A 144,179-nucleotide genomic window follows, 5' to 3' on the forward strand; every position below is an offset into this window, starting at 1 on the left:
ATGAAGCCTACAGTCTCACGTGACAACATCCACCTGTTCAAAACAGCCTCACTCTAAATTATGCAGAACTTTAAGCATTAATGTAATTTGAATGGATGAGTTTATTGTACCATGCTGTAAACTGCTAAATTGGTTATTTCTGCTGTACAGTTGGGCATTCTAAAAGAGGGTTCTATGGGGATTGACTCACTTTTAGAGCCAGCCTCAAGTGGCCATTTGAGGAACTGCGTTTTTTGGCACTTTGATGTTGGTTTCATTTTTCAGCCCTGGAGGTTGCTGCTTGGATTCCGTGCATCACATGAACTCATAAACTTTGCTGTGTCCTTGTTCCTGAATTGAAAGTAAACACAGACAAAACTGATAGATAGTTGACTGCCTACTGGTTCATTAATCTGACCCTGACTACCTTTAAATGACTGTTTGTCCCAGAAGCCCTTGAATTGTAATTACATCTGTCTTCTTCTCATTTTCTCATCTCTGCAGCGGCAATGAGAGGAAATGGTCATTCCAATTGCCCTCAATGTCGTCACCTCTACATGATATCAAAACAAGTTATTTTCTTGGAAGAGAAAGTGCGCATATCAAAATATCAAAACAGATTAGACAAGAAAAAAAACTCTTTCAATCTTTGTTTCTAAGGGAGAAAACTTCTCCAAAAGTAATATTAAGATGATAACAGTCAAGTCTTGCTTCAGTGAGAACCTGCGGCCATGGGAAGGTGGAGGCTGAACATCTCCTGTGAACTTCAACTTTATAAAAGAATTCTGACAACTGAGTTGCACATCCTGACACTGTGTTTTATATCTCATCACAAATGTTAGAACTATGAGCCCACCAACTCTATTTAACTTTATTATTTTTTTTTTTTTTTCAATTCAATGAACTATACATAGAAAGTCAATATATCCTTTCCTCCACCAACATGAACACCTAGGCCTCCATGCATACAAAGAAAAACAAAGTAAAAACACGGGGGGGGGCGGGGGGGGGGGGAATAAGAATTTGTATGAACAAATCAGAACACATGCCACATTTTTGTGTCCTCACAAAATGAGGCCTGTATTTCATGGTGCAATGGCTGCTCCCTGAGATAAACAGTTCCAACTTTTGTGACGCAGCCACACGCACTGCGGAGGAACAAACGATTACAGCTATTACATTAGACATCTTTCCTATCTATCGTGAATATTACTCTGGTAAATGTGGAGAAGTTGATCATTAAGGACATACCCACAATTGGCATTTTTTTTCCCTCTGCTTCCTACTCACATCTAAAAGTTGTTTTTGCACAGGTTTTGTGGAATTAAGAAAAAAAACTGCTCTATGCTAACATTTTTAATGAGAAGACTATAGAAACCATGTTACTATGGACTCACACATATCAAATCGGGTGAGGGGTGTGAAGTGGTGAGGCAATGACCCCGTCTCTACCCCCCCCCCCCCCCTAAACAGCTGGCCTTTCTCAGACCACACACTGCTTTGAAACCAGCCTCCATTTTGATTTTGTCCACAAACCTGCAAAGTTTCAAGATTGTATCTTGCACAATTATCAGCCAGCGGTGTAAAGTGTATGTGTGTGAGTGTGAAAACAAAAAAAAGATTGAATAGTATATTATTACTATATGCTCATTTGCAAATTAAATAAGGACCTGCATCTTTTTTTTCTGTTTGTCAATTATTATTTAAATGTTTTCATAACTGTATAAGTGATATTCAGAGACTGATGGTGTTATAAAGGAAGACAGAGAAAGCTTCAGCCATACAGGACAACACTCGGAGTTGTAGTTAGTCAAATCATGCATGACATAAAAAAAACATACTTTCACATACATTTTACCCTTGTAAACACACCAGTGAAACCACAGACTTGAATTGCTTACATTCACAATTGATGCTCTGTTGCTCTGTATACAGATTCTGCAGAATAGGGGTATTCATGTGTCATGGGCACTGTGCACATGCAGAGGGATGAGGACCTCCTTCTTGTACAAATAAAGAAATATACTGGAGGATTTTCAGGGTGGAAGAAGAAAATGTATCACCTGGCAATTATCACTCAGCGTTTGCTGCCTTGTGTGCAGCACTTTGTAACATGGGTTTTGAAAAGTGCTTCTTTTTGTACTTAATAAATGCAGTATTTTGAAAGAAATGGTGATAGTTTAATAGTTACATTATATTCAGTCAAATAAGGGCTCCAGAGTGTTCCCATCAAGCAGTCCATAATGTGTTGCTGCTCTTTAGTACAAAGTACATGGTAGCCTGATTCCAGTTTGCACTGTGCATCTGCATTACAGACAGCTGATGGTCTAGTTGGCAACACTGTCTACCAAAAAATACATTCATATACTTCTTATTTGGAGCAGCAAATATGTTTTTGATAGAGACATAGTGATGAAACGTTGACTGATAACGTGACTGTTTTCCTGCTTAGATCCACTTGTAGCACTGAAGCAGGATTAATGTTTTTAGGGTTATGTTTATGTTTAGGTTATTTAGGAAATTCTGCAGACACATTGCACTGGATTAAAGGTTCTGTATATGGTAAATTAAACATTGATATAGCAGTTAACAAATGTTTGCTATGTAGTGGAGTGATGACGTCCTAGGAAGAGAATGAGGTCACTCTACCTCTGTGGGTGTTTTAATCCCAGCTTCTATATTGTTTGCTTTGGTAGCCAGTCTGAGCGTGCATGCATGTGGGTGCATAATACTTTTTCCCATTGACTTTTTGTTTTTTGACAAAAAATGTGTGTTAATGTGAATTGATCCATTCAGTCCAATAACATTTCGAAAGTGTGGAAGAGCTGCACCATTAAATCATTTCATCCTATTCATAGCCCCTTTAAGACAGTGAGCACTTAACAACCATCTACATATTACATTATGTCATGTTATTAAAGCATAAGGGAAATACAAATCAGTCAAAATCTTGAGAATGACTCAACTTTAAAGAACAAAACCAGACTTCAGACTTTCTTTCACATGTTTTTCAAAAGGTTGAGACAATCAGATTTAAGAGGCAGATGGGAAATGTCAAGAATTGATCCATCTGTAATAACTTGTAGCAAGAATGCCCGGTCTTCCAGTCACACACACCTCGCTATTTTCAAATGACGCTGTGCTTTCAGCATTTTAAAATGCTGTGACCACAATGAATGAATGAAGAGTATAATGCTCCCGATGAAAATGTTATTCCTTTGTATGCATTCTCGTCTATTAAATGAGCGTTGTAAACTACAATCACATAAACTAGTGCAGTGCCCGTTCAAAACATGCCTGTTCAGATGGGGTTATTGCTTGGCCTGTGGCATTGCTGCTCAAAGCTACAACGTGACACTCAACATGCGCTTCCTTGGGTCCTAGGGCCATATTCACAAATAATTTTGTCTAACCAGGATTTCTCCTAAACAACATTTAAATTTCCTGGCTAAGAGTGATCTCAAAAAACCTCTTCACCGAGCTGCTGAGACCAACTTTTACAAAGGAATTAGAAATCCTCAGCTAAGACTTGTGTTGGCCCCTTTGCTATAGATGCCATTTTTCATGAGAAGGTATGTTGCTATATCCGACTAAAGAATTTAAAATCAAATGAAGGCCATGTGTCACTAATTTTACATGAAACAAATAGCAATACAGGTTACTGACTAGTCAAGTAAATGTGCGGCTAATTTTCGGCCTCGCTCGCTACCAGTAAGTAGGTATCCATGTAAGAGGCCTCGTAATTTTCAGACTACAATTATGTCTGATAGTGAGAGGTGCAAAATGGAAGAACAGCTTTTACTTCTTGCCCAAGTTGTGCATGAAAGGTAGGACATTATTAAAGGAAAAAATGTAGTCAATACTACAGCAAAGGATCCAAAAAGAAAAGTGGAAAAATATATGTCGGGAAATAAATTCAACTTTCCCACTATCATTAAAGGTTTCTAACATGTTGACATGATTGCATAAAGCAGTCATTTTAGGATTGTTTGTGATTGGCTCTTAGTGACTTAGGAGTCCTCTTGACTACTGCTAACTTTTCACAGACATAGGAGCTGCTTTTAGTGCCCATTTTTGTAAAGAGTTCCTCCTAAATCAGCAAGTGAGGAGCCGCTTCAAGCCTTACGATGTTTTCAGAATACAGGCCCTGTGCCATAAACCTGCCATGACTTTGTTGTGTCACATACCCACGTTGCAGCTACTCACTCGGAAAGACCAGTGAAATAAACTCTGGTATACACACAAAAAAAACACCTTTACTATTAGGCAAGATATTCATTTACTCATTATGATATTTAGATGTAAAAAAATCGCAAATTCTTACTCATACCCTGAAGTAACTTATAAAAGGTCCCCAAAGCACTTTAAAAAAAATATGCAACTCAACTGTTCTGACTGTGAACTTGTACTTGAGGAAAACATTGTACTGGCTAGATTCACCTGACAGAGAAATATCACTGGTTATGTTGCATATTTTCAGATTTTAAAAATATTCTGTTTAAATATCATTATTAATTAAACTATTCAGAATTATATTTGAATTGAAGCGCTGGCTTGAACAGAAAGAACACTGTGCTATAGCTAAATCTTTGCAATTTAAAAGTAGTGTATTTTTTCATTTTTAAGCCCCTATGTTTCTGGTTTAAATGTGGCATGGTTCAGAGCCAAGGACACTGAGATGGATGGGTTGAAAGCAACACGGACTGCACCAAATTCCATCAGGAATTTATCTAATTTTTTACAAACAAACCCATGCCACTAGAATTATGTGAAAGGTGCCTTAATCACATATAAATTCTGCATGTAGGGAACATACAGGATCTGCACCACTGCTTCGATTGCTTCCTATGAAATATAGATCAGTACTATTTAAAATGAAAGGTTGCTTCTTTTTTAAAGAGAATCCATCTGCAGCTGTTTTCCTCTGAGCGTGTAAACAACAACAATTCCAAGAAGAAATCACAAAAAGACGAGGAGGATTAATCCCTGTGAGGCTGTCAAAGCCTGTAACATAATTCCTCTGACAGCAGAATGCCACCGGCCCCCCTGCAAGGGAAACATGACTGAGCAGTTCAAGAGCGTATGGACGAAATTGAATCCACACTCCTTGCCTCCTCCAGTTTGCAGGCTGATTTACAGCCAAGTGCACTCGGCGGCAGTCTCTGAAGAAGCCCAGGCAACGCACCTGGAGAATACACCAGCATCTGCATTGATACAGTACATTCAGTGTGTTACAGTGCTTTAGGGGTTTTAGCATCACCCTGCACATTGCCAAGTGACTTTGTGGCATTTTAAAAGTTTAATGCTTTAGTCAGCAGATCATCTTTTTCCCCAAACCGTTGTTTTTTGTTGTTTTGAGGAATTATCTTATGATATGTCTCTTGTCAAAAAGACAAATCTGCCTGACAAATCCTGTTCGGGGGGGGGATAAGACTTCAGGAATTAGGCATCAAAGAGACAGCATGACAATTGTGTTGTGGAGGAAATGCATCAGTACAAACTTTGCTGTTTGAATTTTTTGCCTCGATTGGACAGCTCACAACAGCATGATGCCACACTGCAGATAAAAAGTGTTGTTTAGATTGACAATGAACACAAAATGCAAGACTAAAAGTGTTTTTTATTATTGCTGTTGTGACATTTGAGGTCAGTTGTGAGCAACAGTGCTCAGCTGAGTGCTCACTGATAGTTTATTATACTGTTGGCTAGTTTATTTTACAGCAAAGCAACATGTCTTATGAGCATTTGATTTGCTTTTCAGAAAATCATAACAAGAGCGATGGATCTAGCATGACAACTACACAAACTGAGTGAAAGCTCCAGACGATCCAATATGTGGACCTATGTTACTATATTGTAATATTGTAAAATGTATTTATTAATATTACTCAATTTATTAACCTTATCCGGTGCAACTGTGATGCTCATATGGTTTTCACCTTGTGTTTGTGTGTGTGTGTGTGTGTGTGTGTGTGTGTGTGTGTGTGTGTGTGTGTGTGTGTGTGTGTGTGTGTGTGTGTGTGTGTGTGTGCGTGTGTGCGTGTGTGTGTGTGTGTGTGTGTGTGTGTGTGTGTGTGTGTGTGTGTGTGTGTCGCCTTGGCAAAATGTGGTGCTGGAGACATTTACTGTAGCAGGAACTAAAACAGAGAGGTTTTAGGTATTTTGCCAGTGTCTGTCTGTCTGCCTGCAAAAAGATTTTGTCACTGTCACAACTACGCAAGACACAGTCATGAAACTTTACAGGTGTGTAGTTGAAATCAAAATGAAAGTTGAAGTCAAAGATGGATGTGGTCTGAGCAAGGGCGCTAGAAGTAGAGGGGAAGGAAGTGGGCCCTGGCCCTGTTTGGCATCACAGCTGGTGTGTTCCCATCGCAGGAGGGTCTCTAATTTAGTTTGCTGATAACATATTTTGCCATGATACAAAGAAATGTCCAAACTTTAACAAAAAGTATTTTTTTTTACAGTTGAGGTCATGTTACCTGGGTCCAGCAAAGACAGGACTTTGCCCCAATAGACTGGAGTTCCGTGGAGACCATTTGTTATGTTGATTTCATAATTAGTGTGCCAAAGTTAATTAATTAATACATTTAATAAACATTCTTATTTTAATCCAAACCATGTTGCTCCCAAACTTAACCACCTAGTTTTGTTGCCTTATGTTAAGTTTTGGTTGAATTCACAAAACTGACTGCAGTGAAGAGTTTGGCGCATAAAAGATACATCAAGGGGTCCTGAAAACTTCTGAATGTGATGAGTCGGGAATGAGAACAGGCGTAAAATGAAACATATGCATAATATATGACATGCAAAACATAGTGAAAATGAGATCACGTTGGAAATACTGATCCTTTAATCAAGTATTTATTGTGGCAAAAGGAAATATATTGGGTCTACAAATAGTGCACAACATTTACATTTTCTAACCGCAGAATGTAAACTCTAAGTCCCTCAGTATGAAGACATGAGCTCATTATGCTCTTTGATAACGACAGCCCTTGCAATGTCTCTTTGGATTTCAGCAATGAATCAAGCTGTAACCAGACTTATCCTCCAACCTCTGGCCATAGGGTGGTCTTTTCCTTCCCAGTCATTCAAACCTACAGAACTTTATTTTAAATCCCAATGATTACAAACACGGTACGTCTTGCTAAATTTTGGGGGAAAGTATTTAGAATTGATGCTCAAGACATCTAGGATATTCCCATGGGGGAATGATTCAACTAAAAGAAAAGCTGGAGTCTTTGATTTTAATATTTCATTAAATATAAATATTATAGTTTGAATGCAGTCGGATAGAATGGGAAAAAGTAAACATAATATATTATAGGGATACTTAAATAAAAGGAGAAACCCAAGTTTAAAAAGAAAAAGTCTGTGTCACAGACCTCACTGTACAGTAGCAGTCACTACTGTAAACCACAGAATAAAAAAAACACACCTGCTTATTGTCTGAGGTAAAGCAGCCAGCTGTGGGCCCCTCACACACACCTCTGTATTTCTGTGTCACAGTAGGCCTTTGATCAGGTAATTGCCCCTTCGGCCCCCTGAGTTTGCATCCACCATATGTCGCTATGGCGACCGCCACTCCAGCATCCATCTGTGCACCCCGTCCGCGGCCTTTTTAAGATAGACTTATACGTTATGACACTGTGAGTGATGGAGGAAAAGGGCAGAGAGGTGCTACAAGAAGCACCCCAACCACTTCAACATCAACCTTTTGTGTATGGTCATCTATGGTGACGAATGTGTATGTGTGTGTGTGTGTGTGTGTGTGTGTGTGTGTGTGTGTGTGTGTGTGTGTGTGTGTGTGTGTGTGTGTGTGTGTGTGTGTGTGTGTGTGTGTGTGTGTGTGTGTTTGTGTGTGTTTTTCTCCCTTTCTGTCCATCTGTCTGACATCATTCGAGACGCTCCGCACGTCAGTGTGACCCCCGCAATGACGAAATGCATTTTTTTCCAGCGGTAATAAGGATTTTGTCTGTTTCAGCCTTTAGATACAGCAGATCCACACATGCATGTTATGAGAGGATCAGAGTGCAGGTGGGCAAACACTTGGGGGGCTCAGGATGCTGTTTGAAGACACTTTGAGGATGATGACACGTTTTCTGTTTCAGGGGATCAAATTCTGTCTCACTGATTTTAAGAAAAGAGCTAGAGTCCCACTGTGATTCATTAAAAACACTATTAACCCTTCAACGTTGAGCTGTTCTCCTTGTATGCCCCTTTAAGTAATCCTGAGGTTATTAAAATGATCTCTTTCCAGCTTTTTGTTGAAGCTTTTTACATGAGGAAATATTAAAATCAAAGACTTTTTTGTGTTTTTTTAAGGCCTTTCCAACCAATTTACATATTCAAGATGCATCGAGCTTCAGTTAGCCTAATATGTTTGCATAATTTAGAATAAAGTTATGCGGTTAACTGCACTGCATGAGCTTCTTACCAACGCACCAATAGGTGAATGGGGTTGATGAGGTTATTCAACCATACACAAAAAAACTCTAATCTGCACCTGGCGCTACACAGTCACATCTACTCTTGACAGCTTCCACTGGAAAAGTGTCACATTATGTGCCTTGTTTGAGGGCTCTGCCGTAGTGAAGGTCAGATGCTTAATGTTATCATTTCCATGCACATCCATAAGTACTGTAGTTTGCAGGTGCTGGGTGACAATAATCTGCATGGAAAGAGGAAAAAAACCTGCAGAATCACACACAGAATAAAATATTCAAGCTTAAGGAAAGAGGCAACCATGCGGGGGTTTTTTAAATTATATTTCAGTGCAGATGTTAAGCGACGCATGTCAGTTTCTTAACGAGAACATATATGGAATAGTTTTCTATAAGAGCTTAGCTAAATGCTGAGTGCTGCATTTGGATGCTTAACTTCTCATTTTCTAATTACCATATATACATGTATTCAAGTATTTGAAGGTGTATAGTGAAATATAATGGTATTTAAACTGATGTCATTTTAATATCTATAAAGCAATTGATTATTTAAATGAATGGATTATGGTTTTGGTTATAAAATGGGAGAAAATCGTGAAAAAGAGCAGAGAGCCCAGGTGACGTCATCAAATGTCTATGTTTTGTGACAGTCTCAAACCCAAAGCTACTCATTTTTCACCGATGTGAAGCGAAGACGTGTGTTTTAAGACTTAAGCTTCCTTTAAACGATTAGCAAAATTGTTATCACTTCATGTTCTCTTGACCTGTGTTTTTCATGCTGCAATTGTTGATGCAACAAACACATAAATTGATTGATTGTTTGACAATAAATGTAAAGTCGGCCACACTTCACCTCTTCCCCATTGTACAGCTTGTTTTATGTACTTAATTTAGGAACCATATAAATTGCAGAATTTAAATTTCAAAATCACGACTTCTGTAAACAATTCAAAAAAGTATTTCTTTATTGAACATTACAGAACACGATGCGGAACATGGAGCTTCAATCGAACGACCACAGCTTTATCTATGCATAGGCTACAGACAACTCTGGGGATACTTGATAACGATGGTGATGATCAACAGTAATTCTTTTGAGCCCTCTTTTCAGTTTCAGCATCGTTCTGTGTTCAGAACAATCTCTTAGTGCCGCTTGTATGGGCCTTTGGGCTGTCAGTGACCATCACGGTCTGCAGAAATGACACTTGATGATTTTCTTGAAAGCGCTCTGGAAGTCTTTGTTAAAGTACGCGTAAATGATTGGGTTGAGTAAAGAGTTGGAGTAGCCCAGCCAGTTAATGACATCCTCCAGCCAGCGGGGCATGTAGCACGACTCCTGACAAAAAGGCATGACCAGGGCGACGATGAAGAAGGGCAGCCAGCAGAGGATGAAGGTGCCCATGATGATGCCCAGCGTCTTCACCGTTTTCCGCTCCCGTGCCATCGCGATCTTCCTCTTCGCCTCGGTCGCCTTCTCGTGTCTGCTTTCAAACAGCGGCACGGCGCTCGGGGTGTTGGGCAGCGGCAGGTTGCCTTTTGAGTTGCTGTGAACTTCGATGATCTCCAGAGACTCGCCGTCCTCCGCATGTTTCACCGCGCCGTTGACACTCGGTAGCGGCCGGGGCTCCACGCTCCTTTTCCAGCTCTTGCCCTGCGCGTCTCCGGGAGTCTTTTTGTGGAACAGGGCGGGGGACAACGCCAAGCAAGAATCGGACACTTTCTTTTTCTCCGTTTTACGCACCGTCCTCCTGATCCGAAACCTGGCCGCTTTGAATATCCGCCCATATAAAACCAGCATTAGAGTCAGCGGGATGTAAAAAGCCCCGAAAGTTGAGTATATTGTGTACCAGGGGTCTTGCCTGATCTTGCACTGCTTTGGGTTCGCCCTGTCCTCTGCCATGCTGCCGGGCTGAGAGCGCATGATTAACATCGGCGGCACTGAGATGGAGAATCCGACGAGCCAGGTGACGCTGATGAGGACGGCGGCTCTCCTCGGTGTCCTCTTCTTCATGTACTCTATGGGCTCGGTTATCGCCCAGTACCTGTCCAGAGCGATGGCGCACAGGTGGAGGATGGACGACGTGCAGCACAACACATCCAGAGAGATGAAGATATCGCACGGAATCTGCCCAAGAGTCCACCGGTTTAACACCTGGTAAAGCGCCGCCATGGGCAGCACCAGCACCGACACCATCAGGTCGGTGACAGCCAGAGAACCGATCAGGTAGTTGGCCACATTCTGGAGGGAACGCTCCAAGGCGATGGCTGCAACCACGCACGAGTTCCCAAATATTGCGCACAGAATGAGCGCGCCAAGCAGGAAGGAGGTGAAGATTTGGTAACTCAGCTTCACCTCTTCGTCTTCAGGTTTCGGGGTTTTGTTGGAATAATTCTCAAACTGAGACCAGGCTGTCGTGTTGTTTGAGCCCTCCATCGTTGGTAAACTCGAAGTGTTTGAAGAGTTTCCGTTACTTGATGGAGAGCCTGGTGCGCATCACACCGTCGCACCTTGGAGAGCGCATATTGGACTGTTGGACTGTTTCGCGCAAGCAGGGAGAGTCTGTACAGCGAGTCTCGGCTGCTGACTGAGAATGATGCTGCCAATTTATACCAGTGATGGAAAATGCGTCATTTGTCTGTGAAGATGTAACCGAGTGGCTGTTTGTGGCGGTTTAGTCGGCAGCTGAGGCAGTAAAGATGAGGGAGTGATTAAAAAACTTATAAGCATATTTCTTTATTCACTCTTTTTTTTTTCTTCAGGGTTCAAAACAAATCAATTTGCTGATTTTTAAATGATTTTTCTTCAAGTGGATTTTGCCATTTTGCTGAGAGCAGAAGATTCGGACCGTTTCCTTTGTGACAAATAATACGTTTGAGTCTCGTTTTATTGATGTCCAGCTGCATTGCATCGACACTCTGTAAACTAAACTGTAAACAAACTTTTATTTGCTTTAATGATATTAAGAAGACGCATTTGGAAGTATTGTGGAACTGACTTTTTCCTTTTATGTGCAGAACTTTTTTTTTGAAAAACAATTAAAAGAAAGGACCTTGTCAGCAGTTTATAAGCCTTTTGTTTATTCTCTCATTGTTATTACCTGAATGACAATTCACTTTGTTTTTAAACTGGGAGAGGCGTAATTGTCTGCTGTCTCTTCAGCACCATGGTCAGCGCTCAGCACCCAACGTGTGACACTGTCACCTGGCGTTGGTCCGCGGTCATAACCGTTACACAATGGTGATGCAATCCTTTGGTATTTGAAATGACATTAACGTAGTAAAAATATTTTTAAGCAATGTTTGTAGCTACGGCTAAATATACCAGTCACTGTCACTTGCTGTCATTTTAATATTCACAGAACAAGTGTGAGAAGTTGACCATTTTGGTTGAATAAATGTGACACTTCTGAAGAAGAAGAAGAAGAAGAAGACGATGAAGAAGAATAAGAAGAAGAAGAAGAAGAAATAGAAGAAGAAAATGGAGAAGAAGAAGGAGAAGAAGAAGAAGAAGAAGAAGAAGAAGAAGAAGAAGAAGAAGAAGAAGAAGAAGGAGAAGAAGAAGAAGAAGAAGAAGAAGAAGAAGAAGAATTCCTTTATTAGTCCCGCAACGGGGAAATTAATTTTTTTCACTCTATTATTATTATTCATGTTACACACACACAGGCCTGAAATACACACACATGCACAAACAGGACCTATATAATTGCAATTAACGGAGAGATGTCAGAGCGAGGGGGCTGCCAGTGACCGGGGCCCCGAGCAATTGGGGGTTTGGTGCCTTGCTCAACAGCACCTCGGCAGTGCCCAGGAGATGAACTGGCACCTCTCCAGCCACCAGTCCACGCTCCATTCATGGTCCACACAGGGATTATAAGTGTATTGTATTCTAATAAAAGTCACATTATTTTCTGGTTCATCTGGCTGGATTAACATTTTAGGTGGCTTTGGGGCAAAAAAACAAAAAAACTTGCCTATTGTCCTTAGCACTGCCCACTCTCTGGCACTTACTAAGCTAAGTACTGCGTAAGTAGAATGCATTTCATCCCGAGTTGTAAAAACGAAGCTAACACAATTTAGGACAATACCACAAGAAATATGACAAATCACAACAAACAGACGACAATCCAATAAAAACGAATCAAAAAATACATGAAAAACAATGTGCAAATTTACAAGTTTTCTATTTTTTTAGCAAGTAGACAGGCAGACAAAAAAAAAAAACAATTGAGTTTTGTTCAACCGGACTTGAAGCCCTTAGGTTTGGGACCATGGGGCTGTTGCTGTCTAGTTCCGAACAAAGAGAGTTGATAAGCACTGAAAGAGTTCTTGCTAAGTGCAAAAGGTCAAATACATACTTTAATAATGCAAGATATATTTTAAAATGTTGTTGAATTAATTTCCCCTGGTTCTATTTAGACCATGTAACAATATTATATCATGTTTTGGAGAGTACATTGGTGCGGCGGTAGCAGTCTACTGTGGTGTTTTCTCTTGTTATGTTTCTTCTCTCATCTTTCTCTGCAATGTTGGTGGACTGACCCTTTAAGCGCGAAAAGGCGTCGTAATTTTGGTCTACTACACTTTCCGTAGTGTCCCAGTTTTCATGACGTCACAGCCGGGCTTAAAGCTAAAGGGCTGCTTAACTTTCTTGTTTTTGAGCACAGGTATATTTCTCTTCTTCATTACCACGCCTCACGAATCTGCCAAGCTGTCAGGTAAGCGGGTTTGTATAATGGACATATTCCCGTGGAGTGTCATTATCTTTATCGTGTTATTTTTCGGTAAAAACGCCGCGAGAGAGCCTGTTGTTTTGGTTAAAGGTGCTTAGTTAGCAACACCTTGTTTATATTCTGCCACCGTGACTGTTGGCTCGTGAACTCAACGCTAGCATTACATGCTAAACCATGAGAACATTTACGCTAGAGAGTCGTTTCTTCTCACCCTGCAGCATACGGAATCAACACCTGAATATAAACTAGCGTTGTAACTCGTTTATGTTCACTTCATAACCTAATATTATCGGTTAAACAGTTTTTCATGAAGTATTTTTTGCCCCCGTGTGTAATCCCAGTTTAGTGTGCAGGAACATGTCTGCCCTGCACAAACCCCTGACCTCAAACTCACCATGTACAGAATCGTGGAGGCTGCGGCCACAGTATTAGAATGACATGCTCACCAAAACCATGGCTGTCGCGTTCAGGTGTCCACATACTGTTTTCATAGAGTGCACCTCATTCATTTGCACGTACCCAACAGGATTTGTCCTCATATGTAAATAACTAGCTCACTACAATGGCTTCTCTTGGACCGGTTTTTTTGTTGTTTAAATAACTGTTAAGCCTGAGGTATTATGCAACAAAGGTCCGTATTATTCATTTGTTACTTAGTTTGTTTTTGACCTGAACTTTGAAGAAGTATTTTTTGCTACTGCAGGTGTTTTTGCAGTTGTCTTGACTTTTACCATCATCTTCTTCATCAGAAGAACTGGACTGAAGCGAGAGAACCATGCTTCGCTGCAGGAGGTGTCGGAAAGGCATCATAGATTCAACATGTTTGACAATGGTTGGTTGAAAATGTTGTGTATCTGATGTGTAAATCAATTTCGATTTAGACGTTGTGTCTTCTTAAAAAATGTTTAGTAAACTGCTACAGACTTTGCTTGTGAGGAATTTTGACTCTAGTGCTGACAAATTGAGTTGATTCATCAGTCTGCTAATCCCCAATGATTTTGGCAGGTGTTTAACACATTTTACAAACAAGAATGTCACCGTTTCTGAGTTTCCAGCTTCTTAAATGTTAGGATGTACTGATTTTCTCAGCTTTGTATCATTGCAAATTGAATATCTGAATATAATTTACATTATTATCTCACAATTTATAGACTAAATGATTAATCAGTCAATCCCAGAGTAATGATGGGGACATCAGGGCTGGGGAAACTAAAAGATAACAGCTTGCGTTTCAGTCATAAAAGAGATGGCTGGCTATCAGTGTCTGAGAAACTGGGTCTGATGGGAGCTGTTGTTGCTGATTGTGTGTCCTTTGGTGGGGGCAGGTTGAGGCCACAGATGAAAGCTCAGCTGCTGTTTGCAGTATTTGGCACGTGGATGTTGACATGCTGCCAGAGTGGATACTGAGCTCAGTTCACCAGGTAAGTGTCTCAGCTCAGTCCTGAAGTGAACACATTCATCTTACATTAAATCATTGTGTTCGTTCGTTACCAACCCCCATACATTATAATATTACTTATCTTGTAGGTCACACCTTGCAGCTGCAATCTCACTGGGGCCTTTCCAAAAACATTTGCCCTAGTTTTATTATTCAGTAAAACACATTTTCTCGTTGCTCTTATAGTTGATTGATTTGTAGATCTGCTGAAGATGAACCCACCACAGTTTTGATAAATTCATCTGTCATTGTGAAGTTAATGATTTGTGGTATTGGACTGTTTGGCAGACAAGCTAAGCCAAATGAAGACTCTGGACATTTTTCACTAATTTCTGACATTTTTATAGATAAAACAATAAATGAAAATAAAAAAGGAAAATACTTGTTTGTTACAATCCTACATGTTATTCTACAAAAAAAGGTCTAATTTAATATAAAAAAAATTAAAAATACAGTTGTTCTTAAGGTATTATTGAGTTTTAATATTTTTGTCTGGACGAATTGGCCCCAACCTCCATATCTCATAAAAAAAGCCATTAATAGAATACTCAGTAGCCACTAGGGGATCAGCAAATGGCTACTGCAGGGTTGCACAGTGCAAAACTACTTTTGGTCTGTCATCGTCTTTAGTAAAAGAGACAGGAATGAAAAAACCCAAACATATAATGAATAAGTAAAACAATGGTTGAAACCAAACCTGCAATTACCAATCTCTGATCATCCACTTGTTCAGGCAACCACGCACATGGACATATAGTGTATACACAGATCGAGGGTCAGATACACATGGATAAACATACATATCCTAGGTTCCAATTGCCAAACTATTGGTAATGATATGCATAAAGGTTATGCAACACATCTTTATCAATGTATTGTAACCAGTTACAATGTTTTTTGAATCCCTGACAAATGAAGTGATTTCTTTCCAGGCCCAGTGGACTGTAGGAAAGCTGAACTGCCAGAACTGCGGGGCTCGTTTGGGAGGATTCAACTTCATTAACCGCAGTGAGTGTCCCTGTGGCCGAGACGCTACCGTCCACCTCAACAAAAGCCGCGTTGACCGTGACCACAAACATTATGTTCTCATCGTCCAGCCGAGGAGGACGAGGCCTGAAAGGGAGCAGGCTCGTCTGCTGACAGGTGACTCTGACAGAGAGCACAGGCCTGAATTTACCAGGACCACACTGGACAGTTTACAGCTTAACTGTGCCGCTGCCATGCCCCACAGAAGCCATGCTGAGGCCTCTAATTCACTGACTGACAGTGAAAACACCCAGTCCTTCTCTTTCAGTCCGCTGTACTGCATCTCTCATAGGAGACGGTGCAGTGTGGAAGATGACGCTACCATCAGGTCATCATGTTTTTGCAGGCCTGCAGTTCCTACAGTCAAGTCTGCTCTGGAGAGTACAAGAACAGTGACGCTTGAGTCTACACGGTCACCTGTCTCGTATCCCAGCAGTCTACAGTTTGACACTGATGGTGGAGCCTCAGTCGACGCTGTCCCCTGCCATGCATTTGTTCCTGGCAGGACACACTCACCTCTAGGTCGACAGCTGCTGCAAAGTGCAGAAGCAGCCCAGTCTTCTCCAGAGACCACAGCTGTCCACGACGAGGCATCTGTTTCACCCCTGTTCCTCAGAGGGAGTTCCATATCTGACAGTGTGGCTGAGCAGGACCAGGAAGTGGTGGTATGTACATGAATTTCAAAAAATCAGCTTTAATTAGGACTGAAGCTAATATTTCCTTTTCATACATGATCTCATTATATTTACGTTTTTCTACTTTCTCTTTTTTTTTTCTTATTCTACTTTACTTGTAGAATTAGATTGCACATAATATATAGTGACATGCAAAGGGACATTTGTAGACTCTGTAAGGGATATTGGAGCAGAATATGCTGAAGAGCATTTTAGCTGTTGAATCGGTGTCAGGGGCCATGACTCCTGCTAACTATGTCCTTAAGGTTGTCACCATACCATAATTTTAACTTTCATACAATAATCGTATAAATAAACAATACTCAATACCTCATTACCATGGCAAAATTAAAAAATAGGATTTTCTTTTTCGTTAACGAAAGAGAGACGTGTCTTAACTCCAACTCTATTCACGTATCTCAAGTTACTAATCGGACCGTAAACAATGGCCGCTGCACAGAAGAGGAAGTCTTGGCCCTAATATATGCTGACTACACCAGAAAGTCTGATACTGGCCTTGACCATCGTCAATAGGTTCCAAAATGGTTTCATCTGTGTAGCCATGGATTTAAAATGTAATTTTAGATGTGCTTATTTTCCTATGGCTTCGATACCTTGATTCTATCAAATGTGACTATTATATCCTCTTGGTGTGGTATTGAAAGGAAAGTATCGATACTTTTCACAACCTTGCATGTCTTACCTTCTCAGCCCCAAGCCTCTTTGGCCTCTCTAGCCTCAAACAAACTGTGCAAAAGAGAAAAGAATCGTCTGAAGAGCCTTCGGAGGAAACAGAGGAGGAGAGAACGATGGCTGCACAGCCAGCTGCGGCAGGTGAGAGAGCAGATTCGCACTAACAATATGTGTCTGATTTAAAATGTTTACCACAATGATGTGATCACAGCTCTTTTAGAGGCAAAACAAGAAAGTTTAAGTGTGACAGAAACGGTGTGTGTGTGCAGGCTGAGAGCAGTTCATTGTTGGACAGTGAGGAGGAGGAAGAGGAGGAGGAGGACCGAGAGGGCCTCACCTGCGCTGTTTGTCTCGAGGTCTACTTCAGCCCGTACATCTGTCAGCCTTGTGGTCACATCTTCTGTGAGCTGTGTCTCCGCATAATTGCCAAGAACCGGCCGACAAACACACCCTGTCCTCTCTGCCGCACCCTCATCTCACACACCAACTTCCACAAAGGTGAGCTTCCTTCCTCCTGGACTCGCTCAGTAATATCTGCATACTGTCCTTTTCCATTCCAATACAAGTGTTAATTGACATTTATAATATCAACAACCATTTTGACTCTATAGTTGTAATTAAAAAAACCAAACATTTCCTGGTTTCAGCTTCTCCAATGTGAGGATTTGTTGCTTTTCTCTGTTTTGTAACATCAATTGAATATCTTTGGGTTTTAGACAAAACAAGCCATTTGAATCTGTCACTTTGGGCTTTTGGAAATTATGTATTTTTCACAGTTATCTGACATTTTAAAGACAAAATGATTAGTTATCCCAATACCAGTGTAGGTTTTCTTCAGACGCTGTTTGGGTGTAAGTGTGAATTGTGTCACTGGGTAGACTGGTGACTGCTGCCACAATCCTGTGAATATTCTCATTTGTCCAGGTCATCTTTATCCCCGAAGAAATTTAAGTCAAAAGCAACTGGACTTGGTTGTTGCTGCGCAGGAAGTGGGGTATAGATAATGGATCCAATGAATCCTTAGTTGTTGCCCTGTCCTTGATAGAAATAACTTACAGTACAGTAACAAGGAGTAAAGGCTTTCAACAAATTGATTCAGATAGTGACTGTAGGTACTGTTCTTATTCCTTCAGAGCTCAACCAATCAGCCAAGACCTGCTTTCCAAAAGTGTACTACGCCCGCAAGCAGAACTTCCAGACTGCTTCATGTGCAAAATGGCCTCTGCCCAGCTGTCAAAAACGCTTCCGTACCTTTTGGGGTAAGAACTTTTTTTTTTTTTCCCCAGAGGTTAGTTCCAGTCTAATCTTTTTTTAGATTATTTGTTATGCTGTACAAAAAAACAACCTGGGAGAGTGATACAGATTTTGTATGCCATCTATCAAACTTCCTCAGCCAATCAGATTGTTTTGATTGTACAGCCCAGCAAATGCCCACTGCCGGTCTGTACTATCGAAACAAGGTGGATGATCACTTTACTTCAGCTGTAGTTGTTCTGAGTGACGGATGATTCAAAGAATTTAAGAAAGCATCTGCATGGCTTAGGCGCAGTGATGGTGCTGCAATGATCGATACAATTTTCACATTAGGGTGTGCAATATTGGCATAAATCAATCAAAGTGCACGCGTCACAGTCAGGGTTGCCAAAGTCAGATTACATTTCCCAGCCAGACCTACACAGAACCCTACGACAACACCGGCCGTAGTCTGTCCTACAAGGCTTGATAATGCAGTGAATGTGTGGCCTCCCAAAAAGGCGTTTTTTGATTGTTTTTTGCAAAATCAGGGAAATACTCGATATTGGGAGTTCAACAATTTAGATACTATCATAGACGATATATATTGCACACCCCTAGTTCACATCCTGCAAAATCACTACATAGGTTATTATATCGCTGATGACTGCAAATAATCTGCCAGTCATTCCGTTAGAACGCCTGGTTGGAACTGTTTGTTTACTAGTGCGCAATGATTTGCACTGATAAAACAAGTGCCAAAGAGTAGATGGATAGGCATTAGCAAATAAGTACTACTAAGACTATCGCCGTAGTACTATGCCCATGGTATAAATGTTCATTTTCTATACACTGTGAATCCATAACGTGAGTATTTAAGCAGTAGCACATCTACTGTACTGTACCACAGTCATCGTCATCATTTTATTGGCCCAAGCAGTGGAAAATAAAACAACACTATGGCATTTGGTATTATACTTATCACGTTATGTTTTAAACAGACCTATTTTAGTATTTGTCTTTAAGCTTTTATAGTAAGTTTATAGTAATAATGGTTCAAAATGATGTCAAAAGCTTTCAGGCTTGTCGAAGCTACCCTCCACAAACATAAAAAGCTTCATGTTGAGCCTTACGTGTGGTGCTTTTCCCAAGTTCCACCAGTTTAGCAAATAAAAAGCAATATAATATATGAGGGTGGTATATGAGCAGGGCGTGGTGATATTCTGTGTGTGGCTTTGGGGGACGTGGATGCTCCATAGATTTACATGCTTTTTGAACCTTTGCCAATCACATAACTGAAATATTAGCCTCTGTATGACCGACCTGAGCCTTTCCTCTCACCGTGCCATGACCTTTACTAAGAAAACAGACATTTTATTGCTCCTTCCCTACAATTCAAGGGCAATAAAAAACTTTATCTTTACAGCAGTTGGCAATTCAGTCCTTTTTTAAACACCCTTTCAAACAATAAAATAGTGAACTTACTGTATATGGTATGGGATATGGTATTATAAATATTCAACACAGTACAAATGTCTCTCTTCGATGAAAAAAACTGTTTTAAGTCATTTATCCTCATAATCTAAGGAGATGCCAATATTAAACGGAAATCATTAATGAAACTGAAATTTGTGTATTTGTTTCATTACTGCCAAAATAAACAGTGGGTTAAAAACTGCAATCGTTTCCCTACACAGTTTCCTTTGTTTTAGGAATGTCAATAAAATTACATTTTAGATATTTTTGGGGTGAACAATTTTGCGTTGCTAGCTTAAAATGAATTCAGATGTTTCAACGGGATTACTTACACAGAAATTCAAACCAGCTCAAAGAGAAATTGTGCTGGTAATTTTATCTGTCTACCTTCAGGAGAACGGAGAGAGGCAGCGGTGGCACGGAGACGCTGGCACTTTGCCCATGGAGGTTTTACGTTGGACGCTTTGGACTTCACCGACATGCGTGGCTGGCTCTTCGACATCGGCCTGGTCATCATCTACATCCACTCAGTCAACTGGATCTTGGCTCTTCTGTTCCTCTGTTTCCTCATGTACTACTTTTTCTTATGATGCGCTGAAGAGCACTCAAGAGTTTGTAGTGCAGGTATATCTTTATTTACTTTTAAGTCACCAGTTGGAGAGAGTCACAAGTCAAAGCTGTTAATTCAGTGGTAAAGTATCAAGAAGTAGCAGAGATGATCGTGACGAATCTGAACATTTGCAGGTTTGAAATTTGCACAAATGGTTCAAAAGGTTTACAATATGCGTTAACTTACTACAGACTAACTTGAAAATGGTTACGATTCAAACAGTGTGATATGTCCAGGGTGTAAGTGCAATAATCCACTGAGGTATCCTGATATACAGAAATTATGGGCAAGGCTGGATTACAGAAAAATACCACTGCCTGATTACCTGTGTCAGGCTCCTACGTAGGAGTGGTGCTTAAACGGCGGTTACCGCTAATCAGTGGATCAAGAAGGAAAGGACAGGGTGGACCAAACCGGGCGAGGTAACACACACAGTGTTAATAGTGGTTAGTTAGCTCTATGGGATAAAACTGTATAACGTTTGAAATTAAATGTACTGCTGAAAAAAAGTTTTGCTTATACATATCCAAGTAGAGGTGGTGCTCAGGAATCAAATATCTAATAGCAGTTAATATTGGATTTGAATGATAGATTAAATGATTGATTGATTGAGGGGCTGACAGCAGCAGAAAGAATAGATCATTTCCCCAGTTAAGTATGGTGCCTTCACTTAATGTGCCTTTTGTCTACAACAAATCATTTGAAAGTGGAAGCAAGCAAGCAAAGAATACAGTTCATTCGTAGGAAGCCAGAAAAAAATTAAATAAAGCTACCGGTGAACACTTAATGTCTCTCTTGAAGGAAAAACAAATCATTCACATTCAGATTTTGTGAAGTGGATTTTATAATTAAAAAGGCAAAAAGGTGTTATTTCAGCTATGCATTTGTGCATTCTTATCAAATTTAGCATTTTGATCTTGAAAAGAGAAAAATTGATAAAAGAACAAATCCACCGCATGTGTTTTAATTGTGTTATTGTGGGGGAAATATTTAAGTTTATTTTCTCTCATTCTGGTTTAATCTCCCTGATGGCTCAGTATGGAAAATTATAAAAGGTAATAATGAACTGATGGAAATGGTTTGTGAATAAAAAAAAGGTAGAAATTTCACAAACTGATTGTGCCTGCTTTCTTTCACTGCTCTCTCTACATTTATCTTCCATAACAATGTTCCCATTGGCTCTCTTTAGTTTTAGCCAGTAGTGTAAATGAAAAGGGGCCCCTCCTCTGGGTGTTGGGGTTAATTTTTTCCACAAAATATTTATTTAGAGCAAAACAATAGCCTTTGTTCAAACAGATATAAGGGTTGATTATGTGCCAGAGTAAAGTGATCTTCTTCTTGTGCCCACAAAAGCAGAGGCGTGATGGATATAGAAATAAGCAACCAGAGTTCTTGTCCCATGTGCTAACGTTACCAACAGTATCGGTTTATTTCAACCATGAAGGCAAGCTTCCCCCATATACAATCTATTTAGCAATGAATCATGACTCTTTTAGCTCAGGGTTTTGGTTTTATGGCACATTTATTGTATGGTTCATCTTTGCATTCTCACAGCAACAATATTTCCAGCAGCAGTAGACACCGTTGCGTAAGGTAGTTAAAATGGGCCCTTGTGCACATAATTAGTTGCTAGTTATAAAGCAGAGGGCTTGGTTGACTTTGATTTCAAAGAAACTGCTAAGGTGGCACTTCATATCAAAATGTTGCCAAGCCCTGGGCTATTGTAATGGTATAGTTGAGAGGTCAAAGTGAAGGCTATCAGACCATGGACAGCACTCTGACAGCCAAACTGCTGATATGTGAAAACAAGCATCAGCGCCCGAGGGCAGAGGTGCTGTCTATTTCACTGTGGTGCACAAATGACCGCTGACTTTAACAAGAAGCATTTTTGGTGCCATAACCTCACGAGTGCACGTCTATTAAACATAAAGGTGAGAGCTGATAGTAAAGTGAAGTCTATTGCACACAACGAGAAAGAAGAGAGCTGTGATTTTAATATATAAAGTAATACATTTTAAAACTATGAGGGGATGGGTTTGCCTTTTTGAGGACATAGATAGCAAATTGCACCGTCTTTATTTACAGCATTTGAATAACTCACAAGGGCCCATTCTCCGCCCAATATATAGCTAGAGACCCCTTCCAGGGGAATAGTCATACTGGAGGCCCCAGTGTGACGCACTGCCTGCACAGCCTACATTAACACCCCTGCACAGATATTAGCAAACATGTTCAGTTATCCACTGTAGCAGACAGCTAGGCTAATCGTACAGCTAACTTAGCAACAAGCTGAACATTTAACCAGATATTTTTTTTATGAGCTGACAAAAACCAAACCGGAGCTAAAAAGAGAACGAATAATAGTTATCACAGGGGCACAAAAATGACTACAGCTGCATGGTGGCCTAATGTTGCTCAGCATCTAGGCCTACATTAAAGTGTAATTCCGGATCAACTCTGACTTGGTGCTCTGCTGCATGTCTCCCCCTCCCTCTCTCACCCCATTCCCTGTCTGTCCTATCTAATAAAAGGCTTGGAAACTGCCAAATAGATTACCTTGCAATACCTTGTAAAAAAAATTTAATTCAGGTTTTTTCTGTGTAACAACTATTAATGGAGAAATCCCTCGGGCAGCTCGGGGCAGTACGGTGAACGCTTAAAACGTTTTTTTTTAACCACTAATACTGCTCAAAATAACAGCAAACCTCTGCAGCAGCATGAGAAGAGTCCCTACACAATTCAATTCAGTTCAATTTTATTTATAGTGCCAAATCATAACAAAAGTTATCTCAGGACACTTTACAAACTATAAAGACCACACTCTATGACTTATTTATGATTTACATTGACCAAACAATTCCCCTGTAGAACGGTGGCAACGATAACTTTCCCTATTACAGGCAGGAACGTCAGACAGACCCAGCTCTGTGGAGGACGGAAAACAAAGCAGCAACAACATATTAAGTGAACCCAGAGTTTATTAAAAGAGTGTTTTGAAAGACTTACCTACTGGCTCCTGTACCAGCTCCTCTCATAGTAAAGTACATTCAAGTGGATTACCAAAGTCAATCCATAAGTAAGGAGCCCATTGGTGCTTTGTTTTCTGTGTAAGGGCTCTTCTCATGCTGCTGCAGAGGTTTGGTGTTATTTTGAGCAGTATTAGTGGTTAAAAAAGACGTTTGAATGCCTTCACCGTACTGCCCCGAGCTAATCAGTGTTAGCCACGTCCGGCTGATTTCTCGGTTAATAGTTGGCTTTTTTGATTTATGTAAGTGCCGAAGTGATTTTGCGCCTTAATTACACTTTAATATAATGTCAGGGTTTCTTATTTATCGACTTAGACGCCCTCTAGTGGTCAAAGTAATTAACAGAGCTTTATACAGGTTTACAAAGTCAAAAGTCTGGCAACACTAATATCTGAATCTGTAGTACCTTCCTCCAACATGATATTTAAGTAGAAATGTTAAAAAAATGTCTTCCAAATACATGAAATACCCTTCATTATTCAGTTATGGTAAAGTACCGGTGACACCCTGGTAGCTGACTGTCCTCAACAGTTAACAGTGTGAGGCTGACGACTTGTTTTCCTGTTGGCTCGTTCTCAATCCTCCTCACACGTGAGCGTGAGCGCGCGAGGCGGAAGACTGAGGAGCCTCCCTCTCGGCCTTCAGGAGGGGCTGAAGGTGACTCTCCTCTCGACTGGGGGATGCACAGCGAGCTGCTGGGGGTCAGTCCGGCCCGCTACACGGTCCTGCTCCGGGAATAACGGCGCACACCTGCGGGGGCTTCAACCACTAACCGAACCCGCAACCCTGCTGCGCCTCAGCGGGTCATTTTCTTCTCTACAGAGGACTCGGCAGCTATCAGAAAAGAGGAGATACATCCGTCTCTCTCTCTCTCTATCTCTCTCTCGCTGTCTATCTGCGCCTGGCTCCGCTCCGGTGGTGGGTGTGCATGCATGTGTTCTGCACCGTACGGGCGGAAAAAGCGCCCAAGATCCGCAGGGAGCATTTTTCCCATCACTAAAGTGGCGCAGACGGAGCCGGAGCGCCGGGAGAGCACGGAGGGGGCCGTGGACTGCAGCAGGATGGTGAGTACCGAAGTCGTCCCTGTTAATGATTGGCAAGTGTTGTGTGTTTAGCGTGGCTCTGCACCAAAGGACGGCTTCTTGTATTTACCTAACACATGCAGCCGATTGTATTATCAGGGGCAGGTGCATCAGTGGCGCAAAAAGGACAACAACAAATTCAAAAACAGTACTGAGAGATGGGGTTTTTTTTCATTGCAGTCGTGCTTTCATTTGAAGATGCTATGTTATTATCTTTTTTCTCCAGACAGTGCAGGAATTCAACACCCTCGTAGCGCTATACCGGGAGCAGGTCATATCCGTCGGGGAGATCTCAGCCGACTGTCCGTCTCTGCGGGCTCAGATGCACCACACACGGTCCAAAGGATGCTCCATGGCCCGGGCTGCACACCAGGACCTCACCGTCATCTCTGTTTCAGGGTAAGAAGGAAACAAAGATTGGTGGTATTCTTTTTTTTTTGTTTGATTCAAATAAAATAAAAAACAAAACAAAGCAACATATATCGGCCTTGTAATTTTTTTATTAAACAGTTGCTTCTCGTTGTTTATTTCCATTCACGTTTTAACCTCATGACTCTTAGAATAAAAACGTGTGTGACAGCATTACTATCTGCCTGTTCCACCGTTTGATGGTTGCCTATATGATACTGAAAAACCCTAAAATAAATACATTTTATTCTAAACAAAGTTTTTCAGTGATTGGCAGTAAAACACAAGCAGAGGATACGTGTTGGGATTCTTAAATAATAAGAGACGACAAATGAAAGTACAGAGCTGAACAAAACAAAATAAAAACAAAACAATAAGGTGGCTGAAATGGGGACAGCTAAAAGAGAAAGAGACTGTTTGATCCTGAAGACACCACTTCTACTTTCATAAATACAGAAGAACAAATGGGGAAACAGTGAAAATCAACAAAAAGTGTATTTTACGTTATTACTGTTTGGCAGGCCTACTGCAGGGCAGTCTTTTCAAATACACCTTGCTACTGTGCCATAACTTTGACAAAAGTTCACTCTGCAGGTGTTCATTTGTAATGAAACAAAGTGGAGAAGCATGTTCATAAACCAACATTTTATTAAAACATATTTTGGAATTTGGTCAACACACACCTGTCTGGGTTTGTCTGATCTTTTCCTTCCTCCCTTTCATCCTCTCTTCCTCCCACTCCTCCTCCTCCTCCTCTTCACGCTGCAGTCTAGAGGACGGCGAGATCCACCCTGAGATATGTCGGCTCTTCATCCAGCTGCAGTGCTGCCTGGAGATGTTCATTACAGAGATGCTCAAATCCATGTGCCTGCTGGGGGTGCTGCAGCTGCACAGAAAAAGTACCGTCACAAAATGATCTCAATATTATGCCACCACATTTCAAGAAAAAAAACAAGAGTAGTGGAAATCTGTGTCGCTTTTGAAGCCAGTTTCAAAATCATTTATCACAGTGGGCAGATGTGCATGTTTTTGTTTTTTTACCGTAATATTTCAAAACTGAATTTTGAATTGGATCGAAATGTAAACTAAATCAAATCAAACTAATGTAATTTAAGTAATCTGTGGATCACACAAGCACAGATGTAGTCCGTATAAGCACTTCCTTGTGCATCAAATGGCTACCATGAGGATGTGCCTCTAATCAATTTATTCTGTATTTGTTTGGTTTGTTTATTAAACGTCACTGGAATAGATTATCTTTGATAAGAAGAGAAAAAGGCAGCAAACATTTTTTCTAAAAATGCCCCCCCCCCCTACACACACACACACAGTCAAATGTTGACATGACAGTAGGACGAACACAGGTGTAAATGATGAAGTGGTTGATGGTGAATTACATTTAGCTGCGTCAGTCTGCTGTGACACTTGAATTGAACAGAGCCCTTGTTAATGTTATAGTAACACTAAATATCCACTGTGAAAGAGTCTGTTGTCTCAATATTCACACATGGGATTCGTCCTTTAAAGGTCAAGTCTTTTATTGATTATAAAGCAGGTTGAGGTGCTATTTAAATACTGTGAAAGTGTCAAAACACTCAATTCACAGAGAAATGCACACAGCCTGTATTCAGACACTGTCTTTTAACGAGCCGTTAGGACTTCTGTACGTTTGTGATGTCACAACTATACTATAGGTAGATAGAAAGTGCTACATTAATTCCCCCGACTGCAGTGATGCTGCAGAGACGCTTGGAGCACAGTTGCAGAAAACCCGAAAACACTGACCATTTAGAGCAGGGTAGGCTTTTTCAGGAGGGAGTAGGGGGGCCTTAAAGAGACAGGTGCAAAATTAGAGCATTTCAGACAGAAGGTGAATACAGGTACATTCACACAAAGCATGTAAACATGTTCTAGTAGAAACCCAAAATGCAAGTATGAACCTGTAAATGAGCATGATATGGATATGATATGGGCCTTTACAAAAGCATATACAACACTAATAACAATAGTAGTTCATTAATTTAAAACTACATAAAAAAAAACCCAAAAAACAGATTTTACGACCTGAAATTGTATCTCAGGACAGAAGGCGAGGGTCCCTGTTACTATCAAGCAGTGATCCCAGGCCATAAAGTGTGATAGCCTAGTTTCAAACCTCGTCTATACTCTAACCCTCTCATCTTCCACACTGTAGACCCCCCCCCCCCCCCCCAAAAAAAAAAAATCATTTAAATGCAGTTTCTATTTTTCAAAGTGCAGCAGTTAATACATTTAAATACTAAATAATTGATTTAAAGTATAGTCACATTCTTTCCTGGCACTCATTCCAGAAATGAGCCTTTCTTTGACTTAAAATGCAATACGTTTTCAACACCAGTATTATTTAAATACTGTATAGTCAAAAGGCGATGTGGCCAGTGGCCTCATATAGTTCTTTCCCACTCTGCTCAATGATAGAGTTGAGTTGTCACGCGGTTGAAACAGCAGAGGGCAGCAGAGAGCTGTGATTGTGGTCAACATGTATGGATTGGACTGTTTTTAAGTTATAGATTATATAAAAATAAAATTAAATCTGTTAAATTCATAAAGAAATAATGATTGTGTGTTCTCATGATAGGATTGTGTGAATTTTCAGTCCACACGCCTGCCGATGTAGAGCCACTTTGTGGAGAATGTTATTCCTAAAGTAGTTATAAGCTCATATAAGACTTTGACTTTTGGGAATAAATCATCCATTGCTTTAAAGATCTATTTGCTTTGAATGTGTAAGAGTTGTCCTTGTTGACAATGCGTGGGTGCTGTCGTCTCTGTTCTGACCTGAAGGAACGGACTCAGAGCCCAGGTTAGACTTGAGGGTGGATGAAAGCTCGGACGTTCCCATCCTGGAAGACCGATCCTCCTCCCCCATTGACTTTCCTCAGGAGCAGTGGCTGGTGGGAATGGATATCCAAAATATAGAGAGGTAGACCGACTGCAACAGCTTTTTTAAATTCATTCTTTCACTGATAAACACTGTTTCTATGGTTTGAATTCAGGATAATTGATCATAAGTCTCTGTTTCTTTAATTTTTTTACAGAGATATGCGAGAGATGCGAAACCTACTCAGCAAACTCAGGGACACGCTGCCGTTACCACTGAAAAACCAAGGTATGTAATGTTTGTGATAGATGAGATTTATGACATCATAAGTTCAAAGATGCTTCGAGACATCTATTGCGCTACTAAACCTTTCGTAGCCACATAACTTTAAAATTCTTTCTGGATATGTGAGTCAGTACAAAATGGAGAGCAGATGAGGAAAAAAATCCAAGCGTTAAAACCTTTTTCAAGACAAAATTGTTGAGGACTTATTTCAACAACCTCTGCTATTAGTGAGACTATGGGAAGAGCAGTTATTTCATTACGACTGGTGTAAATGTATGTTTCTAGGCTGCAATATTATTTAAGCAGTTAATGTTAAAGTCCTCTTACACTCAAAAATTGTTTTTTCTTCTCTTTATACCCTCTAAAATGTAATTGCATCAACTAAAGTGACCTGCAGGACGGCCTAACTATAACTTAGTTGCAGAAAGCTGACATTGGCTCCATCCATCCGCCAGATGCAGAATTTCTTAAGGGAGAAAAAGTAAATGTGCTTCCAGCCTCTTTAGTGTGGTGAAAACACGTAAAACTAAATATTAATCAGAGTAGTTTTTAACTACTTTAAACTGTGTCTGGAGTGAGACTTTAAAGTCCATAAGAATTGAGATTTGTTGTTAAGTAAGATGTAACTGCAGGTGAGCCTGTTTTTTAGGAGCCCTCCATCGTGTCATGGTCATGGTCACTATATGTGTTGACTATTTATTAATCTATTTTTTGCTCTTTTGTAAACTTTATTGAACCACATTCACCTCTACTTCCGGTCCGTCCTCTATGTGTTTCCCTCTTAAATCCATTCAAACACACACACACACACACACACGAACACACACACACACACACACACACACACACACACACACACACACGTTCTTATTACACTTCTGACCTGACTACAAGCCTGACTCAGAAGTTGAGGTTCCCGATTTCCGATTACAAGTGAACGCAGCATAACTGTTGGACCAACCGCTGTCAGCAGTGTCACTAACATGGCGGCTTATTAACATCTACAGAGGGAATGTCTCCACAGACACAGATGTTGGAATACTGGGTAAAAAGGCAACAAATGCTTTCATTAGTGGGTCATATGATCAATCACCATTGTTTTAAATCACTCTTCGATAGATAGGAATTTAAAATAAATTTAAATAGACAGTACAACTTCAAGATGTTGTGGATGTGCTGCATGGCTTCCACCACCAGGTGATGCCTGTGAGCGTGTAGCAGGGTTACAAATCTGTACATGTTTTTATTTGATCAAATAACGCATTAAAAACCAAACATGAAGAAACATCAGCATGATCAGACTGACATATGATGACAGAAACAGAATCCATTTTTGGATAACACATGACCTATACTGCAGTCAGCCACCAGGGGGTGATTAACTCACAGACATGTACATGTCAAAAGGCTGTAAAGCAGTGACAGGGAACTTTGTGTCATCATTTCATCCTGCTCTGTGTTTCCATTGTTCCAGATGACAGCAGCTTGTTGAATCTGACTCCACACCCGCTGGTCAGACAGAGGAAGAGACGCTTCCCTGGACTCTGCTGCATGGTGTCTGGCTGAGACTCTGAAGGCAGTGCTGCAGTCGACACACATAGGAAAGGACTTTCATTTTATTTTATGATGTATGTGAAATAAGAGATTCATTAATCTTATTTTATTCTATTATTTAATTAGTTACAGTGTAAATCCCCATATTATCTGAAATTGTAATCTTGTAGTACCTGTTATCTAATTCTGTGCCATTTGTCTTCTTCATCTTGAGCATAACTTTTGTTTTTGCCGGTTTTGTTCCCGTTGGGTTCAGTTCTCTAAGTGTCATAAAAGTTCAGGCTTGGATAAAGTTTGGGTTTAGTTATTTTCAAAGCTATTATGTTAAAAAAAATCTTAGTAGATACACAATGACCAGTAGAAAGTATTGCATTAGCCTGGCAAGTTAACACTCTGACTGAGTGACTCAGTAATGGATAAAATTAAGTGAAAATACAATACTGGCTAAGAAGTACGGTACCATTTGGGTTCGGCTGGGCTGGACCTTAAAGACACAGGCCAGGCTGGGGTTCAGATATAGGCCTGTCTGTGCAGAACGCTATTTTGTTTTCTGGTTCTTTTTCAGGTGAGTCATCTTTGCCTTTCCTTTCATTTTTTTCTTACTTATGCAACCATTCCTCCTTATCTTTCTGTTTTGTGCCATTTTATAATAATGTAAATATTCAGGCTATGCACTGGCTTTGACAGCTGTCTCACTGTGATTGTGTCACGGTTTCATGTTTGAATGTGTCACAGTCAGTGTGAAATGTTTTAGTCCCAGCGACCTCCTGATGTATATCATCTGAGTATCGTTCAGTAGAGGCTCTAGCCAGGCGAGTCTCTGCTTGCCTGTGTGGTGTGACACCCCGTAGACAGAGCAATTAATCTACAGTGTAAATGCATACACTTTATTGGCTCGTATCACACCTCTTTTTCTAAAGGAAAAAAACACAAGTAAATGCTGTTACAAAGCTTTGCCTAGATTTGCCTTTTAGAGATCTTGAGCAGCTTGTTAGCCATTATGCTCTCACCCCAGCCCTGCCTCAATTGCATTTGCCCTAAATTGCATTTTGCATCGCTTAATACCAACAGAACACCACATTGAATTTCGGCCTGCATGCCTATTTTTTCAACCTAAAAACTTTAACCACGTGTATAAAGTGACGACTGTTTCACAACATGTGCCTGTTGCAGCTACAAGGCCACGTAATCTGGGAGTGAAATAATTTCCCTGGAAACGTAATTGAGAATGCAGTTTAGTTATAAGGGAACATGATTTAGCAGGAGACAGGGTTGCTCGCCCAGATTGCAGTGATGATGCATAACGATGTGTGTCAATTAGTCTACTGCACAGATTACTATGAAATGTAATCTGGAGACAGGATTATTTCTAATTCTTAAGGTGCCCCCTGAATTTATATCTGGCAACATTAGAAAGTCAAAGTTTCCTATCGACCAACGCGTCAGTCCACAGCAGGGGAACTTGAAAACTACTGTGGCGTTTTCATGAGAATTGCTGTGGATAGTCATGTTTACCAGACGGGGAAAGCTAATAATCTTACCGACATTAGCATCGTAAACACTCATAAACTGACAGTTGTACCAGGAAATATCCAAATTTAACAATCTAGAAAAAGTCAAAGTGATCTTCCAATCACAAGCCTATACTCCCCAGAGGATAAAACCCTTTCATGGCCTTTTCCTTTAGCGCCACCTTCAGGACAGGACAACAGAGTGTTATGGTCCCTGCAAGGCAGGAGAGAGTCATAAAAAAGTCTGAATTCTTTTGAGAATAAAGTTTCTTTTAATACTTCAAAGTGACATTGCTACTTGTAATATTATGGTCGTCGTAAAAGAATAGCTGAATCATCACTGTGTTGTTTATTCTGTCCAACTTGAATATTTTGGGGTGTAATGATCATGTCAGCCTCTGGGGAATCTAGCAGGGCTTGTATGTGCAGCATGTCATTAGCAATTTTCCATGAGTTCTGACTTTCAGCTTCAGTTCTCCACCCCAAGGGCTTTGCAGATGTTACACATATAGAAACAGCAGGATTAAAAAAAGCCACACAAAAAAACCCTAATATAAATCCACATATTCATCTGAAGCACTCCACTAAAGCCATTTACCATTGAATGTTAGTGTGATTTGTAAATACACGTTTGTGATGTTATTTTTGTTTTGTTTTGTTTGTTCACTGTAATCTAAAGTGGTGATGTCTAAATTGCTAAATTCTTTGTTTTAGCATGTACAGGTATATGACTCCGAGTATGCCATGTGTAGTTAGTGTTTCCTGCAATGTAGAGAATCCACAGCTAAACCTGTGTACAGCTGAGGACATTTTATAATGTGAATAAAGTTTTATAAGTAAGACCGTATTTCTTTTTTTATTGTCTGTAACTTGAAGGAATAGTTCAACATTTTGAAATACAGTTATTGGCCATTTAAGAGTGAGATAAAAGGCTCAGTATCAATCCCATGTCAACTGCTGTGGTCAGAATATGCCTAGCTTAGTATGAAGACTGGAAGCAGTTGGAAACAACAAGCCTTGCTCTGGCCTACCACTTAACAGACATGAGATTGATATCAATCATCTCATCGCATTCTGAGATAGTCAATAAGAGTATTTCCCAAAATGTCAAACTATTCCTTAAAGTAGACATATAAAAGCAGCTCACAAAATGAACAATTCCCTTCAGAATTCCTTTTATATCTATTGCTTTTGACCATCCTGCTACTAATTCCAGTCGTTTCCATTTTGCCTAATTTTTTCCATGAGGCCTTTTTTCCCCAGCCAATGAGATATTTTACATTTTCTTAAAATATATATTTTTATTATTTGATATTTTATCCAAATAAGGATAGGAAAGGAGCCAGATGAGGTGGTTCAGGATCATTTCGTAAGAATGCCCCCTGGGCGCCTCCCTAGGGAGGTGTTCCAGGCACGTCCAGCTGGGAGGAGGCCTCGGGGAAGACCCAGGACCAGGTGGAGAGATTATATCTCTACACTGGCCTGGTAACGCCTCGGGATCCCCCAGTTAGAGCTGGGAAGTTTGGGGTCCCCTGCTAGAGCTGCCCGGATAAGAGGCTGAAGATGAGTGATGAGATGAATATTTTATCCAGGTTAAATGTAGGCATTTGTTGAGTAGCAGCAGGGGAAACTGCAACAATGTTTGCTTGACAAAAAACGTTGATTCAATTAATGATACAAAGTATTTATTGATAACATTTTTTACAGTGATAACAGTTTATGCCCCATTTCATATGTTGATTTCCTACATTTATGCACACCTTTTGTCCCCAAATCTCTCTTAACACTTTGCATACAATTTCTTCTTTTTCGTATCCCCAAATTTATAACACCAAACTGAAAAACAATATTTCAGTGTACCATGTCTGAATGTCCATATCATGAACTGGGAAACAACTTATTAATGAACAAACAACAACAAATTATTAATAATATAGCATCATTCATACATGAAATGCACCTCAAGGTGCTCCATGGTATTACAAACAAAACCCAAAAGAGAAAAAACAACAGAAAAATCAGTAAGTACATAAAAGTAGAGAATCCAATAGAAAGTCAGAGAAATATTAGTGGTGCACTGTAGTGACTTTGCTGGGAACCGTAGGGTCGCTGGTTCAAGTCCCTGTGTGGACCATGTATGGAGCGTAGACTGGTGGCTGGAGAGGTGCCAGTTCATCTCCTGGGCACTGCCGGGGTGCTGTTGAGCAAGGCACCGAACCCCCAACTGCTCGGGGCGCCGGTCACTGGCAGCCCCCTCGCTCTAACATCTCTCCTTAATTGCATGTATAGGTCCTGTGTGTGTGTGTGTGTGTGCATGTGTGTGTATTTCGGGCCTGTGTGTGTAACACGATTAATAATAAGAGTGAAAAAATTTAATTTCCCCGTTGCGGGATAAATAAAGTAATTCTTCTTCTTCTTCTTCTTCTAGTGAAAAAGGTAATAGAAAATGATAAAAATGTGCTAGCCTTCATCAACAAAATGTCTGGTACATGGGCTGATTGTTCCAGATTGTGCAAATACTTGGATAACTTCAGAAAAGAAGAGTTCTCCCCCTCCGTTTGTAACTGTCAAGTCTCAAACCCAAAACATCTGGTTTATGTCTCTGCAGCCAGGAAACTCCAGAGCTCTTCCCGTAACAATCAGGGACAAGGAGATTGTGTAAGAACTTTAACTCATTATTGTTGTTCGAGTTTTTATTTTCAGATGTTTTCGGACAGTGATTTGGCAATTTAAAAAAACACTGGATTCCCAGGAGAAATCACAGAGGGAGGTTTTATATGCTGCTGCTGCTCCAAACCTCGAGTCAGACTGAGCTCTGCCTGCAGTGCAGAGAGGACTCTTAACTGCCCAAATACACATTCAGCAGCTGTGATCTGTGCATTCATATCTGCTGAAGAGGACATCAGTATAAGTGGTGAGCATGTTGACTGAACATAATGCTTTGTTGCTGTGTACTATTTTTAAGCATCTATTTTTAAAAGCCTTTTCTCTTTTCTGCCTTTTTAAAAGGAGTTATTACTTTATTCTCTTTTTTCCAAATGACTTATTTCTTTATTCTTTTTTGTCTTTGTAAAGTCTCTTTTCTCTTGTTTTTATTATTTGTAATAGAATAATTGTATTTATCTTATTAAATGCCCGTTTTGTTTTATCTCATTAAGTGATGGTCACAGATATCGATAGTATTAGGATAAACTGTAAATCCTAGAGAGGAGGTTTTACTATCAGCCCTTTGTGGCGTCTTACCTTTGCTGATGTTTGTTGTTGTCCACTTTTGCTTTTATCACTTCCTTTGTGCTGTTAAACAAAACTAAATGTTATGCTTCGTATAAAACACTGACTTCACTGCTAAAACGAAAATGTACCTTGCCTTCCCTAAAAGTTGATTTCTGTGCAGCAATATATTTCACATGATTGTATATGTGTAGTCCAAGTGCCAATAAACCGCTTGAACCCTAATATATCCAGTCTGAATGTAAAACATGTAGTGTTGCGTAATAAACTTTGGAAATAGAGAAGAACAAAACATTTCAGAGGTTAAGAAGCAAAAGTGGCAGTGGGGCTGCAGCATGTTGAGCTGCTCTCTAGTTGAATGTTTGGGTTAATGGATGTCCTCACAGTCCAAGCATTATGTTGTCCATACAGTTTGTTAATATGTCCCACTGTGGAGAGCATCACCATTCAATTTTGAGTTGATGTGTGTGTTGATATAATGTTAAAAGCACAATAAATGATCAATATCGTTAAAAAATCTCAAGAATAGAATCTAAAAATAAAAAACAAAAACTATTTTAGCACTGTGTGTATCTACTTGAATAAAAGCAGAAAGTCGTTGGTTCTGATCACCAAATATTTTTCAGAGGAAGTGAAACCAGTCTGAACTTCCCTGATGGCTCCTTCCAGCCGCTTGGTCCTGCTGCTACAGCTTCTCAGCTGGATATCAGCTGGCCTGGCCTGTTTCTGTGACCGCTACCCCTGGGGGTCCTGGTCGGCCTGCTCCATGACCTGCAACCACGGTACACAGCACAGACAAAGGTAAGACATGCTGATGCAGGTAAGACGGTACGCAGTGTAGCATTTTTGGGTTATGAATTTTGCAAATTGAAACTTAGAACTCAAAATAGAAGCAAAAATACGAGAATGCTTTCCTCTGCTGTTTTCACTTATTGTTGTAAAATACAAATACCCACTTGCAGATGATGCCAACAGTTGTGATTTTCATACTTTTCCGACAGGGTATTTAATTATCATGATGGTTATTTCTGGAAGAGCAGTTGCCATCAGCTGTGTGAGAAACATGACAGTAGAGCTTGTAACGAGCAGAGCTGTCCAGTCAACTGCCTGCTGACAGAGTTCGGGCCTTGGTCCGCCTGCTCGCCCTGCGCCAAGAAACAGGCAAGAAACACACTCAAACTTTCAGCTTCAAGAGCTTCACATCCTAACTTGTTGTCTTCTTTTAGAGAATAGAGCTTAATCTTTCACCTGGAGGTTTCATTAGCAGTCTCATGCCAAAGTCCCACTTGATGAGCGTCCATTGATACATGTATTATATAATTTCAGAAAGGCAGAGCACATGGGTGTCTTGAATACTTACTGTTCATAATTAAACTATATATGTATATTTATAGTTGGAACTGTGACACAGCATACAGTATTTGTCATATGATGGGTTTTGGATAAACTTTGAGTAATTGTTAAAGTTATTAAACACATAGCCAGTTGAGGTGGTTCGGGCATCTAGTAAGGATGCCCCCTGGGCACCTACCTAGGGAGGTGTTCCAGGCACGTCCGGCTGGGAGGAGGCCTCGGGGAAGACCCAGGACCAGGTGGAGAGATTAGATCTCCACACTGGCCTGGGAACGCCTCAGGATCCCCCAGTTAGAGCTGGTTAATGTGGCCCGGGAAAGGGAAGTTTGGGGTCCCCTGCTAAAGCTGCTGCCCCCGCGAAGATAAGATGAACACGTTATTTTTTTATCTCTTATTTTATTATTTCTTTGTGCCAATAACTTTTTTTTATTCATTCCTTTTTTTAACCTGTTCTAGTAAATGATAAAAAAAAAAAACAGGTGTCCAGACACATTAGAACTGGACTATTTCAGTTAAAGCCAATGCCAATTCTTTTTTAGCATGATAATAAACATAAAAAGAGTAAAGTAAATACTGCATGATAATAATTACATTAAAAGTAGTGATATAACAGTACATGGTATGACAAAAGTAGTGAGCGTTAATGAAGGCTGTGGCCAGGATTTTAGAAATACCCGGGCCATCGTCCAAATTCCCCCAGCACAACCCAAGTCCCACGGCCCTAAGCCAAAACACTTTGTTTATATTCCATTCATTTATGAAGCAGACACGTTTTGGTGGAAATTTAGGGGTGTCTGGATTACTTTTTTCAAATGAAATCATAATTTCAAATCTTAATCAATCTCGTTCACATCGCCACAGTTGCGGACGCGGTCAGTGCAGAGGCCCTCCCAGTTCGGTGGATCGTCCTGCAGCGTGGAGCTGACAGAGGAGAGGCCCTGTTACCCCTCCGACGAGTGCAAATTAGCGCCCATCGACTGCAGAGACGACTTTAAGTGCGATAATGGTAAGTAGTGTCTTTACATAACTGGAAAAAAGCGTCTCAACCTTTAAATGCAGTGTCATTTTAGTTAAAATTCTTCTTATCATAACTTTTCAAACTGCTTGAAGGAATGAAATCAACATCTCTTCAGCATTAGGACTTGTTCAATCTCTGATCTGCTGTCACACTACACACTGTCTCACACACACACACACACACACACACACACACACACACACACACACACACACACACACACACACACACACACACACACACACACACAAACACAGATAAAGATGCACACCAACATTTTATCTTTCACGAATCATCCTTTTGGCTGCAGGACGCTGCATCAACTCGACGCTAACATGCAATGGACAGAACGACTGTGTAGATAACTCTGATGAGAGGGGCTGTGGCGCCTTCAAAGTTGTATGTCCAGCGGAGAAGAGAGTGGCCCCCGGGGCTGACCTGGTGGGAAATGGGTAAGCTGAAGGTCAAAAGGTCACTTCTGAGTGTCCAACTTTTCCAACATTCCTTCCTGCTGTGTACATAATTTACATTCCTTTCTGTCAAGTGCTCCTAATGCCTATCCTCATAATAACAACTGTCTTGCACTGTTGCATTGAATTTGATATTCTTTTAGGAGTGTTGTTGTACCACTGCTGCAAATACAGAAATACAATTGTACTTATTGGAGCCCACATTTTGTTAACATAAAAATTAAAACTTAATATATTTTGTGATAAAGATATTTGTATATACAGTATATGTGTTAGTTAAGACATTACAGCTGGATCAATAAACTATTTTTTTTTTAAATGATGGTAACAACAAATATAAAATAATAAATTCTCAACAGTAACCATCACTGACTATTAAATATTTAAGATAATTATAAATAAAAACACATAAAACAAATTAAACTACTTTTTACATAATCTGATATCGGCCACTATTACACGGCTTTGTTGAATACTCAATTCTGATTGGTCAATTACAGCATTGGTCTGTGTCTGAGTAGACTTCTGCTATGGGTGCAGTTCTTATCATAGACTCATTTCTGAAATGAATATTCTGTGTCCAATTGTTGATTTCTTTAGTAAGCAGCCATCAGGGTCCCGGATCACTCTGTCGGGGTTTATTCCGCAATAATCACCCATTCACCCTATGTTATCCTTTACTATACAAAATATCGGTCTGCAGGTGTATTGTTGGACTTAGCCACTTATCGTATATTAAAAGTTAATGAGATTTGACTTTTCACTGATTTGTGTTTGAAGGTTTGATGCTCTAGCAGAGGAGCCAAGGGGAGCGGTACTGGACAACATGTTTATGGGAGGAAGTTGCATCATCAGGAGGCCCCCGACAACACTGCTCTACCATCGAATCCCCCACAACTTTGAGAGCTTTGACATCAAGGTAGTGTTCCTGCTTGTAATATTTAATTGTACAGCCCATCAGTAAAACTAGCCTGGTCAAAATAGGTCTTTTGTTGTGCTGACTGTGCTGTTGTGCTCACTCATGGCTGTTTCCGCACTAGTGTAACCACTAGGAACAGCCATGGTCAGACATCCTTTCACAGTGGCTTCAGTGTAATAATCTGAAAAATGATTTCATCAGCGGTTTACAGAACACTTCGTTTCAGCTTTGGCTTTGTTGTAACTCTTCTTGTTATTATAGACCTTGATTTACCAATTCAGTTGTGGTTGTGGTTGTAAAGGTTGGAGTGTTGGATGACTTCAGCACCGAGCCCAAGCCGCTGCACACCGAGTCCATCAATGTGAAGACATCCAAATCGTCTGGAGGCAGCCAACAAGATGGAAACATGTTTTTCTTCCCCATCTTTTTCTTCGGTAGGAGATCCAGAACGCATGCCAGCTCTAGCAGTGCAGCTTTTGAAGCTTCAAAGAAAACGGTAAGTGACTCAAACAACAACACACACATCTGTAGTGATATACTTGTCAGGACCTTCATTTACATTATGCATTCCCGAATCCCCTAACCTTAACGTAAAGAAGTGAGGACCAGACAAAATGTCCCCCCTTTGACAGATGTCCTCACTCTCAAGATCTGAAACATGGTCCCCACAACAATAGGTACAAGACACACACACACACACACACACACACACACACACACACACACACACACACACACACACACACACACACACACACACACACACACACACACACACACACACACACACATCTGTTTACATGCACACACAATGCTCATTGCAACTATACTCTCCTTCTTCATCTTCCCCTTCTCCTTCTTAGTCATTTCTTATCTTTGCTTTTGTAGGACTCCAAGTTTTTCCGAGTGCACCAAGTTCTACCCGTATCCACATTCAAGGTGAGGGACCCGGGGGACCTTGTCCTTTCGCAGCCTTTCCTCCAGTTCCTTCATGCTCTTCCTCTCGAGTATAACTACGCCCTCTACAGGGACATCTTCCAGCGCTTTGGGACGCACTACTACAGCTCAGGGAAACTGGGAGGCCACTATGACCTGTTGTACCAGTACAGCCGTGAGGAGCTCACCAGTTCAGGTACAACAGCACGGCCAGGTGGTCAAAATTTAGAATGACACCCTGGGCTGCAGAGTTGACCTTGTCCTAGTTGTCTGTTTGATGCTGCTTTTCAAAATGATGTTAAAACAGCAGTTTTTCTGACATAAATCACACTTGTATATTTTGAGCGTATATTGAAAAAAGTCAATCACAAACATAATGTCTCCTAGGACTTTCTCTACACATGACTTTGTTATTCAGTCGCACTCCCAACTTAAACATGAAGAAAAAAGAATGTTTTTTATCAGAAGCTTATATCTTCATAGGCAATCTGATCCTTCATACAGTACCTTACCTCTGCACAGGAGCCATCAATGTTTAAAATTTCCACCAGAGTAGGAGGTCAAAGGTGAAATCTTCATTATGTTGTTCAATGATAATTCTTTCTGGTTTGGTCACTGAATAAACTAGAGGGACATTTAATTTACCTATAATATGGAAATATAAAGTGCAATATAATATCATGTTGTCAGTTCCTTTGTGTGTCACGTTGCTCTCCACTCTTTCTCTCCAACAGGTCAAAATGAAGAGCACATCAAAGGCTGCCTGGCCAAAGAGACCACCTGGACCGTCATCCTCTACACGGAACACAGCAGTGTAACCCGATGCTCCGACAACAAAATGACTGAGAAATATCAAGGTTTCTTATAAAATCTGCCGTGAAGCACACCTTTATTCCCAACCCTACTGTTTGTACCTTACTGACTGTTAAAAGAACAGTGATCTTTATTACCACCATAGTATTTGCTTCTATCATGCCATAAACATTTCTTTGATCCAGGCTCGTTCATCCAGGCTGCAGAGAAGTCTTTCTCCATGGTGAAAGGAGGTCGAGCCAGAGAGGCAGCAGCATTGGCCTGGGAGAGGCAGGGCCCCGCTCCAGATCGAACTTCCTACAAGAACTGGGCCAAGTCCGTTCTCGACAACCCTGCTGTGGTGGAAGCTGAGGTTAAATTAAAAAGCACTGAAATGTCTTCAAGCATGCAGACGATTCAAAAAGAAAAAGGCAAATATACAAAAAGATGAATTTGCGTTCAAGTATGTGTGTTTGTGCAGGTTTTTCCCATCATAGATCTGGTTCGAGGGATCCCATGTGCTGCCACAAAGAGGAGACACCTGAGGAGGGCCCTGCTGCAGTACCTAGAGGAGTTTGAACCCTGCAAGTGCTCTCCCTGCCCCAACAACGCTAGGCCTGTTCTCTCTGGCACAGAGTGCAAGTGTGTTTGCCAAACCGGCACATTTGGCTCCAACTGTGAGAAACGAGCTCCGGACTATACTTCAGGTACAGCAAGACTGCTGCAGAGCACAATATGTGTTCAAGTTAAGTCATGAGAGCACTGCTTCTGGGTGATGCACAAGAAGAGAGTGGGTGGAGTATTTTTTAAACTTTGTTTCTGGTAATCAAAATTGGCTCAGAATCTAAGTAATCAATTTAAGCTTTGGATTCGATTCTCTAACAAAAGTATTGCTGTGTTCACACTACAAGCGATAAAGCAACTGGCTACAAGTTATTTTCAACAAAAGCCGGTAACTTGAAGCTACAAATCAAGGTTGAGCTGTCCTCAAATTTTCTCAGCGCTCCAATGATGCAGGGAAGCATCAACCAACTATGTGTTTTGTAAAGACACAATGGTTTTGAAAATGGGTTATTTAGCTAAGTTAGCCGGTGCTATGCTAGCTTTCTGTATATTCTGGTGCACCTGGGGATGCAATAGGGCGGCGTAATGTTAAATGAAACATTCGCTTTAGGAAACACTTTAACAATGACTCAGCAACAATTTAACTGGCCAAGCTTTTGTTGTTTTGTAGCTTTTGCTGCTTGTAGTATGAACATAGCATCATGGTCATCTGTGAGACACAATGATGAAAATGTGTACTAGGAGTGTGTCATTGACTATTTCTCTGCCAAGCGCAGTGGATGAGGCAGCTGGCAGCAGGTGACACACAGAACAAGCTGAGCAGTCATTAATTAATCTGTTCAAAACACAGATACAGTGTGAAAAAAAACCGTGGGTGTGAGTTAATAATAAGATGGAAATGTATGTGTATATAATTTAACAGCATGAGTACCGTGGGCTACACCGCAGCTAACACAAGCACTATCAAAATCACAAAATTATTGAAAGTTAAATGTAAGTAATGTTTAAATCTTGACTCGTCTCATGAATTCCGTATCATGTATCCTCTCGTCTCATGAGCTGAGGGTCTCGTCACACCACTAATGCTAACATATCTTTGTTTAGAAGGTACTGTATGATGTATGACGTTTACCATGTTCATCATCTAGGTTTAGCATTACATTTAGCGTTACCTAACATATGCTAATTAGCACTAAAGACAAAGTACTGCTGACGGGAATGTCATAACTTCGGCAGGTATTTTCCATAAACTGAGTATTGGACAGGGTCATCCCTATGTATTTCTCCAAAAGGGTCCTGTGTTCCTCTGTCGCGTAAGCCTCTGTTGATTTAAAATGGCATTTTGTTAGGGTTATAGGTTACAGTTAGGGTCAGGGTTAGGGGGTAGTGTTAGGATCTACATAGGCCTATATGCCATGGAATTAAGCACTTTTTATGGAAACAATAACAGACCGGGGAACATTGGACCCTTTCTCTGAAAAGCGGGGAACATCGGACCTTATTTCAAAATAAGGGTCCGATGTGCTCGGTCACATACAAAGTGGGGAACATAGGACCAGGGGAACATAGGAACGCTCCCTATTGGACAATTTTTACGTGTAGGCCTGATAATGATGCTAGATAATCAGATAATCTGATGATTACCATTGATCCTGAGAGGGACATGGATGTCTGCATCCAATTGTATGGCAATCCTTCCAAAAGTTGTTAAGACATTTCGCTCTGGGACAATCTGGTGGACTGAAAGACAAATCCCACTGATAGACCTCCATTGCTATCCATAGAGCCATGGATAAAAAAGGCTGAAAAGCATAATCTTTAGCTTCTGCCATAGATGGTGTCGATTGCTTGCAAAAGAATTTTGATCTTTGTGAGTGCGTATTCCTAACAGAAATTAATTTTGGGACTCATGACTTGACTTTGCTCTTTCAATTTTGGTGTTCTTGCACATTTGATTTTTCATCAAAGAAAAAGATAATTCTGATGAGATTGTTTGTCTTTTGAACTGATTATTCAAGCAGGTTAAATGCCCATTCAAGCCTTGAAGTGCTTCAACTGTCAGTCACCAATATTACCTATACACAAAAGGAACAGGGCTTTTACTGCATAAACCAGGGGGCCTGAAATAAAGAAAAAACTATTTACCATTGACAGTCTTGCTTTCTAAGTGCATGAACCAGCCTTGGCATATTTCCTCTGGATTGTCTTTTAAAACACTTCTATCAGCATCTGCATATGCACTTCTGTTTTTGCCTGGTTTGTCAGTCCATGTGTACCTCCAACACTTTGGTCCAGAGCAAGATATCTTTATTTTCTGTGGATTTTTATTGTCCCCACAGGATGAATCTTTATGATTTTGGTTACCGCCTGACCTGAAACCTTTATTATGCTCATTGTAAAGAAATGTAAAATTAACTTCCATGCTCCCCAAAGGATGAACTATTTCATTTTAATGAGCCCATGGCTTTACTTCCAGTATCTACCTTAATCTAAAATTTAAATGAAAGCTCCTCTACTGGTGGAAATATTCTAAAACTTCTGTTCCAACACGTTCATATTGTGGGATTTGAAGACTCAAACACAACCCGTAGGGGCTGCTAGCAGTAGTAGACTTTTGAGCTTAGATGTAATTATATATTATGTTTAGTTATGTTCACATTGGAAATGTGGTGTGGTGTTAACAGATGTGGTGGATGGGTACTGGAGCTGCTGGGGGCCCTGGAGTCACTGTGGAGCCTCAATGAAGAGACATAGGACGAGGCGATGTGATAACCCCGCCCCCCTCAAGGGAGGCCAACCCTGCAACGGTCCTGACAGACATGAGGATCCGTGTCATGTCTCTATCTTCGAAAAGTAGGACGAACGGTTTACTTGTTACAGTCATGAAAAGCCATGAAAAACATTTTTCCTCCCTGAAATGTACCCTATTTTTATGCAGATGTTGCAACCACTGCTGCTGCTGATAAATATATTAAACCCAAATTTTAAAAATGTGTAGGTTGTATTGTCTTCGTGTCATGAAGTGTTTTGGGCATAATTTTGGATTTACTGTGTTGTGTTTTTCTGTGTTTGTGTTTAGACAGGAGACCTGTGACGATGATGACGACTTCACTATAGGTTGGAAGGACGAGCTGCCTCCTGGTGTGCAGGGCTGTCTGAGGCCACAGAAGCCCGCCAACAGCTTCCTCAGGGTAAACACTAACACACAGCCTGTAGTTAGTTTATTGCTTTTTATTGCTTATTACTGCCAAAAAAAAAATGCACATCTGAAAAGTTGAAATTAGAAAAGTTGAAGTGTCTGTATAGAGTCTTGAGTGTGCCAATTTAAAAAAAACTTTGAATTTTAAATTATAATTAATCAATTATTTTAATACAAAATTTAACAAATACCTATGCAAATGCATTTCAATTATTCAATAAAAAGAAAAAACATTATTATTAGTTATCTCTTCATTATGCCTTAGTATGTTAAACAATATCATCCAAAAATAACAATATGTATCTTAAAATGATAAAATATCACTTTGTATCTCAATAAGTAAATATAACATATGAGAAATATGACACTGTTATTACAATAGGAAGCTATTATTATGTAATACTCATAGAAAAACCGTTTTAAAAATAAATAAATACAAATTTTAAACTATAGTTATATACATAACTAATTATATAATATAATGCTTGAATAATAAATAATATATTATTATAGAATGCAATGCTTGATACATATAATGCCATAATAAATGCTCAAATAAAAAAATAAAAAAATAATGAATTAATAATAAATAAATAAATACAAATACAAATGTGTAAATATATAAATACATGAATACATACATACATAAATACACAATCAAATTTAATATTTTGTTCAATGCAATTTATTGAGTATATTTATAAAATATTTATTTAATTATATATTTATTAAGCATTACATTATATAATGTAATAATTTATTTAAGCATTCAATTACATAATTAGTTATGACTTTGTACATTTAGTTTGGTCACATAACCCCAACAAGTACTATGAAAACTAAAAGAGAGATGCCAAGGAGGGTTTATATTTGTATTTTCCTGTTCAGCTTTCTAACTGGTATTTATGAACTTCCTCTTCTGACAGAAATCCAAGCAGTATTACAACTTTGGTGAGGATGAGGAGTTCCAGTGCTACACTGGATTTGACCTGGAGGGTTTTCAGTTCATCAACTGTCTTCCTGATGGGACATGGAGTCAACCAATTGGAAAATGCATCAGTAAGTTTGGTTTCTCATCAAGCAAACAGTGATCTGAGACATGAGGACAATTTCTTAAAGTCTAATCCTCATCATCAGCGGACAAAAATCTCTCCTCCCTTTTTCCTTTTTAGGAAAACTGTGCCTTCCTCCCGAGATCCCTGATGGCATGATGCTGTTCCCTGAAAAAGATGAATATAAAGTGGGGGAATCAGTGGGTTTGAACTGTATTGAGACGGGCCTGCGGCCGATGCCACCAGGCTTCTACAAATGCAGCGACAGTTCCACCTGGGAGCCTCCATTACCAGCTGACCTACGCTGCACTGATGGTACAGTAGATAAATTATTTTGAACGCCAACATTCATAATAAATCAGGAAGAACTTTCACATTACTTTTCATGCAGGTGTGCCACAAAAAAGAGGGAGATCCCAGTGGTTCAATTACATAACTAAATACATACATATATACATATGGACTTTCATCAGAGCCAAACTTAATTTCAGAACAAACCATTTAATTCAACAGTGACGGCCCACAAAGACTCTGACCCACCGCCATGACTCTGGTTCCGGGAGCTATTTTCCTTTCAGCCCAAATGCAGTTTGAGCTAGTATAGTACTGGGTTCAGCGCACATCTACAGTGAAATGTGGCCAGAGTTCAGACTGCATTTTGCGTGATGCAGCTGCAAATCATTATGGTGCGGCACAAGCCATAGGAACTAATGGGCTTCAGACCATAGCAGTGTCATTGCCCCGTTTGTTCTGAAAGGCTCATAAAGCCCTTGAACACCCACACAGGTGTTTTCAGTTAACCTAGTTGATTAGACCTTTTCTCAGGACTGTGTAGGTGTGTCTACTGTGATTGACTGACATCTTCCCAAGTCTCCTGTTAGCGTTGTTTCACCTGTTAAGGAGGGACAAAGTACACCTTTATCATTCTTAGTGATAGACGAACATTTATGATGTCATAAATTCCCATCAAAGCCCTGCCCACCTTCAACCCAAGCGAGGTCTAATCAGCCAGAATAACTGAAAACACCTGTGTGGGTGTTCAGGGGCTTTAAATAGTGTTATGCCAGGATCTAAGCCAGCCAACTATGAGATGAATTGTGTATTTGGAAAGTGGAAGGAAAGGCAGAGGTAAACAAGCTCCTCCATCAGAGACAACTTGTTGTTGACATTGCAAATAACAACATATCAACACTGTCAATATCATATGGCTTCTACCCTATGAATGGGATTTTAACTTCCAGAACCACACTTTTGAGCTCTGCAGAGGATGCTGCAGTTTCGGCACTGCATTCCTGGGACTAGTTTTTCATGTTACATCCTCATAAAGACTCACCTTATTAATAATGGTAAAATGGTAAATGGACTTGTACTTATATAGCGCCTTTCTAGTCATCTGACTACTCAAGGCGCTTCACAGTGTCTGTCACATTCACCCATTCACACAGACATTCACACTGATGGCAGTGGACATCTACATACCATCTAATCTAATGTAATCATTCACACCACATTTACACACCCATGCGCAGCATGGGGAGCAATTCGGGGTTCAGTGTCTTGCCCAAGGACACTTCGACATGTGGACCAGGGGGAGATGGGGATCGAACCACCAATCTCTCGAACAGAGGACGACCCCCTCTGCCACCAAGCCACAGCCGTCCCCAATAATGTGATGTAACCCTTACTTTAACCCCTTCTTTTAACCTAACCCTAACATACCTCTTAGCTAGCTGCTATCTTACCTCTCTGATAACCCGCCATCTAGTCCCTCAAGATTGTAGTCGCAACAACAAAAAGTAATCCCAGCAGTCGGTTTGCCATGTTGGTCAGACCCGGTCCAGTAGCCTACAGGAGACCGGAGTCTGTTTGAGCCTGTTTGAACCCATCCCCTCCGGCATATCGCACCATAAAAACAAGTATTGCAGAGGAGTTTGACTGACAGTTACCGTGAGCCGTTACCTATTAGAGCTAGATAAATTACATTAGCTTACGGATCAAGGAGAAACATGGTCATTTCAGCGTGCATTTTAATGCTGTTGAACACCTTTATCTCAGTCCATGGAGTGAATGCTTGGTTTATATTTGCCCGACAAATAACGCCCCCTTCACTGAGGCTCTGAAGCAAACTCCATTTCACCCAGTGCCAGCCTACAGTAGCTGCGATGAACAACAGGCAACCCTTGCAACCCGCAATGCCCAACGCTATTGGCTGGTCCAATGTAAACCGCACATGACAGAAAGTCATTGTCAAACCTGTCAAAATTCTTTTAAAATATTAATTCAGACTAAATATATATTTTTATGGAAAAGCAATACTTTCATTCTGTACCCTTCAAAACACCAAGTGGGTGTATTATTTAAAAAAAATATAGAGATTTAATAAAGATAACACATATTTAACCTTTACCCTTCATAGCCATCTGCTAACTTACATGTATTTTAACCGAACGTAAACCTTAACCCTTCATAGCTATCTGCTAACTTACATGTATTTTAACCTAACGTAAACCTTAACCCTTCATAGCTATCTGCTAACTTACATGTATTTTAACCTAACGTAAACCTTAACCCTTCATAGCTATCTGCTAACTTACATGTATTTTAACCTAACGTAAACCTTAACCCTTCATAGCTAGCTGCTAACTTAACTAACTAGGGTCATAGAAATAGGGTCCTAGGTTCTAAAACTACAGCTTCCTCTATTGCAGGGACATACATTATAATATAGGATGAGATACAACCTGCCATGGGTGTTTTTGAACACCATATTTGCTTCAAGGATGACGACTATCTGGTTGGTTTGGTAAATGCACATCTGGTTCCCCACCTCTGATAAAGTGCAGCACACGGCTGCTTCCCACGGCTTTTCTATGGGAAACATCAAGGACTGTCTCCCAAACAGTGGATGGGTAAGATGATACAGCTAATGTTTTATATAAAAATACTCCGAAGGAAATGACAAAGGTGTCTCTTGTTTCTGTGTATTCCCTGAATGCAGAGGAACCGTTTGTTCCTGAGGATCGATGTGGACCAGGAGAGAAACTGCAGGACTCTAAGTGTGTCTGTATTCAACGGGAAAGCTGCCTGTAAGTTTTAATGAACTGTGTTATTGAGGTTATTTTCATGTAATTTATATAAGGTCACTTTTTCAGTCATTCTGATGTGGAGCACTTTCAGTTGCATTTTATCCATTGTGGTATAGAAAAAAACATATTTTTTATTATATCAAATCTTGAACAGGTATTTATTATAAGACAACTATATGTGTGTGTGTGTGTGTGTGTGTGTGTGTGTGTGCGTGTGTGTGTTTAGTTCACAGCTGGACAGTCTCTGCATCCTGAACTTTGACATTGGTGTCACCGTGTCAATGTCCCTCTGCTCTTTCAACGCTGGTCGTTGCCACGGTGATCCACTTTTCTTTGTCAGCGAGAGCGCGTGTGACACAGCTGACTTGGCCAAATTGGAGTGGGCCATGTTCCGAGCCAACATGTCCTCTAAGAGCTCTATTCAGGAGCCCTGTGATCTTGACACGTGTTATGAATGGGAGACCTGCTCTGGTGAGTTTGTCTGACATGAAAGCATTATGGCATGCAGTCAAATATTTGGACTGAAAAAGAGTTGAAGAACTGAATTTCTGAGATCGGACAGATTCTAAGCGGACCTCGAGTATAACCATGTTATCTAAATCAGAGGTTTTCAGAGTGTAAGACGGGACTCCCCAGAGGGGCTCCAAACTGTTTCAGGGGAGGTCTTCGTGAATGGAAGTGAAGACACATTGGTTATAACATAAGCTATGTAAAGAAGATCACATAGAATATTCAAATAAGTGTAATAGTTAATGAATGAGTAAAAACATCAAACCAGATTTGATTATTTGAAGACTACATATCATTTTCCTAATGCTAATTCACGTCTGTCCTCAGCATCTAAGAAGTGTGAGTGCAGAGTCGCTCGGAACTGCCCCAAAGTTGAAGAGCACATGTTCTGTGTGAAGCTGACCAGGACCCAGAGGACTCGCAGCATGGACCTTTGTTCCATGGCCGCCCTCAAATGTGCCAGCTATCAGTTTGAGATACTCAATGAAGGCGCCTGTGAGTCCAGATGATCCTTCAATCGCTTTTCTGTGCCGTTGCACTCAACCTCTGAATTAATCAGACATCTGACATCACAGACATCATAGCACATTTTGCACTGTATATCTTTAAGATTAAAAGAAAACTACACTGGCAAGCAAATCCACCAAGAACCCGATGCAACTCAAAACCAAATGTATACACCTAACCCTGTGATGGAAAAGCCCAGAGCATTGCTAAATCGGGCTTAAACAGGTGGTTAAGGATGTGCCCGTTAGTTTGGGTGTGCATCTAGTGCCCTCTCAGAGCCTATTTTCCTAAAAGGCACTAGATGGCAGCTCAAGACAACAAAGTATCATTGGATTTTCACCAAATTTAACATTATAATACTGAAGATGACACAGAAATGTAACCTAACCCTAAAATAAAGGGTATATGACATTTGCATACCAAATTTGTGTCATTTATACACTTTTGATCTTGCGGATGCTTTGTAGATAAACTGTTGATATCTACGCAAAGATAGAAGGTTTATCAGATCACAGGCATCTTCAAACATGGGCCACACTGTTTGGAAAATGCTTTTCTCTACAACAGCTCTGAATACTTGGTGATGCAGTCAATCAAACCCAACCTTTCATGTGCACTGTTGACCTGATCTGACACACTTTTGAAAGATGAGTCAGTCAGTCAGGTGTAATTACAGGCGCAGAGTGGAATATTTACACTTGCTTAATGTGTTCCACATGTAACAATAAAAACATAAAATCATAACATTGTTATTTTATTTTTCATGGAGATTTTCACTGCACCTCTTGCTCACCATTTAAAACTGTAAGATACGGCATTTACTATTGCTATCCAAGAATATTTTTCAAACCATGATTTTCTTTTTTTTAATCTGATCAAGAGAAATCAAGATACTAAAGACCTAGACTGACGTAAAGAATGACTCAAATAAAGTGACAAAGACTTTCTTCTTTGATTAAATAGCATCAAGGGTGACACTTGGATTGAGGATTCAGGAAACAAATACAATATGTATGTCTCTCCATTCACATATTTTATGCCCATTTTGTGCATAAATTTCCTCAACTGCGCAAACAAGTCTTTATGCTTGATTGAGGTGGTTTTATGGAAAAAGAGTTGACGCACCAATACTACTACTACTGGCTAAGGCAACTTATTTTGTTTCCGATTATCAACCTCTACTTCTTCTACTTTGTTTACTGGAGGATTAGCCTGTAGCACCAACTTCTGACATTGTAGTCAAGTTTATTCAATCCAAACATGATTACATTACATTACATTTCATTTAGCTGACGCTTTTGTGGGTACAAACCAGAAGAGCAAGTCATTAAGTAGGTGCGGTAGCTTAAAATAAGCCGATCTATAGAGTGCTATAGATGAGTGCTTTTTTTTTCTATTAATCCTCTCCTTAGCCAAGGTGCAGTCAAAAGAGAAGCATTTTAGCCTGCGGCGGAAGATGTGTAGATTTTCTGCCTTCCAAATGTCGATTGGGAGCTTGTTCCACCATTTGGGAGCCAGGACGGCAAGAAGTCATGACTTAGTCCAGTGATACAGTCTTCCTCTCAGTGAGGGAGTAGCAAGCCGATTTGTCGATGCAGAGTGGAGTGGGCGGGTTGGAATGTACAGGAAGCCAGTGTAGGGAGCAGAGGAGCGGCGTAGTGTAAGAGAACTCAGGTAGGTTGAAGACCAGTCGAGCCGCTGCATTCTGGATGAGCTGCAGAGGTCGGATGGCACGGGCAGGGAGACCAGCCAGGACAGATGATAGAAACACACCTAATTTGCACACTTTCTTTTTTTTGCGACATTTCAAAAGTTTGATTAAAATAGTCTTAACAAGCAAATAGAAACATGAATGTGGGGCTACACACACACACACATACACACAGACACACACACACACACACACAGACACACAAACACACACACACATACATACACATAGACACACACATACACACACACGCATGTATCCAATAACATTTATTTACCATACCCACCATAGATGCATGGTTTACTTTTTTATGCAGGGATCAGGAATCTCTATGGGTAGAGAATATGCAGAAATATAAAATAACACATTTGTACTGCATGAGGAAAATAGCATGTTATTTGGCCCAAACTATATGTGATTATCATAAGGTGAGCATACAAATAAAATATGTCAGTGTAGTAAGGATATTCCATCCTGTTTCAAATTGTACATGTATCAAGTAATGTATTGTCCTACAGTCACTGATTTTTTTATTTTTCTTCTAGGACTCAGTAGTCAAGATGAATGATTTGCGGAACTGACTGGAGTTTTGGAGGTGTAGTTACGTAGCTCAGTGTATTCCTTAAGTTCATGGACACACTTACTACACAGCATCCAAGTTGAATCAAACACTTATTTACATCAACAGTGTTAATAATATACATACCACAATTACTATAAGATTTTAAAGATAACATATTTTGAATGTCACCGATGAAGTGCAAATCTATTCTCTAATATAGAGAGAAATAACCAGCAAAACCAACACAATATATCCTGAAAAAGTTTTATTGACTTCCTTTAACAGAAACTATCAATTTACAATTTACAACGGAACATTATGAGGAACTAATTTACTTCATTCAGCTTTTACAAAAGAAATGTGATTGTATTTACAATTCAGTCATTGAGAAAAAAGTCCATTTTATGTACAGAGTAGAATAAAACAACAACCATCTTTATTCTGGACAAGCATCAATATTGACAACATTGACCTGTTCCCCAGCACACCGTCTGGCTCCCACCTCACATTCAGTCATCGACATGGCAACGCTGCCGACACCTGAACTGGCACACAGGGAGACGGAGTCTTTTTGGCATTCTGACACGTTCTGACAAACGCATGTTGAGTCTAGAATGGAAAAGTAATGATTATATTTACAGATGCAGTCACACATATATATACATATCCACAGCACATATATATTGAAGAATATAAGGATTTGTTTGACCGTCATTCCTATCATAAAAATTGAGAAAGCTAACCATTGCAGGCAGACAATGGTTAGCTAGACTTATTTGGAAAATAAAACAAAAGTGAACAGTAACACACAGTTGTTGACCCTGTTGACATTGACCCTTAATGTTTCAATGAGAGATTATTCTCGACATTTCAAGTGTGCTCACTTTCTGTGGATGGATGGATGATCTATGGAGCCAAGGACAGTGGCTTAAAGTTTTGGCTCGAAAATAAAATTTAGCTTTAAAAACCTGAAATTAAATTAAAAAAGGAACCTTGGCATTGAAATACTTGTATTTTAAAAAGTGTTGACACTGAGAAAAGTTCCACTAGAAATAAAACACAGGCATTAAAAATGTATTCAATAAATTCATATGATTTTTGATGTGTTGCATCATAGAAATGGATGTGGCCACAGTGACATCACTTTGGCATTCGGCTGTATTTGGGTGAGAGGGCGGAGCTTGGGAGGAGCACTAAGCCAGTGCTACTTCAATGACGCTGTACTAAGCTAAATACTACACAGGGAAACTCTGATGATTTTCTGCCAATGTTCGGCCCATGCTGCAGTGACACAGAGCCGGAAGAAAATCAGCAGTTTCCCTTAAGTTACCAGCTAACATTAGCACTAGCTAGCTTGGTAACCAAGGTTTAATGGAATGCTGAAAAAGACATGATGCAGTGAATTATTATCTTTTTACATCATTTACGAAATGAACATTATGCTGTATTGAAGAACACTTAAAACTAGTGATTGAGACCATAAACTCATTGGGAAAATGTTTACTGAGGTAATAAATCAAGTGAGAAGTAGGGCCATTTTCTTGTCGAATCAGACTTTGATGTAGAATATTGTATGGTGTTCATATTATGGTCAAAACAATAAGAAAAAAAAAACAACTTGTAATAAATAGGATTTATCCTTTAAAGATAGTCCAGCAGACTCACCCTGACAGACTGTCCCTGGTTGGCAGTGTTCACAGGACGTGGACACCTCCTTTGGCCAGTTACAGCTGCTGTCACTGGCCAACTCAAAGCTCCGCCCCATACACCGCAGAGCTCCAAGCTGACAAACACCAAGTAAACGGGGTTGGCTCGAGCCGATTCTGGCACACAACTGCAGAGAAGTCCTAAATGAAGAAAATGAGGGAAAATACAGTGTTTGCAGTTTTTGGTACTTGTATGCAAGGCATTTCTATGTGTACTGCAGAAACAATTATCAAAAACATCATACTCACAAGCACTGAAATGGCATTTTACACACACACTCAGTTTTTCCTACGTTCTCCCACGGCTTACACTTCAGGCCTGATGGGGGAGAGGGAGCTGAGGGCGCTGAGAAGAAAATATAGAAAGCAGGATTGGTGTTTGTGTACTCCACAGAAACAAAAACCTTAAAGCAGCTATAAGAGACATTCTACAATAACTACATGTATATGAAAGGGGGCAGACATAGTGATGAACACACATAGAACTATTACCAAATTCTGCATCTCCCCTTAGCTCTACGGAGCTTTCTGGCCTGCAACTTTGGTGCTTTGGTTCACTCTCGCTGCTCTTATGATATAAACCTACACTACCTGCCAAGAACTAACAAAGTTAGCAACTAGCTGGTAAACATAGTGGAGCATTTAGCTGCTACAGAGCAAAAGAGTGGGTGAAGGCCAAAGACACAGCTAAAAGAGAAGGAATACGCACTACTCTACCCCCAAATTAATCAAAATTTAGTTTCATAACAGCTGAGGTTGCGGAAAACAGATAAAGAATAAGTTATTTTGATTAAAGCTTTACAAAAATGACATTGACACCAAGATTAAATGTACTTTACCGGCTTTACAATGAGCACTGGTCGGTGAAGGAGACCACTGCAGACTAGGACTGCACATGATCTCTGACTCCTCATTGTCCAGTACTGACCCCGCAGGACAGGACAGGGACACCCTGTCTCCAATCGGATAGGCTGTTTTGGTTGGTGTGGCTATAACATCATTGTTGAGCAGAGGACTCTCACATGTGGAACCTGGGATGGGAAGAGAGGGATTTAGAGCAAGAGGAAGTAAGGACATTACACATCAACATTGTGATTCCTAGTCAATGACAGAATAGAACTAAATAAACAACCCCAGACAGAGTTAATGACATACTTTTACAAATCATCGCTCCTTTACTCCACTTCTGGTTTTCAGTGCATTGAGCCACAGCACCCCCACTGAGGTAATAACCATTTATGCAGGAGTACTCCACCCTGTTTCCAACCAGGTAAAAGTCTTTGGGATTCTGAGGAAGAAAGTAAAACAGTAGCTATGCTCCAAACCACGCACTTAACACCTTTACTATTTGCCAAAAAAAACTACATAGAAACCAAAATAACCACAGGTTTACTACGGTTTTGCAAATATTTTTGGAACACAAAGAGCCTAGGGGTCTCCAAGGTTTAGATAAACTCACCTGAATCAATCCGTTCCTGAGGTTTGGGGGCGCTCCACATGTCTTTGGTGGAGTCACAGTGAGATTGAAGCACTGAGGCTCCATCATCCTGCACACAAACAGTTTTAAACTGTAGGAAAATACTACAGACACCATAAAAACACCTGAGTATAAGTACTGCTTTTAATCATGCTTTGGGGCCTGGTTCCCACGAGAATAAACATTGCATTCAAGTGTTGTTTTTGGTTAAGGTTAGGGTTGGGATAGATCTCTGTCTTACTGCTATTTGACAAACAAGTTTGCGTGTGCATGTGTCCTTACTGTAAGTACTGTATGTCTGTGTCCTCACAAGGCTTCTGCTCCATCGGGAGTCCGGAGCAGTGGTGGCCACCTCTGCTGGGGGCAGGGTTGTTACAGCTTCGGCTCCTTGACCTCTGACCTCCAGAGCAGGATCCCCAGGAGGACCAGCAGCTCCAGCTGCCATGGATCACCCCTGAGAGAAAGAAAGGGAGATGCAAACAAACAACATAATAAATGAAAGTGTATTAACTTTAAATTTGGATTAAATGTTGGTTCATCTTGTAAATCCGATGCACTAAATATTAAACCAAACAGGATCATTTTAAACCCATTCTTTACATTTTTATTCAATCTTTATGGGAGGAATGCTTTCCCCTCTTGTTTGCTTTTTAAATTTAATTCATACTTTAGTATCTATTGTATGTTTGTATTTAGATGCAACTGTTAAAAGCACCTGGCTCTATTTGCTTATTTTTTGCAATTAATATTTATCTTATGATGATGCTAACATCATGTTCATTTACAGCTTTGACCGAACAAATGTTTAATTGAATCTCTTTTTAAAAAAAATACTTTGAGCCCAATTTAAACCTTTTAACCAATGCATTATCCTGTCAGAGACTCTACGTTTGTTCACCTGGTTGTTCTCCAATCACAGCTCCTCTCTCACAGGCTTGTCCTGATGTTCCGGGCCGGCAGGCGCAGCGACACTCGGAGCCGGTCAGCAGTGGCTGGCCGTTGTTCTGGCAGGGCCGGCAGTGACAGGGGTGCTCCTCCGCCAGGTACTCCTCGGTGGCTCTTTTCAGGTGGAGCTTCTTCAAACCTGCACACTGCACCTCCTTCACCAGCTCATAAAGAGGACGCAGCTGAAGTAAAGAAGTAAAGAAAAAAATCCCTTATTCTTTACCACAATGGTTATATATATTAGCACGCCTTGCTAACTAGCTAACTGGTTACAGTAACCTAGCATTCCTATGCTAAGAATATCAAAATTATCATTCAGGTCAGATTTGAAAAAGCTACATTCAGGATTGAGACATCCACTGTGAGGGAGCCGGTTGAGGATGCTATATAAGAGTTTAGGCTTATGTCCAGGGACCCCAGCCAAACCCATCACCCGAGACAGACAACCCGAAAAATTCTGAAACCCGAAACAGGCCCAAATTATGAGCAGTTGTCCCAATTCTTGTTGTGTTCGACCCAAAAATTAGACTTGATCCGAGTTTTGATTACTTAAATAGCCTAGTAAAACATAGCAGTAACACATTGTGGCACCACATAGCTATGACATTGTTGAATTGAACAATGTATGGAGGGAAATTAAACCATCTATGGCTGACATGGAGCCCAGTGTCTTGCGAGCTGGTGAACTTCCAGCCAAAAAGCACAAATACGTTTCCGGAGTAGTGGGGAGAAAAATACAATTGATGCCTTATGAGATCCAAACTAAGTGTTTAGCAAAGTTTGCAGGTAAGAATTTGAAATTTCGCATGGAAGGCAGGCATGTACATATAACACTGGTTCTTTTTCCTAATGACACACAGTTGACTTTGTTCATGAATAAAAATAATCAATCATGAATTTTGACTTCTTTGTTTTTTACTGTTTGTTGACATTGAATGTGATGTACAGGAGACTGAGACACAATTGGAGTAGCTAACCAGATATACAATGCAGGTTTAAAGCCTGATACTCCTACCCTTTAACTATTTCCGCTATCTATTTTTCAAGGACACCATTGGTGCATCCGGAGCGCTGCCGAGGATGATGTGAGGTTTTTTTCCTCCAGACCTATGCTGTGGAGATAGGTCTGGCAATGTGAGACTACAGTTGGAGTAAATTAACTAATTTAAAGTAATTAGCTAGTGAGCTACAGCTAATGGAATGTGCCAACAATAGTCAAATTCCACTGGCAAAAAAAAAGGCTAAGATGACTGTCATACCTTCTGGTCTGTAACTTCAGGGAAGTCTTTGACAGACGAGGCCCAGTTGTCATAGATTTCCCCATTAGCCTCTGGGTTATCCAGATCCAGAATAGTGAGAGCGCTTGTAAAGGCAGGATCTCCTCCGTACACGTTGACCTTAACGGGCATCTTGTTTACGCTGCTTCCTGCAGACAAATGACAATAGAGCTCAGGCTAGACTGTGACAATATAAATTGCACGGATTCCTTTGATCCTCCAGGGCCCACTGTGTGATTTAACGCTCCAAATAAGAAAGCTTTCACTCACCGTGGCTGGATGCTAAAGCTTTTGTCAGGCTTTCACAGACAGTCTTGACTTTCTTCCTGAAGAAACGGCGTTTCACCTTTCTCCAACACCTCTGGTACTCTATATTTGTTGTACCTACACATATGAGGCAGGAGCAAAAGATTTTAAACAGTTCACATTTCCCCAATTATCAGCTGATACGTACCAATTTTTTTAGAGAATATAAACGGATGAAAACTAATCAATATAATAATAAAATATTAATAGAAACATCATCATTATTATCATTATCAAAGTTCTTACTGGACGATTTAAGTGCCTGGTGATCTAATTCCAACAAGGCTTGGTATTCGCCACCGAGTGAGCCCTCGGAGAGGTAGTGTGTGCCGTATGTCTCAAACAGCTGGCGGTAGGCAGAGTAGTCGTACGTGTACGGCAGCGAGGATAACGCCTTCCAGAAGCCTTCAGCCAGGGTCAGATACTGAGGGGCAGAGTTTTGGAACTGCGCCAGCTCCACTTTATTCTTCATGATTATAAGTCTGTAGGCCTGGACAATAGATATGAAAAGACTGGGATGTCATAATGCTGAATAGACTGACTGTGACAAAGCCCAAGGACAGTATCAATATATGATTCATGAAGCAGATCAGGTTATATCATTACCTTATTGTCAGTGAGCTCTTTGTGGAAAGTGCGACGGTCGTGTCCAAACAAGGCGTTGGCTTGGATATGCTGAATGTATGACCAGGAGCTGTTGTAGGATTCATCACTTTCTTCATTGTCTACTTTCACCTGCACCGCAAAAAAAGGCAACATTTGGTTTCAGGTGCTGCTAGTAGCTAATGAATACTTTACTTAGTTTCTAGCTATGCTAGCTACATTGCTCGAGGGACGACAAAATATGTCTGTCGTTCAGCTCTGTGAGGGTAATGAAGGTACTTCAAAATCATAGTCTTAAATAATAAGCTAAATACCAAGTTACCGGCTAGCCCTAGCTTGGAGAGGGTGGAGCTGGGCAAGAGTGCAAAGCTAAATGCCAAATTACCAGCTAGTTTGCATGCATAGCTCAAGTTAACATATAAATCGGAATGCTAATTTTGGCTAACGCAAAAACAAGCTCACTGCTAACAGTGCCATAGGCCTTGCTAAGCCTCTGTCCTGATTGACAGGTTGCTGTGATAGTGACTTTTCAAACACAAGGTAGCCACCTTAGCTAATCCATCCAAGTATTTAGTGGATGCTTTATCATCTTTTTGACTCTAAATGGGACCATGAAAAATAACATGCTGTATTGAAGAAGACTTGAAACTAGGGATTGAGATCATAAACTCAATCTAAAACTAAATGTTTACTGAGGTAATAAATCAGGTGAGAAGTAGGCTCATTTTCTCATTGACTTCTATACACTTGGCTTGACTTGTTTGAACCAGTGGAGTCGCCCTCTACTGAACATTAGAAAGAATGCAGGTTTAAGGCACTTCAGCATTGCCTTTACTTTCCAGGCCCTGAGGTTGACGCTTGTATAAAATATTTTGATTGATTGAAAAAACTGATACAAAGTATAACCTGCAACAAAGCAGGAGCAAAGTAATGACAGTTTACATCAGAAGGAAAATATAAAGCACATTAAAGTATTTACTGCCTAATAGTATTTTAATCATATCACATTTGCAGCAGAGAAGTCAGACCTCCGCTTCCTTGTTCGACTCACCTCAAAGTTGTACCTGAGGATGTTCTGTGGCAGTCTGTAATAGACTTTATGGTCACCACTGAACACCTTTCTGCACTGCCCTCCAAAGCTCAGAGTGTTGATCACACCTGCTCTCAACTTGCCTGTCAAGACGTTGTACCTGTGAAGCAACAGATCCATTTGATGGACTATTATACGAGGTGACATATTTTTCACCCCAAACATAACAAGCTTTTACAGTATAGACCCAGGTTTATGGTGATGGAGTTGTAGCTACTCACCCTCTGCCTGTGAAGTCAGAATTGGGAGGCGTTTTGTCAAGGTCACACGAGTAGTGGCTGCTGTCTTCATCACAGCTTCTCTCATCCAGACCATCCCCACAGTCCTGGTCTCCATTACACACCAGAGACTGGCTGATACACTGACCTGCATCAGGGATCAATAAAGTTCCTTCATTTCAGATTAACTCTTTTTTTAATTTACAATTTATTTACATGTAAAAAAAAAAATATAGAGATATATTTTTTTTTTATTATATTTGTATGTCTCCTTTGACTGTATAATGTGTAATAAAATATTGAGACAACAGAGACATAGCCCCGAACCCCTAAGCATAACCACAACCAAATTGTTAACTTCAATCCTAAAAATCTCGGTATGATCGTTGAACTTTTGTTTTTATTTCAATCATATTTAATGGTTCAGTCTGTGGGATTTAGTAACCAAAACTTCTCCTGTGTGCCAAGCATAATATGCACATGCAAAAAAATGGTTAAATACGAAATACTGTATGTCACAACATACCAGAGGTACAGCGGAACCTGTCTCCACAGTTTGTTGCCAGGGGACATCCTTTTTGTGGGACACATGGTTGTGTTTGTGTGGCTCCTCCTGAACATGGCACACCCCCAAACTGGGTGTACACCGCCACATGGCGAGTCTGCACCTGAAAAGGAAACAACAGCCATAAACATGAAATGAATAAAAGACGTGCACATGTGGGTTAGTCTTGACCAATCACGTTTAAGTGGGCTTAAGTTGCAGGCAGGTAAACAGTCTGTGTGGAGAGCAAAAGATCGGAACACACTGGCCATAATACAATCTTAAAACCCCCAAGAAAAGGTCCGATGTTCCCTGCTTTTCCCCAAAAAGGTCCTATGTTTCCCGTTTTGTTTTTTGACCAGGGAACAGCGGACCTTTTTAACAAAAGGGTTGGATGTTCCCCACTGTTCACAGAGAGGGTCCTGTGTTCCCCGGTGTGTTATTTTTTCCACAATCAGTGCCAAATTCCTTGGCAAATAGGCCTATAGACCCTAACACTACCCCCAAACCCTGCCCCTCACCCTCACCCTCACCCTTACTGTAACCTCTAGCCCTAACAAAATGCTGAATTAAATCCGCGAAAGGCAGCGGCTTATGCGACCGGGGAACCCGGAGAACATAGGGATGAATCCGCGACTGGCTAGCAATTGCATTTGCTTTCTTTAGCATATCACCATGCTTTGAGCATCACCTATGTGTGTCCTAACAGACACATAGCTCTTCCGATTTCACAAGTATGATTTACAATCTGATTAATAGATTTATTAAGGCTGAATGTTGTGAGCACCTGGTTCTGCAAACTTTTTCTGCAAGCAAATCTAGCAAGAATACACACTATAAACAATGTGATAGACATATTGTATGTGATATAAATAATCAACTATTCATCCCCTGCTTGCCAAGCCTTTTGATTTTGCTGCTCCACTTCCTGCTGTTTTCGTCAGTTTTAATTCCCCCATTTTTCACATGAGAAAATAAATGAAAGGAGGAGCCAACTCCCTGGCGCAGAGAAATGAGCTCCTGGTTGAAACAGTCAGAAGGTCGCTCACCTGTCTCTGGCTCTCAGGTGTCGCAGTGCTTACACACCCAATGAAAACCTGCAGTTATGCTGTGGGAACTCACCTCCCAACTGGGGAGAAAGCTTTGGTCCCCACAATGTTGGCCACTTAATTTGTAGTGTTTTAGGGTTAGAACTTAGTTCTACAGTTAATGTTAGAATTGTGCAGATTGGGTTAAATGTAAGGGTTAGGTATTGTGCAATTAGGGTTACCTTTTCAATTAGCTTAAGGCAATCAAGTCTATACAATGTCATCACAGTACGTGTGTATGTGTGTACCTTTGTACTGGAGCAGCCATCACACTCAGACCACTCTCCATAAGGGCCCCATCTGCAGTTCACAGGCGGCTGACAGCTAAGAGGACATTGACATTATCAAACAAACATTTACGTTATATTCCTCTCTTGAGAATCAGTCTTACAGTTACAACAGTAGGATGAGAGGAAAACAGTCCTTTCACAACATATTAAAAAAGCTGCATTCTTAGGTCCCAGGAGTATGGACAAAGTGGAGACATTTTTCACACCATCAGTACATTATTATATTGTAATGTATTTTATGATGTTGTAGTAAGATGTAACGGTGATTTGTGTGTACACCTACCAAACTGGAGACAAAAAGATGACCAACAATGCCACAGAAGACAGAGCAGCTACATCCAACTGTACACAAAAAGCAAGAAAACTGTTAACTCAATCTTAATAATTAAATATACGTATATACGGTGTATGTATATATATATATATATATATATATATATATATATATATATATATATATAGTGGCAAAGTGGAGATAGATAGCAGGATTGTTAATCAATTCCTTTTCTGTCAATTTAGGAGAAATACTGTCGGGTGAGATAAACTGATTTATGGTAGAATAGTATGGACAGTGTCCCCGTTTTATTTTAAGTTCACCTTATCCTACATTTGTTCTTCTGGCACCTTTGCTCAGATCACAGGCATTTTTTACTTTAATTTGTTCTCAACTGAACGCCTGCAGTTTTGTGACTGTCACTGACAAATTTGTCCTAAGACACCTGGCAAAATACTCAAAAACTGCCTGTTTGGTAGTTTGCACGACAGTAGGTGTCTCTAGGACCACATTTGACCATGATGAGACACACACACACACACGCACGCACGCACACACACACACACACACACACACACACACACACACACACACACACACACACACACACACACACACACACACACACACACACACACACACACACACACACACACACACACACACACACACACACACACACACACACACACACACACACACACACTAACAATGTGAAAATAATACGAGCATATCGCGGCTGGTAACATTACTTTCCAATTTTGTGGCAACAACTCTAAATGGTAAATGTGTTGTTTACGTACCTTCATGATGTGCTCCTCAGAGTTCAGCCCTCTCCTCTGGTCCAGGACTGAAACACTCAGGGTCATATAATCAGCAGGAGGGCGAGATTACTCAACAGATTCAGGAATTCCCCTGCTAATGAAATGTTCATCCATCAAATCGGAATAAGCAGATTCTTTTCTGCCTCTGTTCACTCTGAGTCATGAACAGAGACCCAGTGTTCTTTCCCACAACTTGACTGTTTCCACCAACACTTTGACCTTGTTTCCAGCAACAGTTTTGATAACCCTGTTTGCTTTGTGAGGGGTGCAAGAAGAAGAAGCATGCTGAAATCAGATTTTCTTTTTTCTTTTTTTTGTCAAAACAGCCTCACTGGAGTGGGTCAGACAGGAGTTGCATCACAGTTGTTTGTCCTGGATGAGGACGTCAGGCGCTCAGTTCAGTGCAAAGGTCAAAAAAATCCCATTCGGCCCGTTCTAATGGATTTTGAGTCTGCATGCAAGTATTCATTTATCCCCATTTTGCATGTGTTGCCAGAAACACAGGATCTTAATTTAAAACAGGTATTCATACGTTGTTTTTTTATTGTTTTATTGGTTAATTGAATTAAAAAATTGCATTGGTTTGTTTTATATTTTTAAATATAAACTCAGTTCCATTGATGAAGCAAAAGGTTCCATGTCATTTGTGATTTTAATAACATGTCAACGTGCTATATAAATACCGTGAAGGTATCAGAACACTCCACTCCACGAAGAGAAATGCACACAGCCACAGTCCCATTCAGAAACTGTGACTTTAAACAAGCTGTCAGGATATGGAAGTAAATCTGTCATCGGATTTTGAAATTAAAAAGCCATTGGATTTCTTAATGATAAAATGTTTCAACCATGAATTTATATTATTTTTCAATGTTCACAAATTCAATGTTAAAGAATCCAAACGTTAGAAATTCAAGGTTAAAAAAATCACTTCAATATACCAAATTCAGACGCTGTTACAGGTGATGTATGACACAAAAGACTCAGATAAAATGGAGATAGTTCAACAGCTGCTGCTGTTAGTAGGGGTACAACGGCTCCCACTGATGACAGTACCCGGAGCAGCTGCGAGCATCTTGCGGCAGTAGGTTTCCTCTTCCGCCGCCTGGCTAATTCTGGCGCATTTACAGTAATTTTAATGTGCACTGTCCCTGTTTTCAAATTAACTGAACTTAATATGTGGTGGAATTAGCAAAATAGCAGCCACTCTTGTCACAGCCCTCCTTGCTCGACCACATACACCTGATCTATATGTAGAATCGATTGTTTTCCTTAGTTCCAGATGTCAACACTGAATTTTGCAGCTGAATTTGGCATGTTGAATTTCTTAACGTTGAACTTTAACGTTAAATTATTTTATTTTTGAACTTTGAATTTTTTTAAATAAATTCTTTAACGTTAAATTTTTGAATAGTGAAAAAAATAGAGTTAAATTCAGAGTAAAAAAATTCAGAGACATAATTTCAATGCATAAATAATCAGTGCTAGAAATGCAATGACTTTTTTATTTGAAATTCACAAATTGACTTCATTATCAGGACTTCTGTACAGGTGTAATGTTACAACTATACTAAATATACTGAGAGCAATGATGGTGCAGAGATGCAGAGAGTGTAGATGCAGAGGACCATTGACCAATCAGAGCAGGCTGGACTTTTTTAGGAGGGGGTCTTAAGAAGAAAGGCGCTAAAATGGCACATTTCAGACGGGGTGAATACAGGTATATTCAGATAGAAATTATGAGAAAAATGATGTGTTTTGAACATTAAAGCATGAAAAAGAGTTCTGGTAGAAACCCAAAATACAACTATGAACCTAAAACTAAGAATATATTTAAAGTCCTTTGTTTTGATTAGGTCACAATTAAAACCATGATGAACTGTTAATTATTATTTGTCACTCAAGGTTTTTTCATTAAGAGTAAACTTAATATGCCTTACATCCAAACACATACAGCAACAAGTGACATGTCCAGGGGACTATCATACGATACAGATATGATGCAAGAAAATTCAAAAGCAACAAAAGGAAAGAAGAGCGGAAAAAAAGAGGACACGTAGTCAAAGTAAATAGCAATGTTTTCAGTCTGATTTACAACATGCAGTTTGTTCCAGAGAACAGGGACTGTCACAGTGTCACCTTCACCACAGCTGGATCTTAACCAATCATTAAACCTCTGCCTGATGCATGATGACCACAGAGGTCTGACTGGGTTGAAGCTAAGGCCTACATACTGTTCATAACTAATAGTGGTTGCCATCTTGTGGTGACTAATTTCTTCTTCAGGGTTTAGCACCAAGACACATGTGACATACACTGGAGATCAGAATTAGAGGACAAAGTATTAATACTTGGGTTTATTCTGAAATATTGTTTTTTTAATTGTTCCGAATTTGGTAGAATATCCACTGTGGCTATAACACTGCTGTACTAGCATTTATTTTAAATGGCATAGGCAATTCAACAAAAACCTTTATTTTGTAGAAAAAACAGTGAGAAAAATGAGAGAACAGTAACCACTGTGTTAGAAGAGAAGATTTCAACAATGTTTTCTTCTCTAGGATTCAAAAATGAACAGGAAGTGAAGAGGCCACAGCTTTGAATGACTTCAGCACATCTGCACCCACAGGACATCACTAGTTTCTCACACTGCTCTGCTTTGATCTTGGTCCATTCACACTTCTCATTCTCAGTCTCTTCCACAGTTCACTAACTGTAGTGGGTTTCTGAGACATTACTTTGTTTCAAAGGATTTTCCAGAGATTCTCTATGGGGTTTAGATCTGGACTCTGGGCTAGCCATTTCGTTGTTTCAATATTCTTAGCTTCAAGGAACTGCTTAACCTGTTTTGCAGTGTGACAGGGGACATTTTCTTGCTGATTGGGAGACAGTTGCAGCGAAGGTGTTGCATGTTGCTGAAGGAGGTTCACATAAACATTTGCATTCACACTGCTATGTAGCTGTACAAGAGACCCAACTTCTGCTGCAGAAAACATCCCCCAAACCATAACTCTTCCTCCTCCAAATTTAACTGACTTCTTCACACACTTTGGGTTCAGTCTTTCCCCAGCCCTACTCCAAACATAATGTGTCCCCATCATCTTACTCTAACCATTGAAGTGCAATCTGGCAAGTCTAGCCTTTTTATCTTTTCTGCTGCTGAGAGGTTTGGTCACTGCAGAGTGGACTTTCTGTCCAAATGTCTTAAATGACGAGACACTGTGTGCCGAGACAGATCCTTGCCCTGTTCAGCACTGTTTGAGAAACTTCTGCTGCAGTGTGGAACCGACTCCCCATTGAGTCTTTGCATAATCCTCTCCTCCATTCTGCTCATGACTGTGAACCTCTCTCTGATGGCTGTGAGGGTCACCCCTTCGGCAACCTGCAAGGTTTCAGTCTCCTTAGAGCAGCTTTCCATCTTGCAAAGTAAAGTGTCCAACATTAAGTTAATTGTCACCAGGTGCCAGATTAACACCAATAACTGGGAGGGATCTGAAAGTGTTCTCTAATTTTATTCACTGCTTAAATAAAGGTTTTTGTTGAAGTGCCTTGGTTATTGAAAACAACATGCTTGTACAGCAGTGGTATAACCACAACTGATATACTATCAAATTCTGAACGGTAAAAAATTACAATATTTCAGAGTAATTTAATAATTAATATTAATTTTCTCTAATTTACCTGTTTTCACCACAGATGAAGCAGACAGTGGAGACGCCATCTTTCCTTTCTGGTCTTGGGACATTTTTAAACATAACTCTTACCCTCCGGCAGTGGCTGTGGTTGGGAATGTTAGCCAGCCAGGGCTTTGTTTTGAAAACTGCAATCAAAGAACCGGCTTGGCTCCACCTACCATCAGGGGCATAGCACACAATTCTGGATGGGATGGACATTGTCTATGGGCCCCTCGCCACATCCACAGCTGAGAATGAAAATGAGAACATCCTGTTATTCACTAAGAATTCAGCAAGTGTGACAGCTGATGTGACACACCGACCAGAACACTACATTGGGAAAGTAAGCATTTTCCCTGAACTTTTGATTCACACATTTGAGATAAACATATGTACTAATATAACAAAAAAAAAGAAGCTATTTTGTCTCTTAGGATGATTTTTGTGATTGAAGTTTCAAAGCTGCTCAACCAAAGCTGTCAGTTTTATAATGACATGAAGAATGATGATGATTGCACACAAAGTTTTTTTTAGGTTGAGTCTAATATTTTTAGACCATATTTGACTAGGCAAAATACCAATGTGGGTGGAGTTCCGTAAGGAGTATTTACAGAGAGCTTTCTTCAGATGGAAACATCATCAACGCACCCATTTCAAAGACTTTGTACTTTGTAGCAAGCTGGCAGAGTAAAGTCTGTTTAATGTCCAACTGATTTGGAAATTCACTTTCTCACGTACAGCTCCAGAGGGTCATGTATAGACAAGACCAGATTTGCAGCGCATGTGTGAATCAGTTAAGGTGCACTTACACTGTCCATACGTACCGTGCCCAAGCATGTTCACGGCTAAAGTCTAGTGCGTTTGACCAGTGTGAGTACTAAGTACCGCGCCTTGGTGCAGGACACGTGCCAGCCACGGCCCGTTTGGGGGAGGTGGGCTTTTGTAAAGCACATTTGCACATGTACAAGCACGAGCGTGCGCACGAGCACGAGCACAAGGCCTACGGCGGTTCTGACGTAATTTTATGTGCGCCTATTCGGACATAGAAAAAAGAAGGACGGACCATGCGCGGACATTTAAAACAATGGCGGCGAAAGGTTCACGTTGGTGTGATGTGGAGGTGGAGTGTTTACTGCAGATTTGGTCGGATAAAAATATTCAAAAACAGTCGACAAGACACACAAAAACTCTATGGAAAGATTTGTAAACAAAGCGACGCATCGAGATGGCGTCAATCAATGCGTGTGACGTGTTATGGCGTGATGACATATAGGCCGTCAAGAAGCATTCGCCGAGGCCCAGGTAGTGAGAGTACACACGGGCCTGGGGGGGGGGGGGGTACCCTAATGCACGGGGCACGGTATGGATGGACAGTGTGAGTGCGCCCTTAGAGACTAGCTGGAGAACACAGGGGAGCATTTAGCAGAGTCAGATACTTCTCTCAGGAGTAGGTGGAGACCTAAACAGAGTTAAAAGTAGAGTGAATAATACACTTTCATCAAGTGGCCAGAAGCACAACTCCAAGTGTTTCTGCTGGATCTGTAAATAGACAACTGTTTATATCATATTTGTGTTTTGTTCACAGCGTGTATCCAATGCATCACATGTTTAAGTCAGTGAACAAGACATACAGTAAGCATTATTTACTCAAGTTGACTGGGTGTGTCTTACATCTGTGACTCTGTGTGTGCTATTCAAAGCATGAGAGAGTGTGTGGGTGGTGCCTAAAGTCGGTCAAAAACAAGTTGCTGACATGTGAGTGAGTAAGACTCATAAACTGAACAAGACCTGAAACATGAATCCACAGGCTGAGAATCTAACACCGTTGATGGGCACTCCCAGTACACATGGACAAACTATAATAGTTCAAGTTAAAAAACTGCAGCAGTTGAATTTCAGTACATTTGATGTGGCTTTTTTTAATCCTTTGTCGGGTTGATCATAATTTCCTTCTGTACTCATTTCAGAACTTTCCAATACAAATGCAACTAAAATCCTTATTTGTCTAGTGATGAATCATATGGGGTAACAACTAATTTGGACTAATCGATTCATTTTACCACAGTATTTAACGTTAGCCAATCTTCAACTGGGAGTCTTTCTTTGAGCGGTGTGCAAAACCTGGAGACAGACCCGGCCCAGCGTCCTACAAGAGACCGGAGTCTGTTTGAGCCTGTTTGAAGTATTGCAGAGGAGTTTGACTGACAGTTAGCGTTACTGTTAGCCGTTACAGATAATTAAACATAAAAGTGATGTTACAGATCAAGGAGAAACGTAGCCATTTTAGCCTGTGTTTTACTGCCATTGATCTCAGTCCATGGAGTGAATGCTTGGCCTATATTGACTCTGGTTTTTGCCCGTCTCCCGTCACTCAGCTGCTGGGACAAAAAGCAGCCGCAGGATTGGCAAACTCCATTTCACCCAGTGCCAGCCTACAGTAGCTGCACCCAACAACAGACAACCCTGGCAACCCGCAATGCCTAACGCTATTGGCTGCTACCATGGAAACAGAACGTGACAGAGAGTCTTTGTCAAACCCGTCAAAAAAAATAAAAATTAATTCAGACTAAATATATTTTTATGGAAAAGCAATACACCTCCAAACGCCCCATGGCTGTATTATTATTATTGTTTTTTTAATATACCTTATAATACATTTTCTACGTATTCAACCTTTAAGTAAAAAAAAATCTTCTCCCACCACTGTTGACAGGTCTTTACACAGGGAGGGACTAACTTGACACCATGAAGACCACCTCATGTTTCAGACAGTTCTCCCGGAGGTCTGCTGGTTGTTGTCCCGCTGTACCCGGACTCCACCGACAGATGGCGCCCCTCTGCCTGACTCAGGAACAACAGGAGATGGTTACAGCTGTACTTCACACACACACAAACACACACACACACACACACACACACACACACACACACACACACACACGCACGCATGCACACGCATGCACACACAGACACACACACACACACACACACGCCGTCAGCCCGTGAGCTGAGGCGGGGTTTCTTCGACAGCATTACCCCTCCGCCTGCATGGCTCTCGGTGGTTAAACACATTCCTGGTCGGTTTGTACAGGACGTCCGCGGTCTGTTCAGGAGGACTGTGGAGTTCATTATCTGTTTGTGATTTCAGTGTTGCTGTTGTTTTACCAAGCCAACCCGAGAGACCTTTAGGACGGGCACACCACAGCAGCGGTGAGTTTAGTTCTGCATGTCCGTGTGTTGACCCACCGCATCAGATAACGCGTAATCACGCACTGAGATCCTATCTGCCTTATGTGTAGAGTGGAGGCAGCTCCCTGTGCGTTATCGGGACAGCGTTTTAAGCTTCATATCTCTATTTTCCTCCACGAGTCTTGCACAAAACCGGTGGGGAAAAACCGGTCAGAGCCAAGCTGGAGCGGATTAAAACAAAGTGAAGGAACACTTGTTAAAGAAGCTCGTCCAGATTTAAATGTGATAAATCTACAGGTGGTTAAGTCTGGAAGTATCGTGTGTTTTACTCAAGAGCCCATAAAGTTCAATTTGGAGTTCAATTACTTGGTTATGGTGCAGTTTGAAAAGGACACATCAGGCAAACACATCATGCACATAATGACATTTTCGGCTATATTTCTACCTTCCCTATTCTTTCAGGAAACATACAACATTTAATAAAAGTTTATTTGTATTTTGTATATTGTGTATTTGACTATAATGTGTCTATTTGTGTCTGTAGATTTCTCATCATTTCACCAAAAGTTAGCATTACATAACATTATATATCATTTGAAATATACAATTTCAGAAAACCTGTAATGCAAACAAAAACTATCAGCTGGGGACGTTTCATTGTGATACCTGTGAGAGTGTGAAAATGTCTGATGGCTGTTTTCTCTCAGAAACCTCCACTTTAGAGCACTTAACATACACTTAACTTTCCAGTAACATTCCTGTCTGTACTCTGAATGATTTTACAGATAAGAAATAATAACTCATTTGCATATTTAAACATACAATTTCAGAAAACTGAAAAAAAAAATACAAAACTTATTTGTCATCATGTGGATAATCGACTGTGGAAGTTTGACGTTGATATCTTTTAGTAAAGATGTCTGACTGATACTGTACAATATATCTGTAATAAATAGATATTGTCTGCCAGTATGTCAGCTCTAGAAGAAATACAGTACGATTTCTAATAAGACATCCATGGTGGGGACCAGGCCTAAGGCTTAAATTCATATCTCGATGATAACGACATATACTGTGTCACGATATCGAATGTTTTCTGGTAAGTCAATATACAGTCCATAAGAAATAACCACAAAAGAAAGCCTGCTTATGCTTGAATTGAATATGTGACAGATCAAAAGAATTCTCTCGTAATAAGGACTTTTGTGCAAAATGAACAGAACGGTTTCAAGGGATATTCTAGAGAAGACAAAAAAAAAATGAAACTGTACAATGACTTTGTTTACATGCATGTGCACATGCTGTTAAAACCAAACTGGTTTTCAGGTCAATTTTAGCATGTGCTTGTCATCAGTTTAGGTGATGTAACTGTATTCCACGATACTTCGATATATGATTTCATTGCAATTCCATTCAAAAACGATACATTATCATACGGATTTGGCACCAGCCTTGAAGGACCGTTGAGGAGTTCTCCTCATTGACAGTGGTGTTGAGATGTAAGACGGCACCTTTAGACTAAAGAGCAGCAAATTAAACATTTCATCATATTTTAAAATTAAAATTCCAGGAATTTTAAAATACAATCAGTGGTGTAATACAATTCTAAAATGGTACAATGCTAAAATACAAGGTCTGAAATAAGGCTTTTGAATGGAGTGTCGAAGTTTAAGGCCTTTTGTAGGTTATCACAGAAGTGCACTGTAGAGGGTTTTTCTAGTTCAGTTCATGGAATGTAGAGCAATAACCTATAGGAATGGAAATTGATAGATTTTATTAATACCAATGCCTGTATTGATTCTGCTAATCGGTCTGATTCTTAATCGATTCCCTTACTGATTCCTGATCAGTTTTCTGTGTTAAAAAAGACGGCTTTTACCGGTTTTCTGCATCTGAAACTGTTTTATTATCTGAGTCGGAAGCTAGTGTGGATGAAATGGGAGAGTTTTTATGCAGATTTCTTTCTTATTTATGCTTTCAAAGAACAAATCTGCTAAGCCCGGCTGTGTGGTGCTCATGATATATTCCTCTTCATAATAACTCCTTCTTGTTGCTATTTTCCAGCAGCATCTCTAAAAGCCTATTCTGTGAGCGAGTAACAAGATTATACGGTTGATACGTTCTAATGTCATCATACAGCAGGTTTCTCAACCTGTATGTCCCCTTACCCTAGCTTTAGGTCCCAGAATTGTCATGTGCTTGAATAGTCAACATACTGTTTTTTAAGGGCAACCTATTCCTATTTTCAAAGTCCAACATGTTTCTCCTGTGGTCTAAGACAGTCCACATATTAGTGAACATGAGAGTGCCCGAACTGAAATTTGTGACGTCATCACATATAAAGTGTAGAACTGTTCCAAAGACAATGAATTGAGAAAGATGTTACAGATGACACAAAATGTTTTGAGCATTTGGGGCCACTTTCTGTTGCACTGAGAACACTACAGGAGAAGAAAGCTCATCTGGGTATGAAAAAAAGAAAATCAGTCTCCATTCATTGTCAATGGAGCAGCTCCACACTTTATATTGGATGACAACTCAAGTGGGGGACTCACTTCTCCAGTTTCTGGCTTTAGAGAGTAGTTCAGATTCACAAATATTGAACTTTCATAGGCCATGGAAATAACATTTGATTTCTTCATTATTCAGTATTAGGAAGTGTTCCCCTTTTAAGAGGTCTTACAAATGTCAATGTATAAAGTGAAGTAGGGATGGCAATACAATTAACAATTTCCACTGCAAGGTTTTCCCAAGCTTTACGTCGTGACCTTGAGTATGTTTGTATCCAAGCATCTAAACAGAGGTGTTGCATCTGCAGCACTGATGGAAGTTGAGTCTGTTCGTGTGTGTTATCAGCATTAGACATCCCAGAATGTAAACACTTGTCTGTTCCCATCACACAGATGTGAACAGAGACAACAGAGTAATAATGCTGTGACTACAGCAAGGTCTATGTTGGTGAAATGGACGTTGTCATGGCCCTAGCAGTGGAGATGCATAGAACTGTTTGTTTAGCCTCCACTTAACCCAGCACAAGTGGTGGAAGATTATGTAACAGCAATTATATGTAGCATGTTGCCTATGTGAACCTAGCACAGAGCTGATTGATGCTGAACTTTGGAGGTCGATATAGATAATGGAGAGGAAAAAAGTAATCCACAATCAGAATTTATCAACCAATATTTTAACAACATACAGATCCTCAGGCAGAGGCCTCCTGTCTGTTCCCGAGTCCAGGCTGAAAACTAAGGGGGGGGTAAAGCCATTGCCATCCAGGCCCCGAGACTCTGGAACAACCTGCCTGAGGACATGAGGCTGTCGGACTCAGTGTCAGCTCTTAAGTCTCATCTAAAGACCTATTGTTATTGCATGGCTTACTCTGACTTTTTTTTTAAGTTGTCTTATTTTGATTATTGAATTACTTGTTTTGTTTTTTTGTATGTTTTATGTGCTCTTGTAAAGTTTGTTCTATTTTGCTTTGTTTTATTGTAAAGCACTTTGTAACTATGTTTTGAAAGGTGCTATATAAATAAAGTTATTATTATTATTATTATTATTATATATTATTATTACTATAAAGAAGCCTTTTTGTAAGTAGCCTTAATATGTGGCTAAGTTGGGCACGATACTTAACGATATTTCTAGTTTATGAAGATGACAAAATATATTATGTTGATTTATTCGTTCATCAATCTATATTTGACCTATCCAACTCTTCATTTTCCATGCTATAATGAGAATTTGAAGAGAAAACAAATACTGCAAAAATGTTTAAAATTAATTAAATTTTAAGAAAAACAGTATATATATATATATATATATATATATATATATATATATATATATATATATATATATATATATATATATATATATATATATATATATACATTAACACCAATGCTGATACTGTACAATATATCTGGAATAGATAGATATTGTCTGCCAGTATGTCAGCTCTAAAGAAATACAGTACTATTTCTTATAATACATCCATGGTGTGGACCAGGCCTAAGGCTAATTACTGGAGTGTCATATTTGATAACGAAACTTTCAATTGTATTTGACCCAAAAGTCCATTGTTCTCGAGTGAGGTCAAGATCATTTGATACCTCACACCTGATCTTAACCATTCACACGTATACTTTCTCTGAGAGAGAGAGAGACTTAAAATGAACTCCTCGGTTAAAAAAGTATTTACAGGATGAATACATGACATTTGTATGAATCCCTACAAGGCTCAGTACAAACACGATCCAAAGTTGTAAGGATCACGCGCTCGCTGGCAGGAGCAGCACTGTTGGCTGGAGATGGATGTCACGCTCAGAACCACACTGTTCTTTCTAGGAAGGATAAACAGGGTGAATGGAAACTGAATAAGTATGCTCAGATTCTGATTTCAATGTGCTGGTCTTCCCTGCTGTCCAATAAGTGCCATGTACTGTAACCATTAATCACTTGGATTCTTTCTTGGAAGAAAATCTACATTTATGTTTTTGCTTGTGCTGAAAAATTGCAGTAGAAACATTTTTTTTTTACATAACAATATGAAGAATGATAAAAAAACGAAGTTGCATCTGAAGGTGAAGCACTCAAATAAGTTGAAGCGACAGTTTGAACAGAATTTGTGAAATAAGTTAAAGTGGAAGGTAAAATAAAAGTGCCAGTTGTTGAAGCTTCAGTCAATGAAGTTGAAGGATTGTATCAGTGGAAGTAAAAGTGTTAGATGAAGTTTAAGCATAAACAAAACCCTGATAATCAGTTGAAATTTCAACACTAAAAAAAAAAATTCTGAAAGAAGCTGGAGCAGTGAGAAAGTTTTGAATAGTAAATGTATATGCAGTCACCCCTTAACCGGGGTGTAAGACACGAGTAAAACAAACAAGCATCCAAATGGAAATTATCGTGGCTTGCAAAGTTAAGTTATGTGATTAAGTGATTTATTGCTTAGTGCGACAGGCCTATTAAGCACTGAGTGAAGTTAAAGTAGAAGCCATTTCCTCGTACAGTATGAACACCAGACATTGTCCAGAGTCTGCCTTTCTCCCATGTAGCACACAACAGGTAGATGCTTCAGTTGCTTCTGTAGTCTTCTTCAGTTTCAGAATGTCCCTCCACTGGTCATCAGTAATGTCTACCCCCAAATCCTTTTCCCATGCATATTTATGTGAGGCAGTGGGGACTGGGCTTAGAAGAGCAATCTTATTATAAATGACAGATATCAGTCGTTTTTGTTGTACGTTGAGAGACAGGAATTGGTCCATCTCGGCTTCAGGGGGTGGTTCGGAAAATGTGGGAATTGCTTTTGGATAAAGTTTCTCATTTGAAATTACTTAAATGTCCATTTTAACTGATTTGGACACTTGTGTTCTCACATACAGCATTTCTGGGTAAATTCTACATGATTTCAGGGTTGCAGCACAATGTGTGAAAAGGGCTTGGTAGTAATAGTAATGATGCTGAAAGAAGTTGACATGGAGGCTGAATTGTAAACATAAAGTTACAGCAATAAAAGTAGTTGAAATGTTAATTCAATTGTAAATGATAAAAAAAGAAATTAATCCTGCAAGAGTTAGTGTGAAGCCCTAAAAGGAGGCAGTGTCAGTTCAAGTGTAAAAAAAAGAAGCAGATATAAGTTCCAAGCATCACTAATTCAAATGACCTGCATGAAAATCTGAAATGAGATCCTTTTGAAAGCAACCAAAAGTGTGACTTCCCATTTAGAAGTCAAATAAATCAAAAGCCTTTAGAACTTTAAAGCAATACATCAGTAAGTATCCAGTTTAACGGGTTTATGAGGTTCAGAAGGCAAAAAGCAGTCTCTGGAGTTCTTATCCCAAAGAGTTCAAATTTCAAGTATTCAGCAAAATATCTGCAACATGGGGACAGAGTTCCTCCAGCTGGATGTTTGGATATAGAATAACTTAACATAAGCTGCTGGAGTAGGGTTTACAAATGGAAACATTCAGTCATTTGATGAATGCTTTTATCTAAAGCACTTTACAGTTCTTTGGCTCTGTACAGTTTTATCCTGGGTAACCCAACTCTCCTCTGGAAAAAAAAAGTTAAGGAGTGTGTAATATTGGTAGTGGGCTCGGCATTCACAGGGTGTGTGATTCATCTGTGTGGACTGCACTGAGAAACTAACATTCGCCACATTTCCTCGACAGCTCAACACCATGGCAGCCGCTCTCACCGCGCTCTTCTTCTTCCTTCACATCTTCGCTGCTTCAGCACTGGAATCAGCCTCTGGGCAAGGTATGTTTCTGAATATCTATAAGAAGATTAGAATTTTAAAACGTGTTGGCAGTTGAAGACTTCAGACAGGTATTATATAATGTCTATTATATAACATACAGTACATCAACACAATGTATAATGCTGTTGACAACTTTTATCCTGGCGTTGATCATGCTTTCTTTGACATCTGGTGTTCATCTGTTTTGTTTGGAATCCGAAATTGCACAACACTAGGTGATCCAAGTCTTTTGGATAACTCTGCTTTTAATGAGCCACAACACTATAATATATTACAAAACATGTATAGTTGCATGGTTACTGTGTGCTCTGTTCTGCTTTGGCATTCAAATGGATATGAAGCGTGTTGCACAACAGCGAAGCTCTCAGCAGAGAGAGAGCAGCCAGCACATTTCTAGTGAAGTGGCTTACCAGGAATTCTGGAGAGCAGAGAGTACTCCACTTCTGAACAATGGGAAGCTGTTTAGTGTGTTTATGCCCCCCTTTCTAGAAAACCCCTCAGTGGGAGTGAAAAGGCTGTGTATTTGCATATATGAGTTGTATTTTCCCCACAAATATAAACTAGATAGATATAAACTTGATTAGGTCTGCATTTACCATTAAAGTCACACAAGGACATCCTGTGTTTTATCCTGTTACGTAACACTGTCCGTAGTTTAGCGGAGGTGTGTTCCCCTCTATTTCTGTTCTTCTGCCGTTCCCATGCCTTTTATGAACAAGGCTGATATGTTCTGACAGGCATGTTTTGCCCCTGTAGCATACCATAATATGCAAGTGAAAGCTTTTAACCTGCCGAATTGTTCATTGAAATCAAAAGCTTTTGAATGCAGACTTGGTAGCAGGTTTGCCAACTTTTAATAGCCTGCAGATTTCTGAATCGCTGCCTTCATCTCAAATTTTGTTGACTGATTCAAACTGGTTTGGTGTCACTGTGGTGAATGGCTGCTTGCTGGCTCCAACCCCCCCTGATAGGGACAAGCGGTTGAAGATGAATGAATGAAAAATGAATGAATGGCTGATTGTGAACATGATTTTTAAGATTGGAGATTGGATATTTCGCCCTGAAATGCACCCCTCTCATTAGCCTTTCATATACACAGGCTTTGGCATTTGATCAAAGAACCTCTGTGATTTCAAAGGGATGTTTTGAATTAAGAGTTACATGTGTATTGAAGTCTTGTATATACTTGCTTGCTTATGAGAGAATCCCAAACAAACAGTGGTCGCTCAAAATAGCTTCCCATCTCCCAACTCTATTGGAGCACCAGCCGCCGGAGGTATTACTTCTACTAATTGAATGGCCCCTGTAAGGATGAACATGTGTTTCTTCCTCCTCGCCACCTCAGCACATTAATATGTCACTCAGGAATCAGGACATTTGTTCCTGATGTGATTACGAGGTCATATTGTCGCTCGTCGCTTCCAGGCATACAGGCTTTTTTTGTTTCTTTTTTAATGTTTTGCCCATAAGGCTTGTTAGGTCAATACAATGTTCAGTAATCATTGTTAAGAGCATTGTGGCTCTTCGCCAAGGAAGGAAATGGCTTTTTCTAAATGCAGATATTTCCTCTGATTGATGTCTGAAAATGTGACTCCAAATAACTGTTTACCCTGTGTGGTCACAGGAAAGACATTAATGAAGGCTTCCCAGATGTTTATAGATGCTATAATAGGAAAAACACACACTAAAGATAATAAACTGCGTTCTACCAGATATTACATGGGATCTGCTGGAGGTATGAGTGAGTCTTTGTGAAGGACATTTTATTTCCTTCCTGCTTCCTTTAAAATCATTGCTGAAGGAAACGCATCTGAGCTTATCAAAACAGATAGAGCGAGGATGTTTTGTTTAACCCTGAAATAGACTGTGTCGGCAGCACTCAGATCATGCTGTAAACATGTTTACTTTGCACGCTTGGTAGTTTGCCTCAGAAAGAGTTGTATTGTAATGAGAATACCCTGTAAATGGATATTACCCTCGTGGAAATTGTATGTGTGTTTTTTGTAGCTCTGATGGCTGCGTTCTGAAAATACTCAGCTTCTACTGCGCTCATGTTTACTTACACCAGGGGTGAACTCTGTCTGGCAGCTGTTGAGCAAACACAGCAGTACTTTGACAAGCACACATGCACAGAAATGGAGGCTTGCGAGTTGACATATTGTTACAGTGTATTGGGTCAGAATTAAGCACCATGGAGCAATCCAAGTTTCCCCCTTTTGTTTTCTTTATACCTTTCTCACTCACTTAGTGGCGGAAGAAGTATCCAGTAGTTCAGTAAAAGTAGCAAAATCGTTAAATGTTAAAATACTCATAAATCCTGCATTTAAAGTTTTACTGAAAGTGCTGAAGTATTGTCAACCAAATGTGACTTAATTTTTAGGCATACAAAAAAAAATACCCCAATATGCCATTGTTAAATTGTATGTTATAGCCAAGCAACAATTTAAAATCCAAATATATAAAATTTAATAAAGCAAATTAAAGCATTTCATTCAGGATATGAACCCTTGGACTATTTACGCCCCCTGGCACTTCACTCACTAGAGAAAAAAAAGTTGCAAGATACCATAATCCAAAACATAACATATAAATGTAATTGGTTGGAGACATAGTTACAAATAAATGCGCTGTACAGAACATTTTCTGGAAACTCATTTGAGAAGCCAGTTACAGATAAGATGTTTGACCAATCTCAGAACCTGGCGGCATCAGGCGCATGATGGTTCAGCCTCCGGGTTCAAAAGCCAGTTTTTACAGACCGATTAGCAACCAGATTCAGGTCGAGATGACACTTTGGTTAATCTTTACAATCTCAGTGCATATGTTATCATATTGTCCAACCCTAAGTACCTCAAAATTACACTTAGCCCAGAAGTTGCACAGTACTTTAAATCTGTAAGTGGGTCAATGATATGATGCCCATTTTCTATGTCCATAAGGTTGAATTTAATTTAAAAATGTTAAAAAACAAATGACCTGTTTACATTCCTTTTGAGAAGCACTGTTCTAAAGATTTTGGTTTTAATAATTTTTGAGAGAATACTTGGAGGATAATGGCAAAAAAGTGGTGTAACTGTCAAAACTTTGTACCAAAAAAATTTAACTTGCTTAAAAAGGTTTAATTTCTTAATAATTCATAGTTTAAACAAGTGTGACATAACCCTAAATTAGAGGTTATTATAAGCACATGAAATATAATTTTACATATTTTGAATATTTATTTGAATCATTTTGGGAACCTGTCAGTCGAGCTAATTTCATGAATTATCAAGTGGCATTAGATAAGATAAGATAAGATAAGATAAGATATGATATTAGGCAGGATATGTGGAGCAGTGCTGATTGTACAGTCTGTACAGCTGCAGGGAGGAAAGACCTGCGATACCACTCCGTCACAGACTTTGGGTGACACAGTCTGTCGCTGAAGGAGCTCTCCAGCGTTGTTAAAATTCCCTGCCACTCAAGGATGCTTTTTAAAAGAGCTTTTCAAAGTTTCTCATCTTACCAACCCTTTTCATCATTGACCCAAGTTCTCCCACTCACCCAAAAAACACGCAGTAAATCAATACTACGCCGTCATACCAACACCATCCACACGTCCTCATGTATCCTGATGAAGGGAGCCACATAAATGCTCTGCATAGCTGAGGGTCAAATTGATTTTTCTGTTTATCCTGAGCTCAGCAGAGTTCTGAGGATGAGTCTGGGATCTGGTAAACAAGTTATTTTTAACCTGTTACTTCCATTCTCTGAAGCACCCTAAGCGGGCCAGAGATATTCATCATCTGCTTTGAGTGCTGCCTCTCAGCTGTGAAGGGGCCATCTTGTCCTCATATGTCTCAGTACTCAGTCAGCCTGGGCGTGTGTGTTGTTCCTTTCTGACGTGTTGATGCACTGAGCTGACTGTTGCTACGGTCCCCAGAATCATTGATCACAAAACCTCCTGGTAATACTATCAGCAGTGTTTACTTAAATGCAACATAAAAAAGGCTCCCTTGGCTCTTTGTTTGAAGGGCCAGTTCACTCATTTTAAACAAAAATACCTCCTCACTTACCTCTTCATTCAGATAGTTTTCTAAGAAAGAAATAGCCTATAGAGGCGGTGACATGCACTAGAAAAGAAAGTGTACCTTGTAGGGTTGTCACGGTACTTAAATTTCAAAGTTGATACAGATACCCGGGAAAATACTTGATACTTGATATCATTTTCCAGACCACGGGGAAAATTACAAAGAAATTATGCAAATTTTAAAAGATTAGGACAATACAAACAACCATAACACTTTTAAAAAGTTGTCTGACGTAGTGCAAAGAAAAAAGAAAACCGATAACTTTAGGGTGTAATATACACTGGAGATCAAAATTAGAGAACAACTAATAAATACTTGATTTATTCTGAAATACTGTTATTTTTTATTGTCCATAATTTGGTAGAATATCTTCTGTGGCTATACCACTGCTGTACTAGCATGTTTTTTAAAATAACCAAGGCACTTTATTTTGTGAAAAAAGCAGTGAGCAAAATTTAAAAAAAAACTTTCAGATCTCTCCCAGTTATTGGTGTTAATCTGGCACCTGGTGACAATTGAACACAGATGTCTGCAGTGCTGCTGGGTGACGTTAAGCGTCGACTGGAGGAAGTGGAGGCTGCACTGTTGATGGCAAAAGTATCAATACTTTTGCAGGGTAGTATCAAATCTGATACTAATTATTTAGATTATTTTCCAAATATTGTTTTTTGACGACCCTACAAAGTAGTTTTTAATTAAAGGTTATACAATTGTACAGATTCCGACACTAGGCCTTCATGAATGCAGCACAAATAACCTGTCTCGCAATGGGAAAATCTCAAAAGTGAAAAATAATTTGTACATTTGCTCCAAAATTTAGTATATTCATCATTACCATAATACACCATCCACCACATGGTAAAAATCATGTGGTGGACCTATAGTTTTCCTGTAATCCTGCTGACAGACAGAGAAACAAAGCGTGAAACCAAAATTCAACGTTAATTTCATTTACCTACATAAATTACCTACATACTAACTAGTGTCACATACATAAGTTAATTAACAAATGTACCTATTTTAACCCAAACCACAGTCTTTACCTAAAGCTAACTAAGTGCTTTGTTGCTTAAACCTAACCTAATAAATCCAATATTCCGACTTGAAAAACATACATTTTTTAATACATAAGCACATATTCAATACATATAAAGAATTAAGACCACAAAATAGCCTTGAAATCCAGACCCACATTTATCCAGACATAGGGTCTGGCAACAAGCAATCGGCCTTCCCCCAATTCAAGGGGCGGCACCAACGCATGCATTTCAATATACCACTGCACGCAATTGGAGAGCACTACAACCGACTGCGACATCGTAAGCAGCCATTTTTGTTGTTTACTATCACGACTTTGACGATGAAGCACTGTCGTCATCAGTTACGCCACCCTTTAGATTTAGTACAATTTGATCGGTGACTTGGGATTTTCTACATAGTTAATGAGCTCCAGCGGTTCGTGCCCAGAGGCAGCTGCAGAGAGAATTGAAATTTGCTAGCGGTGCTTCGGGATTTCCAGGGAAACCAAGATATGCACTAAGCAGGACATTTACAGCTGAAAACAACTTGTCAGTGCTCTCCGGTGGACAAACTATTTAATGGCAACAATATTCATGAACTACCTCGTACATATTTTTCTACTACAATCCCGTGTTTCTTATATGTCGACACCTTAACATCTGCAATAAGCGAATAACTGCCAAGATTGTCATCTCGTCATTTTTGAAGGTTGTGACCACCACAAAAGATATTACATATAACTGTATTATATCACAAGGGTCTCTTAAAACCTGGGAAAATAAACAAATCTATCTGCATGGCACCAGTGGGTGTTTTTTCCACTCGTATAACACTGATTCACAATGGATAGTAAAGAAATGTTTTGTATGTGTACAAATTGTTTGAGTTGTCCTAAACCTAGTCCCTTTGACAGTATGAGCACACTACAGACAGACAGGAATAAGGACTCAGAGTCGTAGAAACGTGCTCTGTGTGCACGTGGTTTGAGATCATGTAGCTCGTAAAACCGGATCCAGTTAGAGTTGTAGAAACGTGCTCTTTGTGCACATGGTTTGAGTTCATGCAGCTCGTAAAACAGGATCCAATTAGTTTTCTCTGTGCACATAGTACAGCGAAGGCAAATGGCTTATTCCACGACAGCAGACAGCAGTAAACTCTCCCGCTGCAGCTTTCTCTTGAAAGGCAGTAAATTGACTTCCAGGAAAATGCTGATACTCGCCCTGTGGCCTGGCAGCTCACTGGACTCAGATGAGTTATTATCCTGTCCCTGGAGTGCAGCATAGCCACAATGATGAGTCTTAACAGTTGCAAGAAAAACAACAAAGTAAAGAAGAGCTTTGCATTATCAAAAATAATTAGATATGTCATTAATACTCTCTCACTTCCTCTCTGTCTGTTCCCTACAGTCCTGCCCCAGATACACCCACATCTCACTGGCTGTGTCTCCACCAACATGGAGACTTTTCACTGCAGATGGAATGTCGGCAATTCCCACAGCCTCTCCGGGCCGGGAGATCTCCGCTTATTCTACATTAACAAAAAGTAAGGTCGAAACTTCACTATCGGAGATATGTGCCTTTACTGTGCATTCAAGGTAACAGAAAAAAGTAAAGTAAAGAGTAGAGACCTGTAGGTTGTTATTTGGATACAACTGAGCAGAGTACAAATAATGTAGTCATTACAATAAAAGATAAAAGCCTTGACTTTCAAGGCTTTTTTTAACAATGTGCATGAAAAGTATGAAAAATGTGTAATGCAATGCATGCTGTCTAAGGAGAAAAAGAGAGAAAGAGGATTGTTAGGAAGTAGAAAAAGGGAAACGGTGGATTATATGTGGAGGAAAAGATAAGATAAGATAAGAAAAGTTGTTAGAAAATGCATGAGGAGCAGCTTTCTCACACGAACTCTGGACAATGTTTCTTTTTAAAACACAACAGGAGATTGTCCATGTCAGACACATTCTTACCTTCTGTAAATACTCTGTTTGCTTTAGGCGATATAATGAATTTGAATATATATTTGAATATTAAAAAATACTGGCATTCTAGCGTCACCATTCTTTCATGCTAAACAAGCAGATCACTTGTCATCCGGAGATATCAATGTGCTTATGCGGTGACAAGAGTGTGTGTGGATGAAGCTTGTGATGCACCGATCCAGTTTTTTCCGATCCAATCCTATTCCTGGGCTGAGCGTATCGGCCGATACCGATCCGATCCTACTGTTGAATCAATGAACCGTGCAATGTGAGTGAAGGCATCAGGCTAGACATAAACATTTAGCCTTGTTAAAAAAAGGGAACAAATTAACACAGATATAAATGTACTTAACATTATGTATTAAGTAATAATGAAGTGTACATTAGCAGCAAAAAGACATAAATTACACTTCCATGTAAAGTGCACTGCAAACAGTTGTTTTAAAATGTAATATAAAACCCTAAGTGAATAGATTGCTGCAACTGTACTGCTGTGTATCTTATTAATAATAAAAAAGAATGACTGGATCAGCCTCATTCATCCAGCTGATTAGTCAATATCGGAGCTGATCCGATCCGTATCGGATCGGTGCATCTCTAGATGAAGCATTATGTTGTTACATTTTACTCATTTAGCAGCTGGCTGGCTAGGTAGCTAGCTTCCTGCGGAGTGTCCTACTCCAACCATTAGGTGTTAATGTATGGGAAAATATTTAATTTGTATTTTTTGTAATGTGTATGTATGTAGATCTTTTAAAGAACCATTTGTTTAATGCCTGGTCCAACTGATTCGGACATTTGTATTGTCACATACAGCACCTCTGGGTAATTTTTAGATAAGTTTAGGGTTGCAGTGCATGTGTGAAAGGGGCTTAGGTGTAAGCAAATGTAGGATAAGGTCATGAACCACTTCAAAAATCTCCTCTTTACCCACATTTTCAAGGTGAAGCAGCAAGATCACTGCTTTTGCAACTCAAATGTGCACACAGTTGTGTCTAAGGCTTATCTGGTCTATGGCACACCTGCACACTCTATGTTGACAAGGCAAAAGTCCAGTTCAGCCTTACACTCTGTTTTGAGAAATCTGAAGGCATAGTAATGTTTCTTATCAAATTGTTAACATTCAACAACTTAGGTAGTGATGAATGCACACCAAAAGATCATGAGATTTCCTAAAGATGCTGATTAAATGATAAGCCTGTCATTAATCTCTATTTTTCTAATTGTAAAGGGCCTATGAAGAAAGCGTAAACAGTAAAATAAAATAAAAACAGCAACTGTTGAGTTCGAGCATTAGTCATTGTCACATTCTCAAAAAGATAAAAAAGCTTCAACAAATCCAAATTCCTAATTCATTACAATGAATTTGAACACAACTCTATTGGAATAGTTCATGATGATCCCAATTTGATTTGTCTGACTTTGCTAACAATGAGATATATTATATATATCAATATTTATTTTATGAAAACAACAATGTTGCTTACTTGTAGAATAAAAATACATCTAAATTGACATTTTAATGTCTGAAATGAAAAATGTCTTTTAAGCCGTTTAGCTCAGATGTTTTATTCCTGTAAAACTAAATATTACATGTGCTTATGTAAGCTGGTATCAACAAATCTTAATTCCCAAAGAAAAAACATCACAGAAACTTTTATTAAATTCACTTACCCAAGTTGTGTAAAGCGTAATTCAGGCGTAAAATGAGTCTCGTCTTTTTACAATACAGTCATCAAGTAAGCCATCAAGACTATTTTTTTCATGAAACAGCTATTAGCAGAGTTATCCCAGAGAGTCGCTAACAGCCGCTGACAGCCAGCCGTGGCTAACACTGATTAGCTCGGGACAGCAAGGTGAATGCAATAAAACGTTGTTTTTAACCACTAACACTGCTCAGAATGATGATTATGCATGATAAGAGTTCTTACACACGAAACAAAGCACTAACAGCGTAGTTAGAGAACCCAGAGTTTATTAAAAGAGTTTTGAAAGACTTACCCATTGGCCCCGGTACCATCTCCTCTCATAGTAAAGTCCATTCAAACTGCCACAACGTTTATGTGTTTTTCTAGAATAAAACATCAATGGGCTCCTTCCTTTTACATTGCATTTGGGGATCGACTTGAATGGACTTTACTACTGGAGAGGAGCTGGTACAGTTAGTCTTAATACACATGTATTTGTCTTTTTCTTAGATTAACTGTGTTTGTGGGTCTGTCTCAATGTGTGTGCATGTCTGTCACAGTGTGTGGTATGTCTGAGTGACTATGTGAGACTGCCAACATGTTCACCTCTGTCTGCGCTACCACTTTTCCATAGGAATACTTGCTTTCTACGGGCAACCCCACTAGTACTTTTGAACAACCCCATGACCTTTCCTTTAGCATCACCTTCAAGGCAAACTTTACATTTACAAAGGTCCCTCTACTTTTCTTAGAATAGCTTATATATAAAATATTTCGTAACCTCTTAGAGTAGACTTTCTGACTGAATGCAGAGGTGTTTTCTGCACCCACGAGGTCTCATCCATTCTGTTTTGTAGACCTCATGTTGTCTTTCCTTTCTTGCAGACCCCCCCATGCTCCTCCTAAAGAGTGGAGTGAGTGTCCCCACTACAGCATCGACAGGCCAAACGAGTGCTTTTTCAATGAGAACCATACGTTCATCTGGACATATTACAGTGTCCAGCTCCGTTCGAGGGATCAGTCCATCCTCTATGATGAGAACCTTTTCCATGTTCAAGACATCGGTGAGTTTACAGCCTCATTTCCCACCTGTCATGATCAAGATTAGAGAAAGATGATAGTAAAGCACATTTACAACCCAATGTGAAGTTTTCCTATATTCCACTTACTGTTCACTCCAAAGCATATAGACCATAGCGCTTATGGGAATATCTATCCTGCATTCCACCTCCAAAGCTGCAAACTAATCCTACCTCTGTCGCTGAGAGGCCTATCTTGTCTCAACATGAATACGAATGAATTGGAACGCCAGTGCGTAACACTAGTGTTGGATCTCAGTTATGAGAGCAAAAACCTGCAGCAAGGTTTCAAATGATTGTAGACAGTCTTTCCATTACAGTGGAGGCTGCTAGCAGCAGATTATAGCTATGATTTTGGAATGACATATGTGTCCGTTTACTTTTGTCCATCTAGTGTAAAGGGCAGTGATCTTGACAGGAGGATCAATTTGATCTTTTTTTCCCCTTAAAGCATAGTTCCCTGTTAAATCTTCCCAGGGTCTTTTTTGGCAAATTCAGTCATCAAATCATCAAAGCCATCGAGACAGTTTTTTTCGTGCAACAACTTTTAACACTGATTAGCTCGGGACAGCCCGGTGACGGCATTAAAATGGCTTTTTTAACCACTAATACTGCTCAAAATAATGGACTTTACTATGAGAGGAGCTGGTACCGGGGCCAGCAGGTAAGACTGTTATGCTACTGCAGAGGTTTGGTGTTATTTTGAGCAGTATTAGTGGTTAAAAAAGCTGTTTTAATGCCTTCACCGTGCTGCCCCGAGCTAATTAGTGTTAGCTAACAGCCGGCTACTGCTGATGATTTTACACTGGAATTACGCTTTAAAGGTCCCATATTGTAAAAAGTATTTACAATTTAGTCCAATGGAGGACTCTCAGCTTCAACTAACATGCTTCCCACCATCCAGGTATTATAGCATAAATCCATGAATAAATGTGTGTAAACTGTAGTTATACACTGTCAGTTAAAACAACGAGAGTCTTGTCCAGCTGCTGTTGATAAAACTATTATTTTCTGGCCTGCAGTGCAGCCGGATCCTCCCATCGGCCTGAATTGGACTCTGCTGAACGTGAGTTTGACCGGCACGTATTATGACATCATACTGAGCTGGAAGCCACCTCAGTCCGCAGACGTGGAGATGGGATGGATGACGCTGCAGTACGAGGTCCAGTACCGCGAGGTCAACTCTGACCTGTGGGAAAAGGTGGGTGTGTCCTCAATCGCATTTTAGGGTCTACTCACACTTACCATTCACAAGCACGATTCACTAGTCTAGTTCGTTTGATCAGTGTGAGTGCAACTGTATCCTTTTCGCGGACTTGGCCGGTCTGAGAGAGTCGGGCTTCAGCACTGCATGATTGCATATGTATGAGCACGAGCAAAGGCAGTACTGATGTCAGTTTATATGCGGCTGTTCCCTGCAACACACATTAAATAAAAATGCCGCCTAAGGGTTTGCGATGGTCTGATGCAGAGGTGTAATGTTTACTGCAGATTTGGTCAGATGAAAAGCAGTTTGACAAAATGCACAAAAACTTTTGAGGTCTACAGAACCCCCTTAATCAATGTGTGTGTCGTATTGCGACGCCATGGCATAAGCAAGAAGCGGTGGTGCCTTGGCCCGGAACTTTTGAAGCCATGTGAGGGCAGGACGGGCCTGGCCAGCAGGGGAGTAGGGAGGGGGAGCAATCAGGCTTAAGCATGGCACAGATGGATCAAATGTGAGTGCGCCTGAGTATGTTGCAACTTCAATCAAATTAAACTGTAGTGTCATATTAAATCATACTTTGTGCAAGAATTCAAGACTTTAATTACAATGATTGACTTTTAAAGTAAACTCTTTCACATTGTCAAAGGTAACAGGAATGATTCTTTGAGGAGAAGATTGTGACGCTGCAGCACTCTTTTTTTGGTATTTGAACCTTGTGTTTCTTCACCACAGGTCGACCTTGTGAAAAGCACACATCGCTCCATTTATGGGCTTCAAACTAACATCAATCATGAGGTGCGGGTCCGCTGCAAAATGCTCGGTGGGAAAGAGTTTGGCGGGTTCAGTGACTCTGTATTCGTGCACGTTCCATCTAGAGGTAAACACTCAACTGAAATGTTTGCAGGCTTTAGCAAGCTGTTATGAAGGGTTTTTAAATGTCACATTATAGCTTGAGAGATCTATTCACGGTGAGGACACTCAGCTGCAGCCTTCAACAAAGCAGCTTTTTCTGCTAAGCTTCAGAATCCTTGATTGAAAAAGAAAAAGCAAAATATATTCCGATAATTACCTGTGTGGTCTCCTTAACACTGTGATCAGAATGTACCGGTAGCCATGTATGAATCCAGCTGCTTTTTGTACACAAATATTGCGTCTACTCTGATTGAAGGTTTTTACAATTTAATAGCTAAATAAAAAAAACATATGTAATCCCTATTTATTAATTTATGCATCAGTTTACCTTACTGTAGCCCTGGTTACATGAAAGAGCAGTTTATATGTAGACCGTAACCAATGCTGTGTATGTCATCATACTATAGAACGATTTATTGCTTGTGTAAAGTGAATAAAACGGAAGATAAATTACTTTTTAAAAAAATCACTTACTGAATTGCAATTGCAATATTGGTCTAGGAAACTATTGCATTAGTTCCCCGTATGTTTCAGCCCTAGTGTCCATACAGTAATCTAATGATTTGAGAAGCCAGGGCTCTACCAGTCTAAACCAGATTGTTCTAAAGTCCGTTTCAGACATGCACCTCATTGCACACAGTAAATGTGATGATACGTTTTGAATATTATATCTTAATAAGCACCTGAGTCACTGTTACAGAACAGTTGATCTCTGAAGGACAGAACCATAACATAACAGTGTCATGTGTCTAAAAAAGGCTTCAGTGATTTAGACATTTGTCAATATAAAACCCAAACATAGCCTTTCATGTCCTGTTGTTCATTTACAATTGTATGATGTACCATATTAAATATATGTGGTTCTTGTGTGCTTCATTTCTCAGCGTCGAGCTTCCCAGTGGTGGCCTTGTTCATCTTTGGTGCCTTGTGTCTAGTGGCAATCCTGATGCTAGTTATCATATCGCAGCAGGAAAAGTATGTTGTTTTTTTTTACAACCATCAGGATTTCTGTGTAGGACTGGAAATGTTTTGAGAAATGAGGAGGTGTAGTATGCAGCTGCTTAGTGACCAGCACACTATGTGGGCTGCTAGACCTTGAAAACTCCGTCTCAGTGTCTGTTATCAGGGGTGTCAGACATTCTGTGTATGTGCTTCTCAGTGTTAATACTGAGGTCTTTTTTTCTTCCCTAAGATTGATGGTTATTCTTTTGCCTCCTGTTCCTGGACCCAAAATAAGAGGAATTGATCCTGAACTACTCAAGGTATTCATCTACATGTCATTATGCTACACCATGACCTATCCTCATCTACTAGTATGATCTATATTAAAGTGATTCTTCACTAAAAATGTATAAGGAACAACATTTTTAGGCCCACAGAAAACTTTCCCAGTAGATTTTTTTTTTATTATTATTATTATCAAATTGTATAATATAACCAAAATCACAGCAGTCAATGAGCCGTTATCTAATATACTTGATTCCAGATTGAGTGTGTTAACATTAGTATCCCGTTTTTGTGTTTGAGGAAAACATCATATCCGGAATAAGATCAAAACTGGGATAAGCACTCACTGAGAATGAATCCAAATCTACCGTCTTGGCATGAATAATAGACAACCCTGATCATAAATGTAAAGATAAAACATACAATACTTTCGTTTATTCTTTATTTTTTCAAATGTAATTTTCAGAGAAGAATAGTGTCTCATATTCTGACCAGTAAAGTATTTTAGAATGCCATCTTGGCCATGCAACAGCACATTTTTTGTAATACACGCATGCATGCACACAATACGTAGAAAGATAAAGAACAAAATACATAATCAGGTTGGTATCAGGTTGGTCTGATCAGTAGTGTACTGTGTTTTGTTATGTTAATTTTTCTATTTCTATTGTGTTTTTTTTTTTCTCCTTTTTTGTGCGAGTGGGAAAATGTGTTTCCATGCTTTGGGTCAACTTAGCCTTTGGCCATCATTTCTGTAGCAACATCACTAGAGCAAAGTCCGATAAAGTAAGAAACATGAGCCCTCAGATGATCAGTGTGACAATTTAAACCATTGTATTTGTAAATTGTGCTCATCCAAACTGTGTGCACATTAGTACAGTGCTTAAACTTAACCTCAACCAGGTTAGCGAGACTTTAATATATCTTAGATTAACATCTATATACAACCTATTACGGAAGGCAATCTTTTTTTCCTGGGGGGGGAGAAGGCATGACCTGCCTTACTCTGGCTGATTGGTTAGGTTTAAGAATATCAGGGTAAGACAATCTCCCTCCTCATGCCTAAACCTAACCAACCCAACCAACTAGCACTAGCCAATCAGAGGCAGGAGTATGGTGTGTTGTAACTTTGCCATTTTAGGGGGAAGAATTGGCATATGGTAGGTCAAAGCTGAACCAGAAAGGAAGTTTTCACCTTAAGTTAAGTAATAACCTGAGGGCTTGTTTAAAACAGACTGATTGTGTGACTGCTCATGTTTTTTGACCCTCCTCTGACTTATTTTAAAGTTCACAGCTCTCAGTTACATTACTGATAGAAAAGCTATAAACAGTTTATATATACACAATAATGCCTGAAGCAGCTGTAGGCGGCCTATTGAGTGCATCTATTGAGTGTGTTCTTTGTCTCACAGAAAGGGAAGCTGAGGGAGCTGACATCCATCCTGGGTGGCCCCCCTGATCTAAGGCCGGAGCTGTACAACAACGACCCTTGGGTGGAATTCATCGACCTGGACATTGAGGAGCAGAACGACAGACTGACAGACCTGGACACGGACTGTCTCATGGAGCCCTCACTGTCCTCCAACTGCTCTCCCCTCTTCATCGGCTTTAGAGACGATGACTCTGGCCGGGCCAGCTGCTGCGACCCAGATCTCCCCAGTGACCTGGAAGCGTCACCTTTCATTCCTCTCACCCCAAATCAAGCCCACAATAAGGAATCCCTGTGCCCGGCTGCCTGTGAGCCAAGCTCCCCGGTCCAGAGCCCTGCCACTGAGGAACCTGGTTCTGTAGCGCTGGGCAGAGAAGCGTTGTACACCCAGGTGAGTGAGGTGAAGTCATGTGGCAAGGTGCTGCTTTCACCTGAGGAACAGACAGATATGGGGGAAAACACTATCAAAGCTACAGAGAGAGACATCATGGCCAAGAAAGAGAAAGAAAATAAAGAGTTTCAGCTTCTGGTGGTGAATCCAGATCACGGAGGTTACACCTCAGAGCTCAACGCAGGAAAGGTGAGCCCGAGGTTGTCCACGAGAGACATGAGTGAACCCTGCCAAACAGGAGGAGACTTGGGTTCTTCACCATCCCTGTCGCCTTACCATGAATCAGATGCAGCCCCTGTGTTCCCTCTTTCCCCTGCTCCTGTCTATACCGTGGTAGAGGGTGTTGACAGGCAGAACAGCCTCGTACTGACACCGAATGCAACACCTGTCCCCCAGCTGATAATCCCAAAAATCATGCCGACACCAGGCGGCTACCTGACCCCTGACCTGTTGGGAAGCATCACACCGTAGATCAGCAGGGAACTGTGTAAAGTTAAGACTATTTAATCAAAGGCACGGATAAGCTTGGGAACAGTCCTGGTTGAGTGTTGAATATCCGGTCTCCTTAAAATAGTCGGGGGCATGTGTGCTTGTCCTGCCACAACCCCCGACTGAAGAGTACATTTATTTGTACTGTCACTTGCTTCATTCCTATCCTCTTGGACATATCTCAAGCTTTTTGTGTGGGGGGGGGGGGGGGGGGGGGCAGGTCAAATGTAATTCTTTGGGCTTTGAAAAACACACAGTCTATTATTGCTGGGGCTTCTTCCGCTTTTCCTCCTTCTTCTTTTTCAGGTAATCTAAGATTTTATAATGGTTGTGTATGTGGTGAAATGTTAAGACCTAGAGTGGGTGACATCACAGCTAGAGTGTGGAGGAACTGTAAAATATTCTGAAAAATATCTCAACCACTTGCTCTATCTCCCACAATTTTCACATTTCAATCAATTTAAGTCAAAACATCGGAAAATGTGTGCTGGTAGCAGACATGTTACTATGGGATTAAACAGGCGTACACATTTGACCCTATGAGCCTACAAGCGACAGGAGCGCCAACCAGTGACCCATTGAACTCCAATAAAAAAACTGAGACAAGAAACTGTCTGGGTTACAGCAGACAGACAGGTTTTTAACCTGCTCTGGATCTCACATATTGGACCCCACAGACATCAAAGTGATATCAACATGTTTAGCAGAGTCTCTTCTCTCTGGTGATAATCTTCTTTTGGACATTGGATTGATTTTTAATTAAAAGATGTTGTTTGAGAGGTGTAATCACCATTAAATTAACTTTCTTTTTTTCCCCCACATTTTTTTTTTATTGAATTTTGCAGATATCAAACAAGAAAGAGTACAACAGTTGTGCAGTGTATCAACGCAGCTACCTTAAAGTGAAAAAACCCGTACATAAATCCCACTATCCCTCCCAACAACCCACGTCTGACGTGTTCACAGGAACTAGCTGAATAACATATAACAAATATATATAAAAACTATAGCTAATAGCAAAAATAAATAAGGTAATTCAAGAAAAAGAAAAGGAGAAAAAGAAATGAATAAATAATAAAAAATAAATAAAATAAAGGGGGGGGGGGGCTGTGTGTCTCCTTCCAGGCACTAGGAGTGTCCTCAGCCTCATCAGTAAGAGTGAGACTGTTACTACTAAGAGCCAGCAGTGGGTCCCAGGTTTGCTGGAATGCTGTCAAAGTTCCCCTCTGTGGAAACCTTAACTTCTCCAACCGTAGACATTGTAAAATTCCACGTATCCAACTGTTATGAGTCGGTGTAGAAACATGTTTCCAGTTAAGGAGAATGTTACGTCTGGGTGGTGGTGGTGAAGGCCACGACACGTTGTGTAGTAATGGGCAGATTTTTTAGATGGAGGGAGCCCAAAGAGAGCAGTCAGGGGATCGGTTTCCAAATCTGTGTTAAGAGCCTGTTTGAGGGTTTGGAATATATCGTACCAAATTCAGCAAGCTTCTGGCACGTCCAGAACATGTGTGTGTGGTCAGGTAAAAGTCAAGCCCGCAATTAAAAATTTCCTGCGGAGTTTTCTAGTTGATATACCCTCTTTTTTTTAATAATTCCAACAACTGTATGAATTTCAAAATGTTTTGATTTCTTTTCTGGCGTAGAGCTCAATATTGCCACAGTGAAAATGATACTTAACCAATAAGAAACCCAGGTTTTTTTTACCACTCTGCCTTAATGGGTTCATATATCATGTTGTTGCCAGCACATCAGCGCCCGAAAAAAGTCAAATTAAATATGACTTCTATGTATGTGAAAGGATCTACTGGAAGATAAAATATTAGATGCTCATTACATGTATTTATTTTCTGAACTGCTGACACCCAAACTAGTTCGAATTGTCAAGCTCAGTCGGTATTTCACATCGAGTGCATGGACTAGCAGCACTGTAAGAGTTTGTCTTTTTTCAGTTGGGTTGTGGTTGACAGTGTATTGTATTAAAAGCTTGGGGAACATGGTCATCAGTGTTGACAGTTATTGCATTTTAGCTGTTGCAAATAAACAATTTTCATACTTTTGCTATTTGTCTGTCATGTTATTAATATCAGCTAGTTTTAGACACATGCACAGCTGAGTGCATTTGATCTGTTTAGTGTACATAACTTTAGTGTGGACTTGTTCAGTGGCGGTGTTAAAGTAACAGTATCAGCATTTCATTGGCAAAATAATCATTTCATGATAAAGTTCCTAATTTAAATAGATTAAAAGTGAATATACTGTACATTAACAGTAAAATGTATTTAAATGGCTTCAGCTTCCTTTCAGAATGTACATTATTGATGTAGAGTGCAAGTCCACACGCACACACACACACACACACACACACACAAATAAATTACACTGAAATGTATTGACTTTACTTTGCTCGAAAATATTGAGAAAGTATGAAGTGCATCAAACGGAAATATTAAATGTCCTGAAGATTTTACCTTAATGCTGTAGAGCAGGGGTCTTCACCGTGTCTTAGGCTGAGGACCCCTTAACTGAAAGAAAGACTGGGCAGGGACCCCCTACTACAGGGGTGTCAAACTCAGGCCCGGGGGCCAAATCTGGCACACGGTGTAATTATATTTGGCCCGCAAGATCATATCAAGGTTCTCTGAGAGCTGGCCCGCGAGTATAAAGAACATACACGTCTACTTTTCTGTAAACAAACATGAGCATCCATGCTACCAGTCTCTGCAGACAAACTTAATCCACCCCTCCCCAAAAACGGCCAAAGAAAGATGGAGAACAGGAGCTTTCAGCAGCGGTGGGAGGCAGATGATCTGTTTATGAAGGTAAAGAGCTGTTTGTCTCGTCTTCAGAGCCACCGTGGCTGTAACCAAAGAATCAAACATAAGAAACACCACGACAAGAACAAGGAGCTGCACTGAAAAGGTTCAACATTACACATCTGGAGGAGAATTTTTCTTAGTAAATATTGGGTTTGGTCCGCAACTTTGTACGAGGTTTTAAATTTGGCCCACTGTGAATATGAGTTTGACACCCCTGCCCTACTACATCTATAGTATTAAATGGAATTGCATATTAACCCAGAACTAACAGCTAGGGTGGCCCAAAGCTTATAAACACAGCTTTTTAATGGTGCATTCAATACTAACATATTACATTGATCATTTTCAACAAATTCATATTTATACATCATATGTTAATGTTCAACATACATTTGGTGGTTGAATCCTTCAGCTCAGTTGTATCTGTGCATGGCTACCTTGCCTACAAGCCAGTGAGCCTATTAGCAAGGTTGTGTAAACGTATTTAGTTATTATTTTCACAAGTTTATCTTTGCTAATAATAAGTTGCATATTTTCAGACATATTTTTGAAGAAAAAAAATCGCTGGAAAGATTACCAAACGATTTGGCGTGCCCCCTGTAACTCGAGCCCCCCCGAAGAGTAGCGGGCACGAGCATGTAGCCGTTTACAAGCACGTGCATGAGAGTGTAAATTAGCTGTTACTTCGTGGGCAGCAGCAGCGTTACAGTTATTTAGGCCTATCTATATCTATAGTTTGCTTAGAGTTAGCTTTACTGAAACTAAAACAGCAATACGATATTATTACTTTTACTACACACTAGTAAAATGATAAAGTTGAACTGTGTTAATCTTGACAGCTTCATGGAGGAGTTCACTCAACTAGAACAGGTAATTAAGCTAACGGTAGCTATGCTAATACGGTGGCCGGAATGTTCAGTTGTTGCCACTTTATTGAATTGAAGAGTGGAAGGTCTGATAACGTGTTAGAGAAACATTGTTCCTCAGGTAAATATAGGTGTGACAACGTAACCTTAAACTCGTGGTTGTCATGATAGTAATATTCGTATCTATTAAATCATAAACCATATTGTTTGGGATAATGAATAACGTCACATTATAAGGTTACCAAGTCACCTCCGTGGGATGAGTCTTTGTGGAATAAAGAAAAGTCTGATGTGTAGATTGTATTTCCACTTGCCTTTCATTTATATCAGGACATTGCAGAGGTTAATGGCAAAAACAACGTGTTGGAGATCATGCTGGAGGATACCAATAGACTCATGAAATTCGGTCTGACCAAGGAGAAAAGTGTGATTGAGGGTGAGTTTTTGTCTTGCACTTGAAGACTGGATTGAATGTTTTCCTGTAGTGTTTGCTTGGGAGAGATTTGGTGTTTGTATGTCTCCCTCTGCTGGTGATGTCTCTAAAGGACAGTCCCCTTCAGTTATCACTTCATCCTAAATGTGTTAGGGAATATAACACTGTCATGCAGGGCAATGTTAAACGCAAGGGCAACACTGAGATGAGGACTTGACTGTGTCAAATGGTTGAATATTGTTTACATTTAGTATTTGGACATATGCTATTTACTCAAATTTTTGTAAAAAGAAGAAGAAGAATTACTTTATTTATCCCACAGCGGGGAAATTTAATTTTTTCACTCTTATTATTAATCATGTTACACACACAGGCACGAAGTACACACATGCACAGACAGGACTTATACTTGCAATTAAGGAGAGATGTTAGAGCGACCAAGCAGTTGGGGGTTCGGTGCTCGGCGCCCCGAGCAGTTGGGGGTTCGGTGCCATGCTCAACAGCACCTCGGCAGTGCCCAGGAAATGAACTGGCACCTCTCCAGCCACGAGTCCACGCTCCATACATGGACCATACAGGGACTTGAACCAGCGACCTTACGGTTCCCAGCCAAGTCACCTATGGACTGAGCTACTGCCGCCCCAAGAAGAAGAAGAAGAAGAATTCCTTTATTAATCCCACAAGGGAAATATCATTTTTTCACTCTGTTATTATATTATTCATGTTACACACACACAGGCCCGAAATACACACATGCACTAACAGGACCTATATACATGCAATTAATGGAGATATGTCAGAGTGAGGGGGCTGCCAATAGCTCAGCGCCCTGAGCAGTTGGGGGATCGGTGCCTTGCTCAACAGCACCCCGGCAGTGCCCAGGAGATGAACTGGCACCTCTCCAGCCACCAGTCCACACTCCATTCATGGTCCACACAGGGACTTAAACCGGCGACCCTCCGGTTCCCAGCCGAGTCACCAGTCAGCAATACATAAAAACACACATTTCATTGGTTGCTTAAACTTTTTTCTCTCATTGAGGTGTTTTATACTGGAAGTTGTACATCAGGTATAGTTGCTAATGCCTTTTGAACTGCCTGTTGCAGAGAGAGACAGTCTTCTCGTCACAGTTGACACACTGCAGCAGACTCTGCAGGAGCAGTGCCACCTCAGAGGTAAGTGCACTAACCCACAAGACAAATATTGAAAATCATATACTGTGTATACAGTATAACAGGGTTCAGCACTAGCTTTCAGAGGTGCTTTTGGCTGCCAAAGCTGAAAGTATGGTTGTTAGTAACTTTACTTTGAGTAGGACACCATGCAGCTATACGTCAGCTTAACCTAAAGGAATAAACCTTATTACTGAACAAAAACTATTTTGTTTGGTTGTTTTCACAGTCAGACATTTAATTTGCTCTGTTGTCGTCTTTTAAACAGATGCACAAAAGTAAATGTACCAATGCACATGCACAATGTCTGGCTCCAGTTCTGACTCTTAACCGCAATATTTAAATATCACTAATGCATTAATATTAAAAATGTATTTCTTTTGCACGTTTTGCTGTTTGCTGTCCATATTTTTGTACATGTTAAAAAGTGGTTGTCAATGGCAACTTGCCAGCTGTTACTGCTGTGACCAGGTTATAATACTCACATGAGTCTTTTTCAGGATGAAATAATATGAATGGTCAATATTAAGCACTCATATATAGCTCTAGGGCTGTTTATTGGCAAGAATCTGGTGCTACGATACATGTCATGAGACAGGGGTTAAAATTCAATATAATGTAAGCAAGACAAGATAATTTAAATATAATAAAATATAATTTCAGGAAAACTGTCATAGTGAAAAGAACACGGCTTCATATGCATATGTTACGACATATTTACACTGGCAAAAATGGCATACAATCTTTATTTGTTTACTCTAGCTTAAAAATGGTAATGTCAACAGAGATCGATACGGAAGTGTATCAATATTTTCTATCACCCCTATGTAGCACAGCGAGACGTATATGGTTTACCACAAATACATGGTCTCTGAGTTCTAGATTCGATATTGTTGTTTTTAATGTTGCTCAGAAATGAAATTGTATTATTTTCTGTGTGATAGAGGAGAATGAGAGACTGAAGGACAATATGGTGGACCTGAAACAACAGAAAAAGAGAGCAGCAGAGGTAAGAACTGTGGCAGGAGTGAGCACTGGCAGACTTCATCATTACGTCAATTGAATACAGCAGTGATGTTTAATTTAAATGTGAATGTTTCCATTTTGTAGACAAGGTAAGGTTCTCTGTACAGTATCCTGTGATATGTAGGCTCTACATAATGGCGTCATTTCCAAGGGACAGTTAGTTTATATTTGGTTCGCTCATTATCTCTGTAAGTGTTGCCTTGCTGTCTAGCTCCCAAACTAAAGATGAGAGAAGCCCTGAACTGATACAAACGTAGATATGTTTAGTTGGTTTCAGTTCTTAGTGATAAACTTTGTGAGCTCTGCGGTCACTGAGGATGAACAATTACTCACACTCTGCTTAGGTGACAATGTGTGTTTGTTAAATCATCTCTATAATTTTATTTTGCAATTGTACAACTAACCACAAATTAAAGCTAAGGCACCAAGGGACGGTGATCCTTATACAGAAATTATTTTTTGATGACAAACTATTTTTCAGTTTTAAAATCTCAGCTTGCTTTGTTATAATAACCAGTAGATTTTCTCCATAAATATGCCTCCGTGCAAGCATTTAAACCTCGTCAGAGCTTTTCAATTCCAAATGTTGGCTTAGAAGTTATTTCCGCTCGAGCTTCAGTCAGTGACATGGTGTGTGTGGCCTGTGTGTTGTCATCAGGATGGAGAGGCTGAGTTACAGCGGCTCTCCAGTGAAATGAGAGCACAAGGAGAGAGACACAAGAGGGAGCTAGAGACTGTAAGGCAGCAGTGCAGGAGAGAGGTGGAAGACTCCCACAGAGAGGGTTTCCATCAGTGTAAGACCAAACACAGCCGGCGGTGACAGTGGTGATGTTATAAGATGTTTCAGCGAAGGAATACTGAGATTGAAGCACATGTGAAAAATCAAATAATGCAAGACATAGACAGTGGGTCAGATATATCAGACATTTATATTTAATCCTTGTGGTTGCAGTGTAAGCAAACGTGGAGCTTTTCCCACTTCACTTTTTAGTGAAACATCATCGCAGTCAAAGACATTGTAAGAGTTTCGTAACTATAATAATGACATTGGCCGACAGCATAATAGAAGAGAAGAACGGAAATTAAATAAGAGAGACAGAGAAGATGTATTTAACATTGGCTGGTGCTCGCTATTGTTTTATTCCCTGACAGTGGAAGCTAAAGATGAAGAAGTAAAGAAACTCCTGGAGGAAAAGGATCTGGATGTGGAAGAGCTGAAGAAGAGACTGAAGGATCAGGAGAGGGAGAGGCAGAGCGAGCTCCTCAAGCTGCAAATGGAGGTAAATTAAAAGCAAACAGTGTTGGTGGGGGGATGTTTCTGATGAGCTGTGTACAATAAAAAAGCCGCAAGAATGTACCTTTTGTGAGCTCAACAGGGCTGTTAATAATAATACTATTCATCAGATTTACACAGGAATAGACTGACCATTGGTTTGTTTATATTGATCAGTTGATATTAAGCTCCTGTCAATGAGTAATATCTGTAAACGACCCGTCAATGACCAGCTGACTTCAGCTTCTGTCTAAGCTTGTTGGCGTTTTGCTCTGTACGTTTTGGCAGTTTGGTGCGAAGTTAGCCAGAGTTCAGAGTACAGCTCAGTGGAGCCAACAGCAGCAGCAACAGCAACACGGTTCCAACCTTCTTCCGCAGAGTGTCTTCAAGAGGGTGAGTGGCCCACACAGTACCTTTTAACACCCTCCACTTTACATTATAGAGGTTAACTGACCCTATACAGAACATATGTAAGTGGCAATCTATCTATAACTCAAGGTCTTGGTGGAACTAATTTCACATTGGTTTGTCATTTTGTATCTTTGACATGCAAACCCTAGCTGAAGCAAAGCAAATGTTTGATGATTTGACCTGGATGCCTCATCCTCTAAGTCCCAACCTTCTAAGTAACACCAGGGTACTTCCCAGCATGCCCTATCAGCTTCGTCTGATAGACTAAAGTTTGAAAAAGAAATCTCTTGTCATAAAACAAAGAGATAGGGCAAATTATTTCACTGAAGTTGATAAGTTTTCGACTCAAGCAGACTTGTCTTTGAGTCTGTTCAGACCTGGAATTAACCTGTGTCTTGTGTGATTACAAGACGGCACTTAGAATATGTATGCAGAATGAAATGAAGAATATATATGTCAGTTCACACAACAATGCTTCTCTACATGCGTCTTGATTGACCACTTGTCTTCACCACCACTTCTCATTTTCCTACTCTACATGCAAACACGCACATCATTACCGTTTGCATATACAAAAGTACATATTTAATTGAAAAAAATGTATTAAATTTATTAGTGTGTGCATGCATGCGTGTATAAATGTCAGTTGTTGTTCTCACATAAATCATACATTAGCCCATTACAGAAACGTAATGAAAACGTGATGAAAATCTCTGCCTATAGTATTTGTCTAACTTTTCTCAGTCCAACAGCGGTATGTGTGTTTTTGGGGTACATTTTATGAACCCTAAAGGTTTTTGTCTACTGGCAGTCCCCTCCGTACCACTGACACTACGGCCTTTGCCAGCCAACCGTGACACACAGAGCTCCAGAGAGTCATGGATGAGAGCAGGCAGTTCGGTGTCAGACCGTAACGAAACACCGAAACATTGCCGACAGTATTATAATACATCCAAAACACAAGATTCACTCTCAGTAGTTTCTGTGACATGAGATATACTTTCAAAATATTAAAGTTGAAAAATACACAAAGCTGGACAAAGGGGGTGAATGACTTTGTATTTCCTCTTACAGTTGAGTAGGCTGTCCTTGTGTGTACACACTGCTAAAAGAATGTGGTCATGTGCAGCCAAGACCACCTCTGAATGTGGTCTGAGTGATCCGATCTTAATGCCTCCCCAATTTAGCTTGGGTGCATTCACACCTGTACTTACTGTAGAGCTGTCTACTTGTGATTGGATCACCCAGGACGAATTTTAATTATTAAATTCATGTATGCTTTGCGTCCACTCGCGTCTTTGCATCAGCATTAAATACACAAGCGAACTGCCTCTAGATTTCGCTTTGTGTTCAATGTGTGTTCTGTTGTCAGGAGCTGTCTCACACATCATCAAGTTCTCAGAGTCTGACAGTTGATTATTGATTGATTTATCAGAAGAAAAAGAAAGTCAAACATTCTCATGTTCCAGCTTCTTAATATGAGCATTTGCTGAATTCTCATGTTTATTTTAATTGGTGAATTAAATAGCAATTTGGAGAACAACACATTGTGGTCTGAGGAATTGTGATGTGCATTTAAAACACTTAATGAATCAAGAAAATAATAATTCCAGAAATCATAAATTATAATGAAAACAATCAGTTGTTCCAGCCCTAGAATAAATTTGATTAGCGTTCACTAATTAGAAAGCTCACCACAGTCATTTATCTGGTGCAGCCATTCGGAAAATAAATCACTGAATAAAGGATTAAGAAGTAGTGGGTGGTATATTCTATGTCATCACAGTGCGGTTCTCTTGTGAGGAATGTGTTGCATGTCTTGCTTATATTGCCTCTTTCTACGTTAGAGTGTGTGTGGATTAACTGTGTGTGTGTTTCCTCAGAAGCTGCAGTTCTTCCAGGAGGAGAAGAACAAGGAAATTGTGGCTCTGCGTCAGAGAATAAAAGAGCTGGAGGAGATCCAGAGTGCCGGCGCGTTCAACAACAGTCGTCTAAAGAAGAGAAAGATCTAATTTGTTTAGAGACTATTGATCTGTCAGCTCTGCAGGTGCAGTCTCTTGGCTTCCCAGTGGGCAGAATGACTTAAAGTGTTTTAAAATATCCCGTTTTTTCATTTCCATTTCATTTTAAACCACAATTGAGATCCTCAGAGTTGTTGACGACTTTCACAGATCACCTCTTCTTCTGCACTGTCACACTTTGCAGTAGATTTGCAGTCTCACCATGCTGCTTGCAGGTGAGCAGTGTGCAGAGAGCACATGCAAACACAGGCCATATTCCTGTGTAAGGCTTTAATCCAATCAGACGCCTGCATGGGAGAGCAGCAGGGAGGCAGGCGCTGAAACAGAGAGCTGGAAGGACAATCCCGTTTAGGGAGTTAAATCTGCTTTATCCCCTTTCATTCAATTCACTATTTAACTTCCCTTATTTATTCTGGTGTCCTTGAAGTCAAGCTTGTGTTCTACTAATCTTGACATGTTGTAACAGTAGAGCTCTTGAACTGTAATTGGTGTTTAGTGATTTCTCATTGTTGCTGTTTATGAAAGTAAAAGTCTGCAAAGATCTGCTTTTCTCAGTTGCCTAAAATATCAACCTGAATAATTACCCACAAATCTGTTACTTTATACTTTGATTTTTTACATTAGAGTGGTGTTTTCAGTTAGAACATTAATGGTGATGCAATTCTCCTGAGCAGCACTGCCGAACTGATCTGAGTCCAACCAACATCAATTTCTATGATTGATTATGCAATGTCTCACATTGGTGGATATTTGATATACAAAGTAATGTTGACAAAAAGTTGCATTTACCAACTCTATTGACAAGGATTACTTAATTGTGGTTATTAAGGAATTAAGAGCAGAATATAATAATCGATGATTAATAGGCGGAATCTATCCACCTTTACATTTTCAGTCATCTCTTAAGCAAATAAGCCAAATAATCACGAGTTTCAGATTCCTACATATGAGGCGTTGCAGCTTTTTTTTTGTCATATACATCATTAAGCTGAAAATGTTTGGCTTTAAACTGTTGGTGGTGGTGGGGGGGCAAGGAATATGAATGTGTTACTTTGGGAAATAGATGCTTAGATAAGGGTCTTCTTGAAGAATTTGGAAAAAAATATCATAGCTGGGACATTTGTCAGTTGTAAACAAACTTTAACTTTCTACGCCCTATGATAGACCGTTTTCACAGCAGAGGTTTTGACTTGTATGAAAAGCAGGTGTATTTAATATTAATGATGGCTGCATTCCACTTAGCGGAGGTTGTGTTATGGTGCATGCTGCCTCACTCGAATACCTTTCTGGGACACTTAATTTCAAGTGAGCCCTCGATATGTTATCAATTCCTCATGCTTTTCCTTCTACATTTAAAAGGTCTGCTGTGAAAAAGGCCCATTGAGTTTCAAAGTTACCTCCAACATAGCTTTGGCATCACCCAACTGCAATTTCTTGTTGCTTATAGGCCGACATCTTTGCAGAGACCTAAATATCTGCGATAAACTAAAAGTTGTTGAACTACACTTGAAAGAAAGCAGCTTTGAATGTGCTCTTACAACTGTCTTGATGTCTCTTGACTGCAGTGTGTCCCTGCAGTCCCTCCACTGCTCCTCACAGAGACGACACACCTGTATGAAGACGCTCAGCCTGGTGAAGGCTTGACCTCATGCTCTCTAATCTCTTTATCTGTGCAGTTCAGCCAGCTTCTACAGGGAACAGAGAGATAATCTCTATGAGAACATTGGGTAACACCGTTGCATAACATTTCATCTTCACAAAAGCCAAGAGATCCAACTTAGTTGCATCATAACACAGAAATGTCACACAGGCGTGCTTTGTTAAACCTGCGCATCAAAGTATTCTGGTCATGTGTATATACTGTAGGTACAAATGCATGTTGTACACGACACATTTTGTAGTCTCTTGTGTCCTTTTGGCCTCATTTTTGCCGCACTGAACTGATGTTAGCCATTTGAAGGGATTGGCCTGGACCCAAATTAAAACCGGATTAGAGTTCATGACACCACCTTAATCCTTCATCAGTGAGGAGGACAAGAAGACAGGCCGAGGTGAGCTTTAAGGGGTGTGGCCAGGGAAGCTCTGACTGTCTGTTCACTTTACTGATGACCCACCACCCCCCAACCCCCCCCCCGTGTTGTCGGCCATCAGTGTACAGTAGTCTGTCGGAGCTGACAGAGGAGGAGACAATGACGTGCTCAGTGTTGTAGGACCTTCTGCAGTGAGTGTATCATAAACCGTCAGACTTCAGCATGTAAGAGAGGGAAGTTACTTTGTCTGGGTCCTTCTGGGCCAAAAGAACAACTCGCTCGGATTGCTGCATGGACTCTACGGCTCTGTTTTGATGCAGCAATTTGGAAACTTGGTAAGAAAACCAAAACTTGATTTCTGTGTACTTCCTTTATTCTTCATCCCATTTGAGGGTAACAAGTCTCTAGTATGTTTGCAGTAATATATTTACAAGCACTAGACATCTGAGAATTTGTATTTAATTTAATATATATAATTTTGGTGTAGAAGTGCCTTCTATATATACTATACATATACAGTATAATATGGACTTGATCAACTTTTTTGCTCACCAGCCACTGTGGCTAGTGGTTTTCAAAAGTTACTAGCCACTCAGCATTCTCACTAGCCACAAATTTGTATATATAATATATTAAGAAATAAATACCCTATATAAAGGGCAGCTTCTTATCCATATTGAAAAATGGTTCAGGGATGTAAGAGATTATTTGAAGAGATAACTACTGAAAAAAAACTGGCAAGATGAATACTGTCTGTTTAAATACAGCATTTATTAAAAAAAGAGCAATAAACACCGAAGTCTAATGCAATTCAAACATATATAATTCATAAAACACAGAACATTTAAATATTTCTATGTGAAATGTGATTGCATTCTCTCATTTTACAATGCGGGGTCCAATGAAGAAAAATAACTGAAATGCTTTCATCCCTTTTTCTTGCTGCTTTTGAAAATGACTTTAAAAGGCATCTGGTCGAACAACTTGAGCCTTTCTTGATGCTTTAAAGCCATTTTACCTGTGTATTTACACTCAGTTTGGATAATAATGAAATGATTAAGCACTGCTGTGATCATGTTTTTCAAGATGACCTGATCTACAGCTGCTGCAGAAATGCCTGGAGGCCAGTACCAGGTGCCAAGGTCCAAGCTCCACCACAGCCTCTACAGCCTGACAGACAGCTCTGATGTCGGCCCAGAGGATGAGGAGGCCGATGGCCGGGAGCGCCTCACCCCCCTGCAGAACCTCACCACCGACATGTGCAAGAACGAGAAGACCATCAAGGACCTCATGATAGGCCGCAGGGTGGGCTTCTACAAGGTCCGTGGGGAGATCGGCTCTGGCACCTTCTCCAGGGTCAAACTGGCTTTTCATGCTCTGACCAGAGGTAGGTGTACATGCTATCACTGTGCATGGAATATCCCATTTCTTCCCCAAGGATCCTTTCCCTCATCCACACCTTCACTCTCTAACTTCTTTATTTGCAAAGTGAGACAAACTTGCAACACGCTGTAAATAACTTAAAGACATACTGTACTTACCTTAAAATGACCATTTGTATACCAGTTACTCACAGAGTGGCTTTGAGTCCATGAAGAAAACATTGTTAATGTCACATGCCTACACTTTCCATCCATCCATCTTCAACCGCTTATCCCTGTCGGGGTGGGGGGCTGGAGCCAATTCCAGCTGACATCAGGCGTTAGGCGGGGTACACCCTGGACAGGACGCCAGTCTATCACAGGGCGCATAGAGACAAACAGAGACAGACAACCATTCACACCTACGAGCAATTTAGAGTCATCCATTAGCCTAACACATGCATGTCATCGTGGAAGGAAGCCGGAGAACCCGGAGAAAAATACACACAGACTCGGGGAGAACATGCAAACTCCGCCCAGCGGGGATTCTAACCAGGAACCCTCTTGGTGTGAGGCAACAGCACTAACCACCACATCACCGTGCCACCCTTGCCTACACTTTGAACGTAGTAGTATTGATTTAATGAAGAAATCGGTTATATAACACATCAGTTTACTACTATACTGAGCATACTACTATCCAGTTGTGTGCTCAGCCCTTCTCAGACCTTACTATTTATAACACTTCTGCTTAAAAGATCTTAGGCTTCTCAGAACATAGTGGACAAGTAGCAGAAGTGTTATAAAAAGAAAGGTGTTTAGCAACAACGCATGTGTTTGGGAGATACTGAGCAAATGACACTTGGATTATACTGCACAAGTTGTGTGAAAGTTTGTCAATGGATGATATGATATAGTGTTGCTGTTGTTAAATGTGTTCCCTTATTACTTCATTGCATCAAGACTTTTGTCTGTTTTTTGATTCACCGTTAGCCATGGAGTCATTTGACAAAAACAGTTGTCTTCACAGAGTGTAACGGATATACAAATGGTCATTTTGAGGGCTATGTGCTCCTTTGAGGATGGGCAGCAGAGGGTGGGGCAGACAAAGTTAAACTGGATGCGGTCTGTTAAACATAGGAAAAAAGAAAAAGATGGCATACTACCTAAAACAGACAATTCACACACTGAGGAAAGCTTTTAGAACCTAAATCCAAACCTGCAGAGTTTTGTTATTAGTTAATCTACCAATTATTTTGGCTGCACCAGTTTTTTATAATCAGTTGATCTGCTGATCATGTTGAGTCCAACCAACAGTCCAAACCCAAAGATATTTCATTTATGAAATAAAAGAGAGGACATTCTCACATTTTTAAAGCTGGAACCAGAGAATGTTTGTCATTTTTGCTTGATAAATGACTTCAGTGATGAACCGATTGTCAGAATTGTTGATGATATCTGACACAAAATCCAACGACATCTTAACAGATTTTCAGCAACAAAAAAAACAATAAAAACTAAATGTTAACAGATATCCACCCCAAGCAAAAAAAAATGTAATTCTCGATCACTGCTAAAAACTGTAAAAAAAAAAAAAAAAAAAGAAAAGATAAGGAAGTGATATTTTGTTATCCAACAATCCAAACACCCAATAGTATTCAGTTTACAGTAATATAAAATAGAATAAATTATTAAAATCTGGCATTGATTCATTTTCTGCTTACTGGCTGATCATTTCAAGTTGTTAGTCTTTATAGGCTGTCTTGGCCAGGACTCCCTTGGAAAAGAGATTTTGAATCTCACTGGGGATATTCCTGGTTAAATAAAGGGTAATGAAATGAAAATATATGACAAGTTATTTATCACAACTCCTTGTTGACAATGTCTCTGGTGTCCTTTCATCTGTCCTCCTCGTAGACAAAGTGGCCCTGAAGATCCTGGATAAAACCAGGTTGGACAGTCAAGCTCAGCGTCTGCTCTCCAGGGAGATCAGCAGCATGGAGTTTATGCAGCACCCAAATGTGGTGTGTCTGTATGAGGTGGTCGAGACACCGAGCCGCCTCTACCTGGTGCTGGAGTACGCCGGAGGAGGGGACCTCCACAACAGGATCTGCACTGAGGGAAAGATGTCTGACAATACCAGCAAGATCACCTTTGCTCAGATCCTTTCTGCCATCAAATATATGGTTAGTGACATAGAAACATTTCTCAGCTTACACTTGTTGTACTTGTTTTTCCCATCATGCAGTTCTACTTATTTATCATATCCAGTCATACTCAGTCATGTCAAAATCAGACATTTTTGAGGCACACATGACAAGCTATTTTTATGATTTGGGGGAAATTTCTATCAGTAAAAATTAGCATCTTCATTGCTGCTGGAATTGCAAAGACTTGAAAAGGAAACAAATGAGTCTAAATACGTTTAAGCAGCACGATATTCATATATAAATGTATTGACATGTACGTAAACACTAGACCAGATCAATTTTGCGTTTCCAACGCTCTTAAAGTGTAATTCCGGCGTGAAATCATCCCATGGTCGTACTTACATACATCAAATAAGCCATCGAGACAGTTTTTCTCGTGTGTAAACTATTAACGGAGAAATCAGGTAGAGTCGCTAACAGCCAGATGTGGCTAACTTTGATTAGCTCGGGGCAGTACGGTGAAGGCATTAAACTGGCTTTTAACCACTAATACTTCTCAAAATAACACCAAACCTCTGCAGCAGCATGAGAAGAGTCCCTACACAGAAAACAAAGCACCAATGGGCTCCTTCATTTTGGATTGACTTAGGTAATCGACTTAAATGGACTTTACTGAGGAGCTGGTACTGGGGCCAGTTGGTAAGTCACTTTTAATAAACTCCAGGTTCACTAACTACGTTGTTGGTGCTTTGTGTTATGTGTAAGGACTCTTTTCATGCTGCTGCAGAGGTTTGGTGTTATTTTGAGCAGCATTAGTGGTTAAAAAAGACGTTTTAATATGTTCACCGTACTGCCTCGAGCTACTCAATGTTAGCCACGTCCGGCTTTTAGCGACTCTCCGGGATATCTCCGTTAATAGTTTTATTTAATGTATGTAAATGCAGAAAAAGACCATGGGATGATCATTTTCTCCTGCATTGCTTGGACGTGCGATGGAACCTGTAGACAGCCATGCTGTTGCTCCATCCAGCTCTTTCTGCAGTGTTCTCCAGACTGCAGTGTTTCTAGCTCCACCTTTTAGTATCAAATCAGTGTGCTAGGTTCCTCAACAGAGGGGTAATGAAAAGTGATTTGTTTGTGTGCATATTTAAAAAAAGAGGAAAAAATAAATGCACAATAACATGAGAAGATGCACAGGTGGGATGAAAAAAATGTTTATTTAAATATCTAAAAGAAAGAAAAGAATACAGTTTCCAAACAATAAAATTCTACAGATGTGAAAAAATGAACAGGAAGAAATATAAATACATTGCATCAAAGTACATGACATGTGCATAGTGCTGTACTCTGTCAAAAGAAGATTAAAAAAAAACATTTTTTGAATAGGAAGTGACTGCAGAGTGAAGCAGAAAAGCTGTTCTGTCTCCATACCTGATTGAAAACTGTCCCCCATGAATTCAGTAAAACCAACTATGTAGAAGATGAATAGATCTGCGTGATAACAGTGGGTTTAGTTACAAACTATGAAATGAAACAGGAGATGAAATGTCAAGGAATTTAAATAGAAAAGTACCTATCTGAAGTGTATTGATGTCAGATATGTTTAACAACAGTTTGAGCGTTCTATCTACAGCAAGTGATAATAGAAAGATTGATTAAGGCTGGTTTTATATGCGCTTGCTCATATTACCATAGCGTGACAAAGGATAAATCATAGAGTATTATAGATCCAGAAAATCTGTCATGTCAGATTTGTTCGATCTTTAGAAATATCGAATCAACTTGTATGTTTTTCTGTGCAGCACAACATCAACATCATTCACCGGGACCTGAAGGCAGAGAACGTTCTGTTCACCAGCAGTGGCTGTGTGAAGGTGGCGGACTTTGGATTCAGCACGCAGGTTTCAAACCGCAACGACGCCCTTGATACCTTCTGTGGCTCGCCGCCCTACGCTGCCCCAGAGCTCTTCAAGGACGAGTGCTACCTGGGGCCCCCGGTGGACGTGTGGGCCATGGGGGTCCTGCTGTTCTTCATGGTGACTGGCACAATGCCGTTCCGTGCGGAGACCATGGGGAAGCTGCGGCGCTGCATCATCGAAGGCGCCTACTCTGTCCCTCCCTGGGTGCCCGGCCCCTGCCAGAGGCTCATCAAGGGCATCTTGAAGGCGGTCCCCGCTGATCGCTACGCTGTCGACCAGATGCTGGGCTGCGATTGGCTCTTACCTGTGGAGTTTCCCTGGTCGCTGGTGCCTCTCGAACCACCGAGCCCTCTGCAGAGTCTGCTGGACTCGGAGCGCGGGGGGCTGGACTCGGAGATAGAGGAGGAGGTGAGGAGTTGGCTGGAGGAGCTTGGCTTTACCATGGAGCACATACAAAACAGTCAGGCCAAAGGCAGCCGCAGCCCCGTCACCGGGGTTCATAGAATCCTGCTGCACCGATCCCAGAAGAGGAGGGGCTGCGACAGTCCCCCAGTGGTCCGAGGGATGGTGAGGGATCCCAAGAGGGAGGGGCTCCGGGCCTACAAGGGCCTCAGACACACTTCCAAATTGTGTGTGCTTTCATGAAGGACTGGTTGAGGCTTACGCACGCTTTTTATACAGACGTCTTTTATACAAACATGATACTAGTAGCAATGAGATTTATTTTTTTTTATCTGACATTCTTTATTGTATTTGGGGAAGGGACTTTTTTCACATTTGTAGCTTTTGATAAATGTGTTTCACTTCCACTCAACTTCTTGGGATAGCCTTAGGTGCTATACCCGATGTGCCTGATGAAATGAAACAAAGGTTAAAGCTGTGGAAGAATCCATATGAATTCAACTAAAGACTGATTATTCCTTCTCAAATGATAAGATTTGGATGATGTTTAGATGCCTGAAGAGATGAAAGGATCAAATATTTTTGGAAGAAAAGCTCAAAAAAAGAATACATTCTATCTTGTGTAACTTTTGTTATTCCTTTGGACCCATCAGATTCATAAATGCTCTCTCCACAGCCAATTCGTTAATAATGATATCAAACTGCATTGGTTCATGATTCATATTCTGTGCAATAACCCTGTCATGTAAAACATGTTTGTGCACCTGATTTTGTCTTTTCTGTCTTTTTGAGCACAGATGATGATGATTTAGTAAAGTGTGTGTTAAAGGGAGAGCTTGCTGCCACTTAAACAAAGCAGGTGTCCTGAAAAGACTCCTGTTGTTTTATGAAAAGCTAAATAAAGTGGTGAAAAAGAAGTGAGGCGTCACGCAGATTTCATTGTTGAGGAGCCGAGCAGGTGGCTGCCGCTGCGCCCAAACGCCGTCTTTGTGGCGTGTTTACCAAAGTTTCACTGAGTGGCTGCGAGTAAATAATAGTCCCGACAGCAGCTGGCAGGACACCAGATGATACTCGGGACCCCTCTCCCTCTCCACAACCGGCCCAAACCGGTCAGACTCAACCCGACTGCCCCCTCTGGCACTGGAAAACCGACTCACCCTCGGCTCCTCCCATCCCTGCCCTACCCGACCCCCACCTGCAGGAAGCGGCAGATGGCGCGGCGTGGCTGGGGAGACATCTGCAGACTGAACAATGGGCGCTCTGTGCGGACCGCTGGAGCTGACAGGCCCGAAGCTCCGCTATTGTGCGCTGCGCCATACACATGCAGATGAGGTCTGCCGGGGGAGGGGCCGAGTTTTTTTTATTTTTTACTGCAGGGACAACAGCGAGCAGATGACAGCCATGAGTGCCTTCCATGCAAATCTGCTGAGTCGGAAACTTTTGTTAGTTTCATAACCAGACCTGACCCCGCACCGCCTCCTCAACCCAAACACACACACACACACACACACACACACACACACACAACTCAAGCATAAAGGTTTGCAAGAGAAAGTGAAAACACATCACACCAAACATATTCACTTATTTAGTTTTATTTCGCATTTTCCACTTATAATTTCAAAAGTGAAACCGTTGGAAATACATACATTAGTTTCAAACATTGTTCCAACATCTTGGGAACATCAAGAGTCAAATCTTTTCTTTTTCACATCTCTGTCTTCGGCACATAATTAAATGTTTACAAGACACTTTTACAAATTCTCATCATTTTTAACATTAACTTAATTTAGCCATTTTCTAAAGTGAAACCTTTAGAGAACATCTTTTTTTATGTTTTAGAATATTATTTGTCATTGTTAAATTTCTAAAGTGAAACCTTTAGAGAATTAAGACAATTCTGGAAAGTGGGAAACATTTCCGCTGAGTGCAACTGTTGTCGTGTTGCTCAGCGAAGAGGACGTCTTTAAAAAGTCCCTTTTTAAGAACGCCTCTTTCTCAGCACCGCTTCTTCTCCTGCTGCGCGTGCTTCGAGGTGCGACGTTGGCTCTGTGGGACCACAGGACGCACAACTCGCATCTCCTTCCTCTCCAAACCTCATCCGCACAAAGAATGAGGGTCGATGCGTCGCTCTTGTGGCATACCTGACCTCATTCACATAAAGAATGAGAGTCATCTTGGCATGGACGGGACAAGAGGCGACGGTTCACGGGGGCCCCTCGGGCCGGCGCCGTGCTGCCTGGACGGGAATCCTCCTCAGGAGTATCCAGGGATGAGCAGAAACAGGTTCATCCTGTTCATCAGGATGAGTATTTCCAAATAAGAAGCTTTACAGCATCTGAGCAAGAGAGGAGCCGAGGCCCAGATCAAGGCTCGGGCAGGCTGATCTCAGGAACCCAGTCGTTCAGACGGCGGCTCTCCTCACAGAACAGGTGCAGCTTCTCCAGAGCAGGGTCCTCCCAAGACCCATCAGCTGGGTTCTGTTCAAACAGGAAGAGGAAAGAGGCGTTAGTCACACGTTTCGTTCGAAAAGCATCACATTTACACAGCTGAACTGATTCAGAACCAGATCATGTGTAGCTGAGCTCTACATACCGTGATGAGGACGCAGTGGGCGTCTTCAAGCTGCTCCGCCTTGTCACCGACTATCGCAGCCAGACGCTGCATGTCGCTCACTCTGACGATGCTGATGTCGTTGTCGAAGCAGAAGGACTGGATGAGGGTGAAGTGGATCTGCAGAGCGATGTCACACTCAAACTCCTCATCCACGGCCAGGACGCAGAAAGACACGCTGTCCGGGTCACTGTGGAGACAAAATGAAAGGAGAAAAACATTAGATTCCATCGAATAATGATCCAAACTGTCTGATAGGATAAATGAACATATAGTAAGCTTGAAAAACTGGAGCTGAGGGTTTCACACTTACAGATTCATAACTTTGGCGCACTCGTAGACACCAACGGTGAGGGAGTCGTTGTCTTTAGCGGACACCAGGACCTCCTCCAGGACTGTGCCGGTGCACTGAGCACGCTCGGCGGGCTTCTGGATCAGAACTTCCTCAAGAGTCATGATGAAGAGGGTGAAGATATTCCGCAAAGGGAGAGCTTTAGCAAGTTTGATTCAGATAGTAAATCCGAAAGAGAGCAGAGTGCTTCCTAAGCTGCAGCCTTCCTCTTTTATACTCTCCAGCTCGTGCGGCGCAGTGAAAGCGCTGCGCCCTGATTGGCTACAACTGAATGGTGTATTGGTATGATAATGCTATTGTCACACTCCGGCTCGTGGCAGATTGATGGGGGTCATCGAGACACGCACGCCCCCCCTCTGAGCTCAGCAGCCTGGCCTGAAAAACTAAAAATAGCGTCATTAAAAAAAAAGTTTGATCACTGTGCAGCTTATCATAGAAAACACAGACGGTGATTCTAACAGCAAAGATGCATGCTGGACATTAAGTGCACTTTTACATGCATTTACTAGAAATATTAAAAGGCACAGAAGCGTCATGTTGTCCTTTTTTGAAAAAAAAAAGTTATTTTTTTGTCCAATAAAGCCGCATAACCCACATTTCAAACTTCAAAACAAGAGTTTGAACTCGACCAAATGAAAAATCAACAAACTCTCAAAATTGTGTGCAGTTTTGTTTTTTGGTGACAGTATTTCAGCAGCAAAATGGAGAAAGTGTGAAGCGCCCCTTCCCCCCTCCAGCAGAGAGAAAAGGCAGGTGGATGATGCCATCTGTGGACTAGAGGCTGGCCATAAAACGGCCTCATTGTGCGCACAGAAGCCCTCTATTATCATGGTCCTCCATACAAATGCAAATGACTAGCGCGTGCCAGAACGCTGTGCGTGCTGTGCAATCTGCGCTGCCCGGCCCATGCTGACCACGTGGCCATCAGCTGTCCAGAAAAGCCTTGCCCGTTTTTATTTATTTACCTTGGGGAGTTAAGGGACCGAGCGGAGTGAATTCTATAGGACAACTTGTGAAGTTTAATGCACTTTTTGTTGGGTATGTGGTGCATATATCCAGCAAATGTCTTCTGAGATTTTATTTTTGACAACCCTGTTCATTTCTAATCACGTTTACGCACGACGGAACCTTTACGCACTGCGCTGTTTGGTTATATTTAGTATTTGGTGTGCAGACCCACTAAATGTCTTCATCTGTGCTTTTAAATAAATTTGTTTCTGACAACTTTCTGTTCATTTCCAATCACTTTTACGCACGACGAAACTTTTACGCACGGCTCACTCGAGCCACTGATAAAGCAGTATCCCCCAAACAACTTGTGCTTATTTGGTTCTATATTATCTGCATAACAATTCAAAACTCATCGTGCATCAGGTCTGGCCTGCTGCCACTGCTGCGTAAATAGAGGAGAGGGGGCTGGAGTGGAGAGGCTGCACAGGAGACACAGGTTGGCGGTGATTGATTCAGCGCTATTGTTCTGCAGAAGGCAGAGCGGCAGATGGAGAACTGTCGCTATGAAGACCCCTCGTCTCCTCTCCTCTCTCCAAAACCCAGGTCAACCCCGACCCCAGGGCGCGCCGATCTTTTGTCTACAAGTCTCCACATTCGCCGGCCTGTTGTCTGAGTTTTGATTAAATTTGAATGCCAAAGAGACGAGCTTATGGTCTAAACCTCCACAATGAAAAGTGCTAAAGGCAGATACAAACACTCTCGGTCTTATCGCGTATACGTGATATCTCCAAGTGTGTTTTACAATACAACTCTTATGTACACTACAGCAAAACAAAACATTCTTTATTTCTCCATCGCTTTCAATTTCTGTCTGCGTGCTGCAAACTCACCAGCACATCAGCTGGCCGCGAGGCTTATAGTTGGGCTAAAGTTTGATTTGGGTCCAGCTGACAGAGACTCAAACACTATTTCTATTTTAGGAAGGATCGGCTTGCATGGCCACAGGGCAGGCGCGTGCAAATCGATACCGACCTATTGTTGCTTAAGCACATCTGCCAGACGGAGACCTCCCCGGCAACGCGCGACAGGTGTTGGTGGTCAAAGCTCTTTTCTGGTGACCCGCGGCGACTCACTAAAGCCCTGAGCCCCTTTGTGAGGATAGACCGTGTCCAAAGCTGCGCGATAAGATGTTTAGATACTTGGCTTTAGTTGTGTGCAAATATGACTCGGGGTTTTCAGAAACAGGCGAATAGCTTAGTAGATTTGGAAAAGCCTGTTTTTTGGTTTTTGTTTTTGCAGGTATATTTTGAGCCTTTAAATAGGCAAAAGTCTAATAAACGTAAATATGATATGGCATTAACTTCTTCATTCTGTTTCGGTTTCACCCCAAAACTTTAGTCATATTAAGAGCGAATTGAAAAACTGCCACGACGCCCAGCAGGTGCTGTCTGACTTCTTTTGTCCACCCTTCCCTTCACCTTCCCCCCGGGGACAGATGGTATCTCTCGGTTGCTATGGAGAGTGATGCAGACAGAGAGATAAAGCACGCAGGCATCTCCAGATGCCACGCGCCTCAAGTGAGACCCGGCTTAAGGCATGCAAAGCAGCGGCGCGTGCCACTGCCCCCAAAACATTGCATTCAGTGAAATTGGTCATGAGTTATAAAAGTCTGCCTGACATCCAATGCAATTAGGATGGTTGGAATCTTTTTATTATGACACATGAAAGAGCAAACTTCACTGTGTTTCCCCAATTTTCCGAACGTGTTATGCTCTTGTGATAGGTGATAGATGCATGCTGTGTTCCACTTCAGATGCAAAGTTTTCCGGGTAGCACTGGTGTCTACTACAGTATGGAAACAATCAGAGTCAGAAACCCCAGAGTAGACACTTCTAAAACAGTCAAAGAACACTATTTAATTCAGACTTTTATTGTGGAGGTTTTACAGCAAAAAATGCAGCGATAAAGTAATTTATTTTTACATACATTTTGCTGGAATGAAACTTTCAAGTATTGTTGCATTGCGTTTTGTTGTTATTTGTGCATATTTCAAGATAGAAGTTCCACTCAGCCATTCACTTCCGGTTCAGTAAATCAAATAGCAGACTATGAAAGCGGCTTGAGGTGAAGAATCCATCACAGGAAATGGCTGCTAATGTAAGATACATTAAAAACTACAACACAACGTTTTGGTTTGCAAAATGTTAAGCCATGATATCAAGCAGTGATTCTCAAAGTAGGGTTCTTGGATCCCCAGGGGTCCATGGACCGCCGCCAGGGGTCCATGAAAAAGTTTTCAGGTTCATTCATTTAAATTACGAGTAACTATGTAAAACATGATTTTACAAATAAATCCTATTTTAACTTTTTTTTTATGATTACATTCTAACCTAACAAATCTACATTTATCTTGTGTTGTGTCACAAACATAGGCGGTGTCAAATTATTCCAAGGTACATATGAATGAAAACAACCGAGATCCTCTGATGTAAAAGTACTGTCGTCGTGAACATTTTTGGTCCCACTATGAATGGGACTGGTCACCTCTAAATTGTTCAAGAACTTTGAAGACTTTGATGACAAGTCTGGTCTTCCTGTGTGGTTTCACTATTCCTGTCAGATGAAAGAATCATTTAAAGGTCAGGGAGTTTCTACATCTGATCCTTTCAAAGCTTCCCCCGACTTTCTAAGACTTTTCTATAGGCACGCGTCCCAGAGGGTGGGGTGGGGGCTGCAGGCCTATGGTAGCCATTGTGCCAAAGGACCAATCAGAGAGTGAGCGTGTGCCGGGTCTGTAGTATAAAAGCTGGCAGATTCTTGAATACAGCACAAACACTCTTCTCTAAACTTTCTGACCACATCAGCTAGAACATCACCATGCAGTCTCCTGGGAAATCTGTGAAGGAAGCTTTGCTCTGTGCTCACAGCGAGGATCGACTCACTGTTGGAGTCTACGAGAGCGCTAAAATTATGACTGAGTAAGTAAACTAAACAAGGCTTAAATATAACTTTGACCTCTCTGAACATCCAAACTGATTCTCACTGAACAGCAGCAGCTAACAAGAGGTGACTTTTCTTTATCCACAGGGACCCGGACAGCGTGTCTTTCTGCGTCCTGGCCGTGGATGAGGAGTTTGAGTGTGACATCGCTCTGCAGATCCACTTCACCCTCATCCAGTCCTTCTGCTTCGACAACGACATCAGCATCGTCAGAGTGAGCGACATGCAGCGCCTGGCTGCGATAGTTGGTGACAAGGCGGAGCAGCTTGAAGACGCCCACTGCGTCCTCATCACGGTATGTAGAGCTCAGCTACACACGATCTGGTTCTGAATCAGTTCAGCCGTGTAAATGTGATGCTTTTTGAACGAAACGTGTGACTAACGCCTCTTTCCTCTTCCTGTTTGAACAGAACCCAGCTGATGGGTCTTGGGAGGACCCTGCTCTGGAGAAGCTGCACCTGTTCTGTGAGGAGAGCCGCCGTCTGAACGACTGGGTTCCTGAGATCAGCCTGCCCGAGCCTTGATCTGGGCCTCGGCTCCTCTCTTGCTCAGATGCTGTAAAGCTTCTTATTTGGAAATACTCATCCTGATGAACAGGATGAACCTGTTTCTGCTCATCCCTGGATACTCCTGAGGAGGATTCCCGTCCAGGCAGCACGGCGCCGGCCCGAGGGGCCCCCGTGAACCGTCGCCTCTTGTCCCGTCCATGCCAAGATGACTCTCATTCTTTATGTGAATGAGGTCAGGTATGCCACAAGAGCGACGCATCGACCCTCATTCTTTGTGCGGATGAGGTTTGGAGAGGAAGGAGATGCGAGTTGTGCGTCCTGTGGTCCCACAGAGCCAACGTCGCACCTCGAAGCACGCGCAGCAGGAGAAGAAGCGGTGCTGAGAAAGAGGCGTTCTTAAAAAGGGACTTTTTAAAGACGTCCTCTTCGCTGAGCAACACGACAACAGTTGCACTCAGCGGAAATGTTTCCCACTTTCCAGAATTGTCTTAATTCTCTAAAGGTTTCACTTTAGAAATTTAACAATGACAAATAATATTCTAAAACATAAAAAAAGATGTTCTCTAAAGGTTTCACTTTAGAAAATGGCTAAATTAAGTTAATGTTAAAAATGATGAGAATTTGTAAAAGTGTCTTCGAAACATTTAATTGTGTGCTGAAGACAGAGATGTGAAAAACAATGGGGAAAAATGACAACATGGATAAAAGATAATCCTGAAAAAATATTGGAAAAAACTCTATGTAAAGGTTTCACTGAAGAAATGCAACATGAGAGGAAAAAAATACACAAAAGTGATTTGAATGATACAAGTGTGCCAATGTGATTCTGAAACATATGAAGAAAAGAAAGCTAAAGTTGAAACTGTAATACTTCCTGAGGGTTTCACTTCAGCTCCATTCATGTCAAATGAAATAATGTGTTCATTGCATATATTTGATTTCAAGATGAAAGCATATAAATAAAATATTTGAATTCAACATTGTCTGGAACACAAATCCCTGGTAGACCCTTTCATTCCTGTGAACTTGCTCCAGCCTGGTTTGACTCTCTGGAATCTTTTTATGGGGTTTGGGAGTATGGGGTGTACTTTCAAATCTTGACCAACACAACCGTAATCAGTCTGCAATTGAGAACAACAGCAAACACATCAGCTGTCCTATCGACCCCTATGCACATTCATGCATCATTTTAGCTCTGGATAGCCTTTAGATTTGGAAATCTCTGAAGTATTTTATCCTTTTAAATGTGAGATACTTCAAAGTAAAAATCAGTGCGCTCTCATTTGAAGGCAAGAGATGAAAAATAGTGCAGTTGGTGAGGTTTATTTGATTCACACATAATAAGGTGTTTCATGTGAACAAATATGGTTGGATTCTGACCTGTGGTCCTTTACTGCATGCTCCCTCTCTCTCTCTCTCTCTCTCTCTCTCTCTCTCTCTCTCTCTCTCTCTCTCTCTCTCTCTCTCTCTCTCTCTCTCTCTCTCTCTCTCTCTCTCTTTCCAATTTCCACACACACCACCCTACTGCAAGCGGGGTGACAGTCTGTCTGTCAAAAACATTTTTACAGCGCACATTATTTTCTAGGTGTTTTAGAGTGTTTTCTTTCATCTTACTTGTATATACGTTGACATTGTGAATCATACAGGCCACCTTAAATCAAACTGCAGCTATTCTGTATTTCTCTTGAGGAAGAACGAGCGCCGCTGTATCACTGATCAGCTGATCAATGATCAGATCAGCTCATCAGCTGATCAATGATCAGCTGATCACCGGCCATCGAAACCCATTCAGAGTGATACGTCACCTTCAGAATCTTGTAAATCTCTCTGGGGCCTTTTTTTGTAATGGAAACAGGGTGAGTGAACGGCCATTTGAGAGGGCGCGCCCTGAAACTCTCCGAGCTTCTCTCAGGGGTTTGAGTGGCTTTTTTTCGGCCCTGCTACGGCTGCTCAAGCGACTCGCAGGAAAATTGAGTGCGTTTCGGCGAGGTAGACTGGCCTCATTCCAGGTATTCGACCATAGTGGTTTCAGTGACCTGAAACTTTCCGAGCGGCCACATTTTACCCTAATTGAAACATGGCTTATGTACAAGCTTCAAAATTCAAGAGTGGGGCATTTGCTAATAATTTTATGTCGAAGAATAACACGTAAAAATCTTGTAAGCCTGTGTTTACCACAAACTTTATTTCAGCCATCTAACAAAAAACAACAACATACATTTAAAAAAAAAACAAAAAAACATTGACTTTGAGATGAGAGAGCGGAGAATACAAAAATGCTAACTCATTTCTGGCATTTAGCACTCATTCATGCAGCAGTCTGCTCCTCTAAATACATACTGGCTCTTTCTCATTTCAAACAACTTTTACTCTAGCAAAAGGCTAGATTTTTGACCAATGGATAATAATTGACCAATTGAAACATGCACACAATCTGGGTGCTGTACTGTAGCATTATGCTAATTCTGCTGTTCACTGTCAAGACAGAGGTGCAAAAATAATAATAATACTCCTGCCATAAAAACTTCACAGAGTTGTAAAACCCTGCAGCAACGTGGCATCTCATAAGATTTTCTTCGGGTTCTTATCTTATGTTCATTTCTTTTTTTGCGTGTGTTATTATTAGTCACATTTCTGGTCAGACTTGATGACAGGAAGCTGCTAAAGGACCTACATATCACACTGACTCCCAGTGTTTTCTGACTTTGTGGAGCTCATTGATTCAGTGTGTTAACAGAAAACAGAAATGTCATACAAACATTAATCATTGACAAATGTTGTAGCTCTACTTTCTGATGCTGCTCTCATTTTGGAGAAAAATCAACCAAACTGAGGCCGCGGCTTAATGAAGGTGATCTTTTGCTCCCGGCACACGCTGGTTTTTCTTTTCCTTCTCTCATTTGTGATTCAGAAGCTTTAAGAGGCTTTTGTGTCTTAGGATTCAAACTCCGAAGTCACTCTGACCCGCATGTTGCCTGTCTCTGCAAACTATTGTGGAGTCAACAGCTGCTGCAGGCCCCACGCCCCACTGTGACACACACACACACACACACACACACACACACACACACACACACACACACACACACACACACACACACACACACACACACACACACACACACACACACACACACACACACACACACACACACACACACACACACACACTGGTGATTTCCGTCTTTTCTCTCTTTCATTACAACTTGATAAAATGCAACGTTTTACTGGTAAAAAAAGCGGAAGTGACTGATTCTGAGTCTGCACGGTTACGATTAAAACCTGAACCTGCTTCATCATCCACTGTGCTGCTCCTTCACATGTGCGTATATAGACATACCATTCGTGTCAAAAAAGAAATTAAGAAAATGGACCAAACAAGACCAGCTGAAAGGCAATTACCCCTTTAAATCTCCACGGCAACCATGGTAGCACTCACTCCATCTGCTGTCCAAATTAATGGAGAGGATAAAGGGATAGAGAGAGGAGGAGGAGGAAGAGGCCATGCGCCTGGCACAAGCCTGCTGCCATTCATCCATTCAGGACCAAATCATGACTAACAACAACAGCAACCCCCAACAGTCAGCAGAAACACTGCAAAAGAGTCTCTGCAGGACAGAAATGCACATGCACTCTCAATAAACTTAAGCAAATATGTAAATACATGCTTTTAAAGGTCCCGTATCATGCTCATTTTCAGGTTCATACTTGTGTTTTGGGTTTCTACTAGAACATGTTTACATTCTTTGATGTTCAAAAAAACACATAATTTCGTCTGTCTGAATACACCTGTATTCACCTTTTGCCTGAAACGCTGCGCCTGTCTCTTTAAGACCCCCTCCTGAAAAAGCTCTGTTCTCTCTGATTGGTCAACATTTCGTCAGCGCTCTCAGCGTCTCTGCACCGTCACTGCAGCCAGGGAATGGCTGTAACAGCACTCAATGCGTTTACATGCACATGCAATGGTCTGTCCCCGGTTATAGGAACAGATTATTAAAGTTCCCCTTGTATACATGAGCAGAGGTTTAATGTGAAAATGACTAGGTAACTCGACCTCTGGTACAGTAGGTGGTGCTCCGCCAACATACAGCTGGACTGAATATGGCGTCATTTTCAGGTTCACATTCATTCATTCAACTTCAACCGCTGTTTTCAGGTTCACCTTTATCAAAATCACAAGTGGGGGGAAAATGGACGACTTTTGACAGAATTACATGGCAAAGTCCTCCCTCAGTTTAAAGATAACGCTCTATTGTTGTTTTTTTCACGTTGTATTCGACGCTGTTGCTTCCTGGTTTATCCTATTTCCGGGTCAAAAGCCACCGCTGCAGGGTGGGGAGGGGGGAGTTATAACCCACGGAGCATGCACAGACGCGAAACCCTATAGTAACCCGGGAAGGCTGTTTACATGCACGAATAATCAGGGTACTGAAGGAGTTCTCTAGGTCTGTTAACCGGCGTATGAAAACTCCAACTGTACCCGGGGTACAATGTTTACATGGTGTTTGAGGAACCGGGGTGTGCCCTCAACCCGAATATAATCAAGTTTAATAACTGCATGTAAATGCTGTAGTATAGTTGTGACATCAAAACTGTACAGATCTAGATCTATTTTTTTTTAGATGCAGTTTCTGAATGTGTGTATTTCTCTGTGGATTGAGTGTTTTAATACATTGACAGTATTTATATAATACCTTCACCTGCTATAACAAAAAAAAAAATGGAAATCTCACTTTGCTTCTGAGAGTGAGATGAGGAGATCAACACCATTCTCATGTTTGTATGTCAAGTACAGATCTGGAGTCAGGCCATGGTTATTTCAGCTTAGCTTACAGCTTAGCGTGGCGTAAAGTAAAACAAGGGGAAACAGCCAGAGTGACTCCGTCCAAATAAAAAAAGTCAAACAAGAAAAGAAAAAATAGTTGAATTTTCTGTCTGAACTCGTTCACCCTGAACAACCTGGGCTGCCCTCTGTCTCAACCCCGGCCATAAAAAGCTCTAACGCTGCAGCCACATGCTGCTTCTCAAGTGTCTTTTCAACGTAAGAGCTCCTCCTCCTCCCAAAATCTTTTCTGAGTGCTGGAGAGCAGTAGCAGATGGTACAGACGGGCTGCAGTGTGTGCATGTGCAAGTGTGTGTTTTCAGTGCTCTTAGTTTGTTGGTGTTTTGGTTGACCAAGTTGCCTAGGAAACTGGCAGCAGCAGCCTTGCCACAGCTCAAATTCATTTTTTTTAAATTTCATATTTACACAGAAATATTCTAACTCCATTTCCTTCATTTTATATCCCTGGGATTGCTAAACTGTAATCTATATTTTCAGAGGCGTGTTTGTTGGAACACGGCAACAATCAGCAGTTGAAGAGTTCCTAAGTGATGTCTGCTGACTGGCTCTGTCTGAAAGCTATGCTAATATAGTTTTGAACTATGCTAATGTCAGCCTCCCTCATTATCATAAGCATGCTGCTGTTGTGCTGCAGGTCACAGCAGGCTCGGGGTCAAACAACACACACACCCAACTCTGCGTGTACATTCAGTCAGATTTGTGTATATGCACACACGCACACACACCCATTCCCTCAGTCATCAGCTGTTGATGCTAATTTCTGTGTGTGATCTCCATCAGTAAGGCCTGTGTCAGCCCATGATGAATCTAATCACTAATTACATTAACAAACCTGCAGACCCTCAGGCTGCTCCTCACTGACTGAAAGATATTGTGGTTTGCAATCTAATACTTTTTTTTTTGCACAATTCAAAACATCCATGTACAAATCCAAACATCGTATGTATTAACGTATGTCTATTTCTATAGCCTTCAAAATAAAAGTTGTGCATTTTGGGTACTAAGTACTGCATTATTACAAGCTAATTACTGTAGATGTTAGTTGCTAGTGACAGCACATCTGTTTGTATTGGATTTTATCTTTAAAGGTAACCAGAGTGTAAATAAATATGAAGATAAGGTATTTTATCTGTTTACGTCCACAGTTGCAGCTTGTATACACAAAGTGGGCTCTCTCTCATTCACTCACACACACACACACACACACACACGAACACACACACACACACACACACACACACACACACACACACACACACACACACACACACACACACACACACACACACACACACACACGAACACACACACACACACACACACACACACACACACACACACACACACACACACACACACACACACACACACACACACACACACACACACACACACACTCACACACACTGCCAGCTGTTGCCAAAACCCCAGTTCTCTAATCAATGCAGGGGCCCTCGAGGGCCTCGTTCAGACACAGCAGCAACACTGTGTGTGTGTGTGTGTGTGTGTGTGTGTGTGTTGTGTTTGAGATAGCTAATATGGCTGAATATGAGTATAAAAGTTATTTATTAGAAACAGCAGTTTGACAAAAAAAAAAAAATATTGATGATAAATCTAACTCAAGCTACACTAACTTGCTTTTTGCATCACTTTTAACCACAAGATAAAAATGTCCACTTCCACTTTGGAGGCTCTGTGGATTGCTGTGCATAAAAGATGTGAATCATACCAGACTTCTGATAATGTGGACTGGACTTGAGTCACTTGTATGTATCTGTGTTCGTACATGCGATGCGATATGTGTGCTATAGAACCAGATCAGATGGCTAAATGTGCATGTACTGACCCCCCCTCACCCACTGCACACTCTCTCCACAACAAAACTCGGACAAAAGCTACAGCCAACACTTCTACACCCTCATCAATGGGCACAAAGAGCAGAAAAACGACAGGAGGGGCCCTGCACAAAGGTGCACCGAGACCCCGGCCCTCTCTCCTCTTTTGTGCTGAAGAATGGCAAAGGTCCAGGAGCAGCTGCTGTTGGCTGCACGGGACATTTGAGACGGCCCCTTTCACCAAAAACAAAGTCTAGAGCTGTGAGTGCTCAGGCTGCAGGCTGCAGGGGCAAGGAGGTGGAGGGGCAGGGCTGTATACAAAACGAAAGGCACACTTTGCCTGATCACCGCAGATCTGACCCCCATTCATCCTGTTGATCAGCAGCAGAGGGGGGCAGAGGGTGGGGTTGAAGTGAAGGAGGAAACCTTTAAAGTTGACATGAGTCACATCAGTCACAGCACAAAGGAGTCCCAGAGGTCTGCCATATGGAGCAGGCACATCATCTGTTCAGGAATCACTCAAAGAAATACGGCCAGAGCCAATAGGAGTGCAGGCTTTGCAACTTTCTCTACCCAGAGACACATCTCTGCATTCTGATTGGCCGTAGAAGTGTTGTTATTAACACAGGGTCTCAATTAGCCAGATAGGTAGGAGGGCACTTTGTTGTTTGTGCCAGATTGATTAGATTGCCTCTCTGGTTACTTTTACATGTGGTTCTCCAAAATGGATTATATCACTTTTAAAACACGTTTTCAAAGCAAACTCATTTTTGGTATTACTTTTTTGTAATGGTCTGTTTCTCATGCTCTTCTGTATGTTTTCCGCAATCAATAGAGGCAGCTGATTCTTCCTCACATGCCAAATAAAATAATTAATTCATGACAGAATGGAATAAATCAATGACAATAAAATCAATGCATCTAGCAAGATTAAGCTCAAACTCCAAGATTAATAAGAACTATCTAATGTCTTTATTTTGAGAAAGATAGACCTGAATGACTCAATACAAATGGTAAAATGCACCACACTTAGTTTCACTACATATACATCTGATCTTTTCCTTATGGATATTCTCAATAAACATCTGCCGTATTCTATAAGATGGAAATGTTATTGGATCCCCATAACGCACATACTTGACTCCACAGTTTTCTGTCTCCTCACTCAGTGAAGTGTAAGTGTGATAGTGGAAAAAGAGGAGTGCACATCTGACAGGACAGTAGTTACAGCGCCTCCTGGGGACATTACACTGACATGAACCACATGGAGGAACATCATATGTTCCAGCTGCACAAAAACAGCTTAGTGTGTAAATGAATATAAACAAATGTTATGTTACAGACCCTATCATATTTGGCTGACTCTTAAAAATGGTCACTGTTGTATATATTTTCGTCATCGTCACTTTGGTTCAAGTCAAGTCCAATTCTTTTATCCGTAGCATATGAAACCCTCTGTTCTTAGACCCTCAAATTCTCTTCAGATCATGAGTTGTGCAAAACAATGAGTCCAGTTGGGCTTTACAACAATTAAAGCCTGATTGAGGTACTGACTATATAATAGTTTCTGCCGTCAGTAACTAAGGCAAAGATGCCAAAGATCAACCTTATAATATACAACAAATATGAGATATCACGACACACAACTAGATTTTAAAATAATCATTACAAGCACATAACTTAAATTATTCATTAAATATTTTGAAATAAATTCATTGGTAAAATGTGATTTGTTATATAAATTTCACACAGCATGTAAAAATGGGCTTTGCTGTGCATTTATTTCATGGTTATTCATTTTTTATTTATTGAATTGCCAGAGAACATACTATATTGTGACATATATATTTTTTTATCAATAAATGAAATGATCTATATCAGGAAAGAAGATTTTGGCCATATCATCTGGCTGTACATTTATTACTCTTTACTCTTACACATTTATTACTAGGCTATATCTTGATTTTTTACTGATGCATCTTTTTGCACTATCAACTATCAAGGATGATCTTATCTTATCTTATCTTATCTTATCTTATCTTATCATATCTTATTTTATCTTATATTATCTTATCTTATCTTATCTTATCTGATCATATCTTATCTTATCATATCTTATTTTATCTTATCTTATCTTATCTATGAGTAAAAGACAGTATAGTTGGTCATGTGTCCCAGTCCAGGGACACAGTTTGACAGCGTAGAATGTAATGTTGTAGTCCAGTACTGGGAGCCACTCACATATCTCTTATGTGCACCACCTCTTGTTTTACAGATGTGCAATATAAACACAGACAACAGTAAATACGTATACAGCTGCTTTACATCGGTTAACATATATTCAGCTACTGTAAACTGGCTCAAATTCCTTGTATGCATAAGCACACTTGGCCAATAAAGCTGATTCTGATTCTGATGTGTGTATTTGTTTTGTGACCCATTGAAATTAAGCGGTGTCTATTTGTGACAGGATGAAGCTCTTCCATCAAAGGGTCATTTTCCTCTTCTACACATCTCAGCAGCGGTGAAAGAACTTTTCAGATCCTTAACTTAAGTAAAAGTACCACCACAACTATATAGAAGTACAAGTAAAAGTCCCGCATTCAAGAGAAAGTACAGATGTATTTTAAGGAAAATATACTGAAGTAAAAGTTCTTGTAAATATTCCTATAACATTAAACCTCTCGCGGTCATCAGGTGGAGAACCACTGGCCCGGATGACAGAATGAGAGGTGAAGTGAGTTTGAATTTGCACTGAATGAATGAGGGGAAAACAGTGCTCACATCCACCTGAATGAGTGGATCTTACGCGTGTCTGTGGTGTGCCACCCAGTGGTGTAACAGGGATACTACAGGCTGTAATGCTTCATTATCACATGGCTCCATGCAGCCTAATGAACACAGAGCAACACCTCCACCTGGTGGCTAACAGCTCCTACTGCGGCTGCATCCAAGCACGTCCTGATATCAGACAATCTGGTTTTGATTAGACCTGTAGTAAAAACAAACGAGCATGATGAGCATGTCAGTAACATTCAGATGGAGATAAAGAAGCACCAAATAGTACAAAACATTACCTGAACAAAAAGTTTATTTTACTCCGTTTGACATCCCTGTAAACAGACCGACAGAATGCCATTCAATGATTAACAAGCACTCATTTGTCTACTCATTTTACTTATTTTATTAAATTTGTGACAACTTATTACAGCAAGCAACTACATTTCTTATTTGTTTTGTCTACTTTTATTTCATAATATTGAATTCAACAGATTACATTTACTTATTACGTGATTTTGAATTATGTTCTGATACATTTAATTACCTCTGTATCCGAAAGTTTTGAATGCCTTGAGGTTTTTATTGGACTTTTTTGTTTCCAATTTTACATTTTTGAATTTACTGTTTATTTTGTGCATATTTAATTTTTTGTATCCATGTTAATCGAACCTGGGAAGAATGAACATTCTTCAAAAAGAAAGAAGAAGAACAGAGAAATAGACCATACAAATGTATTTTACTTTTTGAAAAGAATTTAATTTTCTCCAAAAAGTCTCCAAAAGTAGAATGGGAGGCAGAGCCTTCAGCTACCAAGCTTCTCTCCTGTGGAACCAACTCCCAAGTGTTGTTCTGGAGGCAGACACTGTCCCCATATTTAAGAGTAAACTTAAAACTTTCCCTCTTTGATAAAGCTTACAGCTAGGACTTATGAGCCCCTAGCTATGTTGTTATTGCCAATCAATTTCTCTTAGAACCTGCATTTTCTGCTGATTTTGTTCTGCTTAATGATGCTGCTATATGCCTAGTCTGCCGGGGGATAATACTTTCCCAGATACTCTGATCTTCTCTCCTCTCTGTCTGTATCATTCATGTCTCATCAATGCATGTTACTAATTCACTTCTTCCCCGGAGTTGTTTGTGCTTTGTCGTCTCGCAGGTCTCTGCTGATCGTGGCGGTGCCTGCTGCCGTGGTCCTGCATGACACTTCCTGTTGCTATTATTACTATTACTTATATACGGTATACTATTATTAGTCTTATAACTTATAAAGGTTGTAGCCATAAAAACATCATCAATAATACAGTTGAGCTCATTGTATCACAGTTAGTACCGCTACTCATCATTGATCATATTTACCACCATAATTATTATTTTCATTTTCATGTTCTGTCGCCTTAGCTGTGCTTGTTTCTTACTATTCACATTACTATTGCTATTGTTATACTTACCGTTACGTTTGTGGTTGCTTGCATCTCTGAGACTGTCTCTCTGTCTCTTTGTCTCTCTCTCTGTCCATCTGTCTGTCTTTTCTCTCTTTCTCTCTGTCTTTTCTTCCTCCCGAACCGGTGCAGACAGATGTCCGTCCTCCACAGAGCTGGGTCTGTCTGACGTTCCTGCCTGTTAAAGGGAAGGTTTTCGTTGCCACCGTACTCTACGGGGGAATTGTTGGGTCTATGTAAATCATAAATAATTCATCGAGTGTGGTCTATACCTACTCTGTAAAGTGTCCTGAGATAACTTAATAATAATGATTTGGCACCGTAAATAAAACGGAATTGAATTGATTTTAATTTTTTTGTTTTTCTTAATGAATGATTTCTGTTTGGGAGGATGGACGGACTTGGAAACATTTCATGGGCCAACATCCCCCCCCCCCCAAAAAAAAAGGAAAAAAAAGATATTCATATTCGTAGAGGCACATACTCACATTCACATCCAATAACAGATTAGTTAAAGGGGTACTCCATGGATGTTGCACCTCCGTATAGTTGAGGGACTCACAAGTGACACAAATAAAGAAGAATTATCACAATCTATGTAACAGAGGATGAGCAACCCCCATCTAACTTTCATGAAGGTTGGATCCTACATTTCCCTTAATGCCACTCCGTAGCATCTGTTATCAGACCCTCACTGCTTGGAGAACTACATCTTTGAAACTTCACAGCGCTAGTTTTGCCGTAAACATTGTTTACATTTGTAGTTTCCAAGCCCAAATCGAGATAACTCTGATGACATCACTATGGCATCCACCATCAGGGTTATTTTCTCAGACTTGACAAAGCTCATCCAGGCCACTGACGTATATAAAGTAAATGTTTGGACTCTACTCCCTCAAAAATCTTGTCTTGGAAGATATCCACCTCCTTTCTTACACCTTACCTGCTGCTATCCCTCTCCAGATGTTCCCCAGCTGTTAACGAGCACACTAACCCAAAAGGTTACTTAAGGGTTATCATTTCAGTCATGCTTTTCAGCCACGCCGAATAAGATACACAGATGATTTAAAAAGTAATTAGTTGCTATCTCTAGACATGCATTTAGCAGAGCCTTTGCAAAAACCATGAACAACTTTCTCTCCTTTAATGTGAGGTTCACTCTGAAGCTCAACTTAAGTTTCATTTTTCTGAGCGTACAATAAGTACAACTTGATGCTGATGTCAGCGGCTGCAGAAAGCAGCAAAATCTGCATCTCCCTGTGATCCAACAAGCAGACCACCCGTCCGCACACGTAAGCAAGCATCAGTCTGCCCGTGTTCGTAGCTCAAAGTGAGTGTTTACTGAGTCAATCGAGGATCCGTGTGTGGTCGGAGGACGTGTAAGAGATTCATCCATGTTCCCCTCACACTGATCTGCCCTTCAGAGTGGAATATGGCAACAGCCTGAAAGGCATCAACATGTTTAAGGACTTCAGCTCATATACAGTCCATTAAACTGAGGACAGACGGATGAATGAGTGTGAAGCACCGTGAAGCTCCGCTGAAATACAGCCATGTTTTGCTCGATTTGAGAAACACAGTTCAGACTGCAGTGCTGGAGACTTTCCCTATTTTCTTCCTTGTCGGACAGCCAGCAGCTTTTCCTCCAATAGATTCTCAGTACCAGGAAAATATATTTGCACTATAAACATGTCAGAACACTGCATGTGCATCCATGACCCTGTTTCAAACACTGAATAACACAAGAAAGCACACCTATTCTAGTAAGGTAGTGGCTTTTAGGACATCCAAGAAAGGAGGGGAAAGCCAAGTTCCCGTAACTCTGATGCAATCGTTGTTAGTTGAAGTGCTAAAGATCAATAATTTGGCGTGTTAAGGATAATATCTCCGTTTCCTTCTCTTTGGCGATAAAAGTAATTAGCAAACAATCACTAACTGGGTGTAAATTTGACATAGTGGCCAGACCGTGGAATTACAACTACCGGGTCTGTCATGTGATGCCGCCTGGCCCAAAAAATACCTTTCCCATTGATTTACACTGTGAAAGATGTCTCGACCAAAAATAAATGCAAAACATCTCAAAGAAGACACAACAAGAGATAACTACAGAGACACAAATAGATGCAAAACCACCACAAAAAGATGACAAAATATAGACTTTTTGACAGGGCTGGGGACCTGTTACATGTTTGTGCACATGGACCTATTTTCTCACAATCCAGCCATGGCCCCATTGGTAGAGTTTGTTACTGTCGCATACAGATATCGGCAGACACTAGTCAGGGCTGAAAACCCCTACGCAACCTCCTCCATGTTTTCCAGAAAAAAAATTTGATTTACAATGATTAAAATGCAGTAAAATATGACATCGTAATGTGCTGCTAGATCGATCGATGTAATAAAAATATAAATGAAGCCCCTGCCCACGCACAAGCACACACACAGACTTCTGAAACCAGACTTACTCTTTGTCTCCAAAGGCTCCTTTTCTCATAATTTCATTAGGTGCTGATCATTGAATTAGTCATTTACTTTAAGTTCCACCCTCCCAACACTTCTTCCTATTTTTATCTCTGGTGTTTCTCCATCACCGTTCTTTCACCTCCTTCTTCCTCTTTTAACCCCCCCCCCCCTCTCTCTCTGTCCCAGGGTGAACACAGAGCAGACTGGAAGTCATTTCAAGAAGAAATTAACACAGGAGTCTAATACTCTAATGCTGCCACACAGCAAATTGGATTCATGCGCTTCACTGACTCTGAGTATCAGTGTGTTGCAGGACACAAAGCCTCCTGCAGCAAGTGAGAAGCATAGACCCGGGGGAGACGAGGGTGCTTCAACACGGCTAAACTCTCTAAAAGAAGTAGTGTGTGTCTGCTTCGGGACAGGAGTTTTTGTGTTACTTTTAGTTGCATTTTTATACTTCATGGCCAAAACAAAGCAAGATTTTGAGGTGAGGGCATTATTTCTTTAGCCTTGTGAGACCATCCTGATCTCTAAGGTCCATTGTATTTTATTCACAGATCAGTCTGGTAACGTGCGGTGGAGAAAATTTGGAGAAGTTTGCCAAGCGACCGAACCAATCAGCGTTGGTTATGAGGCGGATTTAAGTGTGATGCAAAGGGCAAATATCTTTTACAGACATCTTGTACACTTTATGTGCTTTGCCCCGACAGCGTACGTCATACGCTTCGTTGATCTGATTGGTTGATTGATGTTGGTGATAGACAGATGGTTAATTCAATCAGCCATCAGTATTTTCGCCCTTTCCCAAAAGATCTGCAAGCCAGAGTCATCAGATGGATATGCCGAATAAATGAGAATCAATCCATCTGGCAAAGTCAGGTTATCATTTCTTTATGACAGGGCAGCATCCGCATGTCAAAACAGCAAAGAGCCTTCCCTAAACTGCCCCCAAGTAGGAAACACACCTTTGTCTGAAGGCACACTCACACTGTCCTTCCGCACTGTTTCACGGGTAAAGTCTAGTTCGTTTGATCAGTGTGAGTGCAACCGTACCACTCCTAGGTGCGGCCGTCCACGGCCTGCTTGGGACAGGGGGCTTTTGTAAAGCACGTTTGCACATGTACGAGCACCAGCGTGCGCACATGTTAACGAGCACGAGGCCTACGGCGGTTCTGACGTCATTTTATGTTCGCCTGTTGGGACATAGAAAAAAGAAGGACGGACCATGCCGGACATTTAACAACAACAACAATGGCTGCGAAAGGTTCACGTTGGTGTGATGCAGAGGTGGAGTGTTTACTGCAGATTTGGTCGGATGAAAATAAAATCGGACAAGACGCTCAAAACTCTGAGGTCTATGGAAAGATTTGTAAACAAAGCGACGCATCACGATGAAGTCAATCAATGCGTGTGACGTGTTACGGCGTGATGACGTATAGGCAGCAAGAAGCATTCGCGGAGGCCCAGGCAGTGTGAGTACAACAGGGCCTGGTCCGCGGAGGGAGGGGGGGTACCCTAAAGCACGGGGCATGGTACGGTGCGCCCTTAAATATCATTGCATGCTGTAGCATTTAGATCTCCCTTTATGAGCGTTAAACAGCCCAAAACATAAAAATCACACAGATGCTAGTTGACATTTCATATCGTTGCGTTGAATTGCTTGTTATTTTATTTGTAATTATTTATTATTATTATGATTATTATTGTTCTTTTTCTGTTTAGGAAATCATTTTCATCATGACTGCTTTTTTATTAATACAAAAACAGAACAAGTCCTCTCTGTGTCATACATTACATATACAGTCTTTTCACAGAGAAGCACCAACACACTTCAAAATAGACAACTCTAACTACGGACTCACTTGAGTAAACAGACATTTCTCCCCTGAGGTACCTCTAAACCTACCTCAGCAGCTCATTCCTCATTTCCCACCTCATATTGCTGTAATGTTGTAATATGTTTCATTACTTTGTTGCCCTGCAGCCAGAATGTTAATTAAGTTTGTTAGAAAACCTCTGTGTCAACAGAGACACAGCATGTCATTAACAGAGTTGGTACAGAGGATGTGGATGAGGTCAGGAAGATGTTGTTCATGTGTTCGGTTTACAATTTTATGGTTCTTCTGTAGAGACGATCAATCACTATATGTGTGTATGTGCACATTTGACATTGAAAGCACTTTGAATACCTCTCTTATGTCTTGTATTTTTTCTTCTTAAACATAATGAACTGTGTGTCAATAATATTTTGATTCAGTTCAGGTTATTAAAGTTACAACATATATCTGTCTATGTAAGCAAAAATAAAACAATGATAGCTTTGACATTGTAGCTTCTTTAATTTGTCTTTCATCCATACAAAGCAAATTATTAACTTCAAGTTTTTTACGTATTGGCTTCAGGAGCTGAACTTTGATCCCAGTTTAAAAAAAAACAGAACACCACAAAACAGGCTCTCACTGAAATGGTCTTCAATAACAACGGTATAAATCTATGAGAAATGGATACAGAGCTGTGGAGGAAAGCTTATCAACGCTACCTTTGAATTGAGATGCTTTACAGGAAAATATTTATTTTCGATTTGTGTCATTTAGAAAATAGGGACTTATAAATGTTATAGAAACACAAGTACTCAAGCAAAGAGTGGCTTGGCTACGAGCTTGACCGTACCGAGTGGGGTTCAGACAAATATTTACAAATGGTTTGGGTAAGGTTCAGCCTATTTGACATGGTTCTTTTTAGTAAAAGTATAGCAAAATGAAAATGATGGCCTACTGTCTGTGTCTGGTTACTTCTTGTTCAGTGCTGGGACTCATGACAACGTGTAGTCTTGCATGGCCAGATCTTACTCCACAGTGCTGTGTCGGTGCTGAAGTATGAGACATGAATGCAACACATCAGCTGTTTCAGATAGTAAATATTCATGTAACACAAACTCAGTGATTCTGCTTACATTAACGGGGACTTGGGTCGAGTTCAGCAACTACACAGACAGAAATACTAGTCCCAAACCTCACTCTACTGCATACAGTATCAGCATTCAAAAGAGGTTGTGTCGTTTAACAAGTCATTTATTGACAGGCTGTTCTTATGCATTCTTTTGTCTGAAAGGTAATGCGCAGTCATTTAGGCATTTCCCATTTATTTCATGTCTATTGCACATATTAAAAGACAGAGACGTAGTATAAGATTGCAAATCCACTTCAGGAAGTAGGTTGAGTTGGTGCATGGGTCCCAAAACATAGGACTTTCACCCAGGTGAGCAGGGTTCATTATCCATTGCTGTTCATGTCCCGGAAGTACTAAGCTTTATGCTAAGTTAAGCTAAGATAGCCTCTACCCATAGTTTAACATGTATGTAAGCATGTGGGATCTATAAAAGTGTATACAGCATATAACCTTATTACCACAGCTCAATATCCAGTGGACAAATTGGAATTAGTGACTTCTTTGCAATTTTCCCACTTTACAAAGTCATGCAGCTGGATGGATTGGACTAGCCTAGTGAGACCATCCTGTTGTGGCGAGCGTCAATGTGTTCTACTCACAGATCAGTCCGGTAACGTGCGGCGGAGCAAATTTGGAGAAGTTTGCCAAGCGACCGAACCAATAAGCATTGGTTTAGAGGCGGATTTAAGTGTGACGCAAGGAGCAGCGATTGTTCAGTGTGAACAACATGGCGGCTTCCACAGATGAGATGAGCACAGCTATCGAGTAGGCCGCTCGTTAATGATTTTCTCTTGGAATATGGACCGAGCACCTGAAATTGTGCCTTTTATATGTAAATTTGTGTTACACAAAAGGCAAATCTCCTTTACTGACATGTGGTTTACTTTCTTGGCTTTGCCCTGACACTGTTAGTACGTCATACGCTTCGTTCATCTGATTGCTTGATCTGACCTGTATATTGGTGATAGACAGATGGTTTATCCATTCAGCAACGAGTATTTTCGCCCCTTCCCAAAAAATCTCCAAACGAGAGTTCCCAGATGGATATGCTGAGCAAATGAGAATCATGCGAATCAATCCATCCGGCAGAGTCAGGTTAAGATTGGACCCCTTGGCGGGCCACTTCTGGTCCCCCGGCGGTATGTTTGACACCGCTGCCCTTAGAGTCTGTTTTGAACCCCATCTTCAACTGAAGTAGAGGTATTCTTTATGTATTTCAGGGTTGAACCTCTTAAGATGAATCATCTTGTTTTTGAGAGGCTGGTGTCATTTAGAGGTAATTAACATATATACACGTGTATAAATGTCAGCTGCCGACCTTTGTCAGACTTTCATACAACCAGCAGCTGGGATTAAAGAAGAGCTGATATTAAACCATGAAAGTCAAAGACTGGATTTACGAGGTTGTGGCAGGGCGACGGTGATATGCAGGCATGACGGACACATTATGAACAGCGGCTGCATCGCTGCACTTCTGTCGAGCTCCTTAAACAATTTCCCCACAGCTCATTTTTAACCTGCCACACAGCCGTCATCATTTAGCCCCTTAATTCCCCAAATTCACGCATAATCAAACAAATTAGCCTTTATGCTAATTTCTTATGACTCAATTATGTTAAAAGCCCAGCTTGAATGACAGTCATAATTACAGTCATAATGCTGGCAGAGATATTACCGGCGAATAATACGGTAATGGATATCAAAGGAGCAGGCTTCATCTGCCGTATAAAGGCGCCGCTGAGTGGGTTAGCAGGAGTAAATAAACTCTGATGTGTTTGCTGATGAGTTGTTTTTGTCCCACCACACTGCTGAGATGCCACAGAGGTCAGAGGAACACACACACACACACACACACACACACACACACACACGCACACACACTGATGGATGGAAAAAGACCCAGTCGTCTTGACAGATTTGATTTCAGCTATGTGTCCTTGTCTGCCTTTTGTCTCTGTATAATTTTTGATACCCTGGTGTTTTAAAGATGTTTTATCAAGTAATGTTACTTTCCTTACTTCCTGGGTATGTGTTTGATTATCAAGTTGTTTCTTTTTTTGTCATCCTCTAATTTGATAATTTAAATTTGCATCATTGTTGAGCTCCAGGAGTTGACGTCACACAATCACGGCATGCACCAGTCAAAATATACCGCTATATTTGGCAGGAAAAGAGAGAGCACAGCCAAGTGCCAGAGTCAGAGCTGAGCGAGAGTACCACTAAAACTAGTTAGTTGCTGTGATTTTCCTCCTTCTTCAAACGTAATCTTAGGCCTAAATTGAACATGGTGGATAGCTGCTGTGAGCTGGGATGCAAGAACCATTGGGGAAAAGAGAAAAGGAGAGCATTTTATAGAATTCCTTCTAAGATCCCGAATGAAGAAGTAAATGGTTTCTGCCATAAAACAAGCTAGAAGCAGACAGAAACAGACACAACTAAACAGAGGGATGGGAGCCCACAAGCAACGGGCTAAAACTGACAATAGTAACTAATTCCGAAAAGGCATGTTCTACATATGTAGTGTGGCGTTTATTTTGTGAGACAATTTTTAGCTGCTTGACTCTAAGGCTGAACCCAGCTGATTTCATTTGTACCCCTCCAGGCTTTTTTTTTCTCCACATTTTTTTTTATTGAATTTTGCAGAGACAACTTTGCCAAGAAGAAATAGTGCAACAGTTGTACAGTGTGTCAATACATCTGCCTTAAAGTAAAGAAACAGGAACAAAAACAAAAAACCCCAACATAAATCTCACTATCCCTCCCAACAACTCATGTCAGACATGGTCAGAGTAACTAACTAAATAATTGAACAACATATAGCATATAACATAAGTACATACATGAGGTACAATGAAACCTCCGTGAGCAATAAACTCGGACGGTTTGAAATCCATGCTGGCACCATTTTCATATTTGCCACTTACTTTCCTGCCAACATGGCGATGTAACCAGAAGAAGTCATGTGATGCCCAGGGCTCTATACATTATGGTATATCCAGTATGTGATGGTTGTTCATACACCTGCTGAAGTTTGTTTAGCTCGAAACGTTGCATCGATAATGAACAAATACTGTATTTCCCTGACAGGACCAACTGGAGGATTGATAATTCATGTCAAATTGATAAATTCAAGGTTTCTTTCTTTAAAATAGCTGCAGTTGATACAACCCTGAAAGACTTGCCTTCTTTGCATCACAACCCCCCCCCCCCCCCCCCTAATGGGATCAGTTTGTTTCAAATAAAGTGCTTGTTGGTTTACCAAACAGTGCCTGAACCTTCCCTCAGACCCACCTGTAAGACCTCAGAACTATGGAGGCATCTGACGTCTGGCAGCTTCTATAACTCTGACAAAAAGAATCTGAAAGACACACTGTACTTAAAGCAGGTGTGCAGAGGTATGAATGTTGGCAGGGTTTCAACTTCTCTCTAGCTCTCTTTTTCATCCTCACACAACTCTTCTGCTCCTTTTCTGAGACCACAAATACCTTCAAGGGGAGACTGTCTGAGGCAGTACGCTGTCATCCTTATTTATTAGTAACCATTATCACGTCTCAGCCCTCTCTCTCTGTGAGCAGGCTTTTGCCTTCCGATGTGATCCAACAGATTGCACAGACTAGTGTAGATTGTTGGAACTTCCGTGCATAGCTTTTGGAGTTGACGACGATATCGGTCCTATATAGGCAACGAGATGACTACAGTTTTCATTCATTCTGCCATCGAATGGACATTTGAACCCATTTTCTTAGCAAGATCATTTAACCATTTCATTTGACCCAGCGTTGATACTTGAAATGTGTTCCACAGAGGTGCTGTATCGTGAATCAATCTCCCTCTGTTGCTCTCACTTGGTAAACTGCGTATGTGTGCTCATGGGAACCTAGACATTAACGTTAGCCTGCAAGTGGGTGGGTCTTTTGCGTACGATGTAATATGATGACAAACAATACATGTCATGACATGAGGGGTGTACTACGAAACATGTTGAACATACTCAGGGTTTTCTTTGGATAACCTGGATCGGCAAATATGAAACTCACAATCAGAGTTAAACAGTACTACATAACTCACTTTAGAGTTAATTTGTTAAGCCAGGGTTTCCACTTTAGTTGGAATGTTTGCTCTCATAAAAGGGGCATGTATCGCATCATTTGACTCAGCCTTTGGATGGATCAAGGGTCGCATAGTTCACTAAAGAGGAGCAGATAATAATAATTAATTTTAATTATGGGCGGCTTTCTAAACACTTAAGGTCACCTTACAAAATCAAACAATAAAAACACTCAGTCATAAGAACAGTAATAGAATCACACAATACATTTGCATAATAATACTTATAACAATAGAAACAAAGAGAAAAGGTTGGGGTCATTCCACTTGTAACAGAGAAAAATAAATTAAAGGGAGCAGGTCTGTCTGAAAAGATGTGTTTTCAGGTGGGTGGCCATTTGAAAGCGGTAATGGAAGTAGAGGGGGGCTAAACCTAATTTAAAAAACTTAAATGAGAATATTTTCCAATTGTTAACACTTTTTACATGCTTGCTGTATGTACAAACAGCCATAAATAACATCTTTAGAAGGATATTGTGGAGTTGGGTTTCCAGGGCCTTTAATAGTTTTGCTGGAATCCAAAACATTAACCACATGTTTAAAACCGTAGAATGTCAAAAAGTATTGTTTTACACATTACACATACACACACAGGCCCAAAATACACGAACACATGAACAAGACCTATACACACAGGAAATGTGCCACGACCAGTTGGGGGTTTGGTGCCTTGCTCAAGGACACCTCAGTAGAGCCCTTGGTTCCCAAGCCATGTTAAAATGTACCAGGTTTAGGTGAGGCAGCTTGCAGGATTTTTTGACTTTTTCTTTCAAAAAGCCTGTGAATGTTCTCATTTGTCCAGGGGACGTTCTCCCCAAAGCAATTTCAGTCAAAAGCAACTGGACTTTGTTCTTTGTCCAGGAAGACGTTTCACCTCTCATCCAAGAGGCTTCATCAGTTCATGTACGCATCTGACCAGGTTGGGGCTGGGACTAGTCCAGACTTTTTCTTTCAATTTAAAAAAAAGAAAGAGTGTAAGAACCTTAAAGCATTCTAATTTTAGCATTTCAGATAAAAAATGTTTTATTGCGGTGGAAGGAGTATTAAAGTTGAGGCACTGTCACTGATATTTCATGTAAATGTAGAAAAGTGTCTGGTAATTAATTGAATTGATTTACAATACAATTTTTTTTTTTTTTTAAATGTCACTAATTTCCCCATTCTCCCCTGTTAATGGTTGAAGGAAGTTAAATTAATTACCGCGCACACACATGCACACACACACACACACACACACACACACACACACACACACACACACACACACACACACACACACACACACACACACACACACACACACACACACACACACACACACACACACACACACACACACACACACACACACACACACACACACACTTTCTTGAGGGAAGACATTATGATGTCAATGATCAGTAGATTAACTCACAGATTGTAATGCTGAATTGTGATTGGTGGTCTAAACCAAGGGAGAGGGCCCTCAGAGAGCCTCCAGTATACAGACTGAACTTTTTTAGTTCAGTCTCTCAACCAACGTATTCAGCTAATTTTTAATTTATGATATGACACTAATAAATTAGAAAACACTAATTACATCAAAAAAAACCTTTTAATTCCAGGCTTTCCCCCCAGTGCTACGCCCGGGATGGAGGCATGACATTTCTTTTCATTGAACTAGAAAAAGCTGGTCGGCCACACAAACAAGAGTTTAATCAGTTGCTTCCATATTTTGCATGTTTCTTTAAGATACAAAGACATCTCCATCCCAGTCTTAAATCCGGGAGAAGGGGGGGGAGGAAGAAAAGTTCTTCTGGCAAACACAGTGATTGATACCTCTGCTTATTACAACAAGAGTCTCTTTTTCAAAGTCTTGGAATTTTGGCATCTCAAAACCACCGTTGGACTCCTGACAGATGGCAATAAAAAATGAAATCAAATGATGATAGTGCTTCAAAAGGACTGGAGCCAAGAGTTTGTGTTGACAGAATAATGAGACATGACGAGACCTGGACATTAGATGTCTTTGGGGAACAATTTTTCTTTGTTTCACGATGGATTGATTGTGTTTTGGAAAATGTTCATTTACTCCTCCTCATTGTTGGGGTCAGGGGTCAAAAAGGAACATTTGGCTGTTCACTGTGGGGGAACTTGTGATATTTTCCTCCCTCTCCCGTTGTGTATCAGATCTTTGTCTTGCTCAGCAAGAGCAAACAACCAAACTCTTTCTATCACCTACTGTTGTGCTGATAAAAGCGCTGCCTTATAGGCGAACCGCTGAGCGTCATGATAGATGGATCCGGAACAATGGCATGGTAATTGCATATTTTAGGGCCCTCGGATGAATTATCCAGCGCTGATCTGTCATTATAATACTGAAACTCAGGCCGTCATTTGCAGTGAGGAATGTTGCTCAACACTGGTATTTGCACAGCTGCAGGGGGTCATATATTATTGAAGAAGACACACGCACATTAGTTCAACTCTTTCATCACAAGTTCTCAAACAAGGTAGCCTCCTCCTCCTCCCCCTGCATGTTGTCAAGGGGTGCAAGCTTACAGTGTGAGCTTTAGGTTATGAAGCATTTCTGGAGCATCAATAAATAAATGTGCAGTTAAATGTTTTACAGCTTTTGCTCAAACAGGAATTAAAAATGAGTCACAACTTAATGTCCCGTCAGTGACTGTGTACTCGGATATAAAAATAAATCACAATTTGCCCTCTAATAGTGTTAAATGAGGAAAGTAATGTAAAAAAGGCAAATGTATCAGTAATTTCACTGTTAAAAAAAGATTTTGAGTGTCTTTTACGCTCCTGATGGTTATTAAAACTTTAAAATCCATCAGTAATGCAGCCTATTAGAGAACAGGAACTCCCAACTGTCTCTTTGAACACACCAGGTGACAATTATCGCGGGAGCACACAGCTGTTCCCCTTAATGTGCTGTCATGTCAGGATGAGGCTGAAAGGAGCATCAACACTAAAGTCTCCTATGTCTGAAGGCTGACCTTTCTCATTCACTGTTCGTATTTATACCTATGCAAAGTAATGCATAAGCCATGTAATCTTCAGCCAGGACGTGCATGGTGGCCGTGGCTTGGAAGGACTTGCACATCTTGCATCTTCCGCCCCCATGTAGTCAAAAACGTACTGCAGGTTTGACCAAGTTAGGGTGTTTTCACACCTATAGTTAATTTGCATTGTTTACAATTGTTGCATTTGTCTGTTTTGTTTGTTTGCCTTTACACGGCAATGTTCAACAGCGGGCCAAAGTTGTAAACATATCCCATATGAGAGCAAACTGTTTTTATATGGTCAGAAATCTTACTAGAAGAATTTGCCCTGGGACAGATTGCCCGCTTCTATTTTTAGCGGGGGAAAAAAAGGTATTTTACTTCATTGCAGCTCCAAGTCAACCCACAACTCATTAAGCTTCTTGCTTTTCTAGCCAAACGGCTTTATTAAACCGCTGTACGCTTTCAACATGTTCAAACTATATTGGAGTGGGAAGGACAGTTGTGAGTCAGTTGTGTTTGCTTGCTCGGTTGATTGCATTCACACCAACAAACCGCTCTGCAAGGATTGACTGGAAGCTAGCGGAGACCACCGTTTCTTGGCGTTCTCGTGTCATTTCATATATTTTCATATATTTTCATATAGATTTCCAATCTTTGGGGTGAAACATTCCCGGTTACTGCTCCAAACGGGCCAGGTGTGATAATACCATTAGTCATTAGTATTTTTACACACTTATATCGATCATTGTGTGTCCCAGTAGCAGTGCGACAATGAGCCAGATACCAGGACCTTGAAACTGAAACAACTACTTTAAATTCAGCCATCATCCATTATATCATTTGCCCTTGTGCTTGAAATCATTTTCCTAAAAAATCTGAAAGAAAATCGAACAGAACAAATCATTTTGCGGAGCGTACATAAAACAATATGACTTTCCTTGACTTTTCCTGAATTAACAAATGTGAGCAAAAACAAGTGTTCCATTTAAATGTTTACTTTTGTGCCTGGAACATTTGGTGAAAATGGAGGCTTTTGTAGTACTACAATGATGTGTTTCTTCTGATGTGAATTTCAGGTGACAATGAATATCCAGATTTGTAAACCAGCCCTGGCTATAAATCTGAGCAGACATATTGGCACTAAATTCAAAACGATACACTGAATGTGTGTGTGTGTGTGTGTGTGTGTGTGTGTGTGTTTACAAGGATGTGTGTGAATTGATGTATGTGTGTGACGCTCCTAATGTCTCTCTGTCTCTCTTAACGACTCCTCATTCTCGTTTGGAGCAGGATATGGATCACCACTGCTCGCTGCTCCGCTGCCACTGTTCACCGTCTGATAACTCTGTCCAATTAGATCTCTGAAGCTGCTCACACTCACCGCCTCAGCTCGCTTCTGAGGGTGACAAATATGACAATTACACAAAGTACCAGGCGCTGCTGTTCATTCCTTATTAGAGAATCAATCAGGACTAGAAGCACCAGGCCCCAAGGTACTGGCACTTCCAAGTTGTTGTGCATGTCAGCTTCGGGTTTCGGAAAGACTTGAAAGTGCTTGTTGCTGTTGGGTAAAAACTACTGTGTTTCTATTTCCTATACACAAACTTACTTTATACTAATACTTGAAACTTTAAATCCAGCAATTGCCTGTTGTCATAGAAACACCAGTAGTTTCAGGATAATTACAATATGTCACCATACAGATATTATTTTTATAAGATGAACAAAATACAGTATCAGTTAAACAAGACTAAAACCAAAATTGTGCTTTCCACATCCATGAGTACAAAAGCGTCCTTCTTCAAAGGGTGTACACGTAGGCTCTGTGCACACATCCATGTATCTCCAATTTGTGATAGCGTAGTGATCTACTGCACATGTGTTGAACATGTCCTCCAAGTGTGAACACAACTACTATTCTCATTTTCTCAAGAAATACAATGTTCTATTTAACGCTGTGAAACAGCTTCGTATGACAATCTAAGAAATATGACATTCTATTTAATGTCGAAACGGTGACTGGAACGCTAGCGTGACACTTAAATTTAGTACTTCCAGGGCATGAACAGACATCCCCCAGATAAAAGTCCTGTGTTTAGGAACCCATCCACCACCCAAACTTTGCTCCCTACACTGATGTTGCCACTCTTATTGGTGATTTCCTTGTTTGCTCTGGACCTAGTTTTTACAGTAATACATAAGTGGATTACACATGATTTACAGTGCATTACTTTCCATAGCCAATGGGGCTTAAAGGTTCATCTCAGCATTTTCAAACCTGGGCCCTATTTTCCCATGTTAACAGAATCTTGGAGCGTTTAGGTTGGTGTGTGAATCGGACTCTGGTGTGGACCAAACAACTTCTCTGGTTCGCCTCACACCAATCACAGGAAATGTACCATTTTATGTGTCATTTTGTAGGTTAAAATATATTTTCTTTTCCTGCTGTGGTGAGTGGTTAAGAAGTATTCTATTATCTGATCAGAGCCAGTCGTCTTATGTGGGGAAGTTGTCTGATGGCAGAGTCTTCCTCTATTATACAATCGCCAGGAAACTGAGAGTGGCTCGTTGTCTTTTTACCCGTCAATTGTATGACCAATAATTGGACATTTTCAACACGCCTTTTATTTAAAAAAATCTGGAATGTTTGAGTTTGGCCTTTGAGAATGCAAACCGGACCAGCTGGAAAATCAAAACAATGTATCATCCATTTGTTCAATTGAGGAAACTGACCTTTTGGTGTGAACCTGCCCCAAGTGATTAATGGGAACGACAATTTTTAAAAGCCCTGTAACCGGCAGCCATGAAACAGTAACCCTTCTGGGCAATTTTGCACTAAAAGAGCTTGTTTTTGCCACTGACAGACACATACGGTTAGTATAAGTGTCTGACTACATTACAGAGGACTCTACAGAGAAATAAAAACCTTTTTCTTTGCCTTTCCCTGCATCTGATCTGTTCATTACAACCAAGTCATGTTCTGAAATCTCCCGAGAGGTGAGTTGTTGGCACAAGACAAGGAAACAGTGAGTGAGAGTTGGAGAGAGGGGTGTTGGGAAGAGTTTGTTGTGTTGGAGTACAGACAGTGTAGCTTTGTGTTATATGTAATATTTCCAAAGTAATGGCTGAAGATTAAGCTGATTTGGACGATGTGACTGAGTCACCTCAAACTGTGTAATGGCTCCAACAGAAAGCTACAATAACAACTAGAACCAGCTAAAAGCCAAGGCTGTAAGGGTCAAAGCCCCAGAGCTCATATAAACGTAAGTATTTTTACTATATTTATAAGTCTGGCAGAAAGTTTGTTTTTTCATTGAGACAGCAGGAACATGAGTAGGAAGTAGAGGTCGCTGAGTAGAGATTGGATGGTATGTGAAGTATTTCTTCAAGGGATAACATTTCCTCATTTGACATCAACGAATACAAAAATCAAAGAAATTCTGACACACTGAAAGACAGACTAAACATACATACAGCTCTAGCAGCAGTAGAGACCTTAGCCAGTGTGCGTTTCTCAGTGAGCTGTGAGTTGGATAAACAGCTCCACATGTTGTCCTTTACCTCAGTCCTGTAAATGGATTTGTGGAGAAGGGATTAGATACCCAGGAGAAACACGAATTGGCATAAGACTGTATAACGTCACCTCTGTCTGTCCTTGGTCTGTCACTGGACTAAAGCTGTGTGATGCTTAATTCTTTTCTGCAGTTTTCCCTAAACACACATTCATTCGTGTAGGGCTCTAGTTGGAAGTACATCCAACCTTTGACTCATCGTTCCTAACTGTTCAGTGAGATGTCAGCCTTCCCAGGTTTTCTGATTTGAACCAACTGTTGTAACAACCTCCTCGAGTTAAAGGCAGGTGATTCAAGTGAGATGGCCCTCATTGATTCACAGAGGAGACAATATAGAGCCAAAATGTTTCCTGTGGAAGAGGATTTCATCCTATTAAATATGTACTTTCACCCTTCCTATTGCTTTGCCATGCACTTCTATCTCTCACTTTTCATTTTGTTTCACAGCTTTTCTCTTAACATTTACACCTGATTTGATTTAATCACCCCGTGTGAGCGTCAGTGTGTTGGTATATTTATAAGAGGATGTAATGAGGAGTCACTCTTCACTAACAGTAATTTATTCACTTTCATGTACTTACCTATTCTGCTCAGTAAGTGATGGTGGTGATGCTACCGTCATATGAGGTGTGGTTCATAGCCTCAAGTTAGCTTTTTACTTCTGCTGATTATATTTATGTTTCTAAAATCATGACAAGAGGTCTTTTGTGAAGATTATCTTGCTGAACAAAACGTTTAAGTATCGCAAATTTACGTTTGCCACAGAGCTTACTTCCTGCAATAATCCAAAATACAATGGAAACAAAACAACAGGAGAGGTTAAATACCTGGATCTCACACCAGCTAGTTGGACCAGTTCCAGCCTGGTCAGATGCGTACATGAACTGATGAAGCCTCTTGGATGAGAGGTGAAACGTCTTCCTAGACAAATAACCAAGTAAAGTTGTTTTTGACTGAAATTGCTTTGAGGATAACGATCACCTGGACAAATGAGAATATTCACAGGCTTAAAACAACAATATCTTCCATTTTTTCTTAAATTTGTTGTCGAGCAAAGTCTACTTCGGATTCATGACATGTTCTTAAAGAGGTGAATTGTTTGTACCTCTGTTCTTAACAAGAAGAATCCCATTTGTTGGGAGCACATGCTATTTTTATGTGTGCACACAGCCACACACAGAAATGGAAAAGAAAAGGTGAGAGAATCAAGTCAAGAATGCTCAAACGAAAGTCTTCAGGGGAAATGAACCCACTGAAAACAAACTTTAAAAAAATTTAACACCAAGGTAGTTGCTGTGCATCATTCATTTCATTATTCACACCTGTGATATTCCTGCTGTGATATGAAAACACATCTTCTGTGAAAAGAAGCTACTGGCTTTCCACTTTCCTGTCTTAATATTTGTTCACTCAGTTGAATTTTGTAAAAGCTGGAAAGGTCATGTCAGTAATGGCAGATGTAATATCCTCAATAGAACATGTTACCGTGGTTTTACTGTAGGATCAGGTTGGTTGCCAAATGATGGCTTTTCTCCTGTATCTGCTATCAAGAGTTATTTTTTTCTCATTCCCTTTTAACCATCATAGTCAGACTCTTTACAGGCCTTTAATCATTGTTTATTATGTCAAGACTTAACTGAAAACATGCTTTGTCATCAGCTGACACACTTGACTGGCATTCGCATAGACA

General features: G+C 40.6%; 10 protein-coding genes across 11 annotated transcripts; 7 read left to right on the top strand and 3 right to left on the bottom strand.

Annotated features, from left to right (window-relative positions):
• Nucleotides 1–9,606: 9,606 nt before the first annotated feature.
• Nucleotides 9,607–10,860, bottom strand: LOC310958848 (5-hydroxytryptamine receptor 1A-beta; the record flags this gene model as incomplete). Its single annotated transcript, XM_083929979.1, has 1 exon — nt 9,607–10,860. The coding sequence occupies exon 1, from the start codon at nt 10,855–10,857 to the stop codon at nt 9,607–9,609; it is 1,251 nt and encodes a 416-aa protein (XP_083786105.1). The 5' UTR covers nt 10,858–10,860.
• A 2,196-nt stretch (nt 10,861–13,056) lies between these two features.
• rnf180b (ring finger protein 180b) lies at nt 13,057–21,086 on the top strand. Of its 2 annotated transcripts, XM_083929502.1 has the most exons (8): nt 13,057–13,138; nt 13,903–13,985; nt 14,479–14,574; nt 15,524–16,282; nt 17,003–17,125; nt 17,254–17,482; nt 18,118–18,243; nt 20,087–21,086. In XM_083929502.1, exons 2-8 carry the CDS (start codon nt 13,929–13,931, stop codon nt 20,281–20,283), a joined length of 1,587 nt encoding a protein of 528 aa, XP_083785628.1. In that variant the 5' UTR covers nt 13,057–13,138; nt 13,903–13,928; the 3' UTR covers nt 20,284–21,086. The 2 variants fall into 2 exon arrangements, with proteins under 2 accessions (XP_083785628.1, XP_083785627.1); XM_083929501.1 differs by lacking the exon at nt 13,057–13,138 and having other exon boundaries at nt 13,862–13,985.
• A 3,175-nt stretch (nt 21,087–24,261) lies between these two features.
• LOC310958669 (regulator of G-protein signaling 7-binding protein B-like) lies at nt 24,262–29,530 on the top strand (the record flags this gene model as incomplete). The annotated part of the gene is made up of 6 exons (XM_083929713.1): nt 24,262–24,393; nt 24,638–24,810; nt 25,588–25,718; nt 27,643–27,781; nt 27,897–27,967; nt 29,439–29,530. 6 exons carry the CDS (start codon nt 24,262–24,264, stop codon nt 29,528–29,530), a joined length of 738 nt encoding a protein of 245 aa, XP_083785839.1.
• A 4,289-nt stretch (nt 29,531–33,819) lies between these two features.
• c6.2 (complement component 6, duplicate 2) lies at nt 33,820–49,376 on the top strand. Its single transcript, XM_083930385.1, has 18 exons — nt 33,820–33,943; nt 34,887–35,061; nt 35,262–35,421; nt 36,475–36,619; nt 36,942–37,083; nt 37,882–38,020; nt 38,322–38,516; nt 38,909–39,152; nt 39,691–39,813; nt 39,955–40,121; nt 40,230–40,455; nt 42,997–43,165; nt 43,392–43,503; nt 44,438–44,570; nt 44,684–44,878; nt 47,562–47,649; nt 47,876–48,120; nt 48,487–49,376. The coding sequence occupies exons 2-18, from the start codon at nt 34,916–34,918 to the stop codon at nt 48,666–48,668; spliced, it is 2,811 nt and encodes a 936-aa protein (XP_083786511.1). The 5' UTR covers nt 33,820–33,943; nt 34,887–34,915; the 3' UTR covers nt 48,669–49,376.
• Nucleotides 49,377–51,375: 1,999 nt separating this feature from the next.
• LOC310958942 (complement component C7-like) lies at nt 51,376–61,632 on the bottom strand (the record flags this gene model as incomplete). Its single annotated transcript, XM_083930105.1, has 18 exons — nt 61,561–61,632; nt 60,767–60,825; nt 60,442–60,517; nt 59,088–59,229; nt 58,565–58,709; nt 58,305–58,443; nt 57,257–57,385; nt 56,897–57,140; nt 56,615–56,728; nt 56,327–56,493; nt 55,021–55,249; nt 54,405–54,576; nt 54,105–54,192; nt 53,801–53,933; nt 53,485–53,676; nt 52,895–52,991; nt 52,605–52,786; nt 51,376–51,548 (listed from the first exon to the last, which is right to left on the bottom strand). The coding sequence occupies exons 1-18, from the start codon at nt 61,624–61,626 to the stop codon at nt 51,376–51,378; spliced, it is 2,547 nt and encodes an 848-aa protein (XP_083786231.1). The 5' UTR covers nt 61,627–61,632.
• A 6,678-nt stretch (nt 61,633–68,310) lies between these two features.
• ghrb (growth hormone receptor b) lies at nt 68,311–92,194 on the top strand. Its single transcript, XM_083929668.1, has 9 exons — nt 68,311–68,465; nt 74,615–74,702; nt 81,200–81,335; nt 84,345–84,523; nt 85,561–85,739; nt 86,478–86,622; nt 87,542–87,632; nt 87,850–87,919; nt 89,297–92,194. The coding sequence occupies exons 2-9, from the start codon at nt 74,624–74,626 to the stop codon at nt 90,173–90,175; spliced, it is 1,758 nt and encodes a 585-aa protein (XP_083785794.1). The 5' UTR covers nt 68,311–68,465; nt 74,615–74,623; the 3' UTR covers nt 90,176–92,194.
• A 1,625-nt stretch (nt 92,195–93,819) lies between these two features.
• On the top strand, nt 93,820–100,532 carry ccdc152 (coiled-coil domain containing 152; the record flags this gene model as incomplete). Its single annotated transcript, XM_083930410.1, has 8 exons — nt 93,820–93,882; nt 94,209–94,314; nt 95,418–95,486; nt 96,428–96,492; nt 97,168–97,303; nt 97,662–97,789; nt 98,071–98,175; nt 100,077–100,532. 8 exons carry the CDS (start codon nt 93,820–93,822, stop codon nt 100,203–100,205), a joined length of 801 nt encoding a protein of 266 aa, XP_083786536.1. The 3' UTR covers nt 100,206–100,532.
• Nucleotides 100,533–103,357: 2,825 nt separating this feature from the next.
• Nucleotides 103,358–108,319, top strand: nim1kb (NIM1 serine/threonine protein kinase; the record flags this gene model as incomplete). The annotated part of the gene is made up of 3 exons (XM_083929454.1): nt 103,358–103,631; nt 105,523–105,791; nt 107,558–108,319. 3 exons carry the CDS (start codon nt 103,358–103,360, stop codon nt 108,317–108,319), a joined length of 1,305 nt encoding a protein of 434 aa, XP_083785580.1.
• Nucleotides 108,320–110,442: 2,123 nt separating this feature from the next.
• On the bottom strand, nt 110,443–111,145 carry LOC310958943 (growth arrest and DNA damage-inducible protein GADD45 gamma-like; the record flags this gene model as incomplete). The annotated part of the gene is made up of 3 exons (XM_083930106.1): nt 110,443–110,556; nt 110,672–110,879; nt 111,003–111,145. The coding sequence occupies 3 exons, from the start codon at nt 111,143–111,145 to the stop codon at nt 110,443–110,445; spliced, it is 465 nt and encodes a 154-aa protein (XP_083786232.1).
• A 3,724-nt stretch (nt 111,146–114,869) lies between these two features.
• Nucleotides 114,870–115,516, top strand: LOC310958944 (growth arrest and DNA damage-inducible protein GADD45 gamma-like; the record flags this gene model as incomplete). The annotated part of the gene is made up of 3 exons (XM_083930107.1): nt 114,870–114,970; nt 115,080–115,287; nt 115,403–115,516. The coding sequence occupies 3 exons, from the start codon at nt 114,870–114,872 to the stop codon at nt 115,514–115,516; spliced, it is 423 nt and encodes a 140-aa protein (XP_083786233.1).
• Between the last annotated feature and the right edge of the window lie 28,663 nt (nt 115,517–144,179).

The sequence above is a fragment of the Echiichthys vipera genome, assembly GCF_963691815.1.
Source record: "Echiichthys vipera genome assembly, chromosome: 16".
Classification (NCBI taxonomy): Eukaryota; Metazoa; Chordata; class Actinopteri; order Perciformes; family Trachinidae; genus Echiichthys; species Echiichthys vipera.

Coding starts and splice junctions, on each gene's coding strand:
- rnf180b (XM_083929502.1), top strand. CDS start 13,929: ATGCTTCGCTGCAGGAGGTGTCGGAAAGGCATCATAGATTCAACATGT. Junction 17,126..17,253: donor TGCACAGCCAGCTGCGGCAG/GTGAGAGAGCAG, acceptor GTGTGTGTGCAG/GCTGAGAGCAGTTCATTGTT. Junction 17,483..18,117: donor ACACACCAACTTCCACAAAG/GTGAGCTTCCTT, acceptor TTATTCCTTCAG/AGCTCAACCAATCAGCCAAG.
- c6.2 (XM_083930385.1), top strand. CDS start 34,916: ATGGCTCCTTCCAGCCGCTTGGTCCTGCTGCTACAGCTTCTCAGCTGG. Junction 37,084..37,881: donor GCTGACCTGGTGGGAAATGG/GTAAGCTGAAGG, acceptor TTGTGTTTGAAG/GTTTGATGCTCTAGCAGAGG. Junction 39,814..39,954: donor AATGACTGAGAAATATCAAG/GTTTCTTATAAA, acceptor TCTTTGATCCAG/GCTCGTTCATCCAGGCTGCA.
- ghrb (XM_083929668.1), top strand. CDS start 74,624: ATGGCAGCCGCTCTCACCGCGCTCTTCTTCTTCCTTCACATCTTCGCT. Junction 84,524..85,560: donor TTTCCATGTTCAAGACATCG/GTGAGTTTACAG, acceptor TCTGGCCTGCAG/TGCAGCCGGATCCTCCCATC. Junction 86,623..87,541: donor CGTGCACGTTCCATCTAGAG/GTAAACACTCAA, acceptor TTCATTTCTCAG/CGTCGAGCTTCCCAGTGGTG.